Source organism: Struthio camelus, chromosome 5 (assembly GCF_040807025.1).
Source record: "Struthio camelus isolate bStrCam1 chromosome 5, bStrCam1.hap1, whole genome shotgun sequence".
Classification (NCBI taxonomy): domain Eukaryota; kingdom Metazoa; phylum Chordata; class Aves; order Struthioniformes; family Struthionidae; genus Struthio; species Struthio camelus.
In genome coordinates, this window is record NC_090946.1 from 67,192,520 (window position 1) to 67,314,415 (window position 121,896).

General features: G+C 38.1%; 2 protein-coding genes across 8 annotated transcripts; both read right to left on the bottom strand.

Annotated features, from left to right (window-relative positions):
• Positions 1-48,642: 48,642 nt before the first annotated feature.
• DICER1 (dicer 1, ribonuclease III) lies at positions 48,643-116,409 on the bottom strand. Of its 7 annotated transcripts, none has more exons than XM_068946955.1 (29): positions 116,185-116,409; positions 96,774-96,839; positions 95,788-95,888; positions 89,884-90,076; positions 88,079-88,241; positions 87,477-87,607; positions 85,401-85,535; positions 84,596-84,756; positions 83,353-83,521; positions 80,659-81,131; positions 78,358-78,490; positions 77,669-77,911; positions 77,404-77,558; positions 75,747-75,879; positions 75,186-75,261; positions 73,890-74,029; positions 71,243-71,422; positions 67,461-67,674; positions 66,901-67,054; positions 64,350-64,532; positions 63,952-64,057; positions 63,672-63,847; positions 62,590-63,373; positions 60,991-61,146; positions 56,197-57,076; positions 53,864-54,132; positions 51,069-51,231; positions 50,909-50,984; positions 48,643-50,613 (listed from the first exon to the last, which is right to left on the bottom strand). In XM_068946955.1, the coding sequence occupies exons 4-29, from the start codon at positions 90,025-90,027 to the stop codon at positions 50,448-50,450; spliced, it is 5,763 nt and encodes a 1,920-aa protein (XP_068803056.1). In that variant the 5' UTR covers positions 90,028-90,076; positions 95,788-95,888; positions 96,774-96,839; positions 116,185-116,409; the 3' UTR covers positions 48,643-50,447. The 7 variants fall into 7 exon arrangements, with proteins under 7 accessions (XP_068803056.1, XP_068803055.1, XP_068803057.1 ...); XM_068946954.1 differs by having other exon boundaries at positions 116,120-116,195; XM_068946956.1 differs by having other exon boundaries at positions 116,171-116,190.
• LOC138067352 (uncharacterized protein C10orf95-like) lies at positions 115,341-116,117 on the bottom strand. The gene has a single exon (XM_068944116.1). It carries the CDS (start codon positions 116,115-116,117, stop codon positions 115,341-115,343), a length of 777 nt encoding a protein of 258 aa, XP_068800217.1.
• Positions 116,410-121,896: the final 5,487 nt, after the last annotated feature.

The following is a 121,896-nucleotide window of genomic DNA, read 5'->3' on the forward strand; positions in this document are numbered from 1 at the left end:
TTTTAGGTTCTTTAATCCTTGCTCATAATTCAATTCCCCTGGATTCCCAGTCACTTTAACTTCTCCTCTTTGAAGTCCTTCCAGTTTATCTAGATCCTCTTTGGTAATAGGGTGCCCAGCAGTGAATGTAATTTTGTTTCCCTATATATTTTTTAAATCCTAGCTCTTAAAGCATTAAGGTTTTATGTGCACATATATATTGTATTATATATAATAGTATATCATATTTATATATAATGTAAAGAATTTGCCTTCATATCAGTGATACCAATTTTATTAGGAGAGAAATATTAGCAGGATTTGATTTTAAGTCACCAGCTGCTTTTTCTGTAAGGATATTTCTTTCCCACTGGTGTCCCAGTGAACATCTAAAATGTAAACTTAGTTAAGACTTAACAAAACACTGAGATGATTCATACAAGCATAAAATTATATGGGTCTAAATTTTTCTGAAGTCTCTCCAGAATGGTTTGAATTTACTGGACAGATTTCAGACTGCCATCACAAGAATCCAAAACTGGACTAAATCTTTTCAGGGCTAAGGTATGAGCCATCTCAAAGCTGCCAGTGCCCATTTCTCCTATCAAAATACTCTGGCTGCTAAACTTGGGCAGAGGACAAACAACAGCGATGGCCACAGCACCACCTACCTTTTCTAGTATCTGTGCAAACACTTTCACTTCAGGTCTGAGGCAAAGGTCAGTGATATTAATAAGAGACTTTCAAGTGATTTCAGTGGGAATTGGCCCTTATATTATGCACAGAAGTGTATAAATACATAGATATCCATCTTACTACAATATCCAGCACACACTGACCCAGCAGAGGTTTGTGCCCTGGTAAGAGAACTGTGTCAACAGGTGCATCGTAGGTGGGAAGGCTTAAGAGGAGCTATTTTGTTGGGGAGGAAGGGAAGGTGTTAAATACGTGATAGGGACCCATAGCTCAGTTCTGAAGGCTACCACAGACTTCCTTGGTGATACTGAGCAGTCTGTTTAATCTGTCCCCAAATCTCCACAACAAAATGGAAGTCTTCCTCACTTCTTCCAAAGGGCAGAGCAAAAAAGGACCAGCCCTTGCTGGCTGTGACTGCTCCGATTATGATAATGGAAATAATCAACCTAAGAGTCTCAGAATCTGGGATTTTTCATTAGCTTTTTTGTGGCTGTTTGGAGAGAAAACTTTCCAGGAGAGGACTATCTTCTGACAAGTACAGACACAGTGCCAGTTACATAGAGGAGGGGCCTTGACTGGGCCCTACCTAAAAATGGGGTTTGGTCAGTACTGTATCAGCCAGGCAGCCTCCAGTGTGAAACAATAGCAAGGCCCCTTCACACACAGCCCATCTGTTGCTGGAAGGACGGAGCTCTGCACCTCTCCAGGTGGGCAATAGCCAGCAGGCAAGGTGTCAGGGACATTTCGGTCACTGAGGAACGACTGGGAGGTGCAGGCTGCCCTGGGCTCCCTTTGAAGCTACCGTCCAGTTGAGAGCAATAACCAACAGCCAAAATTCACCTCAGGTCATCTCTTTGGAGAGAGCTTTCTCCTGGTAACATGAAGCTATCATAGGCCTTGCTATGAAGGTACGCTGCAATGACTTGGGAATAGAAATAACTCACCACTGAACAGATCCACAGAAATTTGGCTAGACCGTCCACACACCAAAAGTAAGAGCAGCTTGCTATAAACTTGTTATACGAAGCTGGAAAAGGACTTTACAAACTTAACGATGTGTTTTAGAATAGTAGCATTTTGTTTTTGATTAGCTGAAAAAAATTTCTCGGTTGTCCTGCGCCTTGTGAAATAACCTGCCCAAAGGCTGACTGGTAGCACGTTTATACTAGTTTTTCACTGAGAACAGACACAACTCCATTCTTTCATTAACAACCACGTCTGTATAAGGGGATTCATATAACCTCCCCAGTGCAATAACATGCTGTACAGGGCAAGTGCTGTTATTTAGGCTGGAAATCTTCATCAGCCAGAGATAACAGATGCTGCTAGTAACCTTTAGGAGATCAACTGGTGCTGAGCTGGTATGTTTTTTAAATGCAGGCTGCAAAGGATTTAAGTGGTTATATTTAAAACAAACAAAAAACACACACACAAAAAAAGCCTCTTTCCTTTGCAAGTTACACAGTTACATGCTGTTGCAACCCACTCTGGAACTATTAGGCTAAAGGCAAGAAATAAGAAAACATGAGGGCTTTTGAATAGTGAGAATTTGCAGAGGGAATCAAAGAGGTTTCAAGTTCACTTAGTGCAGATGTTTCTATAATTGAAACACACTAGAAAAATGCATTAATGCACAATTCAGTCTTGCCTACAGTTATCTGAACCATAAAAAAGTGACTATAGTCAGGATATAATTCCCTATTAAATCCTATAGGATAGTTTTTTTTTAAAAAAAAAAAAAAAAAAAAGAAATCACATAAGTTGTTTTCCTGTTAAACTCTCTAGGGCTTTTTCAGTAAGGAAGTCCAGAGGGAGCACAAAAAAACCTCAAATCTGTTGACCAATTCACCCCAACCCTCTTTCATAAACTCACCCACAGATATTAAGGACCTGAATTTTAATGAGGCCAGCTAAGTGCAGCTGGTGACCTGAAAGGTTGATTCAGGTCCTGCTCTCCCTCCCATTTAAACCAGTAAGACTTCCTCTGGAACTGGCTGAGCTCCCTTTTTCTGCATGTGCCCAGTTAGCCATACAATCCAAGCACAAATTCCCACATGCAAGTGCAGGAATTGCATCTCCAAGTATGATACCAATACAAAATGCGCAGCCATAACACAGGGAGAGAGAGAACAAGGGCTCTCGCTGGCTTTGGATTTCTCAAAACTGTAACACTTCAAGCGTGGATATCACTCAAAGGAAAGAAAACGCCTTGTGCAAATTTAAGGCAACCTGAAAAGAATAATTAGGTCCTCATTTTTCAAAATATGCCATAATCTCCCACTTTTAGAGTCCCATGTACATTAAAAAAACCAGGCACATTCTTCTCAGTGATAGACTGTTCATTGCCTGTCCAAAATCAACAGTAATCAGCTATGCCCTGCTGCAACATCCTTCAGGAAAGATTCCCCTTCTGGAAGGCCTGAGCACCGATGAGGCGCTCCTACTGGCGTGCCTAATCACTCCCCAAGATCTCCTCAGACACACAGCCTCCCACTGGTACAGTAAATTTTAACAAGGATCTTCTAACCCCAAATCCAGAGATTGATTAAGATCATCAGATTCTGGCTCCCAAATGTATCCGTTCACCCTGCATTACTGTCCTAAAAGGACAGCAAACATCACATTCTCCTCCCCACCCCCCTTTTCTTTTTCCTTCAAGACCTTGATTGCCTTGATGGGTCAAAATAATTATACAAATGAGAAGGAAATTGTGTCTCTCTCATACCTTTATCTCAACCCAGCAGGAGGCAGATGGATAAGTATGAATAACAAATTATCTTGCAGTGGATTCCACTAATCAGCCCCAGGGCTGGGCTGGTTCACCATGAAGCCATTCTTTGCTTTTTGCAGTGCGGTTTAGTACTTGGGCAGAGGACCCTACCCCCTAATTAAGAACCTGAAACAAATTGAAAACAGCTGTGAATAATTAGACAATTTAAGTGCTGTTAAGAAGGAATAATTTTTGTAGCAATCGTAATAAATCTTACGCTGTCCGAACTCATACGTTTTATGTGAACTTTTTTCTTTTGGTAGGTTAGTGCATTACTCATAAAAGCAACAGTATCCCTTTTGTTTTGATTGGGCCTGTTTAATAACAAAAGAGCATATCGCTATAAGTGGAAGTGTGATGACAAAGAGAATAGCCTTTACTTTCCTTAATTTTCAATGGTTGTGGTTCAAGTCCTGTGTCAGATTCCTGGCATGTGGGTTTGGTGGAAAAAAAAAGAATTCTTGATTTGCGCTGTAAATAATACCTGAGTCTGATCTACTTAACATTTTTTAGATTTCTCTGGAAAACTACATGTCAGAAAAATACTTCAAAATTTAGCAACTGACCCTTTAGCCCTCTGTAACAGATAAGTTCTTGAAGTATTAACTAAGACTTCAAGACATCTATTTTTCTCTGAAAATGTTCACCCTTTTTTAATCTTCCCGCTTGTCTGGAACTCTGTTAAAGTGCTTCACAGAAATAATTTACAGAAGGAAAGCTTTCATCATGCACTGCCAAATTTTATAGGGCCTGATTCAGTAACCCATAACTGATTTGGCTAGAATTTAGTTCTGTGAACACCTAAATATATATTTAATTTTATAGATTACATATAGCTTTTTGGAAGGCCATGCATCTGCACACACACTTAATGCTAATGACATTCTTAAGTCCTCACAGGATATAGGCTTTGTTTGAATAATAGCACTAACCTGCAAACAGGATATGGAATGAAATTGGGAATTTATAAGCATGTTTTGACTTTACTACTATCTTAAAATAACCCACATTCTTCTGATCATTTTCATGGGCTTATATGACTCATCTCAGCTCTGAATACAGATTCTGAATGCCCAGTTGCTTTGGAGGATTCATGGAATGATGTTTTGTTTTGGTTCCACTTTGAGATAAAAAAAAGCAGAGGTCATGAGAGCAGCCACACATTTGCAGTATTTGCAACCCAGCCTGCAAAAATGCAACTGCAAGGACGCTACTGAAGATGCAAAGTACCTGGCTCTGCACTTTGTTGCTCTAAATTTAAGGATAAAAAAGAAAACAAAATAAGAATTCTGTAAAGCCTCAGAAACTGACCTTTATGGAGGGGGTCTCAGTGAGGGGAAAGAGTTTAAGCTTTCCCGCTCATGAAGCAGCATTTCAGCCCTTCCTACACTCCTTTACACTGTAGGTCCTACAACACCTCTCGCTGTCATACCTCCACCTACAGATGAGATTGTGGCAGTTTCTCCTCTACTTGAAGCTCTCCCAGCTCCTGACAATAATTGAGCAGGGTTTCAAGGACTGGAGGGCAGTTGTATGCTAAGACGGACTCCTGTGTCTTGGTTCCTCAGCTGACCTAACAAAGGACGTCGCCCTGGCTTGCTGCCCTTCCCTTAGCACCTGTTCTTCTCTTCTTTCCAAGATTTTCTTGACTCTACTTCTGTCCTTACAGCGGTATTTAGGTTTTCTTCATGTATAATCAGTGACCCCTCTGGGTATGTGGGGCTGAGATTGGCACTTAAGAAGTCATAACACCAAGAAGCCTGAAGACTGTGTTTAGTAATTGCAGCTTCATCCTAAATATATTTCAGAAGTTCTTATATAGAAGTTAGGATGTTGAACTTGCGTGAAACTGAGGTCTTTGTTAGATTTGTTGAGTAGAACCAATGCAAACATTTCTGTCACCATAAAGTTATTAGCAACATTCAAATGCCTTTAAAAAAAAGAGCAATTATGTTTTAGATACTAATGACACTTTGAAGAACAGTGGCAATATAAACACAGTATCTCTAATTTTCCTCACTTCATTTTTCTTTCACTTATTTGCAAGTTCATGCATGAATTTTCTTTTTCTGAGAACAAAGATTCAATGTCCGCTCCAAACAACTCTCCAGCAACTCTACCAGAGCAAACTAGTGGGCACATGACTAGGAAAGAAATGCTAATCAGCAGCAAAATAAATTCCAGTTTCCGGGGCTCAAGGAGTTGTTACTAAGTGGAATGACAAGGAGGCAGGAGAGAAAGATTATGAAGATTGTAAAGATAACTTTGCACTTTCCCTTAAAAGGAAAAAAAATGGAATTAAGGGTGATTCAATGTTTACCAAGGCCTGGTCAGAACATCTCTGTACTTAGAGGCCTATTAAGCAAGTTCAGGGACAAGTCACAGCACCGGTGACTTGAGATGCTGACAGCCAGGAGGGTCTTAATTCCCATCAGGCAGGAACACAGGAAACGTCAATAGACACATATCTATCCATTCATATATACTTCTTCTCCCCTCTCTTCCCTATCAGTTAGTTTTCTCTTTGGGGGACTGGTTTCCAATGAAGAGTCCTAGAGATTTTCTAATTATAGCCTGGAATATTAAAGTGGCCAAAAAAACGTTTTAATGTCTCAACAATACATCCTTTGCAACCACTTTGAGACAGTTCCCATGAAGTGTTTGGTATGTGGACATGGCCACATCAGGGGATGGGGAAAGGAATTAAAAAAATTAGGCAGCTTCAGAATGGAAGTAAAATCCTTTTTGAAGGAGTTTAAACTCTGGGCAAGGCACCCCAGCTACCAATGAAGAAGACCTGAGATCATGGGTTTCAGTAGAAGCTGATAAGCTGATGGTGCAGCTGGAGGTCCTGGCTACCTACACAGCCCCACTGAAGGCACTGAGCCTAGCCAGGGCTGCACTCAGCCGTAGCTGCCCAGTGGGACACCAGTTCCTGCTGCCTTCCTGTGCCCTCATCTCCATCCTCCTCACCCAGGAGCCTTCCAGCCGCAAGGAAGACCTCGCCCCCTGTCTGCCCCGCCTCAGCTGCTTGTCTGCCCCTAGCAGCCTGACTCACATTTGCTCCTTGAAGCTGGTGCTGTGATGTTCATACACAGAGTTTAAGCACACCTTCCACCCCGTCGTGACTAGGCTGGGTCTGGCCTGACCCCTGTCACCCGGCGCAGGGGCAGAGGCACCCTGTGAAGCACAGCTGCCCCGGCAGAGTCAGCACTGGTGGCATGAGCCACACTGTTGGGTCTCAGCCAGGCTCAGGGCTCACCATTACCCCCAGGGACAGGCAGAGCAGAGCTCTGGGTGGGCCAGGCAACTCCTTGGGGGCAGAGAGCCAAAGCTGGTGGGAAACAGATTTAAATCAAAACCAGCTTGGGGAGCGCGGGAGCGGCTTCGGCCACCAGAGGAAATGTCTGTGTATCTGCCCACAAGCAGCCACCTCTGGCCCTCAGCTTCTCTTTCTATAAAATGAGGCTAATAGTTCCTTCCCTTATAAGTGACTGCAAGGCTTAATCAACGAAGGTTTATAAGGTGCTTTAGGAGCCTTGACTGCAAGGTGCTGTAGACTTGCTAACTACATTATTCCAAAATAAAATAAACACGTTTTATACATTCTAAAGCAAAAATAAGCCAAAAAAAAAAAAAAAAGAGAAAGAAAAAGAAAAAAGAAAAAGCCAAACCCGCCCTAACATCAGTTCCTCACAACTTCTCCAGCATACATTACACTGTACTCCATAGACAAGGTTTCACAAATAGACTTAGCTGGTAGGCCAAGACTTTTTTTTACCCTAGTGTTTATAATTCCAATTGGTGTAAAATTTCCTGATGGTTAACACATCCCGTTACGGACACTTTTGAATGAATGACTCATTCCCAAATAATTGACTAGCTTTGTAATTTGGGAAGTAAAAATCACATTTATGAGTCCCTGGGGGGAGTGCCTATAATGCTGTGCATAAAAAGTAGATAAATCATAAAACCTGATTTTTTTTTCTTTTGTAAAAGCTTCCATTAGCCTTTGTGTGCACATTAAAGCAATGCCCTCTAAATGTGCGCAGCTGCTTTAAATCACTGGTGCACTTTAAAATCAAGTCTTTTTATATCTTGATGTTAAAATTACATGTTGGTTACTGTAATTCTGTCTTGTTTTTTGTGGGACATCCTTGGATCAGATCTGCTTCTGGAAAGACCTCTCCCTTTGCACTAAGTTTTCTAATCCATGTAAGCAGAGCAAGCCTAAGCATTTTGCAACCAATCTAAATGGTGTTTATCATGTAAACAAGACAAACAAACAAAAAGGACCAGTCATTGCCAGTGCAATTAAGGACCCTATCCTTACTTAGTGAATGCAAGCATTTTAGATTGAGGTTTCAAATAAATATGCAATGTGATTCTAATGGGATTTGACGAGGGCATTTGATGGCTGCAAGGCAAATCTATTATTATCTACAAAATATCTGGTTACAAATCTAACCGCCCCCAAGGTGGTACTGCAACTGCATAATATTCAAACTCCTTAGTGAAATGGCCATGTCACTTGCCTTGCCTTTGCAGTCTAGAGTCCTCTATACCTTTATGCAAGCAAGGCCTTTTCCCACATTTTTAGAGTACTGTAAATTAGTTTAGTATGCTTGAAAGAACCTGTAATTGTAACTGCTCTTGTTGACACATCAGCTTGATGCCACACAGAGCACGACTGGGACCATATCCCTTGGTTTTGCAGCTACAGTGCATTTCAAGTGCTTGACAGGTCCAGCGCTAAGATGTTCTGAATTAGATTTGAATTACAACCGCTAAATGCCCTTGTCAAAGCTTATTATGCCTGAAACTAGCCATATACATTTAACTGACTGTTCCTATGGAAGGTACACTGCTTAAACAAAGACATACTCCAAAGTTTCATACAGAATTGTCAAAATATAATTGAGTTAAAAAAAACAACTAAAGCATAAGAAGAGCAATCTTCACTGCCTTTTTTTTCCCTTCTCCTTCTTTGAAATAAATCCAAAGGACAATTTACTGGAATCTTAGTGTAAAATAAAAAGAGCATATGCAGTTTCCAGAGACACGAAATCTATACGAATACCAGATTCGTCCATACAAGTTGATCCTAGTGTCATGAAAGGCCATGGCAAAACTTCAGGATCTTGCCCTGTAAGAAAGATTTAGCATCAGCTTGCTCTTGTTGGAGGGTATCCGATGCTGCAAGAATACAGTGAACTAAAACTAATACATTAAAAAAACAAGGATCAGTTCTTGCACTCCAGAAGCACCCAGACTTGTGCTTCATCAAATAAGAGAAGCAAAATGTTTACATATAAATGGGTGTATGTGTACTTATACCTTTACGCACATATGCAGTATCTAATGCATATATGTAACGTTTGCATAATTTAGCCACACATAGATAATAGAAACTTCTTTCTAACCTGAACGTTCATTCACTATCATGTACTAGTTGTACAAGGTTGCAATCATACATTCTCACGCTAGATAACAGCAACAAAAGGGCACAAAATAGATTTAGACTCTTTTCATCTATAGATCGTTGCCATGGAGAACTGGGTAACTAAGGGGGCCGCTCTGTGCTGGCGCTCAGGGGAGCTCCTCACTGGGCCCTGGGCTGCTGAAGCTGCCATACACGTGCCAGTGTGCTCTGGTGACACTGCCTTTGCTGGAAGAGAAAGTGCTGAGGGTACGTGTTAGAAGCGAGAGAGCTAGCCTAAAGCAGAAAGAAAAGAATGAGGATAGCTCATGCGCTAACCAGCTATCTCAAACTGTCTTTGAAGAAGAAAGAGAAACTTTGTCAACCTAAACCCACGAGAACCTCATACTGCACAGAAGAGGAAGAGCTGATTAATGCATCCCTGGAAGAAAAGACAAACGTATACATATTTGGGTATGTGACACAGAAGCAAACGTCTTTGTGAGCAGCATGGACTTCTCTTCTTCCGGAAGTCTCCTCTGTAGAAGTTGACCATGAGTGAATGAAACAAAATGTCTTGGGTAAAGAGCTGTTGCTTCATTATGGATTTCCTGGCTGATTTGGAAAGATAGCATGATCTTGGAAGTTGTCTAAACTGGAGGGCAGTTGTATGCTAAGATGGACTCCTGTGTCTTGGTTCCTCAGCTGACTTAACAAAGGATGTCACCCTGGCTTGCTGCCCTTCCCTTAACACCTGTTCTTCTCTTTCGATGCAGATGACAGAGCACAGGAGGTTTTGGAGGGGGAGCTGGTGAATCTTCCCCATCAGGAAGCCAGTAAATGGCATATCCATGTATTTAGAAGGATTCCTATCTCTACTAGCTTGGATGTAGCCTTCGCCTCAGTCCTCTCTTTCTAAAATAAGGATAATGCCTTGGTTTACCTGTTTAAATTGTAGCTTCTTTGGGGAAGAGAATTTCCCTCACTGTGAGTACATAAAGCACCAGTGCAATGGTGTGCTGTTTCATCTGGGGCCTCTAGAAAGTACTGTAAGACAAATGGGGAATAATCCTACCTTCTAGATGAACAAACATTGGACAAAGACCAGGGCAGCTGCAGTAGGTCTGCATCTCCAGTGGTGTGGCAGTGTAAACAGAGTGAAAATCGCATAACTAAGATTTCTCTTGTCTGAAGTTGCCCTAGGCCTTACCTCAAAAGACAAATTCTCAAACAACAACAACAAAAAATTTTGAACCCCATTCTGAGAGCAAAACGTGTCCTAAACTGGTCAAAACCTGCTGACAGCCTTAAGCAGCATGAAAAGCCTGTTTCTTGATGGCAGTTGGTTATTTTAAAACTGAGCTGAAAGATTAATGGTGAGATTTTCAAAAAACATAGGCTCCCAGTGACAGAAATCGACAATTTGCTCATGCAATTTCCCATCACTATGTGTGCAATAGGGAGAAATGGGTGGGCAAACAACACATGGCCATTCTATGCCACTTTTGCTGGAAACCTTAGCCCTAAAAGCCTATACATAAATAAGCGGAGTGTTTAAGTGAAAAGCACAAAGACTTAGGCTGAGAGATACATTGCTATTCTTTGTTAATTTTTTTATTCAATTAAGAGGCACATGCTGATTATTTTTAGCAGTGTCCCTCTGATACAATTCAGATGTAAATCACATTTCTGTAGTCAGCTGCTGCTGTTTAAGCAGAAATATTTTGACATAATAATTATAGGGTTGAAACTATGCTTTACATTAGTGTATAAAACACTCATTAAATTAAAATTCTTCCATGAAATCATGAAAATAAACAGTCTGTCTGAACTAGCATCAACAAATTCACAGGATGCTTCTGCGTTTTCTCAGGGCTGGCCTTCAAGTGACTGTATTACAAGGGCCTTATTTAATCGTGAAGTGTTAAAGGTTCACATTCTTTTGAAGGTCCCATTCTGCTTATTTTTAAAATTATTTCTTTAACTGTTTTTACAACTTGTAAGATTTTAAAGCTATTAAGCCTCAAAGTTGTGGGAAAAATTAAAATGGTGATTATTATAACTTGCATAAGTCTGTGAGATGGCAGAGGCACTGCATTTTTTTTCCTGAGTGGATTAAATCCAAGACGTCCGTGGCACCACATATGCCATGTCATACTGGTCTATTATGGCTGAGACGGAGGATATACAACATATACACAGTACCTTATAATGTGGAAAAGGAAAAAAAGATCCTGGTGGTAGATGGTGTTAAGGGATTGTTCTTGCCCTCTCTTGCTCCCCACCTTCCCCCTGCCTTTCCGCCCCTTCCCATCCATCATTGAGCTGACAGTAGCACAGACAGCAAGGCCAACTGTCTGTGCCCTGGAGCAGGCAGAAGTATTTAGCAGAAACTGTCAGAAAAGAGTACACCGACTACTGCAGGTTTTTAGTCTATCCACATCATGAGACGGGGAAACGGAATAGGTGTCATAGCCCTGCCCTTCCAGCACCAGAATTCATTTCTCAGCTCTGTCCGTGTTCTTTTACTCTTCTCCTAAAGGATGGAAGTCCCTTCCTGGCTGACCATCCAGGTGTCCCAAATCAAGGCCTCTGCAGCCACTGGCTGCTTCGGAAACATGCTCCGCGGTGCCACGGGAAGCCTCTGAGGAGGGATCCACTGGGGGCCAGCACCACGGCTCAAGTCTGCCCACCTCAGGGCTGCAGGCTGGAGCTCAGCCCGCCAGGGCGGCCGCCAGGGCCCAGACCCACTCCCTGGGCACGTGCGTGAGCCTGCGTGTCCATGCACACTAATCCATGTAAGCCCTCCTTGCATTTGGCTTGGGTCTTGATCATCTGTACGGTATCGCTGATCTCTGCCATGTACTGAGCAAGCCGTGGTTTTGCTGGGCTCAGAGATGAACGGCACGGGATCTTCAAGACGCAGATGATGTAACGAAAATGTCTCAGACCACTGTGATTACCTCTATATTCCATTGAAATCCACAATTATGGTTGACTTTTCTTTGACTGAAGGGATTCCAGAAAGATGGACTGCAATGGTAATTGTACCATTTTATCTTAAGATATGAATCTGAGACTGATCCCTCTGGTCTTATGAAATTACAGTCAACATGTTATTTTCTCCATTTGCACAAAATGTGTATACAACAGTGGTTGCAGCAATGTATATTTAGTCTTAACCTGTCAGAACCATCAGCTAAAAAATATTCAGACCCTCCAACCATTTTATTAACCAGGATTATGTACAAAAAGATCTGTTTTAGAGTGTAAGTATTCATACCCATTGTAATTTAATAGTAAAGATTTTTTTTTAATGCCATAGTTGTCTTTTCCTTCAGCAGCCACACTGATGTTTTTTTGTCCAGCATTACTGGTATTATGGTTATCCCTCCTCTCCCACAGGATAAGATTTTCCACATTGGTTTTCAATAACTTTCTTTTCATAGCCTGGATACTATAGTCCAGCGAATTCAATTAAAGTTTTCCCTGAGGTCAAAAGGCATAAAAATATTTTATCACTGAAAAACATTAAATTTTGATTATAGCTTCACAATATCCTGAAACTTGTAGGGGACGTTTAGTGTACATTTGAAAAAGTCCACTAACAAGTGATTAGAAGTTAGCCTGTTATATCTGTTCCAGATCATTCCATAAAATATTTTCAGTTTTCAAATTAGATAATTGACAGATAATTATGTTACATAATATATTTTTTCTAGATGAATTATTAATTGATTTTCAGGTCCTAATCTGTACCTCATGAAAATTTCTTCAGACTCTTAAGCACTTTATACAGAAAATTTAGTCACTGGAATAGGAAAAAAGGCGAGAAAAGAGAATCATTTGTTTTTGTTAATACAGGCTTTTTTAGAAGAAGGAAAATTAATTAAAAATGTAAATGTATTTTTCCTTGAAAAAAAAAAAAATCATTGCAGCACAAAAAGTCAAATATTTCTTACGTGCAATTGCAAATATCTGATGTTACATTTACTGAATACACTACATATTACTACCTCTGTTTAGATTAGCGCAAGATAGGTGTTAATGCACATTCTTATGTAGTTATGGTTTACTATCCATTCATGTTCTCTAACATCTGCTCAGCACTCATTTTTCCTGAAAACATCACTGTTGGCAAAGTTAGCACTGTAGCTCTGTCTACAGCATTTGTAGAAGGCAAACACAGTTGAAGTGAACTCAGAATATGCCTTAACAAAAATATTCTGCTAGAAATTATTCACTAGGCCCATCTCTTATTAAGGGGTTACATACCTAAGTGCGATTTAGTGACAAGTAAGTGGTGATGCATTAGCATAAGGGTGAGTGTAAGCTCTGAGAACAGGGATCTGCTTAAAATGGTATAACTAAACCCAGAGATGGTAATATAAACAGACATTAGCAAACATTTGTAAAGACCAGTTCCCAGACAAATCGGGTTGCTCTGCAGTGTGTATGTTTATACAAATAGATGTTTTGGTGAATTTAAGGCACTTCAGATATAAGCCTTACATTTCAAAGCAGCATGATCTCCTCTCTTTGGTAAAGGAATTAGCTGCCTGGCCCTACCTCTTCTGGCAGAGTTTTGAGAATATTTTTTGAGCAACGTAAATGGAGGCCACAAATGAGACTCTGTACATTCCTTTTTCCACCAGCTATTCTGCCTTCCCATTCCCCCTCCCCTAGTCCAGAGCAGCTCTGGGGATACTCAGGGAACACGGAGCTACTCCCAGGGGAAAGAGAGTGATCCCTGGTCACCATATCCAAATACCCAGCACCACACATTTCAAAAAAGGGACTTTGACACCCATTCTGAATTCAGTTTCAACTAGCTCCCGGTGTACCTTGCCCTCCCGTAGGCAACCATCCCCACCTTCATTTCTTCTACTCTGCAGGGTCAGGGCTAGTCCATTTTTGACCTCTTACCTAACTAATGGCCTTGGGAACGTCTGAATTCCTAGCTGCCCAAGATCAACAGGTGACACACTATGACCACCATCACAGGCTCCATCTTTTTACCCATAGTTGTCTCACCTGTGAATGTCCAGCAGCCTGCAGCCTTCCCAGCTTTCCCAAGGCTGAGTGACACTATTAAGTCCAGCTCTTCTGGCAGTATTACAGCTTCACTTACTTCCTGCATGGCCTTCCAACACCTAAGCCTTTCCTTATAGCCTCCAGGAAGAGTTGTCTCTCTGCTACCTTGTCAAGTAGAAGAGTTGAAGGAGTAAAGTGGCATCTGATTCCTCCTCCCAGTTAGCATCCTAAATTATTGCAGCTGCTACTGAGTGGCTCAGGCACATGGGTCATCACCATTAGCTGTTTTTGCTCTGTAGCCAGCCAGCACAAGAGAGAAATAGCTGAGATAGGTAGGATGAGGTAGCTATGACCAGCCAGCTACTCATTCTCTCAGTAAAGCAGAATTCCATAGGGAATCTAGTTTTACTTTTTAAACTGAAGGAAACAGTGGCTTCAATTCTGCAGCAATACACCCTCCAGCCCCTTCCAGAAGTGCTTGGTAGAAGCCTGAAGCAGTGGTGGCCAAGCTGACAGCTAGTATCTGGAAAACAAAAGTTTATGATCCCTATCTCATGACAGTGAAGACTGTTAATGGATGACCAGGTTTCTGGTGATTGGTTTTACAAATGGTAACAGACTTAAATGCAATGCTCATACATTTTTTTTTTTCTGAAGATGAGCGAGGAGCCCAGGGCACCTCTTCTTCAGAAGCTCAGGAAATATTCTGGAGGCAAAGAGGGTAACTTACCCCTGCTGTGCCCGGGGCTCTCCATGTGCTTGCTCCAGGACACTTTCGAGGCCAAACTCCCAAGCAGGAACACTGCCCAAGCAAAGCACAGGGTTTTCCTGTGACAATGAGAGGAGAGCAAAGCTTCAAACAGATGAGCAAGCTTTTAGTGTTTTTGCTCTCATTTGATTACCCATTGCAAGACAACAGAAACAACCCAAACATTGGCTAACAACCTCTTGAATGCCAGAGTTTGTCCAAGGGGCCAGCGAGGTACTCAGTCGCAGGGAGCAAGGCTGGCAGTGAAACTGCGCGGTGTCCCAGGCAGATGTAGTCCAGGCCTTGCATGGAAGTGGTGTTTGCCCCAGGTCAGGGTACAGGTCTCCTGCCAGGGTCAACCCTTCCCAAGCAGACCGTGTTGCAACCCTTCTCCATCCTGAGCGTGGATTATGAAAAGTTTTCTATGTAGCATCCAGCAGAGGCGAATATTGCCAAGGTTATGCTGGCAGGCATTCGACATTAGGACTTCAATGGTCATGATCATCTCAGCTTGCTCTCTGGTAATGAGAGTAATGAGTTCACACTCCAACTACAAAAGAAAAGATTAGATCAAAACATTATTTGGCCTTGTTAGCAGCTACTGAGAATCCCTTCTCTCCACTGCCTCCATCTCTCTCTCTCTCTCTCTCTCTCTCTCTCACATACCTCCACACACTTCAAGCCTCTGATCACTTTATTATTTCCAGGGGGAAAACGTGACTTGCCATTTGCAAAGCTCTCTGTGCCTTCCTTTACATCTCTTCTTCCTCCCACCCCCAACTCCTCAATATGCTAGTAGTACTAAATAAGTTGCTCTTGAAACATTTTTGAAGCTTCCTCTGGGCAAAACCAAAAAAACTGTACTGGTAAAATATATATATATTTCTGTCCCAGATTCCCAATCTGTTTCCTTTAAATCCAATAAAATTTATATCATAGGGCTTAAGGGCAGAGGGCTTCATACGATTGAAACTGATTCAGTAAATGCAAAACATAAAAATAAAGTATTGGTATTTGATATTCCTATATTTCAATATTGCTTTGATATTTCACTATGAAACATAAACTGTTGGGGTTTTATGCATTCTTTTCCCCCCTTTGATTTCCCCCATTTTTTCCTTTGAATTTGGTCTCTTTAATCACTGGACCATGGATCAGAAATACTTGCAACTTGTTTGTGGAAGGCCAGAGTCTAAAGCAGCAGCTTGTTTAGAGAGTTATTTCACCATCTGTTCTCTCTTTTTCCATTAGATGACTGGCTTTACATAGAGGTTCATTTTATCAAGCCCTCATTCTCTCTGTGTAGTACATCATTCTTATTCATTCACACAAACGCTTACCTATCTTTCTGTTCGAGTGTAGTATCTATTTATACAATGGTACATTGAGAACACGCATGCCTCAACAGGCAAAATTCTACACCGACTTTCACTGATGCCATATGTAACTCATTGGAGCCAGAGTAGGATTTTTCTAAAATTGTATAATAGATCCAAAGATCTGATGGCTAAAAGGAGCTGTTAGGATCATCTAGTCTGACTTCTGATGTAACAGAGGCCATCAAATTTCATTAAGTGATTCCTGAACCAAACGATACCTTCTGGTTATGCTGGAGAACTTTAACGGTCATCTCCAGCTTGGGCAACCCACTACAGCCTTGGATAAATTGTTCCAGCAGTTCAGTGGTAACTGACTGCCATAACCTTCACACTCATAAATTAAAGAGCTATCTGATATCAAAAATCTCATCTCCACAGGGACTGGGTAGACTGTCACCCCATGGTCTCTCTGCTGGGCTGGGACAGGATGTGCCGCCAGCAGCTTTCACAGCAGCTGTAAGCTGTGAGAATTGAACCTCTGTCACCTGCAACTGTGGCCCAGGCTTCTGTGTGATGAAATAAATAGATTGGATTTCTTTTGATTTTCACTATAGAGCAAGTTGTCAAGACCCTGGAGGGTTTTTCAGGACTCTGCCACCACACATTCATTTCTGAACACTTCCCAGTCAAGGCCCAGTAAAAGATAGGTAAGAACTGATAAGTGCTCTGCATGCTGAATTGAACAGGCTGTTTTGACATCAAGGTGAATGAATCACTTAATTCCTGTCTATGTCACTGAGACACGTGAGATCTGTCTGAAAGCAAGGAGACATGGCAAACTGCATAGATCACGCATTTTTTGACTATTTCAAACCCTCCTCCTCAGAGCTAGCTAAAAGGGTGTAGATTACACTCCGTGCAGTAGATAAACCGATCCCACCTCAGTGGGGAAAGCTGAAACAGTTAACTTTTTGAGTTTCTTCCCAGCCCTATTTTCCACGAGTTTAAAATACATGAAATTCACAAGATTGTAATCAATGCTTTTTTTATCCATCACTTGCATTCAGTAAGTGAGCAATCTCCTTAAGGCTTTCCCAGTCTCTAAACAACTTCAAACCACCAGTTCATATATATATGCACACAACATATTAGAAAAATCTTTTCCTCCTTTTTTCCTAAGTTTGGTACTCTATACTGATACAACCATTTCTTGGCATCTAATCTTGTCAAGATTCAACATGAGATAGTGACAGTTTTTCCATGTGTAAAACTATCACAACCAGAATATAACCAGAAAGCTTGATGGCTCACAGCCCTGCAGGGGCAGATGCTGGAGCTTTGTACTGCTGGAAAGACGGGTAGAACTTTAGCATGCCAGGGTGCCTCACTCTTGTCCCAACCCTGGAACCATCTAGGGGATTAGACATTAAAATCTAAATGGTTTTAGGTTTAGAAAAGTTAATTTTAGTATAGCTATTTTATTTATTTACTTTGCATAATTTTCCACCCAGAAAGCAATATTTTTCAGTGAACTTCTACATAACATCTAGGCTTTATGCTTCTCAAGGAACTCTTGGTAAGGGGAAGATTAGTAGTGTTCACTGCTAAAAGGTGAAAGAAAAATAATCAGGAAAGTTCTTCTTCAGAATTTTTTTTTCCTATGTTTTAACTAATTCTTATTTCAGGATAATTCCCTCACATCCCTGGTTTACTTAAGGTTGCTAAGTGTTATTAGTGTTATTAAGAATGGCTTCTGGACTATGATTTCTTCTATGGTGAAAGAATATATGTTACCTTTCTTATTCTGCTAGGTGAGTGTCAGAATTTTTCAGGATTTTATCTGATATGCACTTAATCTTGGCAATTCATTTTTCATATATACACAGGCATAGTACGACGGGAGTTTGAAAGGGGCAGAAGTCATGTGGAAAATCTCAAATTCTGAAACATCTCTTTTTACAGCCAAATGGCTGACACCTGATTAGCGGGAAGATGCTTTGGATAACTCAGCCCATTCTGTGGTCTCACTGTCATTTTTAAGTCATATCACGGCTGTTTCTTAGCACAAATTGCTTAACACATCCACGCATTTTAAGACAGCAAAAATCAGTTTGACAAGCACTCATTATTCTGAAATCACACATTAAACAGAGTAACATTTGCAAAAGTACCACAACTATTAAGGGAGAAGAAGAACTTATATGAGGTATAACCTTACTGTGCAATGGGTAACAGAAGCATTAATAGGAAAAACCTAAGTGGAAACAGTTGACAAAATAAATTAAAGCACAGCTCTCCCCTGAAAAGTGACTAAAAATGGCATCCCAGGGTCCTATGTTTATTATGTGTTACCAACTCCACATCAGATTTTCCTCAGTATACAAATAAGGGGTGAAATTCTAGCTGGGCTGAATTCAACTGGAGTTTTTCAGATGACTTAAACGGGGCCAGGATTTTATCTTAGAAGATTTTTTTTTTCTTTTTTGAATAGCCTTTGGAGATTTGACTTGGAGGATCACAAAGCTGATTGAAATGTAAAACAGAAAAAAAACCTAAAAAATTCTGAAATTGTTTCCATTTTGTAGAGTTGAAAATAGGCCAGTTTTTCAGTTCTGTGTTTTATGGCTGAAGATTTTGCATGCAATGTTTTTAATCAATGTTCTTATCAAAAATATCATTGACACGTTTATGCAAATTCTTTTTTTGCCAAAAATACAGAATTTGGAAAAATGAAAATGTAAATGATCATCCTGGCATTGATCTGGATAATACTTGTCAATAAAAATGTCAACAGAAAAAATAAACCAAAACATGAAATGTGTAAAAAGCCAGTTTGCCTCAATAAGGTTCATCTTAAGAAAAAGTCAACTTTCCGAAGAAAGGAAGAGGAATGGCTTTCCGAAATGGAAACTTGCTTTTCGCAAGTGTTTTGAGCACCAGAACCAGTTCTGCAGATGCCTCAGGCGACTTCTCGCCCTGAAGCCCGTCAGCTGTCCTCTCTGGGCGTTTTCAGGGGAGAAGCCAGTGGGTATGGATGGTGGCCTGTGCCGCCCTCCTCGCCTGCACTGATGGGCCTGATGGAGCAGGACTGTGGAAGGAAGTCGGTTTTTGCCATTTCCCATATTATACTCACTCTGCGGTTAAAAAGAGACTCCAAACTCCAGAGCTGTCAATCTGGCACTTTTCACTAGCACTTTAAAACAATTTGAAAATCTATTAAAAAAATTACATCCCAAACCTGCTATGTCTGAGCAGACAACAGCAAAAGCTATATCAAGGGCTTTGATCGTAGGCAAGGCTGGCTGGAGAGAGTCAATACTGAGCGGATATTACATTTTATTTTTGATAGCGTAAGACCTCTCTGCTTCTGTCATTTTTAAGCTGTCTGTTTCCATCAGGGAAAGGTCTTACGAGCACAAAACACATGGGCAGCCTTTCGGCCCTGTTTCAAATTTCTGCAACACAATAAATCCGTTTGTTTTTATTTCTTCTTTCTGTAAACATCTCTCCATCTAACATAGTAACTGCTGTTTATACAAAACAGTAAAAACACAGGTCAGAGCACAATAAGATTATAGTCTTACTTCAATATGTCCAATCCATAATAAAATAAAACCTTACAAAATATCCAGAGGAACAGTTTGGGGTTCTCTACATATTAATGTGTGTCGTATGGGAGGGTTGTATTGGGGCATAATATTTTCCACAGCTGTCAGGACTTATTTAAAAGGCAATATCCTTTTTCTGGGATTTTATTTAGGTTCTGTTTATACCATGTGTAGGATTGTTAATCCCACGATGTATGACTCAGTGGTGTATGATTACTTGAAGGTAATATGTACAAAATGAGCTAAATATTTTGGGACAGATCCTTGGGATCTGACACGCTGGGCTCACAACCGAGGAGGGGGAGTGCCATAGAGGAAACAGAACGGTAACTGCAAACGGCTTTTGTATCGTGTGCCTAGCACAAAGGAAAACCGCATCGATCCTACTGTAATTTATTCTCAGCTCCCTATGGCTCCTGCAGGTCACTCTGCAGGGAATAGCCGGAGGGCCGGATACTTCGATCTTGAGTCCTTTTCTCTGTCCAGTTACATGTCTCTGTGCTGGAGGAGGAAAGTGCCCTTAACCTCCCACCCTGGCTCTGCTCCACTAGGGCATTCCTGAGCAGGGGAAAACCCCCCAAAGGCCAGCGACGTTGACTTTCATGGGTGGATTGCATCACGAAGGACAGGAGCAGGCTGAAATAGCTTTACAAGGCTATTTGATGCGAAATGTGAAACTTAGTATGTCTTCGGATTTAAATAATGTGAAACGGGTTCATTTCATGGACTGCATGAGTGTGCTGGGATGTGCTTTCTATCAGCTGTGAGTCCTTTCACAGGGAAAACAGAGGCATACCTAAACCCACTGAACTAAATTTGTCCCAAGTGTAACTCCATTGGCCTTACATCAGGAATGTGTTTGGCCCAGTGACCCTATATGTATTTATTTTTGCCGCTTAACTGGGGTTCTCTCCAAGTAAATGGAAATGAAAGGAAATCATTAAGAGTCCATAAAGAATCCTTGCTGTTAGGTTGTTAATTTTCTCTTAGTTATTTAATATGCTTGGTAACGAGATTATTTGGTTACCAAATTTGCAGGGACACCAACATCTTTTGTGCTTGCAACCTCTGCCTGCTCCTGGAGATAAATCAAATATTTAGAGATGAAACTTGTTAAAGTGCTGACAAGCCAGAGTTTCATAAGTATTTAAATGCCTAGAGAAGCAGATAGACTCCTAAGGGGATTTTTTAAAGTGCCCATAAGCCTGACTCCCCCAAATTATAGGAGTGTGAGTGAGGAGGGGAGAAAGAGGTCAAACGTATGAGTAAGATGCCAAACCAGGAAGATTTAACAGCTGAGATACAACTAAGTATTTTTACCATTTGAATGCACATAATAGCCAGTTTTGAAGGGCATGAAACAGGGCAAGTCTGTCCTGAAACAGAGGACCTGAAAAGGGCTTCTCAGTTGCCAAGTGCATCACAAGGAAAGATTAATGTGAAACCTTGAAACCTCTGAAATTTTGGCTCTTCTCGGGCCTACAGTTACCTTGAGCAGTATTTTTCAGGCCTGGACACAACGCTATTCTTATGCAGTTAGCAATTGCATTAAACCATGAGGAGCTACAGGCACTTAGGTTCAGCACTGAAAGTCTCCCACAGAAAATGATGTAGCAAGACCTGTCTCACCACATCAAACTGTGACATGGGGCTCACATCTGTACAGAGAGATGTCTATGTAATTTTATTTTTTTAATTTTTTTTTTAGTGGCTTAAGCAAGAAAGAAGTTTTGATTTTCACTGGGGCAGGCTCGGACTCCGAGGTAGTATCTCTTGGCACCCCGTCCCCCCCAGCAGCCTCCACAGAGGAGTGTGGCCAATTTATGCGTCTCACTATAGAAGATCCTAATGCCATGACTTGACCAGCATCCCTTTTGTGGGACTGCTGACTTGCAAGGCTCCCACGTTTCCCATTGCTGCTTAGTCTTACCCTGTCACCCATGGCACGTGGGGAACATGGCATGGGGATCTCCACTGGTTTAAACATAAGTTAGTACAATAAAGTGAGGATGTTTTTAAGCCAGATACATTACTTGGTCACCTCATGACCAGCCTCTGTGGCATGGCAGAAGGGCATGTGGGTCAGGAGCAAGCCAGCTCTGCATATAAGGACTTTACTCTTGCAAGGTTGATGCACAGAGCAGTGGAGAGGGAACTGAGGAGAGAACAGCAGATGAGAAGGACTCACTAACCTTGTGAAATACCAGAGAGGCTTCTTTATGGGAAGGCGTGAGATCAGGATGCTCAGGTATGTTACATCAGCGTGGAGAAGCTGGGAAGAACATGGCCCCATTCCAGAGAAGGTAAATGGCATTTAGGCACCTTAGTCACTTAAAGACAGATTTAGAAATATTTATATATCTCTAGATGGAGAGGAAACCTGACTAAAAGGGAAGGTTGGAGGACAGCCAACCTTATGTAGCTGTTGTAGGCTGCATTTGTATACACATCAAATGAAAATTAACAACCAGACTCTGCTCTTCTCCAGAGAACTGCTCCTCAGTTAACTCTGCTCAAGCCCAAAGTAGCCATACAGGTAGCCTGGACAGCATGCTTGAGGATAGTAAATTTATTATAAAGTGGGAGAGATGGATATGAGCAAGGGTAGGGTGCTGAAGGGCACTTATTAGGCTAATATTCAGTGACATGGACAATTTTGCTGCAGCATTGCTATAGACACTTACAGTCAGTGCTTCACCAGGAAAAGAAGTTGCAACCTTGGTTACATACTACAGTATTGACTGCTTGAATGAAAAAGCTTTAAATGCCATGAATTAGACAACTGCAGTTTTCCTGAAAACTGTCAGTAGGCAACTTATTCAGCAGGGAAGTGACTGTTAAGGGGAGTGGTAGACCTTTTCTCATACAGGGTGTTTAACACTACAGTATGCTACATAGCATGCTACTGAATTGGCTGTAGATGAATAACTCAACCACTGTCTGTCACTGGCCACTGGCTGTCTATGGGGCATCTGCTGGCTGCTGCAAATAGCTGGCTGGTCACGCAATGGGGCTGTCTTCCTCCTTTATTCCCAGGTGCTATGTTGTGTTAAAAGAAATATGCAAAACGTGAAACTGTGCAGTATTATTTTTCTTGTATCAAAGTGTTTGCTGGGAAAACCACAGGGAGGCGGTGTGATTCCAGACAGGGGGCAACAGTCAATGAAATTTATCCTCCCTATTCAAGAATAGCCATGCAGCAGCCCCTCAAAAATCAAGGAAGTGATTTAAAAGTAACCCATGAGATTGATTTACTTTAAATGCAGAGCTACTGCTGGCTGCTTTTCTGCTCTTCAATCCTAAATAGCAAATTTACTTCCAGTTTTTAAGCTGTGTCACCATGATAGCTAAAAATGTACATTTCTTGATTTGGAGGAGAAGAAATACTGTTTGTTTAATTTTGCTTTTTTTTTTTTTTCTCTGCCCACAAAGTGGAGCATTATGCAATATACTGAATATCATGATACTGGGTACTTTTTGGCATACCGTCTCCATTGATGTACAGGCCACAGTTAGAAAAAAATGAGAAAACTTAGGTATACCTCGTAATCTGACAGACCTTTCCCACTTCTTATTTCTGTGGGCCAAATATTGAAGATATTTATTAGCTACGGATAAGATCCTTATTTATTTTTCAGTGCAGCTAAAAGACCTTGTTTCGGAGTAGGCCCTTCTGTTGGATATGGTACAAACCTTTGTTTTAGTATAAGGAAAAGAACGTTTACAAAGGGTTCTCCAGAAAACCATCAGCTCGCTCCACACATGCTCAGAGTGGGCTAAAAGCAGTGGGGCCAGACCAGCGCAGTGTTATGTCTATGCTAACTACATTCCTAGTAACTAACAAAGCTTATTGGTGCTGCACTAGCCATAACTTCCAGTCAAGACAGGCCATGGCAGATAAAGTTTGCATTTCTCCAGAGTAAATTTAAAATTATTCAGAGCATGGGCAGACCAAGCCCACATGCAGACAAGCACTACAAGGGGTTTGCAGAAGCTGGTCTCTGGTGAAATCTGTAGAAAGCAACAGAAGTTTTGTCTGATCTTGCTGTGAGGACTATTGAGGATGAAAGGAAGATCAGACTGGCATCTAGTGTTGATGATTCTTGCTGGTTTTATAATGAGGCCTCACAAATCTTTGGAGTTTGCTATCCCCCCAAAAAATAGTTTTCTACAAAGAACGCTTCCCCTTGTCCCGTATTCCCCCTCCTGCTTTTCACAAGCTAATTTACGTCTGACGGGGAACTTGCCTGGAGAGCTGGTAGGTGCAGACTGACATTAGTGACAACATTTTAGACCCAGTCAGGAGACATAACTTTTAATTTTCTGCATTGTGCAACACCTGAGAAGGCAAATTAAACTCCTGCATTTGTATTTTTGAAGGAAAGAGGTTCCATACCAAAGTATGGTATGCAAAAGCCAGGGCTTTCCTCTAATTCTCATTACTTGTGACAAGCTCTGGTTGTGTATAAATAACTCCTGCACACCAGAACGCTATTATCCAGTAGTGTCTTTTTCTTGCCTTTCTATATCATTGTCAAGTTTACTTCATGCACTTCCCTGCTCTTCAGTTAACACTTTTCCAGACATACTATTTTCCTGCTCTATAATTATAAAGCCATTGTAAAGCTAAATTGGCAGACACTATATTGTGATTCTGGCACTTTTAGCCTAATTGGGGATAACCACATCAAGAGAAGATGGTCAGCGTCAAATGAGCATTTTTTTTCTCTAAAAGATAATAGGTAGGTGCTTCAATCACTTTTTTGACAGCTCAACATTTCTTTATCTTTTTGAACATTTATTTCCACAAGGAGAAAGCTATTACCACTAAACCACACAAGCATCTCCTGATCTATTTCATTGTTAAACCTATTTCATTATTAGGAAAGAGCTTTAGAGTGTATGGGCAGCACCAGCAGCTTTCTGGGTTTATATCATTAGCACATCCAGCAGGACTTTCAGCCTTCTTCACCCAGTAAACCAGGACCAAGCTCTGCTAGACAGCTCGCAGAGCGCTAAAGGGATCACCAAAGAGCTTAACAGCCAAACCAGAGAAACCAGAGACTTCTTGTGGGGCTCAAAATAAACATATGATAGAGGCACTTTAAAATCCAGGGCTGCCATCCTGGGATTAAAGGGCTTTTTCACACTTTGAAAAATATTTCATATCATTTGTAACTTATGAACCTCGAAAGGCATACAAGTCCTGTGAGGTATTAAATACGTAATGCTCTGTGGTGACAAATGTACACAGGTAACGGGGCTATATCCCCCACTAGGACTCCCCGGGTGACTCCTGTGATGCAGGCCACTCCACGGTGGAGAGGGCATGGCAATGCAGACCTCCTTGCCTGCACACACCGTGGCTGCCCCACCAGGTGGCTGGCCTTCTTTCTCTGCTGCTCCCTAATTCGCTTAGCCAGGGATGAAATGTGTGGCAAGAAGCTGCTGATCCCTGCTGCTTTTGTACTCCTTCGGGGTTTGTTGTGAGCACAGTGCTCAGGGAGGCTTCACAGACTAGAAAGTCTGGAGGAGTCAGTAGAGACATTTAACCTGACCAGCAAAGCCACCACATATCTCCATGGACCAGGCAGAAAAGACTGCAGATCTTCCATAAACTTCAGAAACTGTTTGTGACACTGCAATGGCTGTCAGCATGCAAAGAATCTCCTGCCCCTCACAAGTCTCTTCTTGCCTCAGGCCAACTTTGAAACCCCTTCCGCCTGTGGGAAGATACTCCAGGAACTCAAAGGGCTTTTGATGAGCTGCCCTTTCATTTCAGTGTTGCATTGGTATCTAGAGCAGGACAAAAATAAAACAACTCAAACCTTTCATAGGTTTTTAAGCCCAGGGTTTCAATCTACGAATGTATTTGTACCTCTCTTAAAGTGTTGCTTATTCCATCTCCAAATGTCTGCATAATCCATCCATCCATTACACTCGGTACCAAATGTTCTGCCTTGTCATCTCCTTGTAAATAGAGGGTGTCAAATACATGGGCAGCTCATTGGACACAGCTAGTGAAATAGCTTAATCTTCCCAGTGGAGTAATTTAAAAAACCATCCCAGCTAGCCAGTCGACTCTAGCCACACACTTAATGAGCAAGGCTGGAAGCAGGACACTTGCGATATACATGTACTGAGAATGGGAAGGACATGCAGGACGTGGTCATATGTTGGAAATTCATGTATTTGGCAGCTGTGTTCCCAGGAATCCAATTGTGGGACTCCACCTGAGAAAAGTGGCCCTAAATATTGGGAAGACATTAAAAAGTCTGTGATGGACTCTCCTGGTGACTGCTTGGAGGAAGGCAAATCCTCTGGATTGAGTCCAACTGGAGTTGTATTCATTTTTCTTCCAACTGACACGATTAGTTCTATGTTTTGGGCAGTAGCACTACAGCTAACGGTCACAAGCAAGGACCTCTGCCTACCAAAATGAGAAAAAAGTTGTCCATGAAATAGATGACCACTTTTTTTGCAGATATTTTTCTAGCATTGTTTGAAAGATACTGTATTGCATTGAATCCCACCATGTGCCTGTTACAAATTCTGAGTAAAAAGGGTCTGATAACCCAGATACCGAAGATTCTTCTTTTCCTTATTTTTAAAAAAGTTTTTGCTGGATGCTACCTCTTTAATCCTTACTAAAGCAAAACAATTCCAAAGTAAAATAATCTGATATGAAAATATTCTAAATGGATTACAAGCTTAGAATTTAATTAAAGATCATTTTTTTCAGTCCTTCTGTGCACAAGATAGTAATCCTTGATTTTTTCATGAACTAAAAGGCTTTTTTGAGAAGCCTGGCAATTTAATAGAGGAAAGAACGGCAATCACTTCTCCGCACTGAGAAGTGCAATGATACTAGTCTTTTTGCTGCTATCTTCAATGCTTAAAGGGAAATAGAAACAGGAACTTGACCAACAGTGAAAGACAATACTCTTTTTCCTGTTTCTCTGGTGACAATATAGGAACTGTTTCTTCTCATCTTTCTTGTAGTCCTAGGATTGTAATAGGTTTCCCTATTTTTCTTCGGCATCCCTATATCAACGAGTATTTATTATCCTTTCCTTTATGTTTACGTTTGCTGCACCAAAGCAGCCCTGCTTGAAAAAGGAAACAGCAACAAAACTGTTCTTCCTAATGTGCTTGAAGCATGGTTCCTCACTTAATTATAGATAAGACTTAACTGTGTTTCCATTATCTCCTTTAATTAAGCCAAATTGCAAAGTCCCACCTTATTAAATAGAAACCCTTGGCTTGGAAGTGTGATTAGACCCACAGAAGGAAGCAGCATCCCAGAGTGTAGGAATTCATCATACTAATTAATGTTCAACAAGTCAAGGAAGCGCATCAGAGGTGCAAAAAAAGTAATATTGAGCCTACAACTGAAAGGATTTGAACTGTTTCTTCCTTTATGCTCAGCCACATGTTCCTGCTCCTATCCCTGTTCATACCGGGATTTGAGAGTGGGTGAGGTCAACTGGAACAGGGAGCTGATCTAACTGACAACAAAACTTACAGGAAAGCACAGGGAAATCCAGCACAAGGGGCAGGAACATACCTTTAGGGCAAGAAGGAGGAGGTGGCTGATTATGAAACTGCAGCCAAGTATCACATGGAAAATCACATTTAAAATATTTGATCCGTGAGTATTTAGCACTGAGCATTGTCAGAATATCCTGCTAGCAGAGCATAAATTCACTCCAGAATTCTCCTGTCTCAGTCCATCAGAAAATTTGTATTTTTAAATTCCTAAACACCTAAACGCAAATGTATTTCTTTGAAAGGTGAAGTCTGCTTGGAATTTATAATACGTGTTCTTGTATTCTGGATTCTGATATTTATTTTAACTTTCTGGAATACCAGGAGAAAAAGGTTCATTTATCCAATGATTTGGTGCATTTCAGCAGGAGAAAGCTACCTCCATAGGGGTATCTGTCTGCTGCTGTTAGGAGGGGAAGGGCAGCAAGTCTCAAAACCCAGGGAGTTTTGTCTGTTTATACTAGAGGTCTCAATTAGGTCAGTGTATCTCATTTACTGAAACAGGCTGCAATGAGATTTCTAAGCTGACATTACCAAAATGTTGTAACAGAAAGAAAAATTATCTGACTTGTGAACTGAAGTGAGGCTTTTCATAGCTGCAGACCTAAAATACATCCTATTCATCAGTGACATTCAGATGGGCCGCTGCGTAAAACACACGTCAACATCACTGATTAGACATCTGCCAGAGAAAGGCAAGCAAACCTCACAGGAGAAGACATTCTTCAATTAGCAGGGCTCTTAACGTTCCCTGTGGAAGCTGCTCCATTACAAACAGCTCTGTTTCCTCTACTGAAGGTGTGGTAGAAACATCTCACTTCTATTTAGCTAATCAGACAACCATTTCTTTGCAAGCTGGAGTGTAGTATAAAATATTTAGAATAAGGTCTTTAAAAAGCTTTACATTTTCTTGGATAGTTTTTAATTTTAGACCTCTGAGTCTTGTTAGTGTCCAGCCAGAGCTTGCTAGCACTTCGAGAGTGCCAGTTTCCTTAGTGTTTGAAGTGACAGCTACATGAACTGTGACATTTTAAAAGCATGATGTCTGCTAGGCATGTCTCAAAAGTTGTATGTGTTTGTTAAGCCCATAAATCTTGCTTGCTCAATTGTCACACTGCAGTTTTAAATTCAGATTCCAACTTTTGCTTCTTTCTGCCAAAAAATTTGTATATGCTAGTGTTTAATATTTCACTGTAAATTTATTATAACTGGAAGAACTCATGTAGTGTAACACTCTCAGACAAAGGGGGTGTCTATACTGCATCTTGGAGGTGTGACTGCAACTTGAGCAGACAGCTGAGTGAACTTTCATCTGGCTGCTGAGTACCGATAGCAGCGCAGCCATGGCAGCAGAGGGCTGAATAACCCACCAAGAACCACGCTCCTTGCCATGGTCCCCAGCAGTCTGAGGTACCTAATTTCAGGCTTGGCTGGAGGGTTTTCATGAGCTGCAGCCCCCTTGGGATTCTTACATGGAGAGATAAATGGACAGGTAGAGCAAGGATATTATTCAAAGACATGATGCCAGTGGCTATTATGGCTGTCAGATGAGCGAGCCTGAAGTTTCAGAAAAGGTAAGAAACCAAGAGAAATCACCCTCCTCCTTCTGCAAACTTAGGCTCTTCAGGGATAAGAGCCAAGTTGCTCTTGTAGGTTAATAAATGGCTAAAATAAAAGACATTCAAAAATCAGTGAGAAAATGAACGGGAGAAAAAATCCTTCGAAGACCGTTAGAACTAAAGATAGACATGCAACCTCCTGGCCAAGAAGTTTCCAAGACACAGACTAACAAAAAATGGAAAGTATATGCAGAAAATATCACAGTGTATCACCTGGTTCTTTCCCTAAGCATTCACAACAAGCCACTGTTAGAGAGTCAGAGCTGTGGGCAAGATGCACTTCTGGTCTGATCCAGGATGGCTAGTGTTTCTTTCTTCTGAAAAATGTGGAACATTTTCCATTACCCCAATGGAGAGAAAATACCCACAAGCAATTAACTCAAGGAGTTCTTCCTGGATCTCTGCTCCTTCACAGGCTCCAAAGCTATTTAGAAAAGACATCCTGGACTCATTGTGGCTTTGTCCTCTGAAAATACCAACTCTGGTACTGGCATTGGTCCAAAAGGCAAACACAAAAGGTAACAAGAATTACGAGGGCACAACTAGAGAACACAACTGCAGAGCTCATTGCCCCATGATATAGATGTATGGTGCCCCCACATTGTGAACCCCAGGCAATGTTCTGACCCAGTCTCTAATAGGATATAGTAAAAGTACAGAAAGATACAGAGAAGATCTAGAAAGACATGGAAGTCCATTGAAGGCAGTAAAGCGCAAAGATGGATATTCATCTTTCATACAAGGAAACAGTGGAAAATGTTCCTCTACTGAAAAGAAATGACTGTATTGGCAGAGATACAATAGAAATGTATGAAATCACAGACGCTCCGGAGAAAGTAAATAGGGAAAGTTTAGCTCTGTAACAAGGGCAAGGAGAAAAGAGAGCCAAGCCTACTGCTCTTGTGGTGCGGGGTGCAAAACAGAGGTAAGTACTCCCAAGTCTCAGTATCTCCTACTGAGTCCATCCTGGAAGAGGTGCTCTGACTTTTCTTTGAAAGAGGAGAGTAAGGGAGGAGCAAGACGATCTAAGATGTCCCATCTGCAATAAGAAACTTGGATGGTAAGCTGGGAAGAGGCAGGAGACAGAAGGTGTAGAAGATGCCCCTGGGGTGATAATGACCTGTGGGAATGACCATTCAAGATCATCCTCCCTGTGGGAGCTAAGGAAGCAGGCCAAGTAGGCTCAGAACAACGAAAAGGAGGCGCTTTTTCACGCAAGATATGATTACATCAGTGGAAGTCACTGCCACAAAACACACAGAAAGCCAAATTATGAAGAGGGTTCAGAAATGAATTAAACACTTCAGTGGCTATTAGACACAAGGTTTGGGACACAGCCTCAAACTCCGGGAGTCCACAGGCCATCAAGTGCCAGATTCAAAGGTTTACCAAGAAATACAATGTTTACTGCATTGCTAGTAGTCTTTCCCCAGACACCTTCTACAGACCACTGCAAAAGCTGCATCTTGGACTTTCAACTGGATGGTCTTTCAGTTGAACCTATTCTGGCAGTTTTACGTTACACCTCTATGTAGTTCACTTGCTAAGCAGACTCTTTCCTTCATACAAACCTTCTCTTTTCTAACGAACAACTCGCCAGTGAGATGAAGTGACAATGAATCACTCAAATAATGACAATATACAAGAGTGACAGATCTGGGATCAAATAAGATTTTTTAATCAGTTGAACATGCAATTATTTCCTGGAGCACAGTAGGAACTGGGCTGAGTGCAGCTCCATTAGCTCTAGAGCACAACATCTGCAGTACTGAACATTTAATAGGAAACATGTTTGCCAGAGTGGATCAGACCAGTGCTCTAACCCAGCCCAGTATTCTGCCTTCATCAGCTGCTATTCCCAGAAGAATAAGTCATCCAATAACAAACAACTAGAAAATAATTTATCCGTAAGAAAATCATCTTCCTAGCCCATTTTGGTTAATAATGTCCTCCTTTCTTTGAAGGCTGATAGCTTTTCCACTTTGGACTTCTTATTATTCATATAAATTCCTAACCCTGCAGAGCTGTTGGCCTTAGTAATACTTCCTGGCAGAAAGTTCCACAGGTTAATTATGTGTTAATTATTTCCCAAGTTCCCTTTAAAAAACCTGTATCCAAGTCAAAGAAAATCCTCACCTCCCTTTTGTTTCAGTAGACTCAGGGGCTCTCATACTTTGGCGGTTGGGGGTGGCATTGACAAGGTGGTAAAGAAGCCAGCTATGCATGTAGTTTGTGTTAAATGGAGCATACTTCAACCACCCCCATCTTTGATAGAGAGCTGAGAGCTGCAGAGATTTAAGGTTCCCCACAGTGATCCATCATGATTTGAGAAGCAAACAGAGCTGCTTTCTGGGATGTGCAGCTCTCTGTGGAGCATTTTCCCCTTGCAACAAAGAAGTCATTGTGTAGGTAATGGAAGGGGAAGGAGGTGTGAAGGAGCAAGTTACAGCACACAGAATTTTATCCTCCAGAAGTATTATATAATCTTCTATCTCAACACCAAAGCAGCTTTCTAAATTCTTGGTGTATGTGACATGACCACACTGAGAAGGTAGTTTGATCTTCCTCTCTGCAGGCTCAATTTCACACCACACCTAGCCTGACCCAACCACTGACTGCTTCTAAACGCAGCGGTCCTACCTTGCCTCTCCTGTTCATGGTCATCCATTTCTGCTGCTTGCTTTGAGTTTGGGACTGCGTGGCTTCACAGAGACAGATCAGCTCTTTGAGTAACTAATACATCAGGTCACGACCTGACCCTGTTCATGCTCTGATATTTGATGTAATAGAAGACACAGGGTGCAAACACATGGCCAGGGCTCTCAGCAGCAGCTTGCAATCAGAGGAAGCACAGATAGGTGTTAGCCTGCGTTTTCTCTGCTGTCAGCAGTCCTATCTTCTCCTTTGTGTTGATGCCTGTGCTCCTGAAACTATGCAGTAGGTAGATGAGGGACCTGATCCAGCTGAAAACTTATATGACTAGGAACAGGGAAATCTCCAAAGATATGCCACCATGGGGATAGTTCCCTCATCTGGCACAGGTGGGGAGGGCAGGAAGGTAGCATTCGGCAACAGCCTACACAGAGGCTAGCTTAAAAACATTGAGAAATCATAACTTTTTTCACTTTTTAGTCTCTACATTTAGGAAACCGTAAACTGCCTTCTGACATAGCCGGAAAGCCTGAGTTTGCATAGCAGAGGATGCTGGTCCATAGCTGAGCACCACCATAGGGAGCACTGCATTACTTCTACAGGCACTCTCCAGCTGAAGGGTCAGGATGCAAAGGGGAAAGCAAGAATCAGCCAGAGTCCAGCTAAAGGGAGCTTTGCAAAGAAAATGAGAACAAACAGCACGAGGGTTTTCAGGGACAAAATATGAAGTGAGAAGAGGGAAAGATGAAATAGAATAAGATCTGTACTCCAGGGAACATAAACTTTATCACAAGAGCTCTGAAACTGTAGGTTCCCTGGATTTCTCCCTCAGGAGACAGTAGCCACAAGTACCGAGGGGAAGGTGACACAGCGTAGAACAGAGTCTCCCATGGAGGTCTAAAAGACCAGACACAATATCCCTGCTAGACAGGATGGACTTCTTTCTGGAGACCACAACACTAAAGCTATTAGCAGTGCTTAATGTCACCAGCATTTCAATCTTATCTTAATGGATAGGAGGGCCCTATTTTTAGAATAAGTCAAGAAACTAACAAGATCTGCACATACTACGGTTTCCTTTAACGTCAGATTACATTGCTCTGACTTTGAAGGAAGAGAGTAAATCCAGAAACCCCATTTTCAAAATAGAAACAAATAAACAGGGATATTTTAGGATATAATTTTCACAGGTCATGGAGTGCCTGATGGATGTGACTAAATGCGTGCTAGCACCAGAACTACTGGCTCCTGACCCAGTAGCCATTTCCTTTCATATTTCCAGATGCAGAATATTTTTTCCATAACCTTAGTGCTATGTTATGGAAGGCTATTCCAGAAAAAGGACAGCCAGCTGTGCACGTACTGGAGATTTCTTAGTGAAAGAAGCAAGGCCAGATTCACCTATTCTAGCCTCAAAGATAACAGGACAGATTTTGAAAATCTGGCTTTTGTTCTTTCCCTCAGGACTTGTGAAAATGAGTTTTTTTAGTAAGCTAAAAATTATGGCACCTAAATACTTGGGGTAGAACAGTCATTAAGAACATTATAAGCACATCTGTTATACCTTGGCATTAGTAATGACTATTTTTTTTCTGTAGAAGCTTCTGAGCGGCAGAAAACTGGATATAAAGAAAAAATAGTTAGAAATTGTACGATATTCAAGCAGACTGTAATAATGTTAAATACCATTTTAAAGCCCCTAAACTACTTTAAAAACAACAAAAAAGGGCTGATTTACAACCTGATTCGCAGTTGAAGGGTGGAGTTCAGTAGTATTTATCTTTGGATATGTTAGTAAAATAACAAACCTATATTAATCCAGCCTTTAACATAACTGCCAACATTTTGAGTGTATCTGTCTGTTAACAGTATAGCAAAGCAGTCAAAACAGACTTTGTTTTAGAAAGGAATAAAAAGATGAAGGCACCACGAAGACAGAAGTCAGTTATTCATAATAATGTTTTTTACAGCAGTGCTTAACGTCAGAAGCTGTGGAGCTGGTTGTTTTCTTTAGTTTGTCATCAGATGGTTTGACATGCAATTGATAAACATCTACACTCAAGGTTAAATTAAAAAACCTTTTTACTTCAGGGAAGAAGAATAAGGTATAGATACACATGTCAATGCACAAAAATTCATACTCGGGTCTTGATTCATGGGCACACTGGTAGAATAAGGTTGCCTACCATGCACCCCATTTCGACCAGAGAAAAAGGGGGAAGAGTTACCCAGTATCAGCTGCTTCAGTATAGGAAAATCGTCCCATAGGAAGGCATGAACTGTAAGAGCGATGTGGCTGTGAACAACAGAATGACTCCAGTGAAGTTTCTCTGTGAAACTCAGCTGACCAAACCGTGGTACTAACAGGCTTGCACAAAATTGCTAACAGACTGGTTGATTATTCACACCACACACAATATTAGGGGGGCTGAGCTGAGAGCTGAGATGCCTCTTATGGAAACCATTATAGAACAAATAGTTGGGCCCTATCTTCTCTGTGTAAATGAGCAAAGCTTGACCAAATCGACAGAGGTTCCCCTTTCTACAAGGGTAGAGAATGCATCCCCCCTCCTGCTTTGAACACTCAGAATGTGCCAAAACTGTCACCTTTGAGGGCTGAATGATCAAGGTTTGGCCTTTGCATCCAAAATGATTCTTTCAGCAAGTCCTTGAACACAGGTAAAGTAAAATAAAGTAATTGAAGCATTCCAACCCGTACTTAAAGAAAACTCAAAAAAAAAAAAAAAGACTGACTGACTGACAGCGAGGAAAAGGGAATGAGCTTGATTCTTGGTGCCAAAGTTGTCCTCAGCTTCAGTGAAAAGTTTAACTTTTGCCTTTTTGGCAAGTAGTTGCAGACTGAGTTGCATGGCTGAGACTCAGGCCTGCCCCAACACTAACATGTGGCAGCTTGCAGAAGACATGGGATAGAAGGGAAACACCTTTCTGTGATGTACTGGGTGCACCCATCACTGCTATTCATTTGTGAATGAATAATAGTATCAGCAGATGTCAGACAGTGATAGTTTTTCACTGCACAAGATGTTGTACAAAACATGAATGAAGAAACTGTCCCTGTGCATGACTGCTTAAAAAGCAGAAGTCTAAGAGTGTAAACACAGGCAACTATAAAATAAAAATATATTTTATAACAAAGGGGTGACCTATCCATCTGTTCGAAAAAATGAGCTGTAGGTCAACCCACATGGTCCCATGCTGAATAGACACATGTAGGGTGGAAGATCACTGCCATCACCATGCTATTGCTTTTCCCTAGTAGTAAAGAGAAGGCTTTTCCCTCCACCTCGGCACCAGTCAGCTTTCTGCTGGTACATCCACATTAAGGTCAGGGTGACATTGGCACCCGCAGCTAGGTAGCTCAGATCCTGACAACAGTGACAAAAGTTTCAGCTGCCAAGGAAGTCCCCCAAATGTGTGCTGGGCTTTTTTTTATAAGTACAATAGAGCCCACAACACTAGAATAGGTCATAAGCTAACCCCCTGTACCAAGGCTGAGATATATCCCTAGAAATATTATTTTTTTCCCTATTTGTCCTGATTTTTAATGCTCTTCGGTTTCCTAAAGTATATCAAGAGCTTCTATTGGAAAGCCTTTCCCAGTACTGCGTGGCCTGAATGGGCCTTGTAAGCAGGTGAGAAAGGACTCCACACCTCGGCCAACTTTGACAGTTTTTTTTAGAAGCAGTTTGAAGCCCACCGGGTCTACCAAATCTTTAAATTTTCTTGAGCAAAGGTGTGCTTCAGTAGATGCTTGCACCATTTCCTGAATTAGGACCTGAGTAAGTTCCAAAATTCTCTCATTTTCATGAGGAAAGCTTATAATAATATGGTAACTCATCCATGACTTGGGATCCTGGATACTATCCTCATATAGAGCAAAAATTATGCCATTGACTCCCTGACAAGATTGAAGCCAACGGGAGTTTCGCTATTAGCTTCAAAGAGTCAGGATTTCCATCTGTTCTTCAGCTCATTCTGTATCCTTATCTGGGCAAATCACTTTAAAAACTATTTAACAAATTATGCCTCTTGAAAGAGTTACTTATTTCTTACTGCCTGTGTTTTCTCCTCTATATAATAGGCATAATAACACTCAGAGCTTCATGAACTGTAATTAGCATGTTTCAAAGGCACCTTGAGACCGTGAGATAAGAGCACATTACAGGTGCATGGCATATTTATTCCCAATACTTCAGGCCAGTAGTCCCTGACCTAGGAGCTGCAAATCCGTAGCATACAGAGATGGGTTGCAAGCCCAGTGGGTGCAAATGGCAAATTAGTTCTCATAAGTAGAAACTGTGATACAAATTCAGAAGTGGTATTGGAAGTGACATCATGAACCTGGTAGAGAAACCGGAAGGGTCATCAGCTTTGCTAGTTCCAGAGTGGCTAAAAAGCATGCTGATAAGTATGTTTACACTCAAAGCTAAAATACAAAATCTCACAGACCTGATTTTCTTTTGAGCTCTCCCTTAAGAACAACAACAGAAAGTTCTGTCTATGCCAGTGATTTACTCAATTAGATTTTACTTCAATATGTGTTAAGAGAATAGAACAAGATTTTAAACAAGTGTTTACCCTGAAAAGGCCTTAACAGACTCAAACCTACAGTCACCATGGGTATACATAATCTAAATAATAATAGTAAAGAAACCTCTGGGACATACTGTGAACATCAGATTGGCTACAAACTTCACTACATAGAAAACTTCCCGGCAGGTGGTTGTAATCCTTCTAGAAAGGATCAGAGCTAGGTCATCAGAGCCTCAGGGAGTTAGGTGCCCATCTCTTATTGGATTTACACAGTCATAATCTAAGCACAAAACTATTGCCTCTTGGGTTACTTCACTAAAAAGTTGAATTTTTGGTTTAAGATGCCATGTCTAATCTAAGCACTTTACCCGCAGTCATTTTACTATTTTTTTTTTTAATCAATGGTAAGTGACCATTATCTTCAACTTTCATACAGCTTAGTAGTGCTTCCTGGGCATTTGACTCTTTCTTTGCCCTAAAAGACATATTTAATTTTTGAGAAACATTATGTGTTCTGGAAAATGTTTTTTCATAGGGCGGTAACCCCTCCCCCCCCAAAGAGTCTTCATTTGTCAAATATAATTCATGCCCACATAAGATTCATTCCTTAAAATAAATATTGAAGCCTTAGAGAAAACCCTTGAGCAGGATTTGTAAAGAAAAAAGTGCCAAATGAATGGAAGCAGTGGTTAACTTCAGCCTGAGTCCTATTGGTATTCTCGGTGAGCAGTGCAACAGACTGGGTTTTTTTACTAGCCTCTATTGTGTCTGTTGAACTGTTGCTCTGTCTTTAGTAAAATCTCAAGCAACAGAAATCTTCTATTAAAACCACCTGCACAGCTTTGTCAGCTGAGCTCTATGCTGTCAAACAACTTAGCTTCTTAAGCCAATACAAGTCATTAAGAAGAAGGTGAATTAGAGATTTAGACATTGCCGATAGTAACTATCTATGATCAATTGATATCTTCCTCTGATAAAGTGGCGTTCCACAGCCAGCCCCCTCCTTTGCCTCATCCATATAGGCCTCAACCACTGGATCTAATTATGAGTGAAGAATACCAGGCCCTAGTCAGCGCTGAAAGGCCATCAGTAGGCCTATCCATTAATAACTCTCCTGTGCGCTGTACATTGTAATTGTCAGACTGCAATTTACAGTAATCCTCCAATGCAAAAACTTAAATAGCTGCAGCTGATTTGAAATTCATACAACCAGTTGAAAGAGAGAAAAACAAGATGCACGGGTTAAAAGGCCAAATTGTGCAAGTGTGTGCGCTGAGTGACAGACATTTTAGTACTAGCCTGGGACCATATTTTAAAAGGTCACTGAAAACTTTTGGCTTGGGCCCTCTGACAAACAATGAACTTTCCATATATTTATTTGCCATCTCTTTGTTTTTACAGCAAGCAGAATAAATGAGTTAAATGACGTTGTGCGGGTCTGCACATTGTCAGCACAGGTTATAAGTCATTATTAAACTCCATCAAATCAGACCAAACCCGGTCTAGGCAATGAGACTAAAAGTTATTTGCATTCCTTCTGTCATAAAAAATCATATCCCCTTACCCAAGACTTTCGTTTCTTTATTAAATGCAGCCACAAGAGTATTTCAGGTCTGGCAATGTGAGCTCAGGAAAACCTACTCCGTATAACTCAGTGTAACAGCTTAGAACCGATTCCACTAAAATGTCCCAGTTGAGTGTATCTGGGCACTCAATCAAGACACACATATTACTTTTAAATAAGATTAGCCTTTATATTTTGCTGCTTAAGTTAAAACTTTTCATGTCATTCTCTCATTTTATGTAAACTCCAACATAATTCTGTTTTAGAGAATACTTCAAACAAATTAAAACCCTCAACTTGAACGTGTCTAGCAAAACTTGCCTAATGGCATAGCAAGCTGTTTGGTGACATTAAAACACTTTTAAATAAGATGAATTTTCCCTGCGTTGCCCTGGCTTTGTAATTACTGCTGCTGAACAGCATACGCCTTTGGTTACAATGGCAAAAGCAGCGGCTTGTGTTCTGAAACTTATTTGACAAATAACTTACAAGTGACCTGCAACATCTGTTTAAAAAATTGTCCTTTGGTATCTGCCTCAAGTCGAGTTCAGCATTAATTATGAAACGCAAACATCGTCTGGGGCCAAGGGCAGCTTTTACATAGACACTAGTCAGAGTGTTGGGAGGGGGAGAACTGCAAACACGTTCCTTATTCAAGTCAAGTGGAAACAAAACGTTTAGGTAAACCTCCATCTGAGCTACCGCCTTGTAACGCTGCACTAGTGAGGCTCAGCTACGCTTACCGAAGGGCCTGATCCTGGCAGTGCCGAGCTCCCCAGCTCTTGGTGCTTGGTGAGGCACGAGCATGCTCTGCATCTCGGAGCCCGCGGCACTGTGGGATGGGGCTTGGGAAAGCCCAGTTGTGATGCCGAGCGCCTTCAGCCACCGTGGGCGTCAGCTGGAGCAGTGGGAGCAGCATCTCCAAAAACCCAGCCCTGAGCCTCACTTGCCTGGAAAGCGCCAGTAACCTTTATGGAGGTGTGTAAGTCATAACAAATCCCCAGGGCTGCAAACACCTACGCAAGTGTAATAAGCAAAGGGCTCCAAACCCCAAAGAGTTCTAGCAATAGGCATTAATAATACTAATGACAAGTGAATTTACACTCCCAAAATCCTATAATGATTGAGAAGATGTGTTCTTCCATCACTACTTTTTAAAACCTCTACCCTGCAATCCCTCTGGATAGTTTACTGCTGTACTGTTAGGTGTAAAGTCAGCTCAAGATGAGATTCAGCTTGTAATACAAAAGCAGATGGAATAACGGAGTAGATTTCTTCTCTCTTCTTCAGAAGAGGGGAAAATTTTTCCAAGATCTTATAAGCCTTTTTTTATAAGGAAGACAGTAAAAAATACAAATAAGAAATTCTGGCCTTATGTAATCCCAAATTACATTATTTTGGACCTGATTTGAAAACTATCAAGCAAGATTTGATTCAAATAACATGTGCAGTACAGATATCCCTTCACATCAATAAATATTAATAGTACAACTATTAAATATAAACTTTTAGAGAACAATTTCATCACTGGAATCAAAATAAACTGCTTCTAACATACATGGAAGCACATGTAAAATACTGTTAGACAATACTAAAGCTTTTGATTTTTGCTACTTTAAAAGATACCTGCTTGTAAGAGATTAAAGACAGATCTAAAAGTTTTTTCTGCACTGTTTTTCATTCACCTGCTTATATATCAAGTAAATTATCAAGCAAACCAAGTTCAGTCAATAAGCGATAACACTTCCGCAGCTAATTGTAGCATATTGGAGTCCAGTAAGGAATATTATTAAACTATCCTATAATTCACATTTTGTGTGAAAAACTGGGACTTGAAAAACACCTGCCCAAACAATTCATAAACACACTGCATAGCAAATACCTATGGTAATTCACTGGATTTACAACCGTCATATTATATTAAACATACAGTATCAAAATTTATCACCCATTACAGAGATTCCTGTTTTAATAATATCTTGTACTTGTACAATAGCACCTTCTCTCCCAAAGGATCCTAATGCACTTTAAAATCATACGTACAGGAATTGCTTCACTCGCTGTGGAAATGCAGCTGCCTCTGGGGTGGAACGTGGGTTAGCAGAACAGAATAATTGTACACAACGGTTATAAACACTGACAGTCCGGAGAGATGGCTTGGGACAGGGAGTGGAGAAAATTATACCTACATCTCCAGAGCGTAATATAAAAAGCATAACCACAGTTACAGGCTAGGGAGGTGTGTAGTCAATCTCACTGGGACATGCACTGATCCAAGGCACCCTTGCAGTAGCTGTCACCAGTGAGTCGTCCCAGCCACTGGTCCAAGCTACAGGCTTCTGCCCTTCCCCATAGGGCTGCGGGCTCTGTAGGTTGTGAAACAAGGCTCTGCCTCACTGCACAGTGCAGCCTCTGATTGCTAGGGAAGTCGAGCTCTCAGCTGCAGCCTTTGCACTGCCATCTCTGGGATGTGGGTGTCCAGCATAACCCACAGCACTTCTAGTCTCTAGCATCGCCACGTTAAATCCTCCAGATTCCCAGAAGATAATCCCAGCTGCACTTCCAGGAAACCAAAGGATAATGTAGTGGCAGGGGCCAACTGACTGGAGATCTGTGTGGCAGACAGCCGAGCAAAATTGTCCAAAAATAACGCGAGGTAAGAGAAAAATCAGGCAAATGTGTAGATTTATGGCTAGGCCATTGATCCAGTTAGAACTTGGCCATCAAAGGCTGCTATAACACAGACTGTTGAAAAATGTTCATGTTCCGGGGTTGATTGTAATCACAGCTTCCATCTACTTCTTCATACTTGCTTTCTACGGGAGCCAAAATAACCTCCTATGGCTTCAAGTCAGCACTGAATCTCTTCAGTCTGGCCTCACTCAGAAACTTCTCAGAACCTCTTTGATCATGGTGAGGTGTCCATTTCTTCTGAGCATTTGGTTAGATTTAGCTTTGCAGGAGGATCAGCTGCTGGTTAAAAAGCTTAAAGCTGTCCACTGAAAATAACTACAAACGGACTTAGTCCTGCCTATTAGACTTCAACCAGACAACTAAAACCCTAAGCTGCAATTGCTTCTCTTTAGTTTAAGCCGCATAATTTGGGTGAAGGCTCAGGGCAGAGCTGCTTTTTCAAAAAAGATAGAAGATTATGCCAGTGTAGGGGATACGGAAACATAGCCTTCAATATGAGCACTCACAGTGAGGTGAAAATCATTAAAGAATTTTAAGATGAGTGATGCCAGGGGGCCGCAATTGGACTCCTATCTCTGACAGCAAAAACAGTTTCCAGCCTATCAAGCACAATCTTTACCATTCCTGCTGACTCTGAAGTGGCTGGCACTTCTCTGATGTTTAACCAGCCACAGAAACTGTACTCTTACTCTTAGCACAGCACACAGGCCACAGCAATTCTCACCACAAGCTTCTTGGCAGCAGGTTTGCTTTGGATGCAAGGCAGTTTTCACCATTGTAGTCAAGACTTTGAGTCCACATGGAGGTGACCTTGCACAAACAATCACAAACTCACAGTTGCCTTGGGAGGAGGCAATGTTCAGGGCAAGATGGCCTCTGGACAGCAAGACTTGTTCTGGACTTCAGAGGACCAAGTCACATCTTCAGGGTCAATTGAAGCTTACGGTGTGCTACATATGGTGAAAACTACTAAGACACTTCTGCAGTAGCCTGATGGCTGTGCTCTACCTCTCTGATTTTTGTAAGATTCCTTCAGCTGGCTTCATTCTTCCCCGTCCCTCCTACTTAAAGCTTGATGCTTGAATAAGTGAACTTCGGCTCTGCATGTTTCCACCACTGTCTGTCTCTCCTCCATGAGACTCACTCCTTTCTGGGCAGCTGATTTATCAGCTGAGTTGCCCAGGTCTGTTCCCTTTCCTCTGTTTTTAAGCTATCCCTGAGTCTTGGCACTTCTTCCTTAGTTTTTCCAGGCTACAACTTTCTATATTTGTTGATACACCTCAAGCTTTTATGCAGGACCCCCATCATTCCTTACCTCAGTCTCATTGCCATTTCCAGGATTCCCTGACACACATCAACACATTGTATCCTATACAAAAAACAGCTCCTATATAACTAGTATAGATTCTATACTAATGTTTACTTTTGTTCCTGTAGCTGATATGCCATAGGCTCTGTTAGGAGGTATTTAACTGCTGCATTAAGTAACTTTCACCTTACCTAAATTGCCAATAAAACAACATTACTTTCCAATGTACCTTCTACAGAGGTTGCTGTATGGTTCTTCCATACTAATTTAGTGGCTTGTAACTAAATCCTAAGTAAAATTAGGGGTGCCCTTGCTATGCACACACCCAAGGACTGTGCACTTAATTCAGCTCTGCAAGGTGGATCAGGAAGGTCTCAATTCCCCTTGCCCTCTGCCTTTCTGTATCTGCTAGGGAAACCAGACCCCTTTGGGAAACAAGCCCTCCACAAGCACACAGCATCCAGTACTCAAATGCAAAAGCCCATTTAGCTGATAGAGTCCACAGAAACAGCAACTTTTTAAAGCTCGACAAAGGAATTCGGCCAAAGATAAAACAGTTGCTACGTTCCCCAGGTATCATGCACCCTTTCCTGTCTCCACCACCAGCAACCTCAAAGACAGTTGCTGGGGCAGAATCTTGGGGAACTTTTGCCCTTGTTTAAGTGAGCTCTTTGCAGGCATGGCCCTGCACCACAGCCAGTTGGCTAGACAGTCAGTGAGCATGGTCTCCTATGGCTGCCCATACCATGCTTGTTTATACAATGAGATCTCTTTTGCCTGGAGCACACGCAATTATGTAAAGCTGAGAGGAAGGTGATGAGTGTTGCTGGCAGGAATATAAGTCCCTGCTATTCCAGTTAAAATCACCCTGAAAGTAGTAATTTCTCTACTTAAAATTTGTACTTCGAAAACACTATTAATTACTATGGATGTGTGAGAAAACGGTAGATCTTAGTGGTCAAGATGCTGAGGCTCTACCTAATTCAGGGAGAGTTTTGTTCTGAAATCAGGATTTTACCTAAATTCCTATTACTGGAGACTGAACAACGTGGAAGTAAAAATGACTAGTGTAGATACCTGTGGCGTAAGAATATGAAAGTGTATACCTAGATAGAATGGCATCTATATACATAATGATGGTTATGTTTTAGTATTTATGAACTGAGGCAGCTCCTAATAACTGAAGCTGTTCCTCTGCCTGTGTTGCACAGATTCTCATTTAGAAAACAGGCAAAAATTGTACCCTAAAATTGCTGCCACATTGACACTGAAGTACTTATATGAAAAGTACTTTCTTAAAACAACATACAGTTGGAGACTGGACTGATGATGTTATAGTCCCTTCACGTAACTCACTGCTTCAGAGCGAGGTAAGTGAAGTCCACAAACTTAGCATTAATTTATTGCAAATACTGGAATGGCTGTAATGGTTCATACTCACCCCGCTGCTTCAGGCCAAGTGGCAGTAGACCACAGGGGGAATTGTCCTTACCTTAGCAAGAGATGGACGTGAGCCTGTCTGGAGTAACTAGTGCCTCACTGGCCATACCGCAGCTAGCAGAAACATCTTCTCCTCCTTGCCCCATCACTTTTCCTGAGTGGAATATTTTCAGCATATAGCTAGAAGCTAGGATTCATCTGCTCAGCTGAGAGCCAGGCACTGGGTGGGGAGGAAGGGACCCCTCTCTCACCTATTTTAAAATTGCCCTTAAGGTAAACTGAATGGTGCCCGGCATGTGCGGAAGTGTCTTCAATGACAGTAGAAGAAACAGGTGGGAGTCAACCCAAAGGCAGCTCTCAGCAGTGTGCACACCTGAAGTTAGCTGAAGAATCATAGGTGTTAATAAAAGCTCTGAGGAAGATCTGCTGTGTTCCTCCCCTCTAAATATCTCCCACCTGGCACAAGAAAATGGAACAAATAGTTGAATATTCACCAAAATAAATGGCTTGCCTCAAAAGACAACATCTAGCTAACATGACACCCTTTACACTTAAGGGCCTGTAAAATAAAAGCAAAGTATGACAGATTGCCTTTGTATATTGCTTAACTTCCACTTGAAATCTGGAATTTACATTTACTGTATCTGAAGGACTTTTGCATTAAGTTAAAAAGAACACAAATTACAGAGCCCAAGTGGATGTCTTCCCAGTGACTTCAGTGGGAGCTGGACTGGGAAGCCAAAACTACAGGAAATTTTCAAGTTGAGAGAGGAAAATTGTAAGGGCCTTCCAACAAAAAAAGATAATGAGTATAAGCCAGGTAAGTAGAAGAGCATTTAACTGTAAAGTAAAAGATAGTGTTTTCATAACATATGGAAGGTCTTTGGTTATTTTACTCACCAAAAGGAAAGTTTTGTCCATATTCTACAATAAGGAAGGATATAGTCATAGCTATGAGAAAAATAAGTCACACGTCAATATTACCTGTGTTCACTGACATTGAGATTTCCTCTGAGGAACTGATCCTGCATCTAGACCCTAGCAGGAGAGTTAGGGGAAGCCAGCCAAACACCAACTCTGCTCCTATGCGTTTTTAGACTCAAAGTTACAATTAGTTTTTACCTCTTTTCAGGAGAAGCTTATTCAAGAATTTACTGCCTTCAGTTTTTACTCAAAATTCCTTTCTTCTGTATGGTTTTAAGAATAGTAGCTAACTAAATACCTATCTTAGCTCTATTGATGTAGTTATAAGACGTGTATTCCTGTATTAAGAAGCGTGAGGAATCAGTTACTGTAAACTCTTTTAGATAGATGCAGAGGCACTTTCTTTTCAATTCCTACTCACCACTGAGGTTTGTCAGGATGACAGATAGTTACTATCTTGTATGTTTGTATCTTGATGCTAGCTTTAGTACCCCAAAGGTTAACTTTTCCAGAGAATCGATTGGAGAAGAGCAGTATCTTCATTTGTCAGACTTAAAAATGGCCAACCTTTAGCTTTACATACCATAGAGTTATTTTGCGAATGTACTAAGTATCAGAATTACTCAGATGCTCTCAAACCAGCAAAAGAAGAGAGTCAACCTCTTTTGAGTCAGAAATATTTTATTGTTTTCACACTTTGGCTTTCTGGAGAACTTTGGATGCTTCATATTACTACATAGCATGGGGTGGATCACTTCTTTGAGACGCAAGTTTGGTGGCAACCCCACCTCTTACTCCTGCAGAACGAACATGAAGATTATGACAAATATATTTTAAATTGTTCTTTTTCAGGCACACCCGCCTATAGACATTTTTGGGAATGGAGTTTACTGATTTGACCAACTTATTAGAACATGGGGACCAGTGCCCTCATTCCTTACTAGCCTACATATCAGAGTTTAAAGGGCTTTCAGCAGCACTGCCAAAGTGTAACCTAGAGGAAAAAAAAAAAAGCCATGACACAGTAGAAAGCCCATAAGCTTTCCTCAGGATTCTCAGCTGAGAATTGTTTGCTTCACTAATGCTGAGACAAAGAACAAACTAATGCTGTTGCAAGTCTTGGGCAATCAGGCCTTCTTCCAAGTCCCATAAAAAGGCAATACCACACCTACTAGCAGCTCACTATGCTTTTCTCTGTAATCTAAAAAAAAAAAAAAAAAAACAAAAACCATAGAGTAGTGGAAAACGCCAATTGCAGATATCAAGAAATTGATTGCATTGGGAAGTTTTCTAGAAGAAAGAGCTCTGATCTGATTGGTAGGTCTTGTCTCCTTAAAACACTGACACGTGACATTGGTGCAAAAGTCAGAAAACTGTAAAAACATTTTTGATATTCAGGATAAGCAAAATACTAATGGAAAACATAAAAGGAAAGTAGTAATTAAAAACAATTTCATTAATTTTGGGACTATTAGCAAAGATTTACAGATGTTATTCTTGTGCCGATTGTGCAATCAAACTTGTGTTTCTCAGCCCTTGTGCTCTGTGGCCTCCCAGTTTCAACAGAAATTTTGCAGGTATAACGGTCAACACAGATCAAATCTTATTATGCATGTCCCTTAAGAATATTCTTACATAGCTATTAAGATAGTCCTTTCATCACAGAAAGGAGACAAGTAGGCTTGTATTTAAATAAGGCTAAGAAATAATGTTTTCATAATTATTTTAATTACCAAGATTGAAAAGTAAATTGTCGTAAAGTACCAAAGATTTTTGAAAAGACTAATAGGAACTAAAAGCAAAAGAAAAAAAGACACTACAAGCAGAACAGACCATAACTTTATTGGAGATATACTCAGCTACAATTATTACAAAAAACTATTAAAGGTAATTGTGATCCATAAGGTGCAGATTGCAAACTTCTGCAGCATGATTACAGTATGAATGAATTACATTTTATGTCCCTTAAAGACAGCTGCAGCATGTGATGGTAAGTATTTTATTGTCCATCAAATTATTCATTATTCATTCTACAATGTTATTCATTCTACTTGATTTTAACCATCTTTTCAGTCAAACTATTTACAATAAAAATGCCTGCAATTTCCAATTCTTGTTCACAAACATTTTTTTTCTCTATAACTTGCTGCTGCAGTAAATTCTGAGTGCATCTACAAAGCAATTAAAGTAGTCTGTGGTTGCCATTCAAACAAAAGAGGGAAGAAACCCAAGGGATTTATTAGATAAAATTTATTTTAAAAAGTGTAGTTAGCTTTGACAGAAGTTAATTTTAACTGCTAGTGGAGTATACTACAATGACCTCTAGATATTTGCTAACTTAATTCAGATTGAGTTACAGTTGATATTTAGATTACATTTCATGGTGATGAACTGTAGTGTTCAAAGTTTTAAACCTAATATGAAAGAAAAGAAATTTAACTTTAACTTCTTGAAAATTAGAGCAGTTTAAAAAGGATCAATGTCAGTAATTAAGTACCGAAATGCAAAATCCCTCTCACTTTACTCATGTAATAAATAAGAGATTTCCATGAGAATGTCTTTTGAGGGAACCCCACCCGAAACATACAAACCCAGAACACTGTCAGAGGCAAGTGTAATATCACAGCAGATCACAAAGCTATCTGTCATTTTCACAGATTATATGTGCTGCTGACACTGCGATGCAAAGATTTTCTATTTTCTATATGAATGCAGCATGTAACATACTTATGTCATATGCAGCAACATAAAAACCACATTTTCCAGTTGATGGTTCTATATTTACTTATAAGGAGAAAAAACCCAAACTCTGCAACATATATATATATATATATATATATATAAAATATACATATATATAAGCACAAGAGCTTCAGATATGTAAAACCAATGCAGTTCTACAGATTAAAATAATACTACATCAATTTGCACTAGCTGAGGATCTGGCACCTCATCACTGGGCCGGCATTCTATTCCGCCCCAGCACCAAAATTGGTCTGGATTCTTGTTAAGTTCTACACTCTACAGTTAAAATATACTATTGTGTAATGAGACTAAAAAATAGTAGGCTTTTTCTGTACGAACTTTAGCAGCATCAAGCTGAACAAACACTTCAGAAGTCACTACTGGGCACTCAATATTCAGAACGAGTGGAGACTTAGTTGAGGTTGACCAAATTACTACAGGCTGTCTTCTTGCAAAAACTACATTATATGCATAATATGTTGGTTTGTTCAGAGATAATTACAGGAGTGTCAGAGGTCATTCTAATTTTAAGTACTTCACATAACAGTAAAAATGATGTCATAAAAAAACAATAGTTTTAAAATACAATCAAGAGTTTTGTTACACATCTTTGTTGTATTTTTCCACATACAGTAAAAATGCCACAGACATTACAAATGACCTATTTAAGTTGTGCAAGTAAATGACACATTGCAGGCATTATAATTATCTTTTTTTCAAATTCAGTAAATCAAAACAGCAGCAAGGCCAAACCACATTTTTCCTCTCTGTTAAGCATTTTTTTCCTTGAAATGAGGTAAAGCATGGTACCAAGTGCAATGCTTATTTGTGCTACATGAACAGAACAGCGCAAAAAAAGCCATAAAAATAAAAACGCAGCATAGTTAGGAGGACTGTTTAAAGTACAGTATAATAGGACTAAGAAGATAAACAACAAAAACAAACAAAAAAAACAAGGTTCATGCCAACTAACCCCCACACTATTTATGAGGAGCCTGTGTGGTTGCTTTTGAAGATGGGTTGCAACAGTCCGCTTCCACTTGTGCTTATAGCATGTCAAGTGATTTCTATCCCAACCTTCAAATGATCAGATTTAGGTCTTTAATAGCATACATTGTTCAATATCAAAATCATATCAACTGAAGGGTAAAACACACAGATGTACGACATGGAAATTCATATGTCTTTTTTTATCTCAAAGGATACAAAGTATTTCAATGAGGTCACACTGGAAAAAAATGCGGCATTTAAAACACATTTTAAAATACATCAGCAGCAGAAACTACTTTATAGTCAGCCACTACACATTTCAAATTTCCAATTCATAGGCTTTATCTAGTAATGAAGTGATCATTAAACGATTCTGAAATACAGAACAAATTCAGTTAGTTTTCATTGCATCAAAACTCTGCAGCACTTTACTCCTAACCATTATCTGAAACCCCTGAGAATCTATAGCCTTCTAACAATCAGTAAGAAATTTTAGGCGTTAAAGGACTAAGTTTTAAATTTTACAGTTGTTCATAATGTAGTTAAAACTATTTAAGACTTGGTCTGATTTTATCTGCTAATTGATCTCTGGCCGGAAATACAGAATTGTTAACATTAACGATCATGAATTTTCCCTAAGAAATTTCACTCCTATGATGAAGAAATAGCTATAACATAAATCAGCAATTTTTAAATAGCCAGCAAAGCAATTCATCTTTGAAAATTTAGTCTGCATGTTTTTACTATTTCATTTACACTTGTTTTGTACATATAAACACTTGTCCTTTCCTCATATCTTTTTCATGACTGAGTACCAAAGAAATGCTAGAATTTGTTTACCAGCTAGCATTAGAATTCTTGCTTTCACTACTATAATAATGCTGTTTCCAAATACAAAAACTGCTCAATTTGTAAAACAAAAAGTAATTAAAATAGAATATATATAAACTTTTGAAAATTGTATTTCAGAAAAGCTTAATGCCTACCCCTTGCCACTAAGGCATTTTTCTTTTTTTTTTTTTTGTTTTTTAAGAAAGCTAGAGCTGACAGTTTGTTTTGTTTTAGTGTGCATTTGTGAGGAAAGGAATAGGGTTTTAAAAGCAGGAAATACAGTATTTACTTGTAATTTAATACATAAGACACAGCATCAAGTTCAAACTATTGTACTGGAAAACATTTAAACACCTTGCTCTGCTTTCTCAAACTTCAAGCATAATTAAACAGGGCAAAATTGCAGCAAACCTCTATTGATATTGGTGGGAATACGAGACCCACAGCTTTTTAAAAAGGTAAATTAAGAGGTATTATAGTTACAGTGCAAAAAAATTAAAATTTCAAGCATAATATATAAACATAGCACCAAAACAGGAAAAAAAAAACAATGCATGCAACAAAAGAAAGAAAGAGAAAAAGAAAAAAAAAGAACTGAGGTATTTAAGTGAAGAGTGCCTACAAAAATCTAATTAAAGAAGTATAGGCAAAGCCTAAAACATAAAAGTATGATTTCCCCCCACCCCCAAGTAGACCAAAACACCAATGAGCTAGTTTCTCTAAATTAAGGACCTAAATCACAGATGTATCAAAAGTACGGCAGTTTTATCTCAAACATCAACTTCCATGGCATTTAACAGCACAGCTTTGGTAGGTGAAATATGCATGCAACTCTGAAAAGTACAGTAAGAAATTTACGTGGAAATATCTCTAGGTCTAAAGGTGCTCCATTTGTTAAATACATAACCAACTGACTATAAAATCTGCAGCATATTTTAGGTGTGATATGTCTACGGTTAGTTTGTTAGTGACAGTTTGTACTGTGCAATTATTCATTAATGTTTCCAGTATTGGAACTATCTAGCTTGCAGGTTTGTGTAAAATTGGAATTTTAGCCAAAAGACCATATATTGTTTATGGTATAAAAAACAAAAAAAATCTGTAGACTAACCACCTCCTCTGAATTGTTAAAAATAATCTAATTACATATATATGAATAACTTCTATTATAATCCTGTAATAAGTCACAGCTATGGTAATGAGTTGTACTGTAAATATAGAGCTGTATCATTGTAAAACGAGTAACAAAATGAAGGGAATGTAAAATAGTTCATTCCAAACAAGATCAGAAATTAAAGATTATTAATGAGGGTTTATTTATTTTTAAGGCAAGAACCTTTTTTTTTTTTTTTTTTTTTAAATGCAAGACTATGTGGCATAAGGAAATTGAAATTTCATTCACCAGCATGCCAGCCATTTCAATTAAAATCTGTCCCTAACAAATAAGTGCAACAATGATTGGGAATATCATCTTAATGTAAAAAGATGACATGGAGACAGAGAGAGAGAAAAAAAAAAAAAAAGACAATACTGGCACACTTATTCTTTCTTATACCCAATCATCCAGTACAGTTTACCAACTGCTTTATGACTGGCACTAGTGCACAGATTGAAGAATTTCAAGATTACTATATATAAATCTAGCAACTGCATTAGGCATAAGCTCCCTGGCCTTCTAACACTAAGCAAAGCTGTACTGACAGTAAAGTAAAATGAAAAGACCTGACAACAATTATTCTGAACACTTGCTAAATGTTATCATTAAAGCACTCTTGTGATTAAACAAAGCAGAAGTGAGGAAAGAAGACAAGATTGTGTTTGCGCAAAAAACTATAACTACAATTAGTTCCAAAATTTTATACACATTAAATGTTTTGTTATCTATTCTGTTATCAAACAAACTTTAAATTGTCTTCAATTTGTTCCTCTCAACATCAACTTATTTAAAAATTTGCTTTATTTGTCTGCTTTTTCCCCCCATTTTATTTATTTCTAAGAGGAGTCTCAGCTGTTTGGGACCTGAGGTTGATTCGCTTTGAGGCTTCGTAGTGCTCTTCTTGCAGCTGCAGATTTGGCAATCCTGTAGCTTCTGCCAACACCTTTAAATTTTCCCTTTCCTACAACTTCCACTGTTACTCTGACCTTTCCATCGTAAGTTCTTTCTGCAGGACTGCAAAAACACACACAAAAATTACTTACTGCCTGGGCAAGTTAACGCGAAATAAGAGACCTACATTCTCTTTTCTACTGAAGTTAGAGCAGTATAGTTAAATAGAAGTCATTACTTTTCTCAGAAAGTTACAATTGGGGGGAAAAAAACAGTGTATATAAAGAACACCCTAAGTGCTTAGTGAAGAAGAAATTAGAAGTCACTCGTGACCTTTAAAAATCCTCACCGTTTTATGAAACATAGCTTAAAAATGTTTTATAGCAGCGTGTACCAAAAAAAAAAAAATTATTCTTACCTAAATTTGGCTGTCTCTGGCTCCATCTCCAGCAGCTCTCGCACTGGGGAACGGGGCACATTCGCAGAAAATTTTTCTATTAAAAAAATAAAATTGATTTTTGTTCTCTTCGTAGTACATGATACTTAATTACTATTTTTTTTCTGAAAACTGACAATACCTATTAGAGGCCTCATCATTGGATAGTACACTTGCCAAACCATTTCCAAAGACATTCCGCTATCCATATAAATGGCACCAGCAAGGGACTCAAATATATCCCCCATGGCCTTTGGTACTTCAATGTCTTCTTCTTTTTCTTCATCTTCTTCAGATCTTCTGAGCTGTTTGCAATTACAAAAAGCCGGGGGGGGGGGGGGCGGGGGGGAAGAGAAGGAGAGGAGAAGAGAGAGACATTTGCTCCTTTTAAAATAAAACAAAGATCTTCAGAAATGTAAGTTCTCTTACACCCTATCCTGTGCTGCCTCCTTTAAGTTTTTCATTGACAACTTTCCAAAGTGAAATCATTCTTTTATTCCCCAATGAAATCAAGTTGTTGGATATATCATTTTTCACATGTAAAAAAATTCCCCAAACACCATTGTATACAGGGACCTTATATGCTTTGTGAATTCCTCCTGCAATAATTCTGTAGGATTTCACCACAGGTCTGTTTTTCCCAATCAGAAACAGACTCGGCTCTACCGGTTAATATTAGAAAGCCATTCATAATAGGGAGAAAAAAAAAAAAAGAGTTCATATTTTAACTAACTCCTAGAAGGAAGCTTTGGAAGAAAACAGGATGTACCCTTCCCATACCTCCTCTACCCTAGAAGATAAGTACAGAACAAGTATTAGTAAAATAAGCCATGAGTAACTGATAACAGCAACGTCAGACTAAGTTAATATGGTATACTATAGGCACTCCTAGGTACTTTTAATGTAAGCAGGCAGTGTTCTCTTCTATACTGTTAAATTAAGATAATAGTCTATTCCCCATATAAACTTTCAGTGCATGCCAAGAGGTCTTGCATTAATCAACTCCATTACTAAAACATATTTCAAATACATATAATATACTTCCACCTAAGGGCAAACAAAGCAATGTGAAAACAAAAAGTGTCTGACCATTACTCTCTTCCATCTAAACAGAAACAAGCGTCTGTCTATCTTCTCTTCCCTCAGTGGCCAGGCTCTCACTCCAATTGGGTGAAATCCAGTTCAGGGTATAAAAGCCTATGCTAAGTCTTCATTTTTTTTAATAGTCACCACAATACTTTATGAACTAGTCCCACCCAGTATTTCTACCTAAAATAAATCAAACAAGGAGTCACTTAGTTTATATGCCCTCCAAACAGGAATTCTGATGGTAAGAAACAAATTCAACTACATTTTGAATGGTATGTTTCATTCTAAGTGCATATTCGGGCACTTTAGAGTTATACAGTACTTAAATGACAGAGGGAGAGAGAAATTAAGAGCTATACAGCAAGGGACAACAGATGTTTCAGGAGTAAGATTTGAAAAAAGAAAAGCAGATGACGCGGAGACACACATGGAGAACAGTCTAGCTGGCATGAACTGCTGAAACAAAGACTCCTGCATTAACTGTGATGAAATAAGGGTTTCAGTAAGTCAGTGCCAGACCAAGATAAGGAGCAGGCATAGAGAGAGTGAAACAAGAATTTTATTTGAAACAGCTACCTTACAATTTGGTTGCAACTTTTGTGGAAGTTTTGAGGCAATCTTTGTGCATAACAACAGAAATTGAACAAAGCCAAGAAATCACTGCTATGAGCTCTTAAAATGAGTTTCTAGACTTTTTACTTATAGCATGAAGAATATTATAAGGATAACACACTTTGATTCTCCGATGTAAAATAATTTATACTATCTAAATTTCAATGATATTTGTTAGTCATTGTTTTCTGAACCTTCCCAGAAAACATACGAATTTCACTCCTTGACAGATGCAAGGGTTGTGAACACATATACACACACTGAAGTCTTCTGATTCCCAAGATTTTAAGCTGCGTATCAGAGAGAGGAAATTATTAAAGATAACATGTTTATTTTATGCTAGAGTATTCTCAGATAGATTATTTTTTTAGAGATTAAATTAGTTTTTAAGATGACAAATCTGCTATATAACATTAAAAAAGATAACTGAGTCCATCTAGTCCTAGTTCAAATTTGACCCAGAAGGCCCTTGCTTTCATCTTCTGAGCAGCTCATTTAAATGAGTTGGATTTAGTCCATTCTCCAGCAAATATATGCTCATTATCATGAGCTTTCCTGCATAGCACAGAAATGATCTCTATTTCCAAGTGTTCAGTTAAATTATTTTTCAAGTGGTTTATTTGAAAGATGCTTATAATATTTCCCTGGCTAACAGAAATAAAGTCTTTAGGAGCATGTCAAACAAGCACTGGATTATAGTGTGATGATGTGTGCTCCAGCAGAAATCATCCAGAATAAAATCAGCACAGAACTCTGTCACAGTGCGCTACATCAAATAAGCCCTGCTTTGCGCCAAGATAGTGTTGTTCATGGTGTTGCACTGATGTCCTATCCCAAGTCACTTTTACGTGACCTAGCACCTCTTTGCTACAATTATTTTCATGGTATAGTAAGGTTTTTAGTCAATTAGTGAAGAAAATTAAGAAAAACATGGGATTAAAAAAAAAAAACACTAAGGTAAAACACTGACTGAAATCAAGTGTCACAGAAAAAACCTGGAGGGTAAACCTGGTTTCAATTTAATTACTTTTAGTGTTTTTATTCACTTTAAACATTCCAAAGATTGTATTTTATTCCGCATATTGAATGTTTTATTATCGGGAGCCACCTGCTTCTTTGGCTGCGACGTGCATAAGGCTAAAGCGTTACAAAAATGCGCATCATGCTCCGAAATTCAATGATCCAATGGCATGCTTTAAATCAGATACTGAACACATTTTTTCTACCACCACTAACCTCAGAATCCATTCCTTGCATTTCATTCTTTTCCATTTGAAACTGTACAAAGTCATCAATAACATGAAACAGTTCAGGAGAGACAGCTTTGAAGTACTTGTGGTAGTCATACTTTACAGCTAGTGATGCAAAAATGGTGTTATTGACTAGAGCGGAACGTAGGTCAGTAAGAACTCCTGGAGAGTGTTGCCGTGGGTCTTCATAAAGGTGCTTGGTTATGAGGTAGTCCAAAATTGCATCTCCCAGGAATTCTAAGCGCTGGTAACAATCTTACAGCATGGGAAATAAAAGAACATACAACAACACAAGTAAGTTTAATGCATGCATTCCTTCTAGGCCTTTCTGGATAGGAAGTTTCGTACATTGCCATGTAAATACCAGAAACTTACCAACAGTCAAAAAAGATAATGTGTGTTTTTAATACAGGTATCTTTATGAGTTTATGTTTAGAAAAATTTCTAGTGGATTAAAACACCCTCCTCCCCAGATTTGTAGCTAATAATAAAGCCGCTTTTGAACTACGCATTAATTTATGTCAGGCTAGGGAAAAAAAAATGTTCATAATGAATTAACATTTGTGCTCAAAGTCTGTAAATTGTCCTGAGATGGGAAAAAAAAAATGTATAAGTAAAATCAAGAGATTCTACCACCAGGCTGATCTGAAACAGATGATAATCAAACCTCCAAAAATGAATAAAGACATCAACATATTAAAAGGAAGATACAACCTGAGATTCTTTGATCCAATTTGCCACACATTCAGACGCCTTGAAGTGTGCTGAACAAAGATTCCCATTCAGAATGGATTCTTTTAAAATGAAAACTGAATTTGGGAAGCCTTTGCTGTTTGGATAATTGATAGGGGTTAGAGAGTTATGGTGGTCTATTTTTAGAATATAAATAAAACTAAAAAGAAAACCCCAAAACCTCTTGAAAGCAAACAGGGATAGGTGGGAGGAGAGGAAGGAAGACAAAATTACCACGAAAGTAACATGGCATAGTGAAATGACTAGAAGGAAGCCGCTTTGATAGCGGCTGAACCTAAGTCACTGCTAGATCTCAGCTACTACTCCTCGTAAAAAAGCCACCTATAACAGCAACTCAAAGTTGTCTTCCTTGTTAAGCAGAAAAGGACCTGGAATCAAGAGTTTCTGCTAACAGCATCATTTTTTCTAGATATTATGTGTCACTGTTTCCATTTGTTAATCTATATACAAAAGGCATTGCCTACTTTCTGTATCTTTTGTGAAATATTTATAAAAAGTAAATACATAAGTAGGTAATGCTATCTAGAATGAAAAATGAAAAGAACAGTTTCAGTGTTTTGTCAGAACTGTTTCTTAGTGTATTAAGATTTCAGAATGACTTATTTCTTTAATTAAAGGAGAGATTTCTTACTTCTTGGAATAAGGAACCAATTCAGTATGAGGAAAGATTCAGACTGCTGACTGCACAGGAATTTGCCGTTCACTTCAAGTAGGGTTGGAATTTTACCTTGGTTTGTTTTTAATTGCATATTATTGTAGGAAAATATTTAAAGTTTAAGAAAGAGTGAATACTAAATTATTAATTTAAATAACATAAGCAAATGTAATTGAAGACATTTGCTAACCTAGAGACGTGTATTTCTGTAAAATCTTTTGTGAGATCATGTATAGAAGCATTAAGTAGTTAACCTGAAATTAATATTTAGTCTGACTTAGTAAATATTTAAAGTCAGAGTTGAAACAGTTTACACTATAATACACTTGGACTTAAACCTCCAATTCACAACTCCAAACTAAAGTCTCTAGATTTCGCTATCATATAGACTATTTGGCTAATAAATGTTATATGGTCAAATTTTACTGTTCAGAAGTACAGTCAAAGAGTAATAGTTTTGGGATTAAATTATGGGAAAAATTTACTAAATATATTTGCAAACAGTGATAGCTACACTTCTAGAAATACACTGTAATTAAGTATGCAAGTTATGCAACTCTAATGTCAGCTAAATGGGGCTCTAACATCAGTTGTATACAACTAGTGACAGAGGGTCAGAGATGAAAAGTTCTCTTTCCTGAAGCTTGATTAAGCTTCAGTAAGTCCTATATCTGTACCAAGACAAAATATGAATCATTCATATATCAAGATACAGCTTCAACAAGTATCCCCCTCTAAATCAGTAACAAGATATTCTTTTCTAAGGTTCTTTCTGCATTCAGAGCCCATTGACTTTTTATTTTGTTAAAATAATAAGACATATCATAAAAGGACTATGTATGGGAACATAACATATACTGCCTCTCTTATATTTATAATATAGGAAAAATAGTTTCTTTAAGACAACTTACCAGTTATGGTATTGTAATGGTAAGAGGCATGAGTAAATGCCTGAAGAAGATAAGCCTTGTTCTTAAAACTGTAGTTTATTTTCTTCTCAAAGTTTTCGAAGCCAGAAATAAGGTGATTCAGAGTTTTTTCAGCATCTGGGTGATCAAACATACACCTCGGTGGAATCTTCAAAGAGCCATACTCCAGGTCTTTGTACAAAGAAGGCTCTGAATTAACCACAGAAGCAGAAAAAGAGTTTGGTGAAAGATTTTTCTGCTGACTGTTACAGTTCTCTCTGGTAGCACACAAAGTGCTTTCCCAATCAGTCCTTTTAATTACTGGGAGCACCTTCAGCCCCAACGAACACAGGAAAAGCTGAGCAGCTCTTTCACCACAGCTGGTCAGATAACAGCCCAACAAGGCTTCCACACAGTCTGCAATGCTTTTGTCAGCAATACACTGCTCTGTATGCAAGTCATATGAGATAGACTGTTTTCCTGCATCAACACCACAGTTTTCTTCTGACGGATTCCAGAAGCCCACTACAAAATCATCCTCTTCCACAGCCTTGCTAGGATCCAGATAGCACATAGCATCCCAAGAGCTATAGTCAAAATCATCGAAATCCGATGAAAACTGAACATTACCCAGGGACGACTTTTTGGGTGCTTTCCATTCATAGTTCGAATCAGTGGTTGAAAAGGGCGAGAGAGAAATTTTCTTCACAAAAGCCCCTGATCCCATTAACATATTATCAATGAATTTGATATGTTCCTGATCATACTCCAAAAAGTCATCTTCAAAGTCTGCTTCTTCCTTGGGTAACCTCCACATTAGATCTTCATCCTCCTCCTCCTCATCATAATCTTCAAGTTTACCATTAGCCAAACTCTCCTTTGTCTATAAAAGAACACAAACACACACACAAAATGCAGTCCCAAAGAGGAAAATTGTAACCTTTTATTCAGGAAATGTCATAAGAGTAGGATGTGGGTAGTATCTGCTAATAACAAGCCTCAACACTTTAAAAATTGTTATTAAAGTTCCTAATTACAGTGTCTAATCAGCATTCTAAGACTAAAATAATTGTCGTGGAGTACAAAATCTTTACTATTAACCTATAGCAAGTAATATACATTTTACGTGCAACACATGCTACATTTCATAGGAACACAGACTCATGCTTAAACTTGCACCTGATGCAAGTAATTCCTTTAAAAACCATTAAATAATATATACTTGCACACCAAGGTAAATCAAGTCAAAAAAACCCCTAAATTAACAAATTCGGAGATGTACAAAGAAACAGGTTTGGGTGCATTTTTCTCTCTAGCTGCTAAAGTAATGCTATTACAAATGTTTAATCAAGGTAATTTAAAAAAATTCTTTCCATATTCTTCCATTATAAAGTGTTTGCAAGGGTTTACTATAGCAACAGTCACCATAATCTCAGTTTTTGGATATACAACTGGAAAATGCATTCAGTGAAACAACTGCAAGAACTTCTTTTACCCTAGTGCTTCTATAATCATCACTCAAAGTAGCAAAATATATTTTTCTACATTGCCAAGTACAGTAAGTTACAAATAGTTTGTAGCCTACTTGGCAAACTAATAGAAAATAAATTTAGAGAATTAGTGTAGGAAATCTTTATATTACAAATAAAAAACAAGAGTCTAATACTGGTTAGTTGGCAAGAATTTAATGTTTGTGTGGCTGACAGTCTCAATAGCATGTGTTAGGGATTCAGTAAGTGATTTAGGTATTTGAAGAAATCAGACGTAGACCAATTTTTGGTTCAACATTAGAACCACAATACAAGTTAATGACTCTTAATTTTAACAGTGATGAAATCTCTCCAATTTGTCACCTATTTTATAATACTGCCAGGATTTGAAGAGAGCAGGTTTAAGAATGGAAGAACAGAAGCTACCGCTCACTTCAGTATGATTGGGATGTTGCTTATTTTCATAAGTATTAACGTATACATTAAGTCATGAAGTAGGATAATAATGCAATGCAAAGGTAACTAGTATTAACCCCATCTACTAAATGAGTACATATTTGTTTTATTTCAGTGATACTGAAATACAATTTAAACTTCAGTTTAGCCTCACCTAATTAACAGAAAACTGAAAGTTGTCCCTAATTTTCTACTTTGTACCTATCTACAACAGCAAAGTAATAATGTCTCATATCTCTTCCCTGCTCATCTCGGCCAAAATGATACGAACTGAAGTATGTTATACACTGAGCAGTGATGCCCAAGCTATACAATACTGTACAATTTGCTATGGCCACAATCCAGGAAAGCACTTAGACATATTAACTAAATGCACAAGTAGTCCTCCTTACATCAGAAGGAGGACTCACAGGCTCAACCCTGCATCACTGATATCAATGGGAATTCTGCCACTGAATTTGAAAGGAGCAAGATCAGATTCAAAGTGCTTTTCTGGATTGGGTCCTGAAAGCCAATACCATTTTGAATCAAGTGAAATAGCCTATTTCTGCCCTCAATCCATACATGTCAAACTGTAGGTCTCAGCTATCTAATCCTGAGAATCTGTGAACCAGATGCTAATGCTGGGGACCTCTCCCTTTGGGCCAAATGCACAGCCCTTTAGAGCTGTGCGTGTGTGGCAGCAGTAAGGCAGACTAAGCAGTGCTCAAAACTGTCCAAAGGTCAAACAGATCACAACCTTCCTCATCATGATGGAGCACCTCATCATGATGGAGCAGGTTTAGTAGTGAGAGAAAAAAGGGTGGCTGTAGAAAGCCATAGTTCAGGCACATCTTGCCAAAAGATTTTCTGTTGCTTATTATTTATCCAACTGACACACAAAAATAATCCAACGGACACATAAAAAGCAGCCAAACTTTAACTGTTCAGTAACAGATAGCAAAATGTGATCTAAAGTAATTATTTTGGATATTGGTAGCAGCATGATGATCAAGGCAGGCTAATTTATCTAGTCCCAGCTAAAGCTAGCATTGATTTTTGCGTATCATTTTGCATCACTGTTACATCTGTCACTAAAATGAAAATATAGTACCTGAATGAGCGATGTCCACATGGAAGATTAAAAACAAATTGCAGCTTCAGTGTCCGTTTTTGCAAAAATTTAAAAATAAACTGATAAATTACTTTTTCACTACGATTTCATTCACAACTTTCCTAACTAAAATTAATTTTAATTAACAGGATAGCTAAGTGAACTACCTTAACACCACCTGCATTTCATTTCTTACATTAAAAAAACAAAAAATCAAAAACTAAATAATAAGAATGTACTGAAGTAAAGCAGCTAGTTTGTTTCTTTGAATCATTTCACAGCAGTTCAGAAATAATCAAAAATTAATCGCAGAACAGAAAAGCTTTTCTTACGAAACATCTGCTTGATTTTAAATAACTTACGGCCACTTGCATTTCAAGCTAAATGTATTTAAATGTTTCTTTCATGCTTCTTTGAAATTAGCTATTTGATAAAAATCAAAAAACTGGTTTATTACAGGGAAGCTTCTAATGCTTAATAATGCCAAATGTACCAACATCTCTAGGATGTTTTAGTAACAATTTAAAGAGTTATGAGGTTTCTAGCCCCAACTACAGACCATCTCCCAGAGGGCCAAGAATGAAATTTATATCTGAGACTGCAAAACATCTGGATTGCCCGTTGGTACAAAAAACACATCTTAGCTAAATCATTGTCTGTATTTTGGACTGTAACTGTGTATTTTATTTACAAATAAACTGTAGCTAGCAAAGAGGAACAGGACATTCAAGAGTTATGGAGAACTGAAAGCTTTTTAAAAGCAAAGACTACCTCTTGTCCCAAATGTGCTATTTTATTTTTAGAAAGGTATAACAGTAAGTCTTTTTGAAATGAAATCTTGGCACAATAGAGAACTATAATAATCAGGGCATTTTATTCTGCAGTAAACATTTATTTGCACAGTACATCTAACAGGCCTCTCATGTGCCCTCTGGTGGTTCCACAAGCTGAGTACGGTCTTCAGAATTGCATGAAAACACCCCACAAACAGAAAATGCCAAACCATTCCCAAAAGCTTAAAGAATGAGTTATTGACTGCTGCGATCAATGATATTTCTTAAACATTCACTTTAACTCTTAGCATACAATAAGTATAAACAGTAAATAATTTGGATAGCTGCTCACTGAGATCAGTCATTCTGAAGCTTTCACTGACAGACAATGATGGAGTCTAGGTCCGCATTTTATTTTTGCTGAGGAGTAGCTCTCAACCATTCCCATGCTGTAGCTGAGAGCTGACTGAGAATCTTCTCAAGGCAGTTATAATTCTGCCACAGCACTTTGAGAATATCAACTCCTGTTTATATATTCTGCAAAGGTGAATTCACTATTTATTGAAAGGCAGACAGACAGAAAGGGTCTTCTGTAAACACACATTACACCAAAAACACTATTCAGTTTAAACTTTGGGAGAAATTTCAGAACATGCCTTTATGAGTTCATCTGGTAAGAACAAGAAGCAAAAAGGCTTCCTCTCTGCTCTTCTATTAATATATATACATTAATTACTGCATGATATTCAGCAAGTTTCCTTACTTTGGGTTATATTCAGGATCAGGTTTCCTCTCATTTTCTATAAGTTATGGTGAAGTTTTACACAGAAAGGAAACAAAGACGTAGAATTATTTTTTTCAATTGAAAATAAAATAAAATATTTGGCCAGGGGAAGGTAGAGGAAAGAGAATACAGATCACACTCATTGGAATATACTGATATATGGAGACAATTATTCTTCATCATAGCTAAACAAAATCTTACCATTTCATCTTTCTCCCATTTATCAGTGTTGCTCTTGTCCTGGTTTACTACGTAACCAGGAGGAAGCCAATTGACAGGAGGATCAAAAATTGATACCACCATACGGCTAGGCAGTCCTTTCTTTTTCCCAAGGCGATACAAATTACAGTTGCTGACCTTCAAGAAAAATATTCCGATAAACCTCTGGACACACATTCATATAAAAATATTGGTTAAAAAGACAAAGAACCAAGCCAATTTATGTGATCTTGTCCCATTATATATTTCCTCTAGTTCTCAAAAGGGTTACTTATCAGCTTTCTTAATACACTACAACCAATCCACAGCAAAGGTATAGAATTTTTTTTTTTGTTTGTTTGTTTTTTAAAGTCAGGCATATAACATGTGACAATTTTAATTAAAGAAATCTGATAGATTAAATTCTCTTTGTAAAGCAAAATTATTGCCAAGTTCAGAGTAACAAGTTCAGACTAAGTGTCTGTCCAAGTGTCATTAATTACAGCATTAATAATCAAAATTCAGACTAGATTTGGAATGAGAAATGATTGCTGTTATGGGTAAATTGACCTGAATTTTGGCAGCAGAAAACATCAGAACAGTTCTGTACAGCAAATCTTATTTAAATTAAGTCATAAACCAGATGTCATTTTGATACCTTCTCAAATTATTTTAAATATTTTAAAGGAAAGGAAAAAAAACACACACAATCTTCCTTTTCCTTTTGAACTACCAACTTCTGATCTTCATTTCTCAGTTTAAACACACTTTTCATGTTTAAGTCTTGAAATTTGTATCCGAGTATTCAAATGAATTTTACTTGACCTGTGCAAGTTATTTAGCCTTCCTTATATTCCTCGATTAAACAACTATTCAATCATTTAATTCTCAGGGTGATACATTTTATTAGAGGAAGACAGTCAAATCCTTAGCATCTGATTCAAGACATCACATTATATGAAATAAAACTTTCACATGATTGATTATTCCAGAATTTTAAAACAGCAGTAGAAGAGACTCTGCTCACTACCATTTATGTTTACATTAAAATACTTAATACTTCAACAGTTAAATATTTAACAGTTTTGATGTAACAATTTTGAAAGGTACTTTTTGTTTTATTTGTTAATGCTATTATAGGATGATGCAAAAGCTTTCATGGAAGGTAATTTATTAAGGAAATAGCTGAAATGCCAGTAAAGCTACAACTGAAGGCTCTGTGCAGCTAACTCCCAACCCTTCATTCAAGGGCTCTTGTTAACGAGTTTCTGGTCAATACAGCTCTAGAACTGTCCAGCAAACATGTCCTCACTAACTGAAAACTTTTGGTCCTATTTAGTCCTATCTCTCCTTATGCTGGTAATCAGCTGATTTAGATTTAGAAATGAACAGTAAAAAAAAGTTTCATCAGTGCCAGATAATGTAACATTAACCCTGTCATCCTGTATTTTTACTCCTAACATGCATGCTACCAAATGCATAATCAGTAAGGCTGTGGATCGAAATCACCTTGGGGCCATTCAATCTTCATGTAAATTTTTGATATATGCAGCTTGTTACGGCCAGCATTTTCCCCAATATCACTGGATCGCTACTACTTACTTTTTTGCTTCTCATATACGATAGCCGTCCCTCATGAGCATCAGGATAAGTGCAAAACAAGTATGTAGTGATGGCATGCTTTAAAAATGAATCACCAAGCATTTCAAGCCGCTCCAGATTAAATCCATCACTAGCATTTGAAAGAGTCAAAGCTTGAAGAATGAGACCAGGATTGGGGCCAAGAGTTTTTGAGGAGTATCCACTGGAAGGGCTCTTTAAAAAATCCACTCTGTCTTTTGAGAAATTAAGAGCTTTTGAAGTACTGGTGGTCACTGCCATTTTGGGGCATCCATCTGAGGTAGATCTGTTAGCATTTCCATCAAGGTATTTATTACTCAGTAGAGTACATTCATTGCTGGGCTTGGGCTGGTTCTCACTGCTGTATAAATTCTGAATGGGACATGAGGTAGTTGGTTGTACAGGTATTTCCTGCCTGCAGTAATTCAGCTGATTTCCTTGGCAAAAGTCTCTGTTAACTAAATCACAATTGCCATTGGCAAGATTTTTATTATAAGAAACACCATTAATTGCCGCAAGTTCTGCCGAGACATCAATTTGGAGTTTACTGGGTGACTCATGGAGCAATGTTCTGTAATTCACAGACATTTGGTCATGCTTTTCTGCAGAAGAGGTTCTATTAGCACCTTGTTGTGCAGCATTTTCAGGGACTACAATTGTGCTGTGCTTACAGTAATTTTCATTCTCTACCAAAGAGGAGCTAGGAATAGAGATGAAGGATTTGCTGTCAATAGACTTTTTCCATCCAAAGTCCAGGTTAGGATATCTGTAAAGATATATGCTGATTTTGTTAAAGGAAAATATGACAAGAGAAGAAAATTCTTATGCACGTACATATTTTTTTAAAAAAGTAATGTTCTTCTGAAAGGAATAGTGACTGCAGCATCTTCATAGATAACTGAATAACATTACCCACAATCAAGTCTCTTCTAATTACATCTTTCACTGAAAGCTGAGTCAGACAAAGGGTATCAGTTTTAAATTCATACAATCAGTTGCATATTTGCACTTTGTTTTTCAATAAAGTGAGATATCAGAAGTGAGATATTGGAAAAAATACACACCTGAAATCTGCAGGAAGTGATTTAACCCCTACACCAGCATCAGTGGCTGTTTGAGCTCTTAGCTCCTCTGCTGTCAACAGGCAGTGCAGGCGATAAAGTATGCTGGGAAGGCAAACTGCTTTTCTCCACAGTGATGCTGGAATAGGATGGATAGCACAGAGCTCTGGAACCAATATCTGGGGTGGGGGTGGGGAAGGGTGAGAAAAGAATTTTACTTTTAAAGGTAGTCTTCAGAACATAGTTAGAGAGAAACAACTTGAATCAAGTACTTCTATTTTACCTGCTTATTCTGCAGGCTTTCCCACTTTGCTTTCCTCTTCTCGGCACTGCTTAGTGGAAGTGCTTTCCCCTTCTGGTTCAAATGGCGAGGAGTCAAAAGATTAAGTCTAAGAACAAGTGAAAATATTTCATTATATAAAAATTTTTTGAATAGCGTAAACTTTCCAAAGTGACTGTTCATTCTGAGTATCCTTAACACACTGCGAAGTGACAGCACAGCTACCTCTGGAAAAAAATGGACTCTTACATTACAGTTGTTATGACACAAGTTAAGCACCTCCTCTAAAATTCAGTAATTATTTTAGAACCATAAGCCATCAGCTTTATCACATTATACCAAGACAAAGAAAATCACGATTTGCTGTCAAACTACAAGTGTCAAGCAAGTAAGATTATTACCTTGAAGATGTGTGGTCCACATCCAGCAGTGGCTGGTTGAGATTGGTCAGGTCAAGATTATACTTTGTTTTATAATATTCAGCAAAAGTTTCATATTCAGGGGAAGGGAATTTACTGAGTGGAGTAAGATCAGTGTATACATCAGCTACGTAGAATCGATGAGGCTGATCAAAATTTCGATACCTAAACAAAAACATAGTTTGGCATATGTTATATCCTTAGAGTAAAGCCTGTTCCATCTTCTCGATGCTGCAACATAGTTAAGATGCTAAACCATCAAATAACTCACCTGATCTTTTTTGTAGAAACCAACTTGTTTGGCTAAATCAAATAATAAGTAAATTGCATGCTATAATATAAAGAAGAATAAAGTCAAGCTATACTCTATGCAACTTCCTGTGCAGAGATATTTAAATAAGATGGAAGACTCAGGTCTTCAAAAATCTAATATATAATCAAGCTTTGGACAACTACTTCAAAGTAATGCTGCAAATGATAATTTCTTAATTCCAAACATTTAACAGTTAAACTTAATTTTTAAAGCCTGGCCTCCTGAAGCACTAGGGTCAGTAGAAATGGAGTTCTACCTCACACTAAAACTGTAAAACCGTGATTCTGAAGAAGTTTCCCTTCTCTCTCCCTTGACACATAGCCTGGCTTCTGGGTTGCTGCTTAAACTAATAACTGTTCTTCTAAAGCGCTAGAACAGTCACAAGTAGAGACGTGATATATGCAGGTGTCCAGTATGTGTAGTGAGGCTAAAATCTCTCGGATACTTTGTAGGTATAAATTTGTTGACTGATACACTACACTACTTATTAGATCTGGGTTCAAGAAGGAATTTCATCCTACATGAAATCACCAGGGACTTTGTTGTCGTTATCTCTCTCACAATATACAGTATGGACTACTGACTAGAATTGTTTCAGAATCTCAAACAAGTCTTCCATTACTGGAAAAACCTAGCAACCTGGCAATACACATGATCTTGTTTTTCTTCCTGCGTTATACTACAGTTTTGGCTTTCATCACTTTGCTATATGTCTAAATTTTGTTGTAGAATCTTAGCATTTTGTAGCACTTATTGAATGCGAACATGCAGACCAAGTGTTCTGCAAACCACCCTAAATTAAAAACCTATTTCAGAACTGCCCTTAAATGGGGGGCAGCTACAGTTGACCAAAATAACAGACCACTCTGTGTAAAATACCTTATGAGATGCACTCAGTATTTGATTTGCATGTTATTTTTTAGAAAGATCAGAATTCAGGTAGAACTGTACCAATGCACGGACATCACATCATACTTCTCCCCCAAGGAGATAATAACCAAGTGAGAGAGAACAGGATAAGCATGTATTTCCATTGTTGTTATGTTTACTGAATACAGAAGTACTTGGAAATTTGATATGACTTCTCAATGTACAAAACAAGGTTAAAACTCCCCCAGGCCTGAACATTATCAGACAGCAACTAATGAATTTTCATGAAAGAATGTGTACTCAGCTGCCCTCTCCCTTCCTCCCAGCAAGGAGGGTTGAGGGGAAACACTAGTTTAGCCACTGCATCCAGATCTTCAGATGGGTGAAATACCATAGCTTCACCAAATCCAGGAACCATGCTAGTTTATACCACCTATGAGCTGCTTCCATGGTGTCAGCTCTGACCACATGAAGCAGTGCTTATACAGTGATGGTCCCTCGTTATTTTTGTACACTAGCATTTTTACCACTGCAGTCACCTGCAGAGATGTACTGAGAGGAAGACATTTAAAGAAGGGGGAGGAAAAAAAAAAAACCTCACTGATGTGACCAACACAAAGTACTAATATTTATTTTCACAGATGTGACCAACATAAAGTACTAATATTTATTTTCCAAGTATATTCTGCAGCTATCATTGTTTATAGTGCAGTGAGCACAGGCACAAGTCAATCAACCTATTTATTTTTTTAAAATTATATCAAACAATACAGAGAATAATTAAGCCTCCATAAAACCTACCAATTCTGGAGAGCCTTTGCATATCCATTGCATAAAATGTTATACGTTTTTTCTCTAAATACCATTCAACAGAAAGATTGTTTTAGTCTGAAGTCTTAAATGATCTTTTTCACTTGCTACTTTTTTCCAGCTACCAAATATCATGCCTTTGGCAGGTTTTTGGTGTGAATAAGCAGTAACCAGAGAACAGGACACCCACTTAATCTCTTAAATTAAAATTAGTTTCAGCAAGCCAATTATTGGTGGTGAAGTCACAACCAGAAAGAATACTGTGCACCTTTTGCTGTGAACTTTTAATATTCCTAATAAAAAGGGAAGGAGTCTTGTGAGGCCTAAACATTGTGGCTAAAACACACTACATAAAATTACCTATTGATGATTAAAAAAAAAAAACCACAAACCTGAAAATATATGTTGGTGTTCTAACTAATTTAATAATGTTTCTTACAAGCAATTCTTCTGTTGTAAACACTGACATCCCTTTACGACAACCATTTATATAGACATAATTCGTACATACCTAAAGGTCATGCTATACACAGTGCTCACCTTGGAATGATAACTGCATCCTGGTAATCTTCTAACTTGAAAATAAATGGCATTTCTTTTGTATACTGTGTACTGGGAATGCCTGTACGTGCTTCAGATTTTTCAATGTCTTCCATAAACTTAAAGTCAATGTCCAAAGTGCTGGAGTCATCAACTTAAAAAGAAAGTGCATAATTCAGTTATGCAGGAAAGAGTTTTCCAGGTTGAATTTTTCTGGCAAGTTGCACATTACAATATTTTTTCTTATTCTGTACACATTTGATTGTTTTCATTTCACTTGTTTTCATGCATCCCCCAAAAACGTCAAAAGAAACTCTTCTTGCTCACATACTGATTTTGGATCCTTGTTCAGTCAGCCAAAGTCTACTATATATCATCTCACATCAGTAAATTAAAATTAATTTGGAATTGTGAAGAAAAAATAAAATACAACTAATATAAATCTTCACAGCACCACACACGGTATCATTTCCACAGGTAACACCTGAAACTTAACATAAACATCAATAAATCTATTGCTAAGGGAACACAAAGTAAATATTGAAAAACGCTATTCTTACCAACATTAAGAGGTAGAACGCAATAGGCTGAATCAGCTTCTGTGGGTTTGAACTCTAGTGCAGGTTTCTCAAGACGAAGAATATGTGAAAAAATGTACTGGTGGAGTCGTGTTATTAACTCAAGCATTTGCAGAGACAAAGTAAAACCAGATTTCTTGAGCTCAATAGATATTGTAACCTCTCCAGAGCGAGTATACACAGGAAAATGAGGAATCTAAGTAAGAAAAAATGAGATCAAGAGAGAAAATTCTAGAACTGTATTCCTCTACAGGGTACTTAATGTTTAGTTCAGACACTACATATGAAAATTTAAGTGTGCAAAGACCAATGCTGTCATTGTGCTATCAAAACAGTCCTGAAATCAATTTAAATATCAGAAAATTAAGCAGCCTGTCAGCCATTTGAAACATGACATATGGCTCTAACTCGTGCCTCTTTCATGGCGGGAAAGCAGACCATACGCTAAACCTGCTAAGGTCCCAGCCTCTTGAAAGAGTACGAGGTTAGTCTAAAGGTACCATTCCACAACAGCTTAAGTTGCATAAGTTGGCATTCTCCCGCCACGCTTTCCTGTGCTCACCTTTGAGTCAGAGCTAGCGCGTGCCTGACCCCACAGCAAACTGGATCAGGAAACTACACTAGCAACAAACCAACCACACTGCTGAAAAACTACCATTCCCCCCTCCAAGTTCTGACAATTTAGCTGGCTAACTACCTACCTCCCTGCACAGTCACGTGAGTGACTGCTAGGTATGGGAACAAGCAGTGCTGACGCATCATCTTATGCTGTCGTGGACTTGCCCCTTGCCACGCTCACCTCTACAAACATGTCTGTAATTTAATAATCTGGAATTATTGGTCTTTGCTAAAGAGACATAGCTATTAGAGAGACAGTTCCTAAAAGCTTTTTCAGAAAATCTGACCTTTAGTGCCCTTCAATTATATAGGAGTTTTTGAAGGCTTAAAGAATGACTCTTTTTAATAGCTCATGAAGAGCTTTTCTCTTTATAGTTAAGTAAAAATGGAAAGTTTTTTTCCCCTCATTAGGGAGAAAAAATGAGAACAAGCATACAATAGAAAACTTACTTTCAAAAGATTTTCCTTAGCTGAGGCTCATCTACAAAAAACGTCTTTTTAATAAAAACTTTCTAAAATATCTAGCAGCTGGTGCAGCATTTCAACTTCTTCCTTGTATCAGCTCTGAAGCCTGAAGGCTCTTCCCATTTTAGTTAAAGCACGACCTAGAGCGCACAACTAGAATGTGTACTGCTAACGCTTCAGGTATTTCTCAACACTGAATCCTCCTTATGCTGCAACATTCCAAGGAAACATGCATTACAGCAAAAGGATTAGGAAAAGAGTCATCTTAGGAACAGTGGAGATAGAACTGATTTTGACTGTGAAAGTTGCTCAACAACAGCAGTGTAATTCTTCCAGGAAGGGGAAACAATTTCAAAATCTACCTCTTTGGGAAAATGGTGGTGGGATTTGATCACAAGCTTGACTAATCCATCGTTCTGATGCTCCTTGGCACTTGAGGCACCAAAATGTTATGTTTGCATCACCATACCACTGTACAACAAGCAGCATCATCCCATTTGTGCTGGCCACTGTATCAACTAAAGACCAGTCCCCACCTCACTCTGTTTTATGTTTTTTCTTCTTTCGATCTGTAATATATTTGATCCATTTGATTTAATGAAGGAATAAAGTTTTCCCAGAGATCAAAAGGAATTAGACTAAAAGATTCTATGTTGAATTACATTTCTTTAATGGCTAAAACTCTTAGCTACTATTTTCCATATTTGGGGGGGGGGGGGGGAGGGAAAGCAAGCTCTCTATTTCAAATAATCTAGACTTGCACATTGGTCAATCAAGGAAGTCACGACACATTTGCAAGTCCCCCACAGCTGTGCAGGACCAGGAGAGAGAAATAGAAAGAGAAGTTCAGCTGTTACATGAAACACTGGAAATCCCAATATCAAAATACTCCCTGGTTCAGAGCCATGTAAAACATTATTCTTCAGTTGCAACTCAACTGCAAAACAGGAAGAGCAGGGGAAATCTTCAAAGAGCACCATTAGTGCCTCTTGTTTCTGCATCTTAACATGACTTGCTGCAGATCACGGAACAGGATATCTGACTTGACTGATTATCACTAGATTCCATATGGCTACACATGGATGGTTCTGAGGATCCTTTCTGTGTTTTTATTTCAAGATATAACTCTGAAAGCAGCTGAAGTGAAGTGTAAGTACATGTATAAAGAAGTTATGGAAATCTGTCTCCCAAGCATCTGTCTTGTGAAGTGGCTTCCAAAATAAGCATGCAAAGATCCAGTCTGAAAATAAAGTTGGCTTTCAGTATGTTACTGCTTCTTCACTTTTTCACTATATAACATCCAGGTAAATCTGCAAATATCACCTAATTTTGCACTGAAGTAAGTGGTTTCCCATCCCCATAGGAAAGATTTCTCTTGACACTTCTGAGAAGATCCATACATGAAAATGAAACTGATACAGAAAACTAACAATTTTATTTACATTATAGAACTTTCATAAAAGATGACAAGAAAGTCTTACACAGTGATATTCTAGATCTCTGCAAGTCTTTAAATAGATAATACTTATTTTGACTATCAGGTGAAGGATTCTCTGGCAAAAAATAAAATAAAAAAATAAAAAAATTCAGAAAAATCCAATTGGTATAAAGTGTTTTCACAGTATCTGCCAACATATGAAAGCATTTGCTTCCTTCATCACAACTTTGATTAAAATGTTAATTACAAACTACTTTATGGTAAAAGTATTACCATATTTCTTATGATTCAGGTGAAGACATGAAATCAAAAGGCAACTTTGGTATGGATTTGTAAGATTACGGGCACAGTCTTATCAGGCTGAACATTTTTAGGTCTTTGGAGCAACATCCCTAAGATCTCTTTCAAAACTTTGCTCCCAGATTTCCCCATTTTTTCAGAGTAACTGAACTTTCCTGGAGACTTCTGATGCGAGGAACTTCTAACAGTGTGCGCTGTTTTTGGTAGCAATGGCTGAGGTTATTTTCAGTATTTATTTCTCTTATGCTTCCTCTGAAAGCTTCTCATCTTTAGTAACAGGAATGCCAACCACGTGCTTAGATTCGGCCTGTTATAGACAGTCCACAACATAGCTTCCTCGCAACTAATTAACTAGGAATTCACTACCCTTGGCACAAAAGATTTCTAAATCAAGATGGAAACAGAAAGTATGCACTTCAGGTAAGAGCACAAGTTACAAGATGATTTAATTTGCACTCTGATCACATTGAACCCCTCCCAGAGATGACTACCTTTTAGGGCATTGCACCAGTTTTGACTAACACAGTCAACTTTTGCTGCTGCTGCAGATTGGGAATGCTGAGAGAATTTATTACAGTGGTTTTCACATGCATAAAGTAGTGCTGCAGGCAATCTCTGCAGCTGAAACCCCACTCCTATCATACCTCACACAAAAAAGAAGGAATGTTTTGAATGTGCCACTGCAAAAGAATAGAAAATAAAATGAGAACAAAAGCTCAGGACAAACAGGACAGCTTTTTCCATTACTAGAGAAATAAAATAAAACAGTGATCAGACTAGATATTATCACTCATTTTATGGCAGTTACTTGATATAAACAGCACTTATCATGATATGGTCATTTCCAGCCCTTCAGTTTGGGGCAACAAGGTGACAGGGAAGGGAGTGAGGAGAATCACAAGTTATAAGGCATATAGAATACGGAAAGGAGCTAGCTCATCACCTGAGGTATAGGTTTGGCTGTCAATATTCCAAAACATCTTGTTGTATCTTCAGGAGGGTACAGCTTTCGCCTCCTGAAGTTGAGCTCATCAGGTAGAGGAGTAGTTAACACCATTCCTATTACATACAGGTAACAAGGCTGATCAGGTTTGGGATAACTATCCCTCAAACATTCTGGAATCTAAAAAAAATAAGACACAAAAATAAAATAAAATCAAAAAGAAAAAAATTAACAGGACTAAATCAGCAAAATGCAACTAAATGCTATTCCTTGAACAAGCTTTCATATGTTTATTAAGAAAGGTGGTGCTAAAAAAGGAAGAATAAGAAAATTAACAGACTTAAGTAAAAAAATATTTGGTCAGTAGCCTAGCCTGGCTTGGCAGTTATGAGATATGACTGAATAGTAGCATTAAAGAAAGTGCAGTGCTCCATGAACCTCCTGTTTGCAGAGTCAACTTCCACCACTGCATTCACGCCGTGTTAAAAACCCAGGTCTAACAGTAGAACAGATATAACTTCACCATCAACACAACTGAAGTTTTGATGCCAGTTTCCACATTTTGCTAGTAACTCTGAAGTACCTATTTATGTCCAAGCTCTTTGGACCTCAGCAGAGGAGGTGGGCAAAAAAACCCAGGCATTTAAAAAAAAAAAAACCCACACACAAATTCATTTTTCATATAGATTTGGCTGAATTATAATTTCCAGATCCATTAACACAGACAGTTTTCCACATTTGGGAATAGCTTTACTGGAAGAAAGATTTTCACATACTGGGGTAAACACACACACTGCCCTTGTTGCCCAGGCACTGCACTACACTGACATTTTTTTTTTTTTAATTCTAGCTTGTAGATTTGAGTACTCAAGTAGATTTGAGCAGCCATGAGGCCAATTTAAAACATTAATTTTGCAGCTCATGTTTGTCACAGTTCTTAAGAAACTGCAGTTCATGTTTAGTAGGAGTTCATTACTTTGTAGGCCTCAAAAATGATTCTTTTGTTTATCTAGAAATTAGCTGCAGTACATACAGCCCTGGATTTTAAGAGTTATATTGTAGCAAAACTGGTCTTGGCTTAATGGAAAATTACTCATAAGTTTAATAACTATACTAAGCCCAAGAGGATCTTGGCGACCTTAAACATTTGCCAAAATTTCTTTTCCAGATGTGAGAAGTTGAGAAAAAACAAGCAAAAAATATTCTTGAATTCTGTAGGAAAAAAAAGAAAGAAAGAATGACGCATCACTCAACAAATCAACTCCTCTGAATGAGAGATACTATAACTGTCCATTTTAAGAGTGGTCCCCATTCCAAAAATCAGTAGTTGCTGACAAGAAGCACCAAGAAACACCTTGCAAATATTCAGACTGGTAAGTTTGATGTCTTGCAAGAGAAAGGTTTTCACACCTATCCTTCCTTCTGTAATATTCTTTATGATGCTACAGTATACTTAGACTTTTCTAATAGCCAGTTAAAGTACTGAAAAATTGAAACATGTGGAAGATGTCAAGAATGTATTTACTTAAGGGCTATCACCATAAGTGAGGCTGCCTATAAATGTACAACCCAACACCATAAGCTACTACTGGGAGCATAAGTGACATTCCTAGATGTGACCTAAGGCTGCATCTAGGACATTCTTTGTGAAATATGCAAAGAATATCCCACAACTTACTCCGAAGGAGTTACCTGTCCCATTCAGAGACTCTTAGGCAAAGACAACTGCAGGGGAAGAAGGGGGTTCCTAACAGTTACAAAATACTCTAACAAACATGCTACTCTGCAGTTTCTCTCACATTCTCCTACTAATAGGTGTTGTATTGGACTTTTTAGTCACTAACACAACTATAATAGTTTGTAACAGGTATATGGATAAATTACTTAATATTCTTTTTATAGCTCTGCGTTATTACGTAATCCCCTTAGAGCATTCAGTGTAATGTTTAGAACTTTTATTTAAAAAGTAAAAATAGTAAAAGTATATTTGATATTATAAGGGTCCAACCAAAAATTCTGAAACCTTTCATTTGATCAGTGCAGTGACCAAACTAAACCAAGCATCTTAAAAAAAAAAAAAAAAAAAAAAAGTGAGTAAAGGTGCAAATTCTGCATTGAAGGCCTGGTAGATAACTTTGAACCCAGGACACCTCCATCAAGCTTATAATTTATTTCCCTAAAAAGCTAGTAGTTCTTTCTTTACTGTAGTATATTTACCAGAAAGCTGAAGCTTTTGATGGATTACTAGCACGGGACGTTATTTTTGCTGCTATAGCTGGGAGAAAAAAACTACACAACTAGAAAAATACAGTCAACAAGCTTTATAAAAAGCATGCTTTCCTTTATTTCAAAGTTTGTTTCACTTTGCAGGTCTACACAACTTCTCACTCCCACACTTGTTGCTCATCATCTTAAGAAGAATCACCCAATTCTTTGATATACAGGTATTAGGAAAACGTGCTCCTATAAGCTCATTCAGGAAACAGTGTAAGTTTCCATACAGTTAACACTGCAAATATTTTGACTGAAATAGAAAATTGGTCCTCAGGATTACTCATCAGATAAGACTAAGAGTTAGCAATTTTGTCTTCTTGTTAGTACATAAAGTATTAGATTGGAGATATGGACAGCGCTAAATGATACTAACAGCTTTAGGATAACACTGTCTTCGTTTTGTAGAGCCTGGCCTTCCTGGAACACTTGTTTCTTCCTCATCATGTAAATCAAGCTCCTCCTCATACTTAACCGTTTCTTTCCCAACTGGCATCAAATGATCATCCAGTTCACCTGATTATTATGAAAGAGTAAATAGAAATAGCATTAGGAACAATCAAATCTTGCTCCCTTCAAATATTATGCAGCAGATAAAATATTTCAGGAAAACAAGTCTAAATTTTTTGTTTCTTTTAAACAGGCTTACAGAAGCAAGGCTTCGTAAATAAGAGTTGCAATAGATTATTTTAACTTCATTATACTTTTTCCAAAGTTGAATTTTTTTCAAGCAAAAATAACTGACAGTAGAATTCTCTCAGAAATATCATTTAAAAATTGAATTCTACGATGACAATATCAAAGACAAATCAACTCCTTGTGCCAATAAAAACCAGCCAGCAACTGAAATACTTCATTAGAATGACTCAAAGAGTTACTCCAAGAAAAAGGAAACAATTATATTTCTCTATCTTTCTGAAAAGGGCAATACTACTGTTGAATGTGCACTCTCAGCCCTGAGTTGAGTCACCACAGCATTATTCCTGGATATGTTTATTGGTATGAATCCAATGATCAAAAGGTTTAATTCACCAGATAGTCTTCCAATTTTATTTGCTTAAAGATGTACATATACCTCTGTACTGCTTCAAGGCATTCATAATAATCTGGAATACTCTTAAAAACAGTCCACAATAAAGAATATGCTCTAGTATTTTTATTAGAGACAAGACAGTTGAAATAATCCTGGAATGTCCTATTTTTAGGCCACAACTTATGATGCAGTAGAGAACACAATAAATTGTGCTGTATATTTTATAATTTTCTTTGCTACAGCTCACTTCAAAAAAGTTATTTTTTGGTGCCAATGTATATAGCTCACAATCTATAATCAAGACCTGCTAGAGAAAATGATTTTTTTCTTCTTTATGTTAAGTACATTCAACATCAAAATCTGTTTGTTTTTAAATGAAAATTGCATTCACTGTTTAACGCCATATGCGTTCAATGACACTATTTCACTGGCAAACTTGACGCTACACATTTATAAAGGTATATGCTAAATTATTAATTACATGATCACATGACAAAACATGGTGAGGAAAAAGAGGAGATTAGGAACTTCTAATGGTTAAAATAAAAGCATATGGGTATCCATAGCTTCCAAATAATCTTCAGTTTCTCAAATACAAATAGTTCCTTACCAAAGAGACCTTGCTTTTCAAATTCTTACCAATTTTGTGCAGTTTTTCACAGCAAATAAGAGCTACAACTCTCTCAGCCAGTCTTGCACAACTCATTGGAGGACCCTATAAACATTTAAATTTTGCTTAAAAGTTTTGGTTGAATAGTACATTACTTATTACATGTTACATAAACAGTTTAAATTAACATAAACATACATATTATATAGCAAAACTCTGCAAAACTGCAGGTATAATATTTTTAAGAGATACTCTGCTTAACATTGCTTTTCCATGAAAACCACAATTACAAGTTTTTCAATTCAGCATCATCTTGACCACAGAACAATAAAGCACACTCTTGCAACTCATAAATGGGCAAGAAACCTAAATATTTATGCCTTTGGAATAAACGGTAGCTGTTGGAAAACAGACTACAGCAGAAAAAACAATGATCTGAAAACAGTTACAAAGCACAATGCAGGAAAAGAAAAATCGTGCAATCTTCATTTACAACAATAAAAAAACCCCCTGAGTTCTAGAAAAGGTACATGCCCATCTATACAAATATATTCACTTATTTCCATGCTTTTCCTTCCCCAAATACCTACAACAATTGAGGCTCGAAGAGGTGAGTTGATTGGCAGGTAGAGAGTAGAGTAAAACGTATGATCAGGTAGTTCTCGGGTTTTACACTTGGGAGCTAGGTGAGTAAATGGATCGCTTGGTAATCTAGCGCAGTACCTGTTGACAAGATATTTTTCAAATCGTCAATACCTGCATGTTGTCATCTGAAGATATTACACAAAGAATTTTGCCTCACTGCTGTAAAAACTATAGAAGATTTTGGGCTTCAATTTCCAAACACTACTATTTAATGAAACAGAATAATAAACAGAATAATTGAGTCGGAATGGACCCTTGGAGCCCAACCTCCTACGCAAAGCAGGGTTAACTTCAAAGTCGGATGAGGTCACTTAAGGCTTTACCCAATCAAGTTCTGAATATTTTTAAGGATGCAAGTTCCATACCCTCTCAGGGAACCTGTTTCAGTGCTTAACTACTCACTAATTATAAGGAATAACATTTACCGACTGGAATTTCCCTAGCTACAACTTGCACCTGTTGCCTCCTGTCCTTTCCACTGTGCATATCTGTCCTTTTCACTGTGCATCTCTTAAGCTACAGAAGACAAAGGTAGAAGCTTCTTAGGATGGCAATTAGATCACCCTTAGCTATCTCTTCTCCAGGCGGAACAAACCTTGTCCCTCAGCTACTCTTCATACATCATGTGCTCTAGCCTCCTAGAGTGAGTCAGCTAGACTATCTCCAGTTTGTCAGTACTCCTTCTGTCCTGACAGAGCCCCAAACTGGATACCATATACTAGATGCAGCCTCATGAGTGCTGAGCAGAGGGGAATAATTTTCATCCTGGTGGCTATACCGGACTAAATTAACAAGAGCAGTTTTCCTTCCTTACTGCAAGACCACACTGCTGACTCATCTTCAGCTAACTCCAAGTCCTTTTCTACAAAGTTGGTCTCAAGCCAGCTGGTTCCAAGCCTGTAGTGATGCACAGGGCTATTCAATCCCAGCTGCCAGACTTCACATTTGTCTTTCTTCAATCTCCAGAGTTTACTGTTGACCCATTTCCTCAGCTTGACAAGGTCGGAATGGCAGCCCTGCCCTCCATCATAGCAACTGCTCCCCCAACAAGCTTGGTGTCAAATGCAAAATTTGCTGAAGACACATTCTATGCTACTACTCAGATCAATGATGATAAACTGTTTCGCACCCCAAAATAGCCCAAAATACATTCAGTTTACTCACTATGTTTTTATTTTGTTTTTAAGCAAGACAACAGTTTGCTATTACAAATGTGAAATCTTCCAATTCTAATATTCACTTTAGTTGTAACAAGCCATGCAATTTTTTTTTTTTTTCCCCCAAAGCTAACTTATCAAGAGCAACAAAATCTTACTACCTATTTTGAAGTTCAATGCTTTCAAGGCAGCTTTTAACTAAACAGGAATCCATATCACTAAATTTATCATCAGATCTAGAACCTTCATAGGATAAAAAAACCCCACAATACGAACTATCCCTTTCAAATCACTGTGATAATTCTCTTGAGGACAGAAGATTCCGTCAAGATTTCTAAGAGGAAGCATATACTGTACCCCAGCCTATGCTACCACGTTGAGAGGTCGACTCAAATTTTTTATTCAGCGACATGAAGGAAAAGGAAAAAGTGAACACGCCTCCTACCTATTTATGTGTCCAATAGCAGTGTTAATCGTAACTCTTGGACTGTTCTCATCTGGCCTCAAAACATACGGTGGAAATACATCATCATCATCAACAATGGGTTCAGTTTCAGTTTCACTGGTATCAACAGATTTTGAGCATTTGTTTCTCAAGATCTTAACATTTTAAGAAAAAAACAAATGAAAAGGTTTTTTTGTATGTTTGTTTTAGGAAAAAGCTATGATAAAAAATAAATAAAACCAGGCAGATTCTTTCAACTTCATACCTTCTCAATTGCTTTATATGTCTTAAGATCTTCCTCAAAACTTTTGATTTTGTCCGTATCTGCTAACATGATGTAATTGGAAATTGGTGCTCTAGCTCTTCCTTTTGACTGCACATAGGAGCGGTATTCTGTGGGTAAATCAAAACGCACCACCAAGTTGCATTTTGGTATGTCAACACCCTCTTCTACAATACTAGTAGCAATAAGTAAGTTGGTCTCATGTGCTCGAAATTTTCTAAGAACCTGCAAAAGTAATCAAGAGAGATTTAAGAGATTAATCTAGCACCTGTTTGCATCATGCAATTCATTAACAGCTTAATAAAAAACAGAATGGATCAGACATTCTAAAAACTTGCCTAAACATGCATGGTTGCCTAAAAACACATATGATTTTCTGTACAGTATTACTGTGTCACTATTAACCCAATAGAGAAAAGAGTTACATGATTGATATGACAAGACAAAAGCATGATTTTACGAATTGTTTTAATTTCTATCCATTAGTGCAATATGGCGTAACAATAACAGCTGGTTAGAGAAATTATTATGAAAAACATCCCTATCATAAGTATGCATATTTGTTAAAGCAAGGGTACTTTTTCTGAACTTCCAATGGCTATGCCCAGACTTTGCCTGTAAACGAAGTTTCTGAAGGTACTGCTAGTTTCAATGATTTTTACTAAAGTTACCTCTTCCTGTTTCCTAAATTCTACTTCCATCTGCTTGTTACGAGGCTGATTCTTGCCAATGCCATGTCCAGTTATAAAATTACTGCTGATATAAGCCAGTTCTGGATCTTGTTTGCCAGCTTCTTTTATCAACCTTTAAAAAAAAAAAAAAAAAAAAAAACAGTACTTTGTAAGTCACAACACAGAAAATGAGAAATATTTTGCTTGCTAAGACCTACATTTAAAAAAAATAGAGGCATGGTAATTAAATATTTTGACAACATGTAAATAAACTGGTCTTTGTGTTTTCTGAAAATACTAGTTTATAGTGAAAATTTCTGTAAGGACAATAAAAGATAGAATGCATACGTATGCAGCATGTGTGTGCATGCATCACAAACATTTTAGACCTATCATGAAAAAAACATAGTTAAAAGCAAAGATATTTTTAAACCAAGATATTACTCTAAGGTTTCCAGTTGTTCAAGACCCTATTCAAGACATCTGTAAGTTAATCTCCTTTCTGCTAATGTCAGTCAGCCAGCATTTGCAGAAAATATCTTCTAACTGGGCCCTCAAAAAATACACTTCCTCAGTATGAAGTGTTAAATTTCTAGGTTAAGAAGAAGAAAAATTACGTTTTAAAATACACATGCTGTTCAGGTATATTAATGACAAAAATATTGTTGAACTGTTTTTCTAAAAAGTGATCTCAGCCCACTTAGTAAGTTTTTTTGTTTGTTTTAAACTAACTCAAATATACCTACAACTGGTGGATTTAATCAAAGTCTTCAACAAGGAGCACTAAACAGAGGTTAGGATCATTCATGCTCTCACTTTATTCCCCCACATTTTTCTTTAGGTTATACGAACAGAAAAAAGCTAGATTCTGCAATGCTTTGATTTCACAGACAAGCTAAAAGAACTGCTTACAAAGTGCATTGAGCCTAGATCTAGGCATTTATGGATTTTGAAGTATAATTTGTGCAACTGAAGTAATTGCTTATGTTGTAGCATCCTTAGTCGATCTGCTTCCAGCATGGACAGAATCTGGGATTTCTCAATTGTAACAGGCTTACGAGCAGCAAAGCCAATAAAAGGGGTCATACAAAAAGACTGCATTCCCCTACACGTCTCTACAGTCATCCCAGAACCACTCTTCCACTTGCCTCATGGCACATTCATCTCATTATCACCAGGTCCTCCTCATATGCACACAACAGCCTACTTCCACATTCCTCTAACAGTAATTCAAACTGCTTCCCACTGTGCTGTGCAGCACAGAAGACAATGGCACTGTGCTAGCTACTGCCAAACAGAATGCAAAATGCCAAGTTCTCCCCTTACTCTGATTGGAAGGCAATTGAAGCCTCTCCCTTTTATCTAGTCACTGATTTTAATGACATTTGTGGGAACTTAAAATACCTTAAAGACTTCTGTGCTTTCCTTTGCAATCTGTTGAAACTAAGGTCAAGAACTATTTGGAATGCAATAAACAAATCACAAAGGACATTATATAGCACATTATCAAAAACCAAAAAAACCACCATCCTCCCAAAAATGATATGTGAATAAATCAAATGTGTCATTCACGGTTTGTGGCAAATAGCATTTAACAATTTAAAAAGGAGCATATAGCTAACAGATCACATTCAGGAAGAAAAAAAAAATCTGATAAAGAATCAAGTACTGCAAAGTGTATCTTGGCATATATTCCAGGGATTGTATTTTTCTTGGTGGAGACTGTAAGAAGTGCTTAATGTTTCACTCAGTGTAATACTGAACAGGTGTTTTATAAATATCAACTGTTAAAGTAGTACTGGTAAATCTTAAAGAGATATTTGTGCAACATAAATCTGATTTTCTTAAAACCTGGATCATTCAATACTGTCATTTAGGAAGGTATAGGTAAAACTTTCAGAAGTATTGCACTCAAGTTTAAAAAAAATTCCAGTATCACAAATCCATCACAAATATGAATTTAAAGACTGATTAAGAAAAAAAATAAAATCAGTGTACGTCTATTCTACAAGTCAAGTAGAACATTTTACATTTTGCCTTGAAAAGAAATCAAATTACAAAACCAAGGACCGAAAATCAGCTGTTGAGTACAATTTTCAAAAATACACATGCTCTTCCCACCCACCCCATATGCACATAGCTTGAATAGTTTACTTTTTATCATTTTTTCTTTATGTAGATTCAATATGATCTCCTAAACCAACTTTTAAACAGAGTTCTGAAATATGCATTAACATTCATGTGCTGGCTGTCGAGTGTGACCTTTTTTAAAAAGTAAATTTTTAAATAGAGAAGACTTACCTATTTAGGACAACTGCTGTGTATCTTCTTTCCACAAAAATAATTCCACATAAAATATTAGTAAAAGGAGATGGGAAATTAGTCTCTGGCTTCTCTTTCTCCTCAATTTCTTCATCTTCATCATCATCTTCAGAATCACTCCAAGATACGTAATTATCCTGATTCCTATTGTTATACCATTCAACACTTTCAAACTGCTGCCGTTCATATGGTTTATATTTGCGCAAGATTTCAAGCAGCTTTATTACTTTTGGGGTTACAAATTTCAGGTCAAGTGAGGCAGGTGAGAAGTGCTCTTCACAGAGTGCATGTATTTTCCTTAGGAAAGTGTCTGTAAACAATAAAAATTTCCTGTGCAGCTCCTCTTGTTCATGTTTGATATACTTCTGTAGCTCTCTCACCATCATACCAGCTACCTTATCTGCACACCAGGGTCCCAGAACAACCAATACAGCTCGACAGTCTGACAGTATCTACAACAAATGAATTCAAATATCAGTTCAAAGAGTGTATGTATATATATATATATATATTTACTATTCACTTTAGACTGAGATCTCATTTTTCAGGTAGCACAATCTTCATAAGCGTTATGACGACTGTTTTATTAATAAAAGACATTTAGAAGTCAGTTTTTAATCATTCATGAGAAGCACAAGTTCCCAGGGTCTACTGAAGCAAAACTTTGGGTTTCTTGTTCCTAAATCATTAACAACTAAAATTTGAACTTTGTACACCCCTGTATCTCAACAAAAGCAACTTTAATTACTATTTCGCACTCTGATGGAATTGTCATTTGAAATTTACCTCAAGATATTTATGCTAAAAATCAGAATATTTCAAGAGGCAACTAGATAAACATAGCAGAAAATACAATCCCCTGTCATTACACTGAAACTAATAACAATTCCGATAACAATAACTGTTTAATAGATGTTTTTACTTTGCTATTTGTTATTGATACTTGTCAATGTTTCAAAAGTATCTAGCTAGGAAGTTGCACAGTAGCCTTTGGTCAATCTTAGCAAGTCTAACCTCTCAAATGAAAAAAATTAAGGGTGTGGGTGCATATACGAAAAACTGAAAGAGGAAACTATACACTTTACAGAGCAAGAAATTAGGAATTCGAGTACCAAGACGTTATCCGATGGAAAGCCCCTCCCGATCCCAAGTAGTCAAACATCACAATAGGAAAATCCAGAAACAGAGTACAAGGATACTACTATTCAAAAGACTCACGACCTGGCTGTAGTGTTACAACAGAAGTATCACAAAATAGTCAGGATAATATAGTTTTCAGGGGCTTTATTAATTTCTCTTCTTGTTCCCTTCGGTGAGGAAGTATACAATAGGTTATCACCACAGTCTCTACAATATCTTCCTCAAAGTTTGTCAGCTGCAAGACCTAATTAAGGGCAGAATTTATCGAAACCAATTGTAACTGCACATAGAGCTTAGGCTCTCTCCATAGCCAAGACAAAGAGCACCCTAAGTGGAAAACTAATTCCTTTTTCCTAAATATGGGTGCCTCCATCTTCTTGGAGAGCCACTGGACCAGAGAACAAGCACAGAATTGGTACACACATTAGCAGCATAGAAGCTGATCCACTTATGGACAACTTAAGTCCTGGGGATTGATCACTACCCTATTGCATTTTAAGCTTAACACAAAGGTAACCCAGGACTCCCCTTCCCATACAATTGTGCTATACTGAAAGGTAGAAAAATAGGCTGCCTTACAAGTCAGCCTTCTCTCTGGAACTAATAATCTTTTCTATGGCCAGTGCCAGAGTGCTAGGTTTCCAAGAACGCTAAAAGAAATCAGAATAATTTTCGTGGAAGAGAGAAATATATTCTCCAGCTTCTTCACTGATTCTCTTAAGAAATATGACTCATTACTGACTTCTTGTTAAAAAACAAACAACAACAATAATAAACCACTTATGCATCTACATAGTTATACCTCAGGAGGGAATTTCAAACTGCAGAGTCCAAGAACATAAAGATGACGCCCGGACCCCAAGTGTGACAGATCCATGCTTAATAGGCTGTAATGCTCTGGATTCTATTTTGTCATCCCACGTGACAACCTCCATCGTACAAGAAACATAGGGCCAACCACGAGGTTCAAGATTTCATTCCAGCGAGGTGGTGTGGAAGCGCTTATTGGCACTAGTCTAATAGTCTTCTGATTAAAATAAATTGTGGAAACCACAGAGCTATAGCTGGAATTTCTGTCTCAATTCTTACTTCATCATCTGGTAATGTAACTAGGTATAACTTCTCTGAATACTTCCTGAGGTACTATTTCCTCTTCTGCACTGAATTATTCAATTACCACTGGAGGTCATGAAGACGTCAAATTCTTGACTTCAGAAATAAGGACCCACAACATAATAGTGCAGGTTTATTTTACTGCCTTAAGCAAATAGGAACACAAGATTCTCAAATCAGATGAAGTTCCTATCTAGGAATCAAATGGTTGACATTCAAGCTCCACTCAGATTTATGAAAAGACCAGCATCATTAGTGGAAAAAAAAAAAGTTAGAAGTTGGGGTTCCCCCCCCCCACCCCCCCGATACTCCAGGTTGGCTGGCTTAAAAAAAATTTCACTAACATAACATATGCTGCAAAGAAAAACAATGGTGAAGATTTCAATTCCCCAGGTTTTACATATAGCTTGAAGTCCTTACCTGCTTTGAAATTAATGTAGAATCTCTCTCTTTTGAATGCACAGATATGTTACAGTCATTTAGAAAAGTAAGTGCTTCATCCAATTCCTTTAATAGTCTTCCATACAACCCACTTTTGTCAGTATATGGTCCACAGTCCACAACAATCTCACATGGCTGAGAAGTATATCTTAATTGAGGGCAAAGATAAAGTCAAATACAGCTTTGGAAAGTCAGTTATTTTTAGCTTGTCAACATTATACAGCAAACAGTAGGGGCAATAAGAAGAGCACTCAAGTACGTTTCCCTCCCAATGAGGGAAGCAAGTGATGGTGCTCCAGAAAGTGGTCTTTTGAGATGCCAAACAATAGATGTAATATAAAGTCTGCAAACATGCATATTTACACTTACACAAGTGACTGGTCTTAAATGACAGAGCTATGAGAAAAATTCTTAAAAGCAAATGGTTCCCACACGTTTTTTAAAAAAAGTATTTTAAAGAAAAGAACTGTTCTAGAACACAAGAACAATCATCTTTGACTTTGTCTAAAATGAAGTTCACACAATGCAGTCCAGGTGGTGTAAGAAAATATACAACATATTAATCACTCCATGTGAATTTTTCCTCTACAGCAAACAGTCACATTATCACCATTTTTATTTATTTTAAACAATATTCACAGCATGCTACATTCTATAGTAACACAGGGGAAAAAGCCCATTTTTGCGGTATTTCAGTATTGTTTTAACTGCCTCCTCTTGTCCCCTTATGTCTTTCATTAGCCTCTAAACACAGGCTACTCATTTAAAAAAAAAAAAACAGCTTTTAGGTATTAGGGATATCTTTTATTGTAGGTGCTGCAACATTTTTCTAAATTAGAGAGTAAGATTATGGCATATACTGGAAATGGACCTGTTACTCTTTAAACATAAGACAGTCTGTCTTACAAAAAGTTCAACAATGTGATGTGGAATGTGAACTTTCCAGGTTTTTTTAAGACTACATAAAAGCTCTGAAGATTCCAAGGCCAGCCAGCTTACATACTTAAAACCTTAAGAAAAGCTATACTTCAATGCTAGTTACTCAAAACAGTTTAATAGTTTATATCTTCTTTCCCGACCCCTAGTACAAGTAATGGCATTACATACACACAAACTTTCATGGGGCTTGCGAGGAAATATTTTTAGTGGATTCTTTCTCCGATATATCCAAAATGAAATACACAGGTATCAATTTAACAGCCACAATTATACTAAAACATACCTGTCCAAGACCACCAAATCAGTTGCAGTTTCAGCATTGCTCTTTAAGATTTTCTCCAGTTTCTGAATCTTCTCCTCTAGTTCAGTAGGATCACATTTCCCATTTAAAATGGAAGCTGTTAATCCCAGGATTCGAGGACATGATGGACAATCTTCACAGATCTGTGAAATAAATTAGAACTAAATGTCTTAGTATAGATACCTGCTGCCATTCTGCAAGCTTACCATCAAGCTAGTGAATTGCAGATCTATATACTTAGTTGAAAACTAGTATTTCAGTAGCAGGTTCTGGACAAGGAATCAAACTCTCAATTGATATTTTCTATTCAACTGACTGGGAATGAAGCTGGAAAACTGAAGAATATTAAACAGCAATAGAGAAACAATAAAAAAAACCACGAGAGAAAAAGCCTTACAAAACATATTTAGAAAACAGTATTTTTAGAATAATAAAAAAAATAATTAGTACATCCCATTTCCAAACTCTACTAGTTTCTCTCAAATATTTTACCAGTGAATTTTGAAAATTGCCTAAGTCCATAAATTTGGCATCTCTTTTCTGTTAATGTCATATTTTTCTACAATCATCACTGTAAAACATGGTAAATACACTGTTTTTCTATCTCATAACGTCACTGAATGTTAATTCACTGCAGTAAATTCTCAGTTCCAGAACACGCTAACATATAGTTCCATAGATGTTTCTCTCAGCAAAGCTGGCTTAAGCATTTCCCAATTATCTGTCCCTTCCTCCTCACTCACGCTCCTTAACCAATTGTTCCAATAGTCACACAATGGAAACCTACCTTCATAATTTCACAATATGGATGGTCCTGGATTGCAAGATGGCACTCATCAAACACCAAAAGATTAATGTTTGACAGGGATAAATATTCATATCTCAAAACAGTCAACGCAACATGGCATGTCATAATCAAAACCTAGATTAAAGAAAACAAGGAAAAGAAAACGCCAGTATAAAACACACAGGCCATCTTTCACAGCTATGCGAAGCAGAGAAGCTCTTCTGCAAGTCTTACTAAATAACACTAGCAGACAGCAACTCCTTCTATTTGTCTACCCACACCACCTAGAACAAAAGAGAATAAAATATGCAGCGCTTAGTGTTATGCACATTTCAGCAAGTAATCTGGCTGACAAAAAACAACACAAGTACACCTCGCCTCCAGTAATACACCTCGAAAAAATGAATACAAACACATGATATTGGACTCCAGTCAGACTACACAGCACAAGCTTCACGGAATGCAAAACTAAAACTCAACCATGTACAGCAGAAAGGCAGTGTATTAACACACACACAAAATTAGGAAAAAAAAAAATCACCTCTTCAAGTCCACTTCTTGCCAATTAACACAAACCTGCGTCCTATGTGCAAGTGTCTTTCTCCCCTATTCTAAAATTCAGTTTAAAAAAAAAAAGGAGGAAAAGTATGTGCATGCAGCAAAAACAACAGCATTAAGATTAATGACAGCAGCAAAGATTTTTAGAAAGCATGCTCTTCAGAAATTATTAACCAAACCTACACATTTTTAGAACTATATCCAATCCTCTAACAAAGGATTGTAAAACTTTTTGCAAAAAGTTAGAATGACCATTTACTATTTAAAGAGGGTATCATTTCAACTTAACAGAAGCTCCTGTGTTGTTAAAATTTAACTGTGAAGTCAGAAAGGTATATTATACAATACAGTCACACGAAAAATTAGGCTAGCTCATCTTATTTATCAGATGTCTGAATCCATTATCAGGCAATTTCTCTGTAAATACCACAATTAGGCCCTAACCATGAATCTTAACATCCAGAGATGAAGTAACTGGTAAGAAAAGTGATTGAATGAGCTAATGGAAAAAATGAGAAAGTTTCATCTAAAATAAACTTTTTTTTTTTTTTTTTTTTAAGTTTTTGTTAAAATACCTTTAACCAACGCATTTGGAGAAACAGTTACTTTACAGAATATATATTCTGCCCTAGTATTGAACTACTACTTAATTCAATGCTGCTATATCTTCATGCTATCGTCAGCAAGAGCTGGCCAAAATGGTATCTCAGAGTCCTCAGTTTAGGCTTTCTAGAATTTTTTTTTAGAATTAATTACATATTAATATCTTAGTTTCAAGATTTAAAAGATGAAAAGATTAGAATGTGATTATAGCACAAAGCTGAGTTTCTGGATAAAATTATGCACTATTTTATGCTAACACCATACTCCACTAAGTATAGTAACCCCTTTCACTTGACGGAATTCTTCAGACATTTATTTCATGGGCCTCTAAACACTGCGTGCGTGCGTGCACACACACACAAAAGTAGTAAATAACCCCCACAAATTTCAAGATGTAAGATACTTAGGTAGATATTTTACAAGAGAAAGGTCAAAAATCACCAAGAAAAAACTGCTCTCAAAAGTTAATTATTTTCCATATAAGAAAACTATACAGAAATAGCGTTTCCAAAAAGGCAGAAATAAAAAATATGTCAACAAGATAATGCACTGCTTCCCCAGGGAGCATTCAACTTCACCATCTTTTGTTGAGCATTCAGTATTCTATTTATTGCCCAATATTAAACACCATGCAATGGGATTTGAAGTACATTGCGCGCACTCAAAGTTTCTTCTGCAATCACCATGAATCATAAGGCAGGGAGACTGCAAACAAAAGATTAAAGGCCAGATTTTCAATACAACCTGAATACCCCCTTTAAATGTTTTACCTCAAAAATTCATATGCAAGTATCATGGATAGGCTGAAATTCTCTTAGAAGAAAAGTTTAGGTATAATTTTAAAGATACTATCACTTCTGATCAAGCCTAACTTAGTTCATTATTTTGATTTACAGTTTATACTTAAAACATTACCTGATGCTTAGAGAATTCCTGACTCCATTGCTCTTTTGTCCATGATTCAGTTATCTCTAAACTTGAATACTCTCCCACTTTAAGATCTGAATGTGTCCTGACAGCTGACACTTGTTGAGCAACTTGATTTGCTAAAGTAAAAGAAAACAAATAAAATAAGAGAGGAAAAACATGTCCTCAGTCACAAAAAATGCCAAAAGGTCTTTACATAATTTTGAAGATGCATGTCATATTACTTAGCACACTGTTTCATAATACGATCTTTATGTTATGCTAGTGTTAAGTGAAGGGTAAAAAATAACTCCATATTTGTACAACTACAGTAAGGAGACAGACTGATGATTAAATTGCACTTCAAATTCAATGCCTTAATTTAAAAATCAGGAAACGAAAGGGATCAGGGACAAATAGGTTGAATTAAATGCAGTATAAGTCAACAGACAAAAGCTATCACTTCCTATAATCAGCTTCTCATGCTTGCCATTTGTGTACTTTAAAAGAAGTTTCATCCAATATTACTTTTACACAACTTCTATTAAAGAGCATTCTATTAAGGTGTATTAAAATGTTTGGGAACTTGTTAGTTAGGTTTTTGCTCTTACCCGAGTTGACCAAGAACACTGTTCTTTTTCCATTTTTGTTGAAATCTCCCCTGATCTGATAGGACAGTTCTTTAGTGAGTAGTACTGCAATAAAAGTCTTCCCTGAGCCAGTGTTTAAACAGACTATTGTATTATGATCCAAAGCTGCTTCAAGCAGTTCAACCTAGGTTTAAGAATAACAATATCATTACTTGCAGCAGTATAGTAGAACAGCTGACAAAAAAGAAAGAAAAAAAAATAGAAAAAAGAAAAGAACCACACACAGAGTACATAAACTCTAAGCAAGTCAGTAGTACCTGTAGAGATCTTTCTAGTGCCATAGAATGAACATCGCTCTTTTATAACAATGTATTATCAGTCATTCAAAAATATTAATACACAGCATATGGTTGGGCTTGTAAAATTAAATTCCCTTAGTATCAGAATTTCCTGCTATTTTAAATAAAAAGATAAGAGTGAGAAAGTTAACAGATAATATTGCTACATAAGTTGTCCGAAGAAACAGTATCTAGAGTTCTAAAATCTAACTGTACACATCATTTCAGCAACATAAGTAGTGTATTAGGTCAAGGTGATCTGACATTTTCGACGGTACTTACCAAACACCAGCTTTCAGGCACCTCTACAGGACACAAAGAACTGAAATTTTAGAACTTAGAAACAGCCTTTCTTAACAAGACAAAAAAAAAAAAAAAATCAGATAAGCCTGCCAGGGTTTCTGACAATGCTAAGCTGCCTTGACCAAAACGTGAACTAAAAAGAAGACTTAGTCTGTATAAGACAGAGGGAGAAGGACAGATTATGACTGTATGCATACAATCTAGAAACACGGAGTAATGCTTACTACATTTGTCCCCAAGAACATTTTGCAGAGAGCAATAACCTAAACTCCATTCAGTTCAATAGAGCACACTGAGAAGAGGAAATGGTGGATATTAATAAAGTATAACTCAGCCAAGCTAAGGGAAGAAAAGACAAAATTAACTCCCAACAGGTGGAGTTGTGATAGAGACTTGCCTAGACTGCGTACAACCTGCACTTCTCTGGTTGTTCCAGTTCTTTCCTCTCCCTACATTAAGAAGGGTGCTGTTGCTGCAAAATTGTGCATGACCTAGCCCAGTGCTCCTACCTATGCTGTGCTCACTAGCAAGGGGCCAGAACTGCAACAGGAACTCCACAGCTGAAATTGCTGCTTGGAAGCAGCTGCGAGCTAGCAGTTATGGGACAAGAGTAGCCATCCCACATCCTGCTTCTAAACCTGTGAGCCAACTGAACGTTCTTTTGTCGAAATTAATTCACAGTAGCCTAGTGTTCAGTATGCACTAGGAAAGGGCAAAAATTTATACTGGGTTAACATCCGCACAGCTTCGATATGGAAATCTTTGTGATTCACACTAATGCAAAGTGAGATGAAAAACTTAAACCAGTCTAAAGCACTAGTTAGTCAAACACTGCATAAGATGCATTTGAAAATAAATACAACTCCTCAAATATAAACACACTGTTCGACAGCATGTGTTCACAGAAATGAATACAACTCATTGCTCCCTAGGCCCTCCCCTCATAGACGATTTGTTTCTTTGAGAAACGAATATAATTTTGTTTGAAGCATGCTGTGTTCCCTGTTGGTCAGGGATAAGTCAACACTGCTAAACACCTAAACATTAAAGTATGAAGACTACACTGGAAAGTATTTAATACAAGTTACACCTAAGCATTAAAAACCATCTTCTGAAGACAAATTTCTATTAAGTTTATGTATTTAATTTTTTTAAACATTAGTATATTAGTATTATCACTAGTACCTGATATTTTCTTGGCGTGTAAATGTTATCATGAATTGCTTCTTGTTGCCATGGTAGTCCAAAAAATGGACCCATTGGGGAGGAAGCAGGGGTCATGAGCTGCAGTCCTGCCATGCTGAGGGATTGCAAAGCAGGGCTTTTCATTCATTCATCCAGTGTTTCTTTCATTGCATTTTTGTTCCAGCACAGCTTACTATGAGAAGAGAAAGAAATAGTATTAGATACAGTTACAATAAACATCAAGTAAAAGTTATGTACTTTTCATATAATAAGCTTTTTTTCTTGATTTTGCTTCTGCAAGTGCTAAATCTTGTCTTATTTTCTGTATAATATGTATTTTTTTTATTTTAACTTTGCAGGCACTTTTCCACATAAAACAGATGACAGCATATCAAAGTGCCAAAGAAATTCAAAAGGAACTGCATTTTACAGGGTAAAGTTCATTCTCCGTTTTTGAATTTACTCATGTATGTTTCAGAATAAAGTTCTACTTATAGTCTGATAGAATCACATTTAAAAATACTTTGAATATTAAAAAATTTATATTTTATATATATATATATATATATATATATATATATATATATATATATATATAAGCTTTACTTTAGGAAGGAAAAAATTGATTTAAAACAGCACAGGTATAAATAAGCCTCATTTTCCATTTTCACTCCCAAGAAAAAAAGTCCCTAAGGCCTGTTAAAGCTTCCCTTATATACACAAGCAACAAAGGAAGGAGGACCTTATCCTAGTTTGAGGAAAAGGAACTATACAGAATCTCAATATTTTCAAACAGTCATCTGTTTAATGAAGTGGCTGAAGCACCAGCAATTATTTATAAGAACTAGTGGAGAAGAGGTTGCTAGTCATGTTTATTAGATAGAATATTTTTCTGGAAATTGGAAGTTAACATTTTGTACATACCTGGAAACTAGAAGTTAGGGTGACTAGTGACCCATTCTCCACTATTAGGTTAATTGAGAGGATTCTCCTCCAAAGCAGGGGTGGGGGGGGGATCTCTTCCCTACTACCATCCTCCCCTGGTTTTAATCCAGCTAATCACGGCCAAGTCTTGGTCAAATATGCAACTCCCAGGTGGACAGCCAAGGGAACCTAAAGAAAGAAGCTAACTCACAACCTAGCTGCTGACTTCCTTAAACCCAGGCATGCTTCCTGCAGGCAGGTGCCCCATCTCTTTTCCCCAGACTTAGAATTTGACCAGGTGCTCCTATCTCCAGTGATATTAAAGATGAGTTTTTCAACAAGATCTGATGCCACAAATCTCTTACATATGAAACTTCTTTACACAAAGCATCATCTTTCTGCTCCGCTTTTGATCACATTTCAGGTGGAGTAGTGAGGTAAGGATGGGAATAAAAATAAACAAAGAAACAAACAAAAAGCAAACAAAAAAGGACCAGGATAGTTCAATACAGTCACCAGGAATGTCACTAAAACAACCACAGCGCCAGAAAAAGTTACTTTTAATGGGGGGGGGGGAGGGGGGGATAAAAATCAAACGAGCAGTTTATTCTAGAGAAGAAAAGACAAGGGAGCTGAAACCATATTAACAAAACATATTAATACTTGCAAAAAGTGAGCGTTTGAGCTCCAAGTCCAGCATGGGTAAATGAATTCCAGTAAATGAACAGTCTGGGCTTGAATTACAGCCAGAAAGATTTGAATTATATGAGAAGGAAGAAAATAATAAAAAAAAATAGAACCGTTCCCAACTTGAAGACAATTATCCACAGGAAAACATTTCCTACTAAGGCTATGAAGTCTTCTTCACCAGAGGCTTTCAAGAATGTTTGATATCTGTCAAGAATGATCCGGGTATAACCAATTCTCCCTTTTTCAGGGGAGAAAGGAAGAAAACTCTCCCTTTTACTTCTTTAGTAAAAGAACTATGTTAATATTGCTGAAATCCAACAGGAAATTTTAATTTTAACTTCATAGATATTATCCAGTTTAGAAGAGATGATTCCTGAAAGAAAATATGTATTTGGGGGGGCAGGAAGGGAGGAGAAAAAAAGAAATGAATATCTGAATATTCGAGGTACTTGGGTACGTTTTCACAGGATGTACTAAAGAACGCTCTCAACTGCTTTTTCCCCCCCCATCTGATTTTTTCAGTTGCTTTTGAATGACTCTCCAAACGCTTCCAAATCTTATAAGTGCTTCTCTTTTACTTTTTTTTAAATGTAACCTAAGCCACTGTTTGGGCCCGAGTCTTTCAGAGAATCTAAATAGATAAAATAGATCAATATGATACTACTTTATGTAGTTACAAATGCTAAATAGCATAGGTATAGTCATAACTGTACAGTGGATCCGGTAAAAAGAAAGAAGTCCACCTCCCTAAACCATCAATGCTACCTCCTGCTGTACTGAAGTTTCCTAGTCCTGGCCTTTATTTGCACTGGAGGCATATAAGATCTGACAAGACCAATGTCAACGTTATTACAGAAGAAGCAAGACAGAATAACAAAGTAATTGCATCATTTAAGTCTCTATTTCAATAGCAAGGAAAAATATCAGGTTCTTTCAATAAAAGAAAAGTAGTACAAGACCATCTAGAAATAAAAAGAAAAAACCCATCTATCTGAAGAACAGGTTTTAAATTTAAAACAGTTGTGATGTAAGGACTTGTATTCAGAATCTGTGGGTAGAAAATCAACTGAACCCTGAAACTAACTAAAAGGGAAACAGAAAAAGGCCAGACAAAGTAGCCTTGCTAAGTCACTGTCAGTGACAAAGATATCTGCTAAGTTGAGCCATCTTTACGCGCTGCATTATTTTAGAAACTGGCAGACAGACCTGCTGATGCTAAATTTAGAGCGAGAAAGGGTTTTTTATTTATCAAACATAGGAAACTATCATGAAAGCTATTAGACTAGACCACTGAAGCTGAACAAAGCAGCACCATGCCCAACCTTACCCTACTAATACTGAAAGTTCAATTTTATGCCTACAAACCTTGAGAGTTTAAGAGTAAAGAGCATAACTTTATGTTCTTACTTTAATGCACACATTTATGTGGACAGTGAACTGCAAACTTAGCTTGAAACTAAACCCTTGTTTTACCATTTAAAGAAATATTTCAAAAGGGCATAAGGGTGGGAACAACCAGTCAGCAACATTCAATAGCAGCTTCTTCTAGTTTACAGTAATTCTGAAAACGTGGTGTAAGTTTTTCTGTCACAGGACCATACCAAAGCTGAAGCTGTCCCTCACTGCACAAAATAAGGAACACATTAAGGAATGCATTAAGGAATAAAAGCCAGCCAAGCAGGGCACTCACCTGGAAAAGAACATCTGGATCTAGTCCTGCTCCAAGAACTGTTTAAAACATTTATGGGATGATGCTCTAAACTAAATGGAGAAGGAACTAGAGCCCCCCAAAAAAGCATCTTTCAAGTTTTTAGCACAGTTTATGTGCATAATGTGTTATAGTTATGCCAAGTTAAAACAAAACCGCAACTACCTCCAATCAACAACAGCACAAATATAACGCTATCATACATTACAAAAGTCACCAACATCAATCTGTAAATTTCTACCTGACGTTATCCTAAGAATGCAGAACTTATTCCTGATGCTGCAGGGTTTATCTTTGCCTAGACATTTTTAGTTTATCCTCCCTAAACAACCTTAGTGTCAGAGGAAAAAAAAGAACTTTAGAGGCAAAGAGGGAGGGGAAAAAAAAGAAGAAAAAAGTGTTTTGTAAATATTACTCCTGTAACTTAAAAAAAAAAAAAAAAGGAGGGGAGGGGGCAAACAGCTCAGAAACAAGTGGAAAAAAAAATCATTTTTATGGAAATAAAGTCATTTTATCCCCTTCCTTTAGTAGATAATCTCTACGATATTTTAGAAATTAAGTGTTGAGATTTTTGCTCCCAATTCAAAATTCGCAGTTTGTAACAGGTTTTTTTTTTTTTTTTTTTTTTTTAATTAAAACTAGAAGGTCCGAAGTAAGGAAATCCTGTCAAAGAATCATACTCAAGAGGACCAGTCAGAAATCTTTTGTATCGTTTATCTTTAACATCTACAATACAGCTACATGAAACACTTCTTATCCTTTATCCTCTAAAGTCATTCACCAGATGCATTGCTTACCAGTAGTTTTAATATTTGGTTTTACAATATTCAATAAATAAAATTCAAATTCAGATCTGCTTCCTCTCAAGAGGTGCAAACAGAATGCAGACACACTTATAATGCTCAAACGTAAGAACTCCTCCAAGAAGCAGGGTCTTCAAAGCATTCTTCACTAACAATACGGTGCAAATACCAATCTTTGTTGTGAATGCTTATCTTGAACTAAAATAATTCTTTTTGTTGCAATTTTACTATACAGAAACAGTCTAACAGCACAATCGGAACACTGGCCTCTAGTAGCACACCAAATGTGTCGAAGCCTACGTTTTGTTGTTTGCAGAAGTTTTATTAAAGAACTTATGAAAACGAAGATTACATTGAAGTTCTACATTTGAATCATCTGTTTCTGAAAGACTCCTATGACCGTAATATAGCTAACAGCTGAAATTCCTGGCACGCTCCTCCTAAGCTTCTGAAAATAAGAGAGAAGTAGGGTGCAACATGACAGACTCACAAAATGAGCAACCCCTTAAGTCTTACACCTGGTGTTCAGTCACTAGTACGCAGAGACCTGGATTCGAGGCGAAAGTCTAATAAACACTTTCTGTAGTAACTAATCTAGCTCTATCAACAGATAGAGCTGGTGAGAGACAGCTCACGCCAACAAAATCATGCTGTTAATGCTATACCAGTCCCTAAGGTAAGACAGCTATAACAATATACATTAGTATAATACAGCATGCCCTAGGGCATTTGCCAGTACAGAAATAAAATGAGAAAACAAATGCATTAGTTTTCTAACACATCTATATACTGGTCCCAGTACATAAAGCAAAGTAAGCTTAGGAAGGGAATATTTCTACTTTAGTAAACAGCGACATACAGCCAGATCTCGGGACAAACCACATTTCATTTTTGAAAAGCTTGTGTATAAGGGCCTACATAACAAGCCTAAGAACATAATTGATTAATCAGGGATGCAGAACCAGTGCTATGCAGATTCCTCCTCTATTACCTCCTTGACCCGGAGAATAAAGTCTGATATGTATAGCATCAAAGATCCAAGGCAACAGCCACTTGAAGTGCAGTGAGACTAAATACATGCTTCACTATAACATCAAAATAGATATCAATTTTTCTTCTACACAGCTTCTACACAGGATAGGCTTTTCTGGTTTTTTTGATGCATAACTCAAACTGAAGGGCACTATTAAAAGTAATACCTTAAAGAACCCTCCTCCTCCAACCTCTTAGCTACAATCATATATTCTCCCATACTTGTGCTATTTGTCTATATCTCATTCTATATCTGGAACACCACATCTGGAACACCACATCAGTTCAATTCTAATTCCAAACCTTCATATCTCCTCTCTTTCCATATTTTTCTCCTTAAAAACAAATTTCTTTTCTGATATAATTTAACTAACAAAATTACCTTTGAATCAAAAATATAAAAAGTGTTTAAGCACAAGACAACCTTTCAATTTAAACTAAAAAATGCATTTCTAATCATATCCAGTTTCCTAGAAATACCAAGGCATGCATTTCATGACTAACAACCTTTATCACTTTTATCATTTCTGCAATTGCTTTATCTGGTCATCTAGGGATAAAACAAAGCAGCTATTTTCATTATTCTTTCCAACTAAATTGAGGGTAGATATCTCAAACCTCACACACAAGCTACTTTACCTCAGGCTCCCAAATGTAGACCTAAAGGGATTTTAAATATAAAATAGGAGACTAAAGTGGTAAATACTTTTTTGTGTATTTCTGCTCTACTACAAAACAGGGACTTACCGTTTTAATTTCTGCAACTTCTGTGTTTATGCTCCCCGAATTGCATTTTGACATCATGATATCAGCTTGTAGATTAATCACATAATTTGCAAGCTTCGGCTCTTAAAAAGAAAATAAAAACAAAAATCCACACATCAACACCAACAATATGAATGGGTAAAAAATGAACGTCAATTTCAGGGTTATTTGTGGAAATTCAGTTGCTTACAAACATTTCAGCTGTCTAAAAGTGTAGCTTCAGTCTCATTTTGGAAAGTGAACTCTTCAGGTCTATCCTGAACAAGAATTATTTTAGTTAAGTAGTAAGAATTATTTAAAGAGCTGACATTTGGTAGTTTAAATACACAAGGAAAAGATACTTCCCTAAAACCTGAACAATAGTTCTATTGTCTATATAGATTTACTGTGTTCTATATAATGGCACTGTTTTTCCATGCACACAAGTATCTTCTTTCATTCATATTCACATTCATTCAACTTAAGATTTAAACAAATTTTAAAAAATTTGAACTTGTTTCTTTAAAATATTTTGAATTTGAAGACACAATAGAGTCAATTCATGAAAACATTTAAGTACATTGATACAAACCTTAAAAGTAAAAATATTGTGCAGCTGAGATGGTGATTTGCATAAAAATACACATTTAGCTACACTAGTAAAATTAGGAAAGACAGTCATTCACGACACTCACAGGATTTCATACAAACGTATTAGCAACTCTACAAGTCTTGAAACATAAAAAGTAGTATGTAAGCAAATTTACAATATCTTCTCAAAAGTCTAAAGAACAAAACATATATAGTATATTCACCTAAATACGAGCTTTCCCAGACCTAAAGAGAGAGATTCTGAAGTCAATTTTTTTTAAATCAATACTGAAAAGTTAAATGCAAAATGAATCTTGATGAGAATTTCTACTCCAATCAGTTCCATACAGTTAATGAGAAAGACACTCTCAAGATTACTTCAGTATGTTCATTTTTACCTCAAATGCTGATGCTGAGCTTTTCCAGAGTTTCCAATCCTGTAATTTTGTTTCACCCTAGGTAACCTAAAAGGCAATATAAAAAGAGAGCATTTTAACATGAACAGCCATAAAAACCAATTGTGCCATGTGGTAGTCTGCTTTCGTGCATTTTAATATTTAGCTCTGTAGCAACAGCACATGGTCCTTGAAAATCTAATTATCATATGTCCTTTTTTGGCTAGGGATACAGACAGTGAATGTCTGAAAGATCAGCCTTAAGTGCCCAGAAGATATTTGCATATTTTCTGTTTTATCTGTTAAAGTAATTGCTAGCTGAGTCCTGTTAGCTTTACCCTTTTCTTCTCCTGTGCTCCCTCCATACATGCTTCACCTAAAACAATGATGAAATCTTAAAGAAACTTAAGATTCAACACATTAGCTCAAAACACATTCTTTAAGCCTTTCTAGCAAAATAAACACAATACTACTTCATTTTTACAAGAACACGTAGGGAGCGCAGCATACAAAATCCAGTGAGTACCGTGTTCATGCACCAAATTAGACCCAGACATTTCATCACCAGGACTGGTTTTTAAATCCATATTTGCATCATGCATGCACCCTTTTATCCAGAATACTTTTTCTGCCTAATATCCAGCAAATCATTAGTTACATGAAGGGAACAGCATTTAAATTTAACATAACATGTTCCTGTCGTGCCTAGGCTATTCATTTATTCACCATCTCTAAAACAAGAACCAGAAAATACATTCTCTTGAACCAGAAGATAGTCTAACAACAGAAAATTGTCACATCTGCTGCAAATACAAAGAAATATACCCCACTTTACAAAAAAAAAAAAAAAGCATAAAAGGGACAATTTAAATAGAGCATGTAGTTACCCTACTACATAACAAACATTAACCGGGGTGGAAAGGTACATTTCTTCATATATCAAATTTACTTTATTCCATAATCAGATGGCAAACAAAAAGTAACCAAATGAGTAGGTACGACTCGGGAGAACAAAACAGTATGCAATTCTCTACCAATTCCAATAGTTTCCTTTGGCATGTCAGAGCTCTGAAAACAAAATCAATCAATCACAGCTTTAATTGATTGGCAGACATGAATTACAGTAGACCCTTTTAATGTTAAAGCTAACTTATAACCAGACAGGCCGCATTCCAGAGATGCGGTCAAGGTCTAGTACAAAACAGCAAGCTTATATCACATTAACATCTGAATGGTGTTGGTGCACTCGCTTAGACAAAAGCCTGTTGCAGTATACAGCCAATCCTTCTTGCGTGCAGGCCAAAGCATGTGCAGTTTGCCAATGATCCTTGCCAAACAATGGACACAGTTAAGCCTTACCACGGCAAACAACATAACCAACCCCTCCAGCATTTATTAACTACAAAATTGGACTGAAATCTGAAAAGATTTTTTACTGCATAAAATAATCCCATCTTACTGTAGAGTGATTGAGGACTTTGTTAGAAGAAAGCAAAGTTGGGGAGAAGGAGAGGAAGTAAGCCAACCTTTTTTCTTTTTTTCCCCCCTCAGTGACACTGACATTGCTAACAACAGAAAAGACATTCTAGAAGTCTAATTTAACAATATTAATTGAAACCTTTAAAAATATTTGGTATTAAGAACTCAATACTGTATCAGACACTTTACCTAAAGAGAGAATATAAGAGTTTGAAAATAAATTTGTGGTCATTTGGAGTGTCTAACTGGACACACTGCGAACACATCGTATAATCACAGTACAAAGTAGTAACCAAGGGCGGGGGGAAATCAGATCCCATAAGGATTATTCTTTTGACATCTAAGAAATGATACATTCAAGGACCACTAGTCATTTCTGCAAGTCTCAGCCAAAATCTTCAGCTATCTTGGCTATTTGAAACTTTTTTTTTTTTTTAAATTAGTAAATGTGTAAAACAAGTAACCAACTATATCAAGCCCGCTTGGAAAGAGTTTTGATTTTAATTTCTTAATACTACAGGTTCAGTCAATATTTAAAAATAATCATGTTTATGTGATATCTAACTGACACTCTTAACTAAAAAAACTATCGTCATGAAAAAGGATAACTGAAATTTTAAAAGTAAAAGGCCTACTGACATACCACAAGCAACAGGACGCTAAAACACAAATTATCAGTACTGCTGGTTATTCTACAACCTCTACAGTTTGAAGTTAAACCATTATTCCCTCCATTCAATAGCCATGTTAATATTTAATTAAATAATCATTCATAAATTGTTAGCAATTTGTCAAACAAAGTTCCAATCTTTCCAGGAGATCTATGTAATTAGTCTCTTAAGCTCAAAATAGCGCTATAATGAAGTGAATTATCTTCATGCAAATACAAAAGAATCACAGCATGAATCAAAGTTCTCTATGACCAGAAGACGCAAGGTAAAAAACTATTATGATTTGGAGAAAAGGTCCTTCTTAGTCCTGTCTCTAATAAGAGCTGGTAATTGATATCAAGAGGAAAGAGGGCAGGGAGGGGAAGGGGGGGGAAAAAAAAAAGAAAAAAAATGTTTTACAACAGGAGTTGTCCTTCTCTTTAATATTATGCCAGCGTTATGCCTTAGATTTTGATTTTGTTGTTGTTCTTGTTTGTTTTTATGCTATAGATGATAAAACTAGTCAGAAACCACATTACAAACTCGTTACTGCCGCAGGTTAATTCCAAAACAAAACCTCCTTAACGTTCTAGAAATGAATCCTTCCCCCATGAAACTCAGCAAAATAAACAAATAAAAACCCCACACACTCAGGACACACCTCTCAAAATAAAAAAAGTGCAAGTTATAAGAGCACTCTAAAACACATTTAATAGGTTTAGTAGTAAACAGAATGTTTATATTTGCATTCCACGCAATATTTAGTTCACTTTTGTCATGTTGCTGCTTGTCATGGAGCACAATTTATCCTTACCCAAAACAACACACAGAAAAAGAAAATCAGTTAAATGTACATATTCCAATACACTTACTGCATCAGTATCACAAAAAGTGATCAATAGTCACAGAGATGTTCTGTTATCATCTTGTTCATTACTTTCAAACCAAATTAGTCACTTGTAATGATTTCGTTTAGAGGTTACATTCAAGCCTTTCAGGCACCTAAGTCTTTGGACATAACAGCAATCAGGCAGACATTCAGGGAGGGATTTCTCTCTTCTCCTCAATCCAGGCGCAAGCTGTTTGGCAAGCAGGCTTCCAAAGCACTGATTATTCTTGCTTACGATAAGTAACAGCAGCAGCTGCCCTCTCAATATATCCCCATGTGGGGATTTCAAGCCCTTTATTTGCATAAACATATATCCAATTGCTTCTCCTTGTTAGCTGTTTCACACAGCAAAAAGCTAAGCTCCCCAGAACACAGGCGTTAGATAACGTTGTTATCTCTCTGCCAGAACAAAGTTACTACCAGAGTTCTACAATACAAGAGGTCTGCTTTGAAGACATTAATTTTACAATGCAACAACTGCAGATTTTTGCATTTTAAGTCACCCTCTAGAATTTTCACCAACAGTCGATGAGAACTCAGGTCTCCTCTAGTTGGTCATAATACAAATTCATCTATCACCTAAGAAACAATGTACAAATAGTAGGCTTCATTTTCCAAAAGGAATGTAACTATTATTAATACTGTATCAAACTGTAATAAACCCTAATGCTACACTTAAAATAAGGAAGTACCATATACTGATTAGATCATTATTTACTTAATTACACTGTAGGCTTTGTAGTTTTTAAATCAGTTTTCCTTAAGAAGAGGCAAAAGCAAACAAAGAAAAAAGACACCCCCCCCCCAACAACTCCTCCCCAACACAAACAAAAACCAAGGCTTCTCACCAATTACACTATGTGTCTGCTCACGCACTTCCCTTGCCAACAACTTCTAGGCACATTACTGAATTTTTCTTTTACGTGAAGCTGGGATGGAGTCAATATTAAGTGCATAAAAACATGTAGCCTAACAAAGAGATACTGTTATTGTTCCCAAATTCAAAAACATTTAAAGCTTATAAGATGCCAGGGAATCCAATCCCCAGATACGTAATGAGAGAAAAATCAGATGTCATTTTTTCTTCCATTTTACTGAAGAAAAAACTGAATCGTCAGTAAGATTTCTAGATGCTCACCCATTTTTTTTTTTTTTCAGACTATGCAAGAGTATCTAAAGGTGTGGATGAAAATGCTATGTGGAATATAAAGAGCATTTGGAGAAATCACACACAAATATGAAGAACAGAATTTCCCATGCTACAATTTCAAGAGAAGAATATACATGCCTGTTTACAAAACAACAACAATTCATTCCAAAATGAAAAAGGGTATTAGAAAATGAAAACCTCTTAGTATCTTAGCGCACCTATCTCGCTGGCTAGCCAACTTACTGTGCATGCCACCATACAGCTTAGCCTTTTATGTTGAGCCAATTCTTGTTTCTTGCTGAGAGTCAATCAGGTTAGCAAAAAATCACCTCTGCGACAATAATCTCAATCAACAGAGAAGTGCAGTGCAAATTCTGCAACATTAATGGAACTAACAAATTTGGTACACAATGAAGCGCTTTACATAGAAAATTCAAAACAACTGGAATCTATCTATCAAAATAACAGTAGTACTTATAGCAGTTATTAATGTTTTCTCTTTGAACCAAACCAGAAATAACCTCAATCTTTCTAAGGGCATAGGCTTGTACATCCTACTAGAACATTAGGCCTTAGCCTAGAAACAGCTACTTAGACTACATATCATGCATACCTAGTCAAATAAAATGAACATCAAAAAAAGTTACAGCATTTTATAGATAGTTATTTCCCTCCATATAGAGATGCACATTTAGAGTAAAACTCAAGTATGCCTTTACTTTCTTTACAATTAAGTAAAAACTAAAAATTAGACTTGTATAAAAAGACAGTCTAGTAACTGATATTTACTCCCTATACCTCTCCTGCAAATATTAAAAAGTAGAAAGATGAGTACAGTCATAAATCTTCAGGAGGAAGCAAGCACAGGAAGTCTCAACAAATATTTCTTTCCATATCTTCAGTTATTTTGCCAAATCCTTTTTTGAAAGTCACCAGCTTACACTCTCTCAAATATTTTCAGCATGTTACAGTGACTTAACTATCTTTGGCTATTTTAATGCATCAATTTTCACATTTCAATAATGTTAAAAAAAAAAAAGTATTTGCACATTACCAGGGATTCAAAGCAAGACAGAAGCCTTTAACATTACATTTCAATACTATAAAGCTGTAAGTTTTCTGTATTATTTTCATAGCACAGGGGTTTTATAACTGCTGTTGACTTTGCAAGATAACTGACTTGATCCTGAAACTGATTTTCAGATATTTTAAAGGATTTGAGTAAGAGCTAGTGAAAGGGAATGCTGAAGTCCTCATCCAATTTCTTTAAAGTGCCCTGATTTTCCTGATCTGCTAGTCACTTGTTCTGATCAGTCACCTTAAGAGGATCAGAATTAAAAGGGGGGGGGGGGGGGGAAAAAATCAGTAGAACTAACTAATTTAGCAAATTTAGTAGAACTTAGGAAAGCTCAAACATTCGTACTTGGATTGAAGAAAAACACCTATATTTTAATAGGTGCCTCCAATGGTTGTCTTAAATCAATATTTGTGCTTCTACATCAATGACTGACTTACAAAATAAAAAAATTCAAAATCCACAAAATACAGTTGGAATGACTTCCCCTTCTCTCCTCCTATTTAAACTTTTTTTTTTTTTGCTCTTTAAACTCACATTCTAATCAACTACAAAAGACAACACAAAGCCAAACAGAAACATCACATTAGAAGAACTATAAAGTGTCCCATTCAACAAGGATCCTCAAACTCCAATGATGATTTTAGCGCCAACCTCCTAAAACTTTACAACTAAGCAGCCATAAGACTTTCAGCACTAACCTCCCCCATGAGAAAAAAATGCCCCATTCCTGAGTCAACCATCTGTAAATCTTCCGCAGCAGCAGAATTAATGCAATGTGAAAATGTTTTGTTTTTATATTTAATAACAGGTATCCTTGAGAGAGATCTTTGGTGAAATATGTATCAGTAGGTATTTTTGGCCAATGCAAGTCTATACTGCAGTTAAGAAACATTTTTACTCCACAGTGCAGTCCACTGCAGCGTATTAGTCCAGTTTTTCAAACTAGCTTGGCACATTACGTGGTATACTCGTACTGTGTGGCTGAACAAAGAAGTATCCAAGTTGCTGCTCCTTGTTTAATTAGAAAAGTTGCAAAAACTGAAATCAAACTGTTAGTGTTTTGTTAGTGTTTTGTTACTACCTAGATTCATCATTTCAAATATGGGGCGTATAAGCACATTTTTACTGTTCACTTTTCAGAACTGGAGTGAAAGCTATTCCTGCATATGAGAAAAAACATAACCCAGCTATGCAAATGACAGGATGGTCCAAGACACTAAGGATATTGTGTTTTACTGAATAGTGCATCACTCCTTTAATGAATATTGAGGCAGGTTAGAAGGAAAGATAATGGGATTTTACTAAATAATTCCACTTAATCAATATTCTCAGCAATTGTTTTGCATCTTCGGCTACTCAGAGAAATAATGTTTTGAGAGTTAAATGATCCCTGCATATGGTGTAATTGAGGATTTCTGATATTAGTTTGAGTTCTGGAAGGAATATAGCCAAATTCAAACAGTACTGTACCTGCCAATTAATCCTACTGCCAAGTACAACTAAGAATTAATATATTCCTATAATATTTTCATTTCCAGAGCTAGCTTGGATAATTGGCACATACTACACAGGGAAAAATAGACGCAGCAGGTTCCTCTCTTCCGCAATGCTGAAGTACAGTCTTTTAACCCAGTCAGTTGAAAAGCGTAACTGTATTTTCACAGCAGAAGATAAAGACACTAGTTTCAGCAGAGCTTCTCTTTTAATCATATTATTCTAGTTTTGACATTACCTGGAATTACGAGCTCCACAGCACTGGTTACCAAATAACAGTAGTTTTGAAAAAACAGAAATGAGGAAGTGAAGGAAATCAAGTTCTGTCCTGCTCTTACCACAAACAGTTGTAACTTGCATGAAAGTTGTCAAATCTCCTCTTATCATGCCTACTATCATCTATTTGCCAGAGGTTTAATAACAGAAGTTTCACAGGTTGCTTGATTTCAGCAGCATTAGGTAGCCAAAAGCTGGCAACCAACAGCAAAATCTCTTGAAAAGTTTTTGCAATTTCTCCCATCATGGACTTTCAGAAAAACCACCAGTCTAATTTTGTGAGGTCTGACAGCTGTGTTAGTAGAAAAGGGGGATAGTCCAAGCTCTGCTGTTGTCCTAACCTTCTATTCTTTATATATTAGGACCTGTAAAATGAAGTGATAAGTTAGCACTTACTTTCACTGCAGAAATCCTAGTGATGAAAAAGAAAAGCCAGCAGGAAAAAAAAAAAGTGCAAGAACCAGATAAGCAGCAGAATGCATCTCCACCATTTTCAAACTGGGAAAAGAAATTACAGATTCACACATGACTTTGTGCAGGCAGTTATCAATATATCCTTTGGATTGGGGTTAATTTGAGAAAATAGTGTTCTGTGTTTTATGACTCATTTCTAGGGCTCACACATTGTGGAAGCACTCCCTGACACCTTGTTGTTATCTGACCCTTGGGCAACATTGCAAATACTACATTATTTTCACTTAGCAGTAAGGACTGTATTAGGAGTACTTCCTTGCCTTCGTTTACCCTAACAGTGTCCTGCTGCTGCCCAATTCTAGTAGGTCAGAATGATTGAATATGTAGCTCTCCAGAGGACAATGAAATTCAGACTCTCTAAAGAGATCCATGAAGCAGCACAGAGGAGGATAGAGGGCACAGCACCTATAATGAATATATAAGCTTTTAAGCAATATCAGAAGAAACACTGCTCGCATTTAAATGACAAAGAAAAATGAAAGCTCAATCCAGGTATGAAGGAACAAAAGAAGCAGGTTTCTAGAAGTAAAACAGAAAAACCTTCATGCAAACAAAATCTGGGAGAAGTAGAGATATTCCTGCTTCAAAAAAAAAAAAATTACTTATTAAAAAAAAATCTTAAGATACCAAAGAATTTAGTTTAAAAAGCAAGGGAATAGCATTAATTAAATTACTCCACCATAACCCTGCAATAGAGTAGGTCTGATTAAAACAAAGGCATTAACATCCTCCAATTTAATCAATATTTATATCAGGAAAGTTATAAATGCATTGTTTTTGAAGTTTTCTTTAAAAAAATATTTCTTTATTGATATCAATTATCTTGATATTCATAGTTGGTTTGCAACAGAAAACAGTTTCATATTGAATATGGGTCTCTGATAAACCAGGAGGGTACTGCTGCAGCTATTACAGATATTTGCATAATATAGATATTACATTGTTTAGGTTATTAACTGGGCTACCTCACCATAGAATAGATTTTTTTTCTTGCTCGTTGTGCATACTAACATGTATTTAGGAAGAATTTAGAACTTAAATGCAATTTTTTTTTTTTTAAATAAAGTTGTACTATTAAACAGAACCTTACACTATGCTGAATAAATATTTAATACATTTGGCTTTCAGCGTCATTAAGTAACTATTTAATCAGCTATAGTTAATAATATGACTTAATTAACTGTGCATAAGGAGAAGCATGGAGATGCCTAAAGATTCAGATTATGGGCTGGTATGACTTTCAGAACAATTTAAGCAGATTACATGCCTAACTTTCAATGGAGATTAGAAAGACTTCCCACTTGTTCCTCACAACTGCTTTCCCAGCTTTGAACAAATATAGGCCAGCTTTGGGAAAACTTTAACTTTCCTTTAGATAACAGATGAATTGCAACACTTTTTTCTGCATGACAAAAATAAATGTACTATCATTTGGAAAAACGTAAACTTTAGCTTTCTCCATTTTAAAGACTGGACAGATACTGAATGTAAGATATAATTCTAACATGTAAAAACTTTTAAGACATTTCAACAGGTAGAAGCATTTTCTCATAAGCACTTATAATAGTATAATATTATATCTATTAGTACTTACAATTTATGTAAAAGATATCTATATACAGGCTACTGCAACATCCTTTAAAGATAACCTAAAACTGACCAAATAAACAAACAAAAAATAAGTCTATACCTCTAGGACCTTCCAATATAAAAATTTTCATAGTGAAATTTTAAAGGTATGTAGTTTTGAAAAACTTTGACTTTGCTGCGTAGACCAAAGCTTAAAAAAAAATGAGACTAATCAACTAAAGAATGGAGTTAATTCAAAAAGCAGAAGTGCATTAAGCCCTTATGTGCAAGCTGTCCCTCAGTGGCCTTACTACTCTTCTGTGAGTAGGAGTAAACACAGAGTATATGCAGAGGTTTACCATATCTTAATTTCACCAGAGTGGTAGTTCACCTTAGCTCTCCCAGAAGCCCTCAAAAAATATTTCCAGTTGTATAGCTGAAGTCTCCTAAAATATTCACAGATATGATATTCCACAATACAGACAAAAATATAAGAAAGTCACTTTGCATTTAATAACTTTTCTTCCTTTTTCACACACCAGTAAGAAAAAGTATATATATATTTATCCTCCTGTTGGAGTCTCCCAGATCATAGCTTAACATGACCACACATTTAAGCTGGCACTGTCATACACACAAGAGCAATGCTCTCCTACGCGCTCTTCATCCCACATGCTGCTTCCCACCCAGTCACATGCTAGCACAAGCATTTCTATGCAACTTATGAGCAGACTTGGAGATTGACCATAACAGTGAGAAAAATAATAACAAAAGAAATCATAGGAAAAAGTTACTTCTTACATTAATCAGTTTCCCCAGTCTAGTTCACCATACAACTCAAATGCTTGCACCAATAAGGCTCAATAGCCAATATCACTAGTCAGGGAACATGCAGTTACCGTCTTTATAGGCAGAAATACCAGCTAAAATGCTTGTCAGATTAGAGCCTGAGACACAGGCATAATATATGTCTCAGAGGCCTAAGAGGAAAAAGGATTTATCATTTTGAATAGCATCTCCATTATCTTATCTCCTCCCCCCCCCCATTTAAAATGCAAAGTTTTAAAGAACAGAAATATGTTTATATAAATCTTATTTCTGCCTTTGTCTTTTTAATCAGACCCTATAAACAGTACCATAAAAAACTTGCGAATACTCCTGCATCAAGTATGGGCACAATAACTTAATATGAAAGCTATACATATAGTCAAATAGCATTCAAAGTAGTAATGCCTGTAAATTCAAACTGATGAACAAAAATCCAATGAGCAAATCTGGGCTAAACTTTTATATAAGTACTAAACTCCTAACATTGAAAGTCACACAGCTTATACTTTTTGGATATTCCTGCTCAAAGTTTTAATGTATTCTAACTGCACTACCACTACTCACTTTTCTTTTAATTGCAGTTAAATTTCTCCACAAAGATGAATTTATCCCATCAGAAAAACTAAGGTCTTGAAAATTTGCACACTCTATTTTTTTTCCCCAATTTTACTCTGAAGGCGAGTTAATGGGGTGGTGGGGTGGGGAGAAATAGAATTTTATTCAAGTTGGGGTTAGGGGAAAAAAAAAAAAATCAGAAAGTATTTCTGATTTACAAAGGTGACTTGTCTGTCTCAACCAGTTCAAGCTGTTACTTTAGAATTTCCCATATAATTATTTAAGACAACTTCTGTCGTGGACAGTGTGGGGTCCTAAAGCTTTGATTTCAAATTAAGAATTACAAATTCATATATCCTGTTGGGGATAAACAGACAAAGATTTTGTGTGTTTGTTTTTTAAAATTAGGAGAATGCCTTGCCCTTTGCTCCCTGAAACCTAACCACTAAAACATAAATACACACAGATTACTAAATATAGATCAGTTTTAGAAGAATGCAAATTCAGATTTAAAAAAAAAACATTCAAGTTTTAGACTATTAGGCTTTGATTTGTATTTGTTTAGATTACTACCCTGGAATACATAACTGTTAGAGAAAAATAAGAAAAGATGCTTTAAAGTTTCAAGTATTTTCTTGAATTATGGAGTCATGCCTACACATTACTACTAGATAAAAACAGGAAGTTTTAAAATGACCATAGCTATGGATTTGAATTTCTCAAACTAATAAAATGTAGCCAGAGCATGTATGTTCCATCTTGATTATTATACTTTCTAATGGTTATTACCTTTGTTTAAAAGCTGTTGAAATCTCAGAATATTACTCACTAAAGAAATGTGGTTAAGTCTAATGAGCTATTTCATTCCATTTTCATAACGGGCTACAAGTTTTTTTTACTTTGATCCATATCCAGGATTTACCCCAGACTCTCATATAAGAAAATCCAAGCTTACTAAGCCTGTTTATAACAAAAGTCTAACAACAAGTGAGAAAGTGGAAAGTTGAGAAAAATAATAAAACATATATATATATATACACACATATATATTTTAATTGACAGAGAAGAGAAACCAATATTCCCACAGCAAGCAAGACAATCAGCTGGGAGTAAATATTTTGGGATTAGATTTCAAGAGACTGCTGATTCAATCCCCTGGAAACTTGGTGCAAGATGAAGGAGCCCTACTCCCCTCACTGCTCCATCCCTTCTCTAAACAGCTGGGACATGTCTGATTTTTTTCTGAAGAAACACAGTTCAGCTACTAAAATAGCTTTTTTTTTTTTTGGTTAGGCAAGTTTTCTGCTGCCTCAGTGAGCTGAATTAACTGGTTGAGGTGCTCAAACAAGCACTGAGCTGGCATGAGGACAGCACTAGAAACGGCTGCCATCCATTCTGAGAGCAACAAGGCATTGGACGGCCTGCACTACACAGAATAAGCAAACTGGATTCAGGAGGTTTTTGACTGTCACTTAAAACCAGATACCAACTTGTTGCCTCTATCGGCAACTGTTGCTAAACTGTGTTACACTAGCGACAAAAAAAATCTAAAGTTCCAGAAGCAGGATTTCTTGCTGTCTAGTTCAAGACCAACTACCTGAATGCAACAAAAGGAAAGGTCTAGTGGCTGCAGACAGCAATAACGCAGTGAATTGATAGTTTTTAACAACAGTTAATAGTTGGCACTCCAAGTATACATTAGTAGCATTATTGTCATGAAAACTAAAGCACTTGGCAAAAATCAGCACCTGCTTCATCATTATGCCAGTCACTACATCTCCTTAAATCATCCAGTAGTTCCTTGCAGACCTTTATCCACTGGAAAAAAAAAAAAAAAAAAAAGGAAAAAAAAAGAAATCCCAAATCAGTCAGTAGGCAGTTTTATCAAAACTCACTTTCTACTCAGTTTAGGTAACATGCAATCCGGAGAAGATCATTTTCCAGAAAATTCAGTATTAATCAGAACAGGTTTCACATCTCAACTTTTACATAGCAGAGCATTAGCTATGCAAAGAAAGCCATAGAGAAAATTACTCCTCTCCTGGGAGTTCATCATGTGTCTTTCCAAGACTTAGGGAGCTCAAATGTTTTTTACATTCTCCCAGTCCCTTTTGATATTTCCAATGATCTCTCCAAGGTAAAAATGCAGGCCCATGGTGCCCATTACCTTCACAAAGCCTATGCCTGCTCCTCCAGCGTTTTGTTACCTGTCACGGCTCAAGCTCTTTCCTTTCAAATCCCACAATAAAAAATTCCAAAGTGCTCTAGTCACACTTCTTCAGAGGAAAATTTCACTAACTGAGGTCTTTCTGGCCATACAGAAAACAAACTGATCTACTCAACATATAAGCCCATGGACTTGAATATCTGAACATACATGCCTGAGTTATCACATTTATGATCCTTGGAAGGTTACAAATAGACAGCTTTTTCTTGCAGTAAAAGTTACAGTTTGCTATGTTCCTTTATTGCCCAAACGAGCAAAGCCAGGAGGCTGATGTTGTCTGCAATTTCAATATTCTTTGAAGACAATAAGAAAAGGGAAAAAAATGTTTTGTTTGTTTGCTTATTTACTTCTTTACAATCTATAAAGAGGTTAAAGGGATTTTATTTAATTTTCACGGACTAATAGAAAATTAAAGTCTTGCTTAGAATAATTGTAGAAATAACTGAGAAAGATAGATGAGGAAAAGGATAACCCCCACCCTCTTATCAAGACCTTTCCTCACACCGCCTCTGCCATTCACGACTGGCATGCTGATGCAGTTCACTAAACTGGAAGAAACTATTTAATCTCCCAGGGTCAATTTTTTTCTTGTTTAGCCTCACGTAAACAGGAAAGCATTTTAGTGAAAACAAACTAAAGACACACACATTCCCCCCTCCCCCACCCCTTCCTGGCGATTCACAAAACTTAAAGGCAGTAAGAGAGATTCAAACCAATTTAAAAAAAAAAGTACTTTTTCATGCCCTTTTTACACTTTCAATAGACATTCAGTTTCTAAAATCTCAGAGAACACTGAGACAGCACTGTGTTAGACAGTATAATAACTAAAGATTATCTTCAGTAACAGGAATAAATTTATCTTTCAAAATCTCTCATGCAGATCATATCACTTCTTGATTAATAACTTTATGTAGCAATCTCTAATACAGGCATTTAACTTCGGTGGAAAGATGCTAAAAGGTTATGGGTCTAAAAAACGAGAGGCTAAAGCTTCTAGGTATGTTGTAAGCACTTTATTTCACTTCAGTATCCTCTTCCAAAGGGAAACTTACTCACCACGCATGACGAAGTTAGCAAGGCAGACAGATTTGCCTGCTCAGAACTAAAACTCGGAAACTAGAAGTCTTTCTTGAGATTGATCCCAGGAACTAATAACCCTATCTTTTAGGATGATCAAATATAAAATTAATGAACATTTCATAAATTCACAAGTAGTAAGTCAGCCTAGATACATCTAAATATCTTAATGCACAAAGGCAGCATGCAACCACAGTAACTGTCCTTGATTCAAACACTTGGTAGCTAAACTGAACAGATGAGGTGAAAAGAGATACTTGAATTAACTTGCCAAAATTCTCAGAGCCAGGGTTGGGTCTTCTGAATCCTGGACCATGTCCTAACCACTAGGTCATCGCTCAAGTTTTTAAGCATCTATCAATTACTAAGCAGCTTAGCCTTTTAAGTTAGCCTTGTTCATTTGTTCTTAAACAAGAAAATATACAGCTTAAATATATATTTTTAAAAGATTCAGAAGGAAGCTCATAACAGTACCTACCCACCTCTATAATTACTGTACAAGTAAAGAAAAGAAAAAAAATGGCTAGAGTCACCATATAAAGTCAGTAACAGTTGCAAGAAAGCAGTAAGATACTTGATCTAGATCACAGATAACAAAGCATACTGTTGCAAACAAAAGAGAAACACTACTTGCAAGGCTAGCCAGCCCAGACATGTGGTAATAGCTGGCTATTTGCATATCCAGATCAACTCAATGGAGTCAAAGAAATCAGCTTTAGAAAGGAAGCTCTATTTGCCTCACTTTCTAAGGAAAGGAAACGTAGGCAGGTAGATCTAAACCTCCAAACCAGTTTTCATAAAGAAAATAATTATAAAAAATACTAGCTTCCTGCAAGAACTGAAAACTGAATCTTTTCCTCTAGCCAGCTTCTAATTCATATCTCTGCTGATAGAAAGGCTGCTACATGGTTGACCTTTTATCAGGAATCAGAGGTTCCAAAAGAGGAGATAGGCACTGGAAATCAGGTTTTGATAATTTACACTAAGGTTTTTTTTTGTTTGTTTGTTTTGCATACAAATAAAATAAAAACCACAAAGGCATAGTCTGATGAGCCATTTCTCCAATGACAATGCCAGCTTCAATAGCCCCCACCTGCCCACCTCTGCCCCAACAATCAGTCCCTCGAGCCAACAGCCACTCTGCTGTGTCCTAGATGCATGCATGCATGCATGGGCGCACTTATTTGGTGAAACCAGTCAAGGAACTGATCCTTTCTGGTGGCGACAGAAGATGCAGCACATGGTCAGAAACTGATTAAGCCAGGTTACACGGCAGTGTTGTAAGTACCGAGCCATAACCTTAAAGAGGAAAAAGCACATGAAAAATAAAAGATTTTCCTACAATACTACTACGTATTAGCAAGGATCAAAGGAGAACACTTTTGGTCCTCTTTTCCTGGTAAGAGGGGACCCAAAAGTAACACCTATACCAAGCAAAATAGGAATAGCAGATTCACCGGTGTGTATCCCCTGAAGTAAAAGCCATGACAAGAGGTACAAGCATCTCTTGGCTTCAGGTGTATTGATGCAAGGAGAAGTTGAACAATATTTTCTTCTTTTCTACTGGAGAAGGTCATATCATTTCCCTCATTCCTCCACAAAAGCAGGCACAATAATGCAAGTCAATTCCTCGACCACAGTTTCAATTTTCTGCTCTACTACTCCAAAAGTAGTAGCAGTTTGAAAGTGACAAGTATCACAGAAATTTTACTCAGCTAATGCAGTCTACAATAAAGAGTAGAAATAAGAGAAATTTAGATATAACTTTCAAATTTGAAAATTTATGACTAAGACGACAAAGCATGTAAGAACTACCAAAATGGAGAGCACTCACTTAATAGATTATCACAGTATAAGCTTTTAAAAAGAAAGTGTGCACTGTTTTGTCCTATAGATTAAACCTTTTAGAACAGCTGTTTTGATTACATGCCTATGTCTGCCCATCCCCTCAAACAATTAGCACCATTTGAACACTAAGTCACAGAATGGTTTAGGTTGGAAGGGACCTCTGGAGATCATCTAGTCCAACCTCCCTGATCAAGCAGGGAAACTCAGGTCTTCAAATCCCAAGCCCAGACTGCAATAACTTCAGCTAAGAAGTGTACTTTTTACTGTGTAGCAGTTTTTCCTCTACTGGTTTAATCACATTTCGTATGGAAGTCATAAAAGGCAAAAAGATGAAGAAAGCAGTCTGGAGGGTGTAAGGAAATCTCGCTTTCTCCTCTGCTCCAGTCATCACTGTTAGTCTTCAGGACAGAATATCCTAATAGCGTATCACATGCTGAGGTTACTGTTCTGTACAATATTATATTTTTACTTTTTATTTTACTTTTTTATTTTACTTTATTTTTTAATTTTTATTTTTTGCTCTTTAAAGGCAGCACAGGAATTTATTTTAAGGAAGCAGCTATCAGCCTGCAGAAACTACTGTTGAACATATGACAGAGATAGGATACAGATGGTCAGTGGCTGCACAGCTAATCATTAGTAAAGCAAGAAAGTGGAGCATATGAACCATCTCACTGCCCCACCAATGATGCATCACGCTCAGTATACTCTCTAGTTTGTAGCACCAACATGACAGGAAAAAAAAATTACCCAGAACCCTTTACTCCCACAGAGAATTAAGAAATAATCCATTTCAAAAAAAACGTTTTGACGTTCTTGTCTGTATTCTCAGTACTTATTATATAACATAATGCTTGTCATCTGTAAGTGTACAATCCTTTTCAAAATGGAATTCTTGCTGTCAATCCTATTCTACAGTTTATCTAGAAGATAAATCAAAGAAATATGTCAACCTCCAAGTTTACCATATCCATTTTACTAAGTTACTGACCTTTACAAGAAGGATAAACACCTTCTATTTGTCTCTGCCAGTAACTTGCATTTGGTTACAGAGAGATACAAGTTTACCCAGTTCATACTGAAAGGCAACATGGGTGAAGCAGTGATACTCAGTTTCTGTAATAAGGTATGCTAAAGCAACTTTGCACCACCTATGAACTTTCCTGAAGAATGTGAAAAAGCCCTTACTAATTTTTGGAATGGGAAATGAGAAAGATCTAGGGAATATACAAAAAAACCAAGGGAACAGTGTTTTGAGTTACAGGTTCAGCCTTTTTGTTGTTGTTAATCTTTAAGCTACAACTCTTCAAGGCATTTCTCAATCAATCAGTGTAATTTATGTTAAAACATTAGAATAACATTGTGTCGGACAAAATATCTTTCTAGCTTGTTGGCTTCCCTCTACTGGTGACCAGTGGAGGACACGTAGGAAGGAACGTAATAGCTAGGCAAGCAGTACTACTTTCCACTGACCAGTCACCTTGACATTTTCTAAGTCTTTGTGCTTGACAGTCTCCGATGAATTTTTTTCTTTACAAACCAATTATTTTGACCTCTATGTAAGGTTTTGGCATTCCCAATGTGCTGTTGAAGCAGGTATTCTAGCTAAACAGAATGTGAAAGATTGTCTTTTGTTTGATTTGAATCTGTCAACTACAGAAACCTCAAAGAAGCGGAGGGGAGGGAAACCCTAACAACTGCTCCTAACTTGCTTTTTTCACAACTATATTGCATAGACATCTCTCTTATTCCTCTTCTGGCATCTCAACTGGCTACAAATTTCTAGTACTTAAGCCACCTAGTCAGCTTTCTCTCTACCTTTTCTTAGTCTAACATAACCTTTGGCATATGGAAGAAAGATACACCCAAACTGCATGCAGTGTTAAAAGTAAGGGTCCAGCATGGACTTGCACAATAGCATACTGATGCCATTTGATTGTCAATTATTTGTAAATTCTAACATTATTTTCTTTTTACTGATGAGTACTGAGCTGCCATTTTCATTGAACTCTATCAGATCAAGATACTTTCCTAAACAGCAGTAGCTAATTCAGAGTCTGAACAAATACATACACATTTTTAAATCCTATGGATTAAGAACAATGACGAAACAATTGGGAGATCATACATGTGCACGCCCCTTCCAGCTGAAAACTTCTAGTAGCATCTTCAAGCCTTTTATATAGTTATACAGATTACAACGTATCTTGTAAAGACAGACAACAGGAAAGTCCCTCTTAAGGATTTAGGACAATAATTCTGGCTTAATAGAAATCAATTCCAGTTTGCATCTGTATCAACTTAACACAAAAAACCCACCCACACCCACAAGGAAACCCTCACATCTATCTCAATAAAAAACATGTATGCTGTTTGCACTTCAGCTGGGCATCCGAAATGGTCTGTAAATCAAAAAGCCCTTCAAACACAGTAAAACAGCGTAAACCAAGTTTCTGCAAAGTTAATTCTGATTTGATTCGCCCTTTGTCTTGTTTCTTTGAGAGTGGCAACCACCTTCCAACCTACATGCTTTCATCAGGCGAGGCACTGCATATCTTGAAGCTCAGTATCCTAACACCAAGAATACTCATAACTCATTATCTGAGGCGCCAAGCATCCTCCAGACTTTTAGCAGTTGAAGACAATTGCATCAGTCACTTATATTTTGGAAACAGTCATTTCTATAAATAAACAAAGAATATTTCAAAATGTCATTGCTACAATCCTTTTTCTATCTATTGAGGATTTTCTACATTATCTATTATCTCACTAGTATTAAATCCTATTACAAAAAATATTTGCTTTTTCATCTTTTGTCTTTTCAGCCTAAGATCACACAGTATAAGGTATGCCCTAACCACGTTGCCACTGCGTTGCCGCTCTATGCGGACAGTCCTCACTTAAATTGGACGAGGATGGAGGAAAAAAAGAAAAAAGAAAAAGAAAAGCAGAGAGCTAAGAATTTCATATAACTCCTTAACCGTAGCACCGAAGAGTGGAAACACGTTTGCTGCCCTGCACTCCTCGCCCCAACCCCCGCCACGCAACACGGCACAACCGCTCCGGGAAGCCGCAGCCCGGAGAGGGCAGAGCGCGGGCCCTCAAGCGCGCACGGCGGCAGGCCCCGAGCGCGGCTGCCCGCGGGGCGCGCAGCGACGAGACAAAGCCGGCCGAGAGGGGCCGGAGCGCGGCGGCGGCGCCGGCCGGGCCCTGCCGCCACCCGACGCGCGGGGCCCGGGCCCTGCCGGCGGCGGGAAGTTGCTGGGGTCGATGGCGGAGGTCGGTGCTGGCGGCGGCCGGAGCAGCGGGGCGCCCGCGGGGACGGCGGCTGGGACGGAGGCGGGGCAGGACTAACCGGGGCCAGCGGCCGGAGGGCGGGGAGGCAGCGCCCGCCGCCATTCCACCCCCCGGCGGCGCGGCGCGGCCGCGGCGGGGGAGAGCGCGGGCCGGCGCGGGCGCTGGGCTCCGGCACCCGTGCCCGGCCGCCATGCAGCCGCCGCGGCGAGGGCAGGCGCGCCTGGGCCGCCATCTCCTACCTGCTCGGACGGGACCCAGCCCGGCGCTTCCCCCCACTACAGGCCGCGTCTCATTGTGTTGCTGCCGCCGCCGCCATTTCCCCGCCGCCGCCTCCTCGCTCCCCCCAACTGTCAGGTTCCTCCATTCACCTGGGCCCGGGATAGCCTCCTCCCCCTCCCTTCCCCCTGCGCTGCCGGCCCTACGCAAACGGAGCACCTCCCCACCCCTCCCGCCCATACCAACAGGGGCCGCCCAACGCCCGCAACGCAAGCCCGCTCCGAGAATGTCACCCTGCGCAGCTCACACGCTCCACATCCCCGCAGCATGAAAGGAGCCAGGCGATTGGCGGCAACAGCTGGGTAAAAGGTGAAAGGTTCACAGGCTAGCCAATGAGATGGCGAGATACAGCAGCGGTTGAGGAGATGCGGGGTGGTCCAGGGGCTCACGTGTGTGCCCTCTCCCCTCCCCCGGCCGGAGGAGCGCGAGGCGCCGAGCCGCCGGTGCCGTGTCTCGTTCCGCCTCCCCCCCCCCCCCCCCGCGCACGCGCTTGGGCGGGGCTCGCGCGCGAGAGGCGGTGGCGGCCGTTCGGCTGAGGCGAGGCAGCACCCGCCATGTTGGGAGGGGGTGAGGCTCCCCAGGCTGGTGCGGGCTGTGGGGACGGCGAGGCCGCCTCCAGGGAGTTTTTCTTGCCGCTGAGGCAGGGCTGCTCAGGGCGAGCAGAATCTGGGCCTCCCTCGCTACTCTGTTGCTATATCCCACTTTTTCCTTACGCAGAGGCAGTCATTTCTCTGAGGAGTATCCTCCCTGCCAAAGGAAAAGAGCCGCTCTTCCACCATGGAGCTAGCGCCCTCGGCTCTTGCTGGCGCTAGCCCCAGACAAGATGGATGTGGGTCTGGCTGCTACTGGTCAGCAGCCACCTCTGCTCACTGCTGCTCGTCGAAGCTGGCAGAACAGAGCTGCTGTGCGATCTCATCCAGCTGGTGAACTGTGTTTATGACTGCAAGGAGATTTACATCCTTACAAAGGAAAGTTGAACAGGTCTCTCTCATCACGGTGTCAAAAATGAATGTTTCGCAGCAATAAAAGTGAAAGGTCTTGGAAGCCATTGCCACCACAGGACAAATAGTATCAGTGGTTCAAGAAAGAATAGATTGATACTGTCCATAAACAGATACCAAAGAGAAGGAAAGTTAGGGAGATAGATACCTCCGAACATCACAAAGTCAATGACAGTGGAAGAAGAAAGGACCACAGGCAGTGGCGAGGTTCTTGTACTCCCTGAACAGCACTTCCTTTTGCAATTGCTTGAGGCAGAGTATCAGCTAGCTGAACCACGGGCCTCATTCCAGTTTCTTGTCAACATTTACTTGCTTAAGTGACTTTACTAACTACTACTACTACGTTAAGAAAAAAAAAAAAAACCTGAAATCCCTTGGGTTAAACAGACAGTTGATGCGGGGTAACTGTTTCTCCAGTGTCAAAAACCTGTGCCCACAGATGAAGAACCCAAGATAAGGGAAAAGTATGGTGCTGAAACATTAGCAGAACACAATTTTTCTGGTACTTCACATACTACCATTTTCCACCTTTTATTTCTGTGACGCCATTGATATCAAAATCTGGAAGCTGTGCCCTGGAAAAACTGAGGTGAAACTTGCAAGACAATGAAAGAGCTTTGAACAAATCTAAAGTATGAATTGGGCTGCAGTATAACCAGAAAACAAATGAAATCGCTGACCAACTGTGCTACAAGATGGATGTAAGCAGTGCAAATCTGTACTGTTAATTCAGTTTTCCTACTTAACTTTTTCTCCATGTCCTTCACTCATATCCACACATATCCAAAAGCACCATTACTTTGAAGTAATTTTTATGCTGTCTGTGCAGAGAAAAATGTGTTTTCCACATCAAGTATACTTTACCATAGTAATGAGAGCAATACACTTAAAGCTCAGAAGAACAAGACTACAAACCTGCCCATAGTGCCAACGAACAGTCAAGTCTGTGGACTACTCATACATCACTACACCAACAATGTAAAGATTTAGCCACATGTGGGCAATGTGGTCGTTCTTGTGCGAGGAAATCTTTAAATAATGTAAATTTACATACCTGGCTCTGTTTTGCCTGCTCCTGGCACCTCGTCTCCTCAGTGGATAAATTTGGTTGTATACTGTATTTCACTGATCCTGTTGGCCCTGCAAAACACTGCAAGCTGTTTCAGGTGTGCAAGTATAGCACAAGTTACGTTTGTGGTAGTCCAGGCAGGCAAGTTAGGACTATCGTAAGATCACATTTACTTACACAGGGATTGGAGATCCTCCTTGTTCCATAACAGATTATAATAAGATCATAAATTTAATAAAAAGCTGCCTCTGGCTAACCACTCTCCTTTTAAGTTGTGCTAAACTTTATGCACATGCAGTGGAAGATCTGGCACTGGAGATGCAGCCTTCTTCATTCCATTCCCACTCAACCAGGGATTTACTGCCTTGCATAATGCAACTATGTGTGCCTACAAAATCAGTTTGAGAAGGTAAAGTTGACTGGAGCACTATACGGTTTAAACTCTAGTAAAATGATTTGGGGAGAAAAGTGATTTGGAGGCCTAGAGTATTATCAAATTAAGTGCTTTCTTTACTTGGTTAAAACCTCTGTCGCCATTTAGAACTCTTCTTCTGGAATGCTAATGTTATTAAATATTGAAGTATTAAGTATTTTTGTAGCATGCAAAGGGTATCCTTCTGTTTTTATGGATGGAAGACTAATTCTATCCCATGATAAAACCTTAAGAAGAGGAGCAGCTGTTAAGTCTTATCCAGTGGGAGCTGTCAGAACACGTGTCTATTTTTCCAATTTTAGCTGAAGTACTGAAGAAAATTAGCATTCTTGATTATTTCTAATGTAAAATAGAGCAGAAGGAAACTCTCTTCAATCCTTTGCAGGCCATGGTTAAATAATGAATTTTATCCAATTTTATCCAATTCAAAGAGAAGGCAAGCAGAATTCTTAAAACACAGAAAACAATGCATATAAATGCCAAAAGAATTCTGGAAGTTATTTTTGTATAAAGAAAAGGATGTCTTTCTCCACAGCTACTTCCTCCTTAAGCCTGCTGACAGGAGTTTGTGATTTAAAAGCACAGTTAGGATCAACTTTGTGCGGTACTTTGTTATTCCATCACCTCTAGCTTCTCTCCTTTGTAAGGAATGGATATTTTATGTCATATGCTTGTATTGTGACAGCTAGCTGTCAGAGTTTAACCCCAAATCAAAAATTGATTTTTATGTTGATTTCACAAATGTCTTTAAAAGATTTGTAAAGAAAATTAAGCTGAATTCATCAATGCAATACAAAATTCTAAAAATCCCACATATTTCCAACTACTTGACATTCAATGTTTGATTAAAAACAAACAGGCCATTGGGGGAAAGGAATTGAATAGCTCAGCTAATTAAAATCCAGAACAGCATAAATGAATAATTCACCAAATTATAGCTTTCTCCATTTCTTTAGAACTGGAAATACTGATAATGAGATAACTGTTGTAAGACAACAACAGGAAAACAGAAACATTTCTCTCCCTTCCCCTTTCCAAAAATGTATGTTTTGTTTCTATTTTTTTCGTATTGGGTAAGAAAAAAAAAAACCTTTGTGTTTAGGTTAGAAAAAAGCAAAAATGCAGTTTCTGCAAAACTCAGTAATTAGCCTTGTGCATGCTATAGAATTTTGAAATTATGCCAGCAGAAAATAGGCTTTGTGCTTTTTGATTTGATTTATCTTCTCAAATTCTAAAATGGATTCTGAAGATAATTCTTCTTGCAAGTTAATGGTGACCTCTGTTGTTCTCTGTTGCTGGTACCAGCCGTGATGCTGTTTTGTCCCTATATCATACACTATTTCAATAATATACTTTGAAATAAGCTGACAGTTATCCAGAAACAACTGCAGGCCAGAGTGTTGTAAGCAAGTTTCTGGATAGGAAAGGATGTGACTATTCTGCACCCACCTTCAGAAAATTTAACTTGAGACTTTCCTCTCAGCCAGTCTCTTGTCTGGCTACCAGGTTTTTTAGTTCATAGTTGTGAACCACTGCAGAAAAGAGACAGTTACAAACATTAAGTGTGGCTACACTGCTAATAGTAACATATGTAATGTATTATGAGAAAAAGATGCAGGTGTGACTATGGAGGAGGAAGTTGAAAGAAAGCAAGAACCTATATTTGAACTGAATCCATTCCTAAAATTGGAGCTGAGATTTTAAAAAGGTGTGAGGTTTGCACAAAGTTTTGGTCCCCTCTAAGATGCTATTTGCAATCTTTTTCCTTAGTGCTTTCACACTTCAATGACCCAGACTTCATAACTCTAAATAAGGGTATTTTCCCTACTGCAAGAGAAACTTTAACATTTTTAATTGCTTTAGTGTCTTTTTGACCTCTTCAAACTGCTCTTTTACCTTTTCAAATTAATATAAAAATGTGTTATCAACTGCTTCACTCTTTCAATGAAGGGACTCAGCATTTCATGACTATTGACTAAAAACAGTGTTGCTATTCCTTATTGTGGAGAGCCCTTGCTTAGCAGAAGCATAACTGGAAGTCTCTTCATATCTATCGCTGACTAAGGTTACTTTAGGCAAATCTAATTTTTGCATTTCATAAGCAGCTGTATTTCACAATGACACAGTACAAAGGATCTATCATACAATAGTTAACAAAGGTTCCTAATATCCTTGTAAAATGCTTTTTTATACTCATTTTTTGCCCCAGAATCAAGCAAAATACCGTCTTGCAAAGTATAAATGTACTTAGCTGCTACACTTACGCTGATTCTTGCTAACAGGCAGATAATCTCTATCAGCAAAGTGATAAATCAGTTCCCCAGGGTACTGATCAGCCGTAAAAAGTAATGCAAAAATAATCAGTTCAAAGTATTTACAGCAGATGGAGCTATATATTTTGCTTTGATCATATGTCACATCATATTCCAGGGTAATGCTTACAGTTTGGCCGGGACGGAGAACTGCCAGTGGTACCATCTAACCAAGTAATGGAATTAGTCACTGGAAGGCATTTCCTAAATTATTGTAGTGCATTCTCCTGGAAATAATCTTTGTAATATCAATACAAATAGCAACTCAAGATTATTAGTTTATGCTAGCTGCTATCTTAGCAGAAATCACAGCTCAAGCGTAAGATTTTGTTATATCTGCCCAGCAATTTGAAGGTACAAGTACCCCTGCCCCCACTATCTTTTGTTTATCAATGAGATACAAAACAAGCAGTGAAGACAGAACACAGGTTTCAGTATACACTAGCAACCAGAGTATGTGCGTGATGGCCAGAGGTTTATCCTTAGAAGGCTTGGGCTCCCACAAAACTGCAGTGTGCGTACTGGTCCCTTGTCTGAAATGAACGCTATGCTTGTCTTTATTACGATCATGATCCAGATGGGCATATGTCCTATGTTGCGCTTGCATCTTCTTTAAGTTACAAAAAATATAAAAATAAAATCAATTATCTTTGCAGTGGCTAGCAGAATAACTTTTATCCTTCTTTAGAGAAAAGAAATTAACTCCAACAGTTTCTATTCTGTATTTGAATTAGAACTGAAGTTTGGATCCCATACTCTTGCAAAAACTGATTCTGCTCCCGAGATCTGAGGTAACCTGCCTTGCATGTTTGAACCTCAACCCCCTTAATCCACGTGCAAATTCCTAATCACGGAGTCAGTTGCAAAAAATTTACTTAATTTTTAAAACATCACAACCCTTTTTTTCTTCACTTAAGCATCATTCGCTACACCAATAAAAGCTACTCGTCTCAAATTATATTTAGAGATTTTAATGTTTATGGTACTGAAGTCAGCACTGCCAGCAGGACTGGACCCGAATATGCCAAATCCTCAACAGCATTATCAGAAATCTCTTACTGCCTACAAGCCTTCGATATGAGGGAGGATGGGCCAATATCATTACGATGGGCCAAGAACATTTACAATTCCTGAAGTATGATAC

What these genes read in the sequence shown, in the direction of transcription:
- DICER1 (XM_068946955.1), bottom strand. Translation starts at nt 90,027, where the DNA reads ATGAAAAGCCCTGCTTTGCAATCCCTCAGCATGGCAGGACTGCAGCTC. An exon ending in TGAAAAACTGCACAAAATTG is followed by an intron (nt 74,030 to 75,185) that starts GTAAGAATTTGA and finishes CATAATAATCAG; the next exon opens with GTGAACTGGATGATCATTTG. An exon ending in CCAGAGACAGCCAAATTTAG is followed by an intron (nt 50,614 to 50,908) that starts GTAAGAATAATT and finishes GTGTTTTTGCAG; the next exon opens with TCCTGCAGAAAGAACTTACG.
- LOC138067352 (XM_068944116.1), bottom strand. Translation starts at nt 116,117, where the DNA reads ATGGGCGGGAGGGGTGGGGAGGTGCTCCGTTTGCGTAGGGCCGGCAGC.